This window comes from Pleurodeles waltl, chromosome 9 (genome assembly GCF_031143425.1).
Source record: "Pleurodeles waltl isolate 20211129_DDA chromosome 9, aPleWal1.hap1.20221129, whole genome shotgun sequence".
In the NCBI taxonomy this organism is placed as follows: Eukaryota; Metazoa; Chordata; class Amphibia; order Caudata; family Salamandridae; genus Pleurodeles; species Pleurodeles waltl.
Genome location: NC_090448.1, coordinates 552,291,033 through 552,435,211, shown reverse-complemented (window position 1 = coordinate 552,435,211; position 144,179 = coordinate 552,291,033). Strand labels below are relative to the sequence as shown.

General features: G+C 42.9%; 1 protein-coding gene across 5 annotated transcripts; it reads left to right on the top strand.

The window, feature by feature from the left end:
- The first annotated feature begins 24,135 nt into the window (after window positions 1–24,135).
- On the top strand, window positions 24,136–141,364 carry MEIS3 (Meis homeobox 3). 5 transcript variants are annotated; one of them, XM_069207488.1, is made up of 13 exons: window positions 24,136–25,070; window positions 30,792–30,994; window positions 51,218–51,365; window positions 52,142–52,192; window positions 55,580–55,630; window positions 60,553–60,702; window positions 86,799–86,910; window positions 103,921–104,066; window positions 112,656–112,732; window positions 125,465–125,523; window positions 129,885–129,971; window positions 130,854–130,943; window positions 140,532–141,364. In XM_069207488.1, exons 1-12 carry the CDS (start codon window positions 25,059–25,061, stop codon window positions 130,910–130,912), a joined length of 1,155 nt encoding a protein of 384 aa, XP_069063589.1. In that variant the 5' UTR covers window positions 24,136–25,058; the 3' UTR covers window positions 130,913–130,943; window positions 140,532–141,364. The 5 variants fall into 5 exon arrangements, with proteins under 5 accessions (XP_069063589.1, XP_069063586.1, XP_069063588.1 ...); XM_069207487.1 differs by lacking the exon at window positions 24,136–25,070 and adding an exon at window positions 25,878–25,983; XM_069207485.1 differs by lacking the exon at window positions 130,854–130,943 and having other exon boundaries at window positions 24,138–25,070.
- The last annotated feature ends 2,815 nt before the right edge of the window (window positions 141,365–144,179 follow it).

Here is a 144,179-nt window from a genome sequence, read left to right as displayed (position 1 = left end):
TTTGCCTAATACAATGAAAGTACTTCCATCAAGTGTATTATTCTCCCGCTTGGCTGTGGTGCATGGGGAGAGCCCAAGGCCCTTAATGTCCCAGGTGCACCTAAGGCCTGGGTTTCCTTTACTACACTATATGGTAATTCCCAGTGGCGCAAGCATACTGGGGAGAGGTAAATTAACTTGTTGGAAGGTGACAGGGAGGCAATTAATCCTGAACCCCAAGTTAACACAATTAGGTTTTGTGGATTCTCTGAAAGCTGAATGAATTACTAATGATTGTGTCTATTAATAAGTAAGAATTTGCATGGAATAAGGCTAACATAGAAAATTATGTGTGACTTGGAAAAAATGTGCCCTCTAGAGTGGACATCATATAATACCTAAATGTTTTAGTGAATGCATATTATTTTTAGTTACTGTGCACATGTAGAGAAAATGTATTAGTATGTCACATTAACGGTTTCATGTTATGTATTTGATTTATTACCATTAGGCCATAACTTGGCGAGGTTTGTGCCTAATTTGCAACACTCATGTCAAGCTGCAATGTTTAATAAATGGTGGGAAAATGCGTTGTAAGACTAGAAAATGAATGCTTCATTGTTCACACTGACCTGACCAAGCCATTTTAAGATGTCTTTAACTTTCTCATGAGAACTGCTTGTAGAATCATGCTGTATTAGAAAATGCAACAATGTAAACTCAATGCGTAAGACAGCGATGTTCCCAGGAATCAACAATGGATGCACTGACTAGAGTACAGATTGCAATGAAGAAGATACCTGAGGGGCCTGATGATGGTAATTGGAGAAGATGAGCCAATCATCAACGTGTGAAAGACAGCTTAGTTATATCTTAGATTTGGGTTTTAGTTTTCATTGAATGCACTGTAGATGTACGATTCTTTGACCAATGACGATGTGGTAAGATGTTTTAGGAAATTTCAACTTAGCCTTACTGCAGGGAAAGATCGGTGCCATTTTTCTCCATTCTTCTTGTACGCACTGTCTTATGCGGTTCGAGGAGTTGAACAGTTCCTGATGGTCTTTCCTTTACAACCATCCTCATAAAGTAAATTATGGTAATGCTGATTACCTTAGCTTGCTTAATTTAAATGGTTCAGAAGCTTAGAGCCCACATTGATGAAATTGACCAGACAGATGTCCAACTGACGAAGAGAATCACAGCGTGCTGATCACACTGAGGAGAGGTGTAACAAATAATATTGTTTGTTGTATATTTGTTCTTTAAGATTTCTGGGTACCAACCTCTAATTTTGATAGAGCCATAGCTAGATGTTTTCCATGTTAACTTTTGACTAAATTGTATTTCATGAAGTCCAAACATGCTATTCCAATCAAATTAGCGATAAATCCTAATGCTGATGAAGGGTATTAATTGAGAGATTATCATGTTCACCTGCTGAAAACAGATGTGTGTCATTTCTATTGCACAGTTATTGTTGCTATTGGTTTGTACTGTAACTCTTGAATGCTTAATTGTGAATGCTTTAGTTAAATTGAAATTCTTTAGGAGATTTTGTCAACCAGTGTTATTCATATATGTTTACCATGTGGGATTGAGACTAATATACATGATATTAGCATTGTTAATATAGGGAAATAAACTTTCTAACTTTTACTAAAAGGTGTTGTTATTCATGGCCACATGGGTCATGGTGTGTGATGTTTACTGACTCAAGTTTTGACAATTCGATAATTTACATATTGTGGGTCCTAAATTGTTCATGAAACAGGTTGAGTGAAATGATGGTGAGATTCCTCTAAGCGTAGTCAAAAGGTCTATTGAACCTCTAACGTGTCCCCTTATAAATAAATTAAAAAAGAACAAATAATAAGGTCAGACGCGCTCACAGGTGACAGGGATGCAATAAATCCTGGACCCCAAGCTAACACTATTAGGTATTGTGGTTACTCTGGCAGGATCTCGAGCCTCTCGCTTGTTTATAGTTATGGCCTTCCTGGTGAGCAAAAGAGATTTAGCCAGGCACTTGGAGGGGTAGCAGGCTCCTCCACTGTGTGAATGGGTCAGGAGTATGGACCACTGCACAATAATGGAAAAATGTGTGTATAAGGCCCGAGGAGTACCCCAGAAATCTGAGAGGATATGGGCCCCATGGACTCACTTTGCAGGGAACCTGCCCTGGTGGCAAATATAATGTACTGGAGAGGGACGATCATAGTCCTAATGAGATCCCTAATTCTGCTAGCAAAACTGGTTTGTACTCCACTGTTTGGTTGGTGCTGACTACCGAGCATTTGAAAGTAAAGCTTTTTGGGCCACTGCAGCTCATGTATGATCTATGCTTGTACAAAAACCCACTAAAGTCTGGTGTAAAAAAAATAGATTATGTAAGTAAGAACTATTGATAAATATATTCTCGGAACATTGAAGTCAATTCCAATTTTGTCACACCTGTCCTTTCATAGACAGGAGACAACTATAGCCAAGTATGTTCCGGCCATGTTCAAAAAGAGACAGTATCTATCAAACGTCTATTTTGAAAAAAAAATTATTATTGGTTTTAGATTATGCTAAGGCATGTTAATAAAAATGCATTGCATGTAAGAACAAGGCATTTTAGAGTGATGCAAATAAACCAGAGTACATCGTGACTTATACATTGACGTTTTGTGTAAGAAAGTGAGCTGAACAACGTCTCTAAGTTAGTAGTAAAGTAATATCTATGTTAGACTTAATAACAGGTCCTTTTAGGATAAACAACTTATCCAACCATCTTATCCCCAATTCTCCCTCCCAAGAGTACTCTTTAAGGATATTCAATGAAAAACTAATTTCTAGTAAAGAATCTGAGCACACTGCAACAGTGCTAGTATCCTTTGGACCACGGGTGTGGAGCCCAGGAGCAGTGAATTGTCTCTCTTTTGAGGGACTTAAGTGAATTCAAGAAGTCTGTCGTAAGAGGGTTAGAGGGTCAAAGGCCTGAGCTTCTTTTCATAGGCAGGGAGGAGGGGAACAGCTCCATAGCAATCTCTTCTGGGAGGCGGTGGGGAGAGGGGTCTAGGAACTGACGGGACACAGTTCAAGGTTTAAGTACTTCATCTTTTCCCTGCCTTTTGAAGCACTGTAGTAAGGTTCATCTCACTGCTTCGAAATTTGGTGCCTTCGTATTCCCCTTTTTTTCCTTACACCTACAGGCAGAACTCTCAGCCTTGGCCCAGTATTCCACTGCCTGTTTTCGTTGGCAATCGCAGAGGGTGCTGATGATTTCCAACCCAGAGTGATGGTCCGTTTCACCAGTAAAGAGCTAAGTAGGTGGATTTCACCTTTAAACTTCTTGGGCATGGGGTAGGCACCCAAAAGACAGGCTTTCATAAGCTCTTTGGTTTACCGTTACCACAGAAAGGATCATTAGTTCCTTCTCCCACAAAGGATGATCAAATGTCCATGGCATGTTCCTTCTGAACAGCACTATAAACAGCCTCAGATATTTTTGACTTTGTTGAGCCTTTAGTTTTAGCCCCTATTACCAGGAAGCTCTACCTGGTGCAGCAGCCCCAAGAGTGATTCTGCCTTAATCCACAGAGAGAACTCTCCTTTATCTGGCTAGTATGTGACTTGCTGCTAGGATGCAGTTTACTTAGTTGTTAAGTCGTTGTACAGTTTTCGTATAGTATTGCTCATTAATTCCATGAGGTTGCTTATATCAGCAATATTTATTTTAGAAAATACCCATGACGTATACCGTACTGGAGGAGAGGTTGCTTGGAGTAGGTGTTTCCCCACTAGAGCGCAAATCAGAAGCAGAATCTCCTCCTATCTCACTGGACCACAGACGGAAACCTCCAATAACTGCCAGTTCTTTGGCCATCCACACTCTTCCTCAGCCCAAATTGTTTGCTACAGCTGTCCCAAGGAAAAGCCCAACAATTGGCCAGCTCTCTTGGTCGTATGGTGACCAATATGTTAAATCACTCTTGTCTTTAATTAAAGCTGGACCCTGTTCACCACCTCAAAGTCAGAATAAACACTGGAGAACACTGGGTAGTTTTTTGAAGTTGTTTGTCCCATAATAGGCACATGCACGGACCTATGCTGGCACTTTCTGGAGTTGTGCACTGTCCAATACCCTAAGTCTAGCACTAAGACTTGCGAGCGTGCTTGTATTCGGGTGGAAGTAGCACAACCTGCAACAGAAGACCATAATAAGAATCCCCACAGATCAGCCCAGAACCCTCTCTTGACATCCCTGGTGGAAGACAGCGCGCAATTTTCAGATCCCTTTGAAGGCGAGAAGTACACCTGCACCATACTGGAGTAAAAATCAATTCTTCCGTCTCACTTCCCCACCACCAATGTGACTTTGATTTTGGAGAGAAGGGTCGGGCTTGCTGCAGTGTCTTCTTAACCACATTTCATGGTCCCTATAGAGATACTACCAGTCTCTCCAATGTCATGTTGCCAGCTGACCTTCTGTCTCAAATTCCGAGGTCAACTTAATCTTCTTACGCAACTAAGAATTTGAGGTTAATACAACTTGGTGATTCATGTTATAGCCATACACCATGATTGCAACCATTCAGAATCACTACTGGTTCAACCAGGCTCCCAACTCAAAGCTAGATATCCTGCAAATAAATTCAGCACTGAACATTAAGGGGACTAATTCACAGTTAGACCTCTTTTGTGTGAAGCAGCGGCTTTGAAACCATGTATTTTAGATCGGCAAGCCTTCTTATTGAATGTTTGCCAGAGGTTTCAAAGCTCCGATTCACAGAAAAAGGATACAACTGTGAATTATTTCCCATAATTCACATTTCTTAATTCATTTACAAGACATTTAGCTTCCCTAGATAAATAAAAATGTTAAACACAGCATTTCCTTTTTTGTTAAGTGCTGATAAAAGATGCGTTCACTGCAGCTCTTAAACCATTAATAAGCACACCTGACAAGCTCACTCGTGCACGCTGCTCCCCGATGCAAGCATCTACCAATGAATTCTCCCCAGTATGACTGAAAATAAACATTGTAAATGCCAAACCCTGTCAGCAAAATGTCACACTATCCAACATTTCACTTTGTTTTCTTTATATATGTGTGTGCCTTGCTAAACACACTATATCGTGCAATGCAAATTTCTTACAATGAGCTTTCATTTAAAATCTGATTTATAATAATACACATTGTTCCATAAAACACAATTTAAAAATCACACATTATCACCAACAAAAGCACACATTCTAATTGACAGACATGTCTGCAGTCCAAGGCAAACAATGAACACCGCCTGAAGGATGCTCAAAAGAGTACTAACATCAATTACTAAAATCTCGTAATATTCAAATACATAACAGATAAGGTGTAATATGCTCCTAAATTGCATTTTTGGAGTTCAAGTGGCATTTGGGGACCACTCAGCCTTCAGCCTCGTGGTTTGTAAAGACCACAAGAATCCCTTAAAGGCAATGTAGGCCCATATTACACAGTTACTATCTATCTATCTATCTATCTATTCTTCGCGCCTTCCTGGGAAATTTCAGGGTGATTGGTCAAGCTGGGGCCTAGAAAAACATGTTTCCGCATGTAATTAACTATAGGAAAATTTAGACAGCACTACAGGAAAGATGGCTGGACAGAATTACTCCATATTTGGCAGAAAGCTAGATATTTACTCAGAGAATGTGCTTTTTGTGATTTGGTGTAAATCTGTGCAGCCTTTTTCAAGAAAAGAAATTAAGGAATTAGCTATATCTGGATGGTTGGTCCCATGGGAGTACCATTGAATTCCAGCGGGACCAAAAAAACTTACAAAAATAGAGCAATCTGTTTGGTCAAGAGGACTTATTCTCCAGTGGACCATCTTGCTCCAGTGGGACAAGTCCTTGTCCCATGGGAGTGGGTGACCTGATTGGTAGGCTGAAACCATCAATAGAGATGTTGATTTGGCCATTTCAGAACTCAGGGACTGGGTAACTGTGTCCTGAAAATTCAAATGAGTCAGCATAACATGACCACCTTATTGTTATGGGTGGTCCTAGAGGGATTTCACACAGGAGGTTTAAAAAAAGTTATCACAATGCCAGGTCTACAGTACTCTCATGGGAACCTGTGTGGACCATACCGTTGTCCCGCTTGAGTTCCACAGAATCAATGTCAAAGAAAAATAGAAAATAACAGAAGCCCTATTACATGCTCCATTAGGTGGTCAAGACCTGACTATGCATAATCCTCGTCTTGTACAGAAGTCTTCACAGAGGGCCCACTCACTCTGGGCAGCCAAGCCACATTAAATCAATATCTGCAAGTGTTTGCAGAGATGGATTTGCATCAAAGTCTATAGGTAGACACACAGAACTCCCATCCAATAAATGGAAAGTGCCCTTTATCAGTTGAGGCTCACTTGACACTGAAAGGGCGGGGCGGTGCGCTGGGGGATTAACATGGGGGAGGGAGTGGGGGATTAAATTAAAAATAAAAACATTTTAAATCCACTTACCCGTGCCGCCGCCTTAACTGCTGCGCATCTCCTCTCCTCTTCTCTCCCTGAAGAAACAGCCAGAGCGCTCCCAGCAGACTGGGAGCCTGTGCAGGCTCTCTCCAGCCCAGCAACTCTGTTGCTGGGCTGGAGAGAGCCCTGTGCAAATGTGTGTTTGGCCGGCCGGAGATGGCTGACCAAACATACATGAGCTCTGAGGGGGAGTGTTGAGCACTCCCCCTCACACACCTCCCCCCTCAGGCCCCACCCCTTTTCCACAAAAACGATAATAAACAAAGTTAATTATCGTTTTTGTGGAAAAGGATTGCAGCTGATGCTGCTGGTGGGGAGGGTGAAGCTACTCCACCCTTATGGAGGAGCCGCCGCTGCCCTTTATTCAAAGTAATGGGACATCTCATTGCTCCGCATTGAATTACTTTTGCATATAAACTAATCGAAAAGTAACTTCTGTTAGTTTATAAATACAAATACAAATCTTAATTTTGTGTAAGGTCAACATTGAAAAAGTAACACAAACATTTATAACTCCAAGACACATCAGTTTCTATAAGTGTTTGGGTTTTATTTACCCTTATAACAATACACTTACTTATTATTATGCACATACTATTATGATACACACACATAAAGAGACTCAAATGACAAACAACAATACATTTTAGAATTTTTTAAGGAGAAAAGGTGGTTCTCAAAAAAACAATTTGGAAGTTTTTTTTTTTTATTGTTTTGTTGGGTTCAACGTGGATTACAAGAATAGGGCTGGTGTAAAAAAACAAAAACAAATTCTTTTTGGGGCATATGTGTTTCTTGACAGTAATTTCTCCATCACAGATGTGCTTAACTCCCCCACGTGCAATATATTGCTGCATCCCTGAAGTAGTTCACCATTTCCTAGTACACAAGATTATTATCTGATTGGCCTTGCAGCACTTCAGTGGGACCTTGATCTCCTGGTGCAATTGAGGTTCCTGAACTTGATGTGGATGCCTGCTGTGCATCCTGTCCCATCTCGGCTCCAGCAAGGCTCTTGGGGCACACACACCACATATGTTGGAAATACCAGAATTACAGTGCGAGAACTTCTTTGATGTTTCTAGAGAAAACATTTTTTTGTTTTCCAGATGATGTGTTTCAAGGAGATTTATTTCACTCCTACAAGCAGCCTGAAACATTACCAAACCAAGGACTCCTTGGTGTCTCTTCCATGTAGGGTAATGACTGCCCCCTCCCATGTGTGTTGCTGCCAGAGAAAGACAAACACAATAAGGCACTTTTAGAACATTACAATGTCATTTGTGTGCCCCTGAGAGTATAAGGTCAGGCAGCTGGATAAATAAACAAAAGGATCACAGCTGCATAGAGAGCAAGCACCTTTGTGGAAGCACACACCTTCTGCCCAATCAAAACATGTACTTCTGTCTCCCTACATGTGGGTGGAGCTAAAGCCCACCCACCTCTATAGTGATGCTCACATAATTGGCTGGCTACCACTGCTCTGTCAAGCAAGATCATAAAAACACTCTTTCATAGTAAACACAACTTTTATTTAATTTTCAGAGGTCTTGGGGTACTCCTGCAGTTCCCTGAAGAGATGTAAAACACATACTGGAGTCTCACATAGGCCTACGATTGGCTGCAGTGGTCCCTCTGGACTATTGCAGGATCATAGAACGGGGGAAAAAAAAGACTTGATAAATCTAGTAAGTTTTAACATTAAAGCATACTATTGGTTATTTCCTACAAAATCTAAAAGCAAAATTAACAATGGTTAACTATGAAACATTACTTTACGTTAAAAAAAACCTCAAAATTCACTGAAAAAAAAAAAAGATTAAAGTGACGTTATAGTTAGGTATACCAAGGATAGGAAAGAAGACGGACAGGTCCACAAAATGGGACTTGCTTCATTAGTCTATGAAAAGCTGTGGAGCAAAGTGTAGTCATATAGATCCCCTCTCTCTCTAACAAGGTCAGAGAAAAAAAGACTTCTTGACCTACTGCCTAATCTCCAAACAACTCAGGAAGTTGAAAAACCATGCATCCTTACCTAAGGACTACAAACCTTGGAATTAAAAGAAGAACATCAACTAATGTTTTGACGTTCACTATGAGGTGATGAGATAAGGAACAAATAAGCACACTGAAATTTCAGTTCATTTTTATCACTGATTGAGAATACTATAAGGAAGGCCACAGTGAAAGTAAACAAAATGGAAGGGTAAAGGATTAGGTGCTAGCTGTACCAACATTGAGATTACTGAATTGCAAACTGTAATGTTAAGAAAGTCGCAGTTTGGTATTAATGTATCAAAGTGACACTTCCTCAATATATCAATCAGTATGATTCACATTTACACTTTAGTGATTTCTTAATACAGAATAGGTAAATTCTGATTTGCTATTTAGGAATCACAAATTGCAAAACTCACATTTAGTAACAGCGTGATTTGTGCTAATTTGGATTTTTCAGGTTTTCACCTGAAGAATCCAAAAAGGATGTTGATGGCAGGAATAGAAAAGTAAAGTTCAATGAAAAGGAGATGGAGGTGCTTAGGGAGAAATGTTCTGCTCACAATGCTGACATTTTTCGGAAAAGCTCTTTCAGTGCTCCAGAATCACAGACATAAAACCTGTAAAGACATAGGGCCTGATTATGAGTTTGGTGGACAGTTTACACCATCACGGAACTTCCGATGGGGAGGTTGCCGCCATACTGGCTACCTCCTCCCCGGGCCCATAGGAGTTTTCTGCTTGTCATCGGGCAGAAACCTGAGTTTCCGCCCACTGGACTAGCGGTAAACAGCCTACAGCATTGTGTCCGGCTCGTAATCGAGTCAGCTGCAAAGTTGTAGGATGTAGGGTGCACCACCACCTTTACCATGTTCACTGTATGCAGAGCAGACAGTGAACATGGCAAAGGTGCTGGCCATGGGGGTCCCTGCATGGCCCATGCCAAGTGCATGGGCCGTGCAGGGGCCCCTGTGGGGTCCCCTGCACCCGCTCTCCACCAGCCTTTTCATGGCGGTGCTACCACCATGAAATGGCTGGAGGAGACCAAGGTTGTAGCAGCGCTGCACTGGTGGATTAGGACCGCCACCTACCACCGGAGCAGTCGGTCCAGCCACGGAGTGACTGCCAGGGTTCAAATATGGCATTCAGACCACCGCATTGGCAGCAGTCCGACCTGAATCCACGAGTCTGGCAGTCAAGTAACCACCAGATTCGTAATGAGGCCATCATGTACAAATTAAATTCTGTTGGAGTGACCCAAGGCACCATCCCCTATATCTAGAAAAGGTGGTATGATTTGCTTTCAAGGATGACAAAGCAGGTCATTAATCGTCTTGCAAAAGCATGTGAAACAGGTGAGGAACCCTCACAACATCAACTACCAACTCCCTTAGAAAATCTAAATAAGTCCACTCTGCAGCCAGAGAGTACTGTGGGTTTTATTGACACATTCAACCTACTAACCACATCTCAAGGTAAGTTTATGCAAAGTAGTATCATGATTTATTCATCACATTGACTGTCATGGTGCAAATTTAATTTACAAATTGTAGGCAGTAATAACAGATTTTTCATTTTAAATTCATAAATGCAAATGTTAAAATGTTTTAAAATTTCACATAGATAGATAGACACTCTAGATTTGCTCACCTCAAATGTCTGTTTTTCTAGCAAAGTTTTAAGCATTAAGATTGACAGTGCCATCCATGCGGAGCAAGAAGGCTATATAGTGTTCTGACTGGGATGGTGATGCATCTATATGTTCATAGCTGCATCACCATCCCAGACAGACCACAATATTGAGCAAGAGGCCACTCCAGATAGTCCCTTTGACATGGAGGAAGTCACTGATTTATCAGCCCTGTTATGTGAACCTCTCTCATTGATACACAAAGGAGTCCACTGTCAGATTTCCCCAATGTTTCTGTAGAGTCCGCCACAACCAGGGACACTCCACAACAGTGTTGAGAGGCTAACAGATGTGCCTGAGGCTTATGCAGAGTCATCCCAGTGCTTCCAGGACACAAAATGTAGGACTTAAAGCACTTGAAGATGTTGGTGAATCCTCAAACTTGTTTGGTAGCTTAGAAGCCTCAATGCACTCTGTGCAAAATAAAAATATTAAAGCTGTGAATAGATAGTTATTAGATATGAATAGTAACATGTCACACGTGTTACAAGGCCAGAAAAGGTTAAGGGAGACTGTAGAGGAGGGACACAGATCCCTTTTTGAAAATTTTGACAGGCTTACAAAGGTTGTACGCAGTTTTTTGACAGTCATGCAGCAAGACCATTTGATTGCAAGGCACATACATCACTAACATATTTCTCATTTAGATTGGTTTAGCAGGTCAGCGAACAATCGGGCACATGCAACCGCAATAACTTACATGCTGTACCATGAATATTCAAACAGAGATGGATCACTGTAGTGGGGATATGGCAGGTGGGCTACTTCTTGTAACTACTGCCCAGGGAAGCATACAAACCAGCAACATTTCACCAACTGATGGTATAGATACAGAAAAAAGGGAAGCAGCTTTAAGACTTAGTAGCCATTCAGCGACACATGCAATGAACGTTTAGTGCACATGCACATCAGGGACTGACTTGTATACTACTCGTTATGCTCCTAAAAAAGTGAGTGACAGTAGATCAGGAAGAAAGCTTTAGTATTGTGTTTTGTGGATGTCACTGTTTTTCATGTGTTTGCTTAATATACCCTGAAACAAAAGTGTTCTACTTTGCTGAAACTTTTAGTTCTTGCTGTGTGCATAACACAAAATATTCATCTTGTTAACAAACCTGAGCAAAAATACGTTTTTTGATAACGGTGTAACAACACTGCGCTTTATTCTGATTTGCAAAGTTTGTTTTATGCTTAAGTTAAAAGTAATGTGATGTCATGTCTTCACAGCATGCTCCCACTTCAGCTGCACTAAAGGAGTCTTTCAGTAGTTGTAAAAGTGTAATATTATTTCTAACATCTGAATTTGCATCGATTTCAGCATTGCGGAGACCCTCCCTTACTGCAACATTATGCAGCATAAGGCATGTTGCTATTACTTTATAGCAGATGTCTGGTCTGTACTGGACATCTCACCCACTTTTATGAAGAAGCTGAATCTTCCTTTAAGAATTCCAAAAGTCCGCTATAATAATAAAAATGTGCTCTTTTGAGCTCAGTTATATCTGCGGTCCCTTCTACTGTTAGGATTCAAATATGGGGGCCTTATCCATGGATGTAAAGCATAGGCATTGACACCATCAAATAAAAAATATTTATCATAGAATAAACAAGTTGTATACACTACATATATGTGCACAGTATTTAACATATTTACTAAGCCAATACCCAGATCCAAAGTCTCCCCTTGAAACATGATTATAAATCTCACTGTGGCGGAATATATGAGTCATGCGCGCTACCTGGAAAACGTGCAACAGCGTCTGTTATAACACAGGATGCATGATACACTGCCTGGAAATTAAGGGAGTGGCTATTTTTGTGATTGCAAAATAAAACCTCATTTGCTGATGGTGAGCATATTGCAATATGAGTTCCATCAACACAACCTATAACATAGGGGAATTGTGCAATATGAAAACAAAATGTTAACTTTGTTGTAATTATTGTTGAGCAGTAGGTTAATATATATATATATATTGATTGATATTTAACCGCATAACATCTAAAAAATAATGTGAAAATAACCATTGTGCCACTATCCTTGCCACTGTAGTTATCCCTACTAACTTTCTGAAGCTAAAAAATGCAAGGAACACAGTGCTTTGATATGTAGTAGAATTGCATTACTTATCTCTGTTGGTCTTTCTCGACGTGTTGTAAATCAACAATTATATCTACAAAATTACCTGGCTATTAAGTCTATATTTCGCATAGATCACCTGCACTGTCTATTCCAAAAGGGTTACCTCATCCTAAAAATCCTCCTCTGGCTCCTCCACCTCTGAATACCAAACAAAATTATCATCTTCCTTGCCAACACAAACAAAGCCACCATTGTGAAAGGGTCTGATGCATTTTGTGACTCTTTATATAGGTTGCACCTAAATACCGCCTGATTTGAGTCAGTGCTAAATTGCACACATAAAAACCCCATTCTGAAACAAGTCGCAATCTGCAAACACTTCATACATACAAATACTGATTCATTACAAGTAAATCCCTAATAGCAATTCAGTATTTGGAGTTGCAAAAATTGCAATTCAGACTTCGACGCACAACCAAAAATACAGACTAAAACGGCTTACATATATATGAAATACCTAAACTGACAAGTTTTGAGATCTGGTGCTAACCAAGACCTTTTTGTTTTACTAGAATTATATGTATAATATACTTACCTAAATTTGAGGCTTTTAGTGAGCCATCTTCGTCTATCGGTCTGCTGGTGTGTCATTTGCATTTTAATTCCCCCCAATAAAGCATACAGCATGGGATAGTATGCCAGCCCACTTCAACAATTGCTAAATTTAGTGGGAGTGACAGCATTCTGCTATTTCAGCCTGTCCACATAAACTAATTTGCTTCAGTGATAGGAACTACTCAGGCAATGTGTGCTTTTTAAAACACCAAAATATAGATTTGATCATTTTTTTAATTTATATTAGCGATGGCCATATGTCATACCTGAGTTATGGTTTCCGTGACTGTTGTGCCAGTTATGGATTGTGATTCTAACAATACCTTGTGAATTTCAGTGATTTCTTTCTGTTTTAATTTGCTATTTAATCAAGTTTGTTCTTGGCTTTTAAGTGAGTATATGTATATAATTTTTCTCACTGACCCCCCCTAAAATCCCTCCTGCATCTTTCTCACTCCCATTCTGCCTCCCCTTCCCTTCCCACACTCCTCATTTTACCTCTCCCACTACCTCCCTACATGACGGTCTGAAGACTATGGCCATTTATCGGCAAAGCACTATCTATTTGTCCATTGGGGCAGTAGACGTTTACTGTTGTGGAAAGCTCCATCCACAAGGACCTTACACTTTCCAACTAATTTGCCCCATCCCGTTTTCTTTATAGTATTCCTAGTTCTGTAGTTTCTATTCTTCTCCTATCCTTCCCCCACTTGCACATTGTGGGTGTCTTGTGGCAGAATAATGTGCCACCCAAGTATCCAACATTATATAACACCTCATGCTCAGTAGATTTGATTATAGTTGTAAGAAAGTGAATACTTAGTTGCGGGGAATTGTAGTCCACCACAAGTAATAAAGTCACTAACCGTCACAGAGCAGACTTCAAGAAAATATGGAATATATAAAGCACTTAGAAAGACCTAAACAACTGAAAAGTCAAAAAGTCAAAAACACAATACAATACGAATTCCACTCCAACTTATACAATTTGAGAAAAATTCAATAAACAAAATAACACCAACCTGACAAAAGCAGGAAAAGTTCAAATTTCACACCCCGCTAAGTCCCCTCGTTGGCCGGCTACTTTTTGCGCCTTTGTCCGGTCAAGAGTTCTTCATTCAGAATTAGCCTCTATTTTGGAGCTCAGAATTCTCCAGCAGGACAAGGCTTCAGACTGTGTCAAGGAAAATCGCACCAAAGTTGGATAGGCTTGTAGCGAGGGTCTGCTGAACAGGTTTGTTGAGTGGCAAAAAGCTCTGAATGTGACCAATTTGAGATGTTCACCTGCTGATGTAGCACCTAAATTTAATTGGCTTGGTTGGTCAAGGTCATCTGAAGGTCCCAAAGTCCAAAATTGTTCTTGATTCAATTTTTTAGAGCTTGTTGAAGAAGTCCAGCAGAAAAAAAGCCAACATTCCTAGGCAGGGACATCTTAAGGATTCTCGGGACCCTGGGTCAAGCCCATTTTGGAACAGCTTTGAATTTATGATCCAATTCCATCTCTTTCATGCCCTCTTTGGGTAGGTCACTGACAGTGCACAGGCACACTGGTCTAAATTCTAAATGTGTTTACATCTAATATTCAGGTATAGTGACATGCTTTCAATATTGTAATACACCAGCAGATCAAATAATCTCTCTGACCGCATCCTATTTCTCAAATGTGAGGTCCTGTTTTAATCTAAAATAAACTTCCTCATGAATGCTGCATCAAACATAAACAGAACTCAGCAGTTTTCTGCAAAATATATGTAATTGACTCTGACACATCTCCCACATTAAAAATAAATTAAAGAAAAACTGTATTTAAACCATTCTGTTTAAGAAATATTCAAGGTCAACCCAGGATCTCTGCAGAACAGAGCTAGCTGTCTCAGGGGGTCCCCTGAAAGGCTGGGGCCTTTTGCCATTGCCCACTTTGTCTATGCTTTAAAAAGTATCTGGTAAAGACTTCCTAAGAGTTTTGGGGGTCCTGGTCCAAATGCATTCTAGGGGCCCCATTTTGGAACAGCTTTCAATTTACAATCCAATCCCAGCTCTTTCATGCCCTTTTTGGAAATGTTACTGACAATGCACAGACACACTGGTCCAAATTCTAAATTTGTTTACATCTAATGTTCAGGTATAGTTACATGTGTTTTCAATATTATGACAAATCAGCAGCTCAAACAATCTCTGTGACCCCAACCCATTTCTCATAAATGAGGTCCTGTTTTGATCTAAAAAAAACTTTTTAGGAATATTGCATCAAATATAAACGCAACATTTCTCTGCAAAATGTCTGGAATTGGCTCTGACACATTTCCCACATTAAAATAAATTAAAGGAAAACTGTATTTAAACCATTCTGTTTAAGAAATATTCAAGGTCATCAGGGTAGGACTCTCTGCAGAACAGAGCTGGGGCTTTAACAGTGAGCCCCCTGGATGGCTGCAGCTCTGGGCCAATGTCAATTTTGCCCATGCTTTAAAACTTCTTTGGTTCTGGGAATTCGGGGATAGCACTTAGGGGTCAGAACTTACTCCAGCAGAAGCCACCTGCGTGGTTCATGCCAGGCCCAACTGGACAGGTGGATACTTCCGGTAAGAGGCCTCTTGCAGCTTATTTTCCCCTGAGCCACTAACCCCTTGATTCTAATTATTTGCCCATGTATTAGATAGAGCAGGTCCAGCCCTTCAGTTCATAAAGCAGATGCAGTCCATCTTCTGTTCTCTCACAGGTACAGAAAGTGTTCTGGGGAGTTGTTGGTGAGATCCTTTTTTCACAGTTCACTAGCCAGTGGATGAGAGTGTCTCCCTAACCAATGGTGAACAAATTCACTGGGGTAATTGCACCCACTTTTACAACACATCCTGCTTGCCTTACTGTAAACTGTTCCAAGGTGGCTATTCCAAGGGGAACCCAAGGTGCACAGGGCTTCTGCCCTTGGAGGAAGTTTGTGTGTCAGTTAGGGGTGTGTTTTGGGAAATGAGCAGTTCTCCCCACCTAAGCTACACCAAACTGGTTTTCAGATCAGCACCTCCCCCCCCCCCCCCCACACCACCATTAGGAGGCAGCTAGGCTGACTACCATGTGGTCTAGGATCAAAGAATTTTCCCCACCCAGGTCTCTCCTTACAATAAACTGTGAATCAGCAGGCCTCAACACACTCCTTTTGAGTTAATACCATTCCTGGAATTTCCCAACTTTACTTCCAGAGCTGACAGAAATCACATATCTCACACCCAGCCCATCATGTCCCCGAGCTGAGCTGTTGCTCTACTCTGGTAGCACATTTCACACTTCATTAAGGTCAAGTAATAACAGAGGCATCTTCAGACAGACTAATAAAAATTAGCCTTCATTGTCTTCAGGCAGGGAAATGATAACTTTCTAAAAGTTACTTTTCATAAATATGTATTACAAATCCAACTTCATCACTGATTTAGACTTTTAGTAAACATTAAAAATAGTTGTTGAACCATCTGTTTGCTTACCCCAACCCTGAGAAAGCAAAAGTAATAACCTGTTCTGCACTGTAGTTTTGTTCATCGGGCAGCCAGAGCTTTCCACAGTGAAAATAGCTTTTTAGGGCTTGTCACTGTAGCGATACGCCAACATCATATTTTGACATGTCCCACTTCTAAATACTAGACACCCTACCTTTTGGGTTACAAAGTCAACTTAGGGTGAAATAGTAATATTTAAAAAGGAGGTTTTACCCTTCCAAAGAATTATACTGACAGGCCAGACTGCCTCTTTAAACTGCAGCAGTCAGTCTACATTTGTAGGCCTGAAGCCATGTTTCCTCGTCACATTATTCAATGGCACAATAAGTGCAGTAGCCTACGGATTACATTTAATGCTTCATGCCATGTGTGTAGTTTCTACAGCATATACTATTGCCTTGTAGGCGAGCAAGATGTGCCAGTAAGAGATAAGTCAATTCCTACTTGTTTTGCAGATCCCAGTATAGAGATCCTAAAAAACAGCAGTAAAATTGAGCAAATAAATGGGAGTGACCACACAAAATGGGACATTTTCTTACAGTGCTCTTTACGTTGTGCATACAAACCTGCCATGGGTAAAATTAGGAGATTTGGGTATTCCAAGTACATTACTAAACTTATTTAATAAATTTTATTCTATATCTTTGAGTATTATTCTTGTGTTGATGATTGCAACCCATAATCAGCAGAAGTGGGGTGCCTCTTGGGTTATCTGCTACCCAACCTTCTGGCTGATTTTCCTCAAACCTTAAGTGAAGCTAAATCTTTTCCTCCTAAATTGGACTCCGTTGAGAGGAGAGTTCTGACCTAAGCAGATGACACCTTCATTCTAGATCTAATACCTATTGAACTGCAGGGAGCAATCACTAAACCAGAGTAATCTACAACTAGAGCAATCAATCAATTGGCACAACTGTTAAACTAGAGTATTCATTCAACTAGAGCAGCTAATAAACTAGAGTAATGTTTCAACAAGAATAATCATTGCACTAGAGCAATTAATCAAGGAGAGCAATCTTTCAGTTTGATAAGTATGGTGCCACCAACAAACTAAAGATCAACTGGGCATCAACTAAAATAATAGTATTTGGCAGGTTAGGGAAGAACTATAGTTGACTTATCGTTTCAAATAAATAGAGATTTTGATATAATTGACATACCTAGGTTTGTGCATCGATTTCGAGATTGCCATTATTTCAATGTTTTTTTCAGCGTAGGAGTCCAAGAAGGGGAACATACCTAAAATGCATTATGGGCTACATAATGTCTCACTGAAACCTTAGTCCACGGCCTATAGGGCAAAAATGTTGCATACCATTTCCATCACTTAATTTAAATGTTTTCTAGCATAAAATATGAAACCCAAGGTTGGTGTAACAGAATATGTGCCAACTCAATCTACTGGTTGGAGTTTGCTGTAATGTCCTTATGCACAACTGGAATGACACCAACACTGAACGTTTCCTATGACATTGGTATTATCATAGAAATGTTCCCTGATATTGCTTATTAGCGAATATATGTCTTGAGTGTTGAGCACCAAGGTGAATTGTTTATAGGTCCAATGTTTGCCAAAACCTTTTTTTTATTACAATGATATGTGTAATAATATACTTACTTGTATGGGCTTTCAGCAAGCCCTCTTCATCCATTAGTCTCTAATTGTGTCATTCACGTTTTTCCTTTCACCCACTACATCATACAACATGGAGAAATGGGTCTGTCCACTTCAGCCATAGGTATCTTTCACTGTGAGTGATGGCATTCTGCCCTTTCAGAAGGAGCACATCCACACACAAAGTAGTTTGTTTCAGTGCCAGGGACTTAGATAGCAAAGTGTACATTTTGCAGCCAACACTATGGGGGTTATTACAACTTTAGAGGAGGTGTTAATCTGTCCCAAAAGTGACGGTAAAGTGACGGATATACCACCAGCCGTATTACGAGTTCCATAGGATATAATGGACTCGTAATACGGCTGGTGGTATATCCGTCACTTTACCGTCACTTTTGGGACGGATTAACACCTCCTCCAAAGTTGTAATAACCCCCTATATGTTTGTTTTTAGGCCTTTTTTATTTATTAGAGAGGTCCCGGCTGCTACGCAGCCATAACGCTTTGCTAGAAAGAAGCATTGAGAAAGCCAAATGTTTAGCAGCCAACCCCAGACTTATTGATGTTCCATTGCTTACTCTAATTACATTTAGAACAATACGGAAACTCGTGACCTGGATGTAACATAATTTGAAGCCTGAGGTAAGAAAGAGACAAAAAGAGTGGAGAATAAACCAGGTTCTAGAGCACACTATGATTCTATCCTTACTCTTTGTTTTTCCTAAATAAATTTGGATCTAGAAATTAAGGATTATCCGGAAGAGGTTCATTTGCTTATTGTGGAATTGACAATTCTTATTTTGGAGCTTGGTTAAGAATATCAAAGACTAGTCAGATGTTTGGATCGTTTCCAGGGGATCTCCAAATAATGTTCTGCGTTTCATACATGTGTACTTGAGAGTGCTAACCTGGCTGTGCCATTATGCCTTTTAAACCGTAGAATGAATGGACGGTTGTTTTTCTGCTTATCAAAATAAATGGTTCTTTTAAAGCGGAGCTTGGTAAAATATACAAGCCAAATGCGCAGACGAATGCAAAGTTTCATGCATGCCATATTTTATCATTGTTTAAAAAAGGGTTTATGTTACAGTGTTTTAGACATATTATTCTTTATAATCATTATATATTTAACATTTAGAAGTATAGAACTTATGTAAGGTGAAAGTGTATTTATGTTTAGTTAGTTTGGCCATAGTAAAGGTCCATACATTTTCAGTGTTTTAAACTTCAATGTGCAGTCTACTTTTTTAATAAATTTTCTAAAGCTGCAGGTGTCCCGATCCGAGATCGAGTTAATAGGGAATTCATTGTTTGGGATGATAAGAAATGCCTGTTGGAGTGCTTATCGAGGATTTGAGGAGTATCCTGGTCTGGCAGCTGTAACTCTTCTGAAATTCCAGAGCTTGAGGGTGTACCAAGGTCAACGCTGAAAACACAGAAGGTCGAAGTGTCAATTAGCAAATTATAATTTGTGACTATGTTTTTGAACTGAGAAAGGTATTTGCCTATGAGATCATCATAGGAAGAAACAAGATTTACGTGTGGTTTAGTTAGTGGTAAGCTTGAGATTCCCTCTGCCGTTAGCCGAGAATGAACCCTACTTAGATACTTCTCTTGAACTTTAATTTCTATGTGGCTTCATGGCACCATACCGCTCTTGATGGAAACTTCTCCAGAAGTTCTGTTGTGCTGACTTCTGTCCCAAATCTACAGAATATTAGTATAGTTAGGATTTTAGATTAAATGGTTAGGCAGGTAAACTTGGATTCAAACTCTATGCATCAATTGTTTTTTCCTCATTTTCTGCATTATCACTATTGAATTAGTGGTCTTTTACATGTAAGCTAAATTTCATAATGTACGATGTTTTAATTCACCTTTGGTTATTCTGTACATTTATATTATGGTTTTGAGACTCATAAATGTAAGTTTGACTTTGAGTCAAAATAAAGCCCTTTGAACTATAAGTTGGTCTTTGGAATTGAATGTGTGACTATCAAGTTATGCTGTAATTAATTTGAATAATTTGATGCATTGCGTCCTCACCCTTCGGAACAGAGAAGAAGAATTCACTGGACCCTAGAATCTAGAATTAGAGCCCAGAGACCGTGCATACTGAAATAAAGAAGAGTGCACACAAACTGCTTCACTCATTGTGTGTAAGGAGAACCTTTAGTACTGCAGCAAAAGTTTGAGACAGAGTAATCACAGGCCCTCTGAATCTTACATTGCAGTTCCTTTTATCTCCTTATTTTGGACATCACAGTTTGGGATGAGTCAGAGAGTGGAGATAGAGGATAGATTGAGAGAGGTCTAGGGAGCAACAGAGTTGTCCATTAGAGAGAATGAATGTTTTTCTCTTGTAAAGTAGTAGTAAAGTAATAAATATATAGATACATGATTACATAGAGAGGGAATATATGTATAAGGAAGATAATATATTGAGATTTAAAGTTGTATTGTGTAAACACAGACTTTCAAGTCTTCCAGTATTTCAAGGTAATTTATGATGTATTTTTTTAAAATTCTATGTTTTTTGTTTTCTAATTGTATCTGTTCCTCAATATTGCAATAGTGAAGTGCTTGTACATAAATAGTTATGGTAATATTTACCTATTGTGATAGGTAAATACCACAGAGAACCATACGCATCTATTCAAACAACTTATATAAAAACTATGCAATATATATATATATATAATATTTCTGAATATATTCATGATTTAACCTGTATATACTTTGTAAAGGCAACCCTGATATTAAACAATAAACAAGTCTTAGAGAGATCCCACAGGTGTGTCTGTCAGTCTTTTGGCATTGTTATGGTTTTCATAAAACTTTATAGTTTGGAGGGGAAGGCATTGCTTTGCCCTCACCAGTATAGAAGAAAGCATTAGCTAAAAACAAAAAAAAAATGTTGGTTGTAAAAAGCACACATTTCCATAGTGGTCCCTTCCACTGAAGGCAATTACTTTATGTGTGAATAAGCAGAATGTGAAAGTGCCAGATGCTGTCACCCTCAGTGAAATTAGCCAATGGCTGTAGTGAGCTAAACTACTGCCCCATGCTGTATGCTGTGGGTGGAGGAAAACGTGAATAACGCAACAATAGACAAATGGATGAAGGAAGCTAATTAAACCGCTATAAGGAGGGCCACTAGAATTATGAGCTTCTACGGCTGTGGCATTTTCCACAGAATTATGGATTTGTTACATTTGCCACATAATCCGTTATCTGCTGCATAATCTGCAGATTTTTACAACAAATTCTTGCTAGCTCGAACAGTTCAAAAGTTACATTAAAAAAACAGTGATGCAAATTCTCACACAGTGAAAGGCCCTTCACGAATCTTGGCTGGTCATCATTCAGTTGCTTATTAAAGTGGTACTAATGGGGTGAAATATTTTCCCAGACAATGTTACCATGAGTAAAAATGACAAAATAATAAAGAAATACTATCACAAAATGTGCTGCATTGTTCCACATAATGTGCCTTTTATTGTTACATAATTTAACCAACCCTTCCAAATAAATGGGTCCTCCTCAGCAGCATAACTCCATTGGCCCTACCTATAAGTGCAGTATATATATATATATATATATATATTTTTTTTTTTAGTAAAAAATCTAAAAGCCTTGGCTAACACGAGACCTAAAATCTGAGCTGAGATGGTTTGGGATCTCACGAGCTTCATTTAACTATTATCTATCAACTGGAACCGCACACTGTGTGTTCTCAGCATTATACTGTATTGCAGTTTAATTGAATTTATATAGTGTTCACTACTCCTCTCAAGCTGTTGAGGTGCTTTGCAGCAAGTAGCATGCTTCTCTGGTACCCGGATTTACTGCTTAGTGCAGTTGTTATTAAGGTTAATTTGGGTTAGTCACATGTTCCCTAGGCCTGGGCGGAGTTCACGGAGTCCTGCTACGCAAAACTCCGTGAAGTGTCGAAAAAACTCTGCCACACTATGCAGAGTTCCATGAGCTTTAGAGTTTGGGTAATGCATGCTGTTCGCACTGATTATCAGCTCGGGAGTTTCTCCTGCGCTGTAAAATCTGCGCAAACTGCATCACGCAGAACGCCAGAGAGCGCCAACTTCTTATTGCCACTCAAGTAGATTTTCTACTTGAGAGGCAGCTTCTGCAACGTGAGCAGGCAGTCAAGGCCCACCGCAACCGCTCGCGTTCAGAAATCTCATTCGCCAACTTAGCAATTTTTCTCACGCTCACCAACTTAACGTTGGCAAGCGAGAGAAAAACTCTGCTCCATGTCACTTCGCTGAGTTTTTCAGAAGTCAGCGCGAAGCGGGGAAAACTCTGTGAACTCCACCGGCGGAGCAGAATTCCCAAGAAAAATATTCCATACATTTGCTCCAGTTTCATTCTGGTAGGTTAGATTAAAAGTACACACTTTGGCATCCATACAATTTTCCTCTGAGGTCACAGCTCAGTTGTGACGTGTCCTCATACTAAACCCTCTAAAATGGACCCAGGTGATCACTGGAGCTGAAATGGCATCACATATTGGAAACCTATTCAAGAAAATTGATACTCTGTAAAAAAACACAATGAAGCCACGAAAAAAACAAAGTTTGTCGATGCTTTGCTATAACTTTTGACCAAGTTCTAGGTTTTTTTTTTTTAATCACCTGTAGCCTGACCGACATAGTAGAGCTCACTATCTAGGTCTTGTTTGAAACTGGGGGTGCGGGACCCCACCCAGTCCAGTCAATTGTTTCCTTTTCTAACATATTCATGCAGTCAGAATGCAATGACTCCGGGCCTCATTGAAGCCTTGGGAATCAAAGGGCTCACAAGGGCAGCATCACCTCCTCAAAGGAAGGCTTTTATATGGAAATTTGGTCAGTGGGCAGATGGAAAACAGCAGGAGAGAGTGCCAAAAGGAGCAGGGGAGAAGGGGCCTACGAGGAGGGGCGCTGGCCGTACTGGAGCGGCCGGGAAACAGGCAGGAATAGCGGTCTGAGCCGTGGGGAGCATGCATTGGTGTCCCTAGACGCTGAAGCCTTCCAAGTAGCAGTGGCCAGCATGTCCGGGACACCGCATCTGCCATAACACGGTGCTGGGGGTGACCTTTTAGGACCTCGTGGGTACACGGCATGGGAGAAAAATACAGGGAAGTCCACTCATTGGAAACAGGCAGAAATGCGACCCTCTCTGGTCTTCAGCAAGAGCAAGGCTCCAGTCCCTGGACTGTTGGCGGGCAGTCTAGAAAGTTTCTGCCAGTGTGACTATTTCTGTATGCAAGCTCAATGAAAACTGAGTTTTCAAAGCATGGGCTGAGATTTGTTGGAAGATTTTTTTTTATCTAGAGCCTTATCTGCGTCGAGACTCTGGAGGTCCGTTAGAGGCGCTCGTTGTTGAATTCCGGGCGGACTAGTCAAAGAGAGACAGTGAAAGAGAGACGTAGGTGAGAATAAAGAAGGAAAGTGGAGCAGGACAGAGAGCTAGAGAATATACAGCAAAAAAAGGGGATCAGAGAAAGAAAAGGAGATAGACGGGGATAGAGGGTAGAGACTGAGGGAGAGGAAGAGTGGGGAGAGGGAGAGAGAATGAGAGAAAAAGAGACAGGCCGCTGGATGAAGGTAGAGTTATTGGGGTAGAGTCAGGACTTCAAAATGAGAGAATTAAAAAAGAATACACACACGTGCACGAGACACGAAGGTTGGGGAAGAGGGGATCAAATAATGTTAAACGTTAAAAATGAAGCAAGCAAGAAGGAATACAAGTGAATTAAAAGGACTCCAATTTGAGTTGCAATACAATTAAAAAAGAAAAAGTGTAAGAAAAAGAAGGTAAAAGATAAATAAGCACACGTACAAGTAGAAAAATTAATGCGAAAATATTATGAATTAAAAGTGGGCAGAAGAGGGAATTAATGGAATGATGAAGCGAATACATGTGGAATGCAAGAGCCAATGAAATGAGATTCCGATAAAAGAGGATTGTGGAAATGAATTAACTGTTAGATAAAAGGAAGAATTAAAAAAAGGGGTTAAGCATTGGGGATAGGTTGGGAGGCTGGAGGACGCAGCAGGAAGCAGCGGTGCGTGTGTCTACACGACGGATCCGGCAGACAAAGGGTTAAAAGGCCCATGTACTTCCGGATGTGCTCATAGCTCAGGGCTGTGAAGCCCATAGAGGAGGGAGAGAGAGAAAGACGAGAGAGCATCCCTCCTGCACTCCCTCACACACACACAGCCAAGCACAGACATCCTGGAGGAGGCAGCAGCCACTGCCAGCCAGTCCAGAGCCTACCTCCCACAGCAGAGAGGGGGGACCTACTGGAGCAGAGAGAAGGGAGACCCCTGGAGCAGAGAGCTCACTCAGCAGAGCGAGAACAGAAGCAGGCATCTTAAGCAAAGGCAGGGGAGCCAAAAAGGAGAGAGCAACCCCAGCAGCGAGAGAGAGGACAGCAAGCATCTCCACAGCAGAGACGGGGAAGCCCCCTGAAGCAGACAGCACCCCAAAGCTGGGAGTGCGGACCCCCTTGAAGCAGATAGTACCCCCAGCACGGAAAGAGAGCCCCCCCGGAGAAGCCCAGCTACCCTCGTGGAAGATGCCTGACTGGAGCTGGTCTTCGTAAAGCCCACCTCCCTCCCTCCAAGGAGCCCTCCGCTGCCTCCATGCTCGGATCCCAGGCAGGTCCAGGTTCCAGAGTCCAGCGGGACTGAGGAAGAAAGAAGAGGGTGTTTGGGGGTCTGTGTGCCCACCCCTCCCCCTCCCCCGCCCAGCAGGCACCAGGATCATCAGTCATCCTGCTTCTGACAGTTCTGGACCCTTGATGGACAGCTCTGGCAGCCAAAAGGCAAGAAAGAGATTCCCAATCCACACCGAGGAGCGGAGCTGCCGTGCCCTGCCTGCGCTGCCCATGCCTCCTCTGCCAGCCCCGACTGCCTGCTAGCGCCGGCCAGACACCGCCGCTCCTACACCGGAGATCACACACGGCCGGGAGGGAGCTCTGCACTGCACGCTGGTGGATGCCCTGCTGCCTGCCCGGAGGATCCCCGAGCCACCCCCCTCCGCCTCTGCTCCGGTCTGGGACTGCAGCGAGGTCCCCATGGCACAAAGGGTAGGTGCTTCTCTCTTCTACGACCGGGCCCTGCCTGCTTCCTCCATGCCAGCCCGTGTGCTGGTCAGAGGCGGCAGCAGCGGGGCTCCGGGAGCCTGGCCGAGGCCCTGCTGAGTGGCTGCTGTGTGTGTATGTGTGAATGAAGGTCCCGTAGCCCCCTTAGGTGCCGAGTACGGGTTGAGGGGGGGCTGGAAACCAGGTTTTTATCTCTGTACCCCATGTCCTGTTCGGTGTCCAGGGTACCCGAAAGCTGTTTGGTGGCTCTTTGTCTAAGGGGGTGACTTTGGGATGCTTGTGGGCTCTCTGCCCGCAGACTTCCAGTTTGGAGGGTGCCCAGTGCATTGACTGGGGGTCTATTAACTTGCTGCCACGACCATTTGCCTGCATACTGACCCCATTTATTTCTGGGGTCCTTGACCTAAGATGTGTAGTTTGTGGGTTACTGAGAAGAGCTGTCTCAATGCCAGTGACCACTGAACTGACTGCACGCTGAGTCTCTAGGAGCGAGGTCTCTGGGACCCTGGCTTGTGCCAGAGTGGATGTTCTGCATGTGGTGCATTTGGGGGGCGGGTCTCGTTTCGTGGGGTCGTGTATGAGGCGGCATGCTGCCCCTGCACTGAGTGTTTATGCCTGTGGTCTCGTCAATCCGAGCTCCATGATTTGAAGCACGTGAGTTGAGCCCTTGTCACTGTGGTGCTGGCTGGCACCTGAGCCCCTCCCCAAAGGGACTCCTCAGTCCCGGATCTTTGTTTACCGAAGTGCTGACGGAATGGGGCTCCTCAACCTGAGTTGACTCCACGTGGCTATATCTGATGTACTCAGCTCCAGACCTACAGTTCTGGGGCACTCAAAGTATATAACAGGGGCTCACTGTCTCCCCATGGAGTGCTGCACGCCACCCCTCCACTGTGAGGTAGGTCAGTGGTCTCTGTCCCAGGTCTGTAGTTGAGGGGTCACCCCTTGTAGTAAGCCGTCTCCTCTTCACTTGGCTCTTGTGGTGCTGCACGTTCACCCCTCGACAGTGAGGTGCGTCAGAAGTCCTCTGCGTCACTGCCTTCTGAGGAGCTAAGTGTGCCAGGGTAGGTGGGATACCTCGCGTTACCTGTGACCCATGAGCTGCGGCAGGCTCTACTGTGTATCTAAACCTGGTACGATCGCAAACGGTCGTAGGTGCACATGTGTCTTTGTGTGTGTGTGCTTGTCTACCAACTAACTGCCTTGCGGTGAGCTTATTACGTGGAGTGTGAGTGTGAAACATGACTTTACCTGTGACCCCCCACATGGTTTCCCTTGGATCCACTGAATGTGTAAATCTGGCAAGACAGGTCATCGTCGTTGGCGCGTGTGTGTGTGTTTTTTTGCTGGCTCCACGTGTGCTCCTCGCTTCATCTGTGACCCCTTGGGCAACCCTAAAACCCCTGCTTATAAGTCCACTCCCCTGCCGAAACCCTATAAAGTATCTTTCCAGTTCTTCCCAAAGCCGGGCGCCTCAGCGAACACTGTGCCAGTACTGCCCCCTTACTGCCCTCGGGTTTCTTTTTTAGGAGTGGCGGATTATCCATGCCAATCCGCGGCGCACAATTTACCAAGAAATGTATACTTAGTTTAAGTCTCATAACTGCAAATGTATAGCGCGGGGACGGCTGCGGTTGGTACAGGGTCAGTCCTGAAGGCTACATTACTTTACTCCAAACCACCCTTCATTTGCTTAACGATTTTGGTAAAAGACAAAAGATATGACTAAGCCGAGCACAGGTTGCACTTGGAAGCCACAGTGCTTCAAACGATGCGGAGGGATTCCGCACAGGGTCCGTCCCGCGGAGTGTTCGCGGGCCAGCCAGGCAGTTCCCGAGATATTCTATTCTTGTAACTAAATTAAAGCGCGCTGCGTTTTTTACTACCAGTTTTTAACACGACCAGGGAAAATAACCCCTCCCTCTACGCAGTTTTATAAAGGGCAGGATATAAAGAGGCGCCCCTTAAACTTATATTTCAAAACTTTGCATTATTGCAGAAACCGATGCCGGGGTAAATTACTTTCCAGACTGGAAGCGCACAGAAGAAGCTTCGGCTCACACTTAGGGGTTTGGATAAAAAAATGTCGACGGAAGCCAGAGTCGGCATCCGAACACAGCCTTCCAACATTCACCGTGTAAACATAGTAATCAAAACGGTGCACCAAAGTGCCTCTGCAAGTATTAAAACTTCAAACCAACATTGTTGTTTAAGTAAAACTATCCAATATACTGAAACTCTAGTTTTAGACCAGGTGTGTTTAAAAACTAAATTAAAATTCTATACAAACTTTTTTGCATATTTATTTTTCAGTAAGAAAATTAATTTCAAAACTGCGGAGAACATATGGTGCATTATTAGGCTAAACACATTTTAAACAGTATTCTACCAAAAACAACCTGCTAGTTAAAATATATTCAGTTTGCTTCATATCTAAAAATTAATTAATGTGATTGTCAGTTTAGGCGATTGAAACTGAGAAACATAAAGCAAAAGTTTCCTAAAGCTTCTTCCCAACGCCCTCCCCCCTCGCCCCCATGCTCGGGAAACAAAATGCCGAGTTTGCCAACCTTTCAGGGCTAAAAGTCCCTATGAAAAGCCCTAATGGGGGAATGAAGCCGCTTCATTAAGCATCCGAGCGTCCCCCCTCGGAATCCAGGGTGTGAAATGGACTGGACGGGCTGATTTCAATATGAAAGTCCGTCATGAGTCAGTAATTCCGCGGAGCCGCGTCTTTTGTGTGTTAAAGAGTCGGTTAAAACTCAGGGAAGCACGAAAGTATGTTTCGTACACATTTTTGGAGCACTTTTACTTTCTCTCGGACTCCGGTGCGCCCAAATGTCTGAAAATAAGGTCGCAAACATATTTTTGATGCACTAAAGGGTCATCAGCCTAAGAGGTTTGAAAAGTAAATAATGTGTTCACACTGTGGCAGAGAATAACTTTGTAATGCCACATTAATTAGTTGCCCAAAGATGCTTAAGAGAGCAAATCAAGTCAATTTATATTTCATGGCAGTGGGAAAGAAATTACCGAACTGAGCCTGTACAGAAGGAGTAGGCTGTAAAGTTTACAAAACTGGCCGTGAAATGCATGCGTTTGGATGGACTTTTACTATTTAGTGCAAGAAAAGGGGGAAGCGTGGGGGTAATGAGAGAAATACAAACATGTAGATAACAAAAATGGAGGGAAGCAAACAGCCAAGAAAAAAGAATAAAAGCAGAGGAGACCTGGAAAACAAAACAAGGAAACGAAGACAGAGAAGTACGAAACTGAAAGAAGGAAGAGGAAAGTACGTGAAAAAAACAAAGCAAAATTAAAAAGAAAGCAAAATAAATGCAAAAATAAAACGAGATGGGCGATTGTAATAATGTAAAGAAAAATAAATAGTAAAAGAAAGAGGAAAAAGGCATTTTATAATCTGACACAAAAAAATCCTCTACTTTTTTGAGGATGACCTGCCACATTTGAAGAAGACCATTGTCAAGCACGTGTATGGTAGAGCTCTCCAGTGTATATATTTTTTTTGCCCCCATGTATGTCCGAGACTCATTTTGTCTTTCTTGATGGTGTAAATCTTCTTGATGGTGAAAGTCCTTTTTGTGTCAGCGTTTTTGTTTTTTTAGTGTGTGCTTTCTAGAGTGCCTTTCAGTTTATGCGTTTATGTTCTATCATTTATCCAGTTTCTGCAACGTTTCTTCGCTACCTGGCACTACTCCGCTTAAACACGATAGAATTGTTCAGGCATACACTGAGTGTGTCTGCATGGCTGTTTGTGTCTAGGAGCCTGCGGTAGCTTGTGTGTGTGCGGGTGCGTGCGTGCGTGTGTTCGCCTGTGCGTGTCTGCACGTGTTTGTGTCTATCTGCAGTGAATACAGGTATGTGTTTGTTCCCTTGTATATATAACTGCCCGGCTGCGTTGTGTATCTGCCTGTAACCAGCTGTACAGTGCCAGTGTTCACTGTTAGTTGTTGTGTCCAGCTGCATTGCGCATGTGAACTTTGTGTGATTGTGAACCCTTTATTTTGTGCGGATATCATCCTGTCTTGTTGTTAAGTGCCTGTAAGTAGATGTGTTTTGTCTTGCTTTATTGCCTGTGTTTGTAGAAACAGTATCTTTCTGTAGTGTACATTTTACTTGAGGTTTTGGTTGTCTTTATCTACAACGTGCCTGTTTTCGACTTGTCAGTGTGCCTTGCTCTATTGTGCCTTTTATTATGGATGTGATTGTGTCTTGGTGTAATGTGTCTGTCTTACTTACAGGTGTGTGAGTTTTTCTGCGGGGTGTTTTTCAATCACTATTTATGTGGCTGTGTATTACTATAACGTGTTCGTAAAAATGTACGAGATTGCTTTTTGCTGTAATGTTTTTGTTTCTATCTTCTGGATGTGATTGTATGTTGTGTATTGTTCCTCCCTGCGGATGCAGTACTATTTTGCTCTGTCGTGTGTCCCTGTCAGTATAGATTTGATTGTTTCATTTTGTATTATGGCCTTCTGTATGGATGTGGTTGTGCCTTGCTGTAACATGTCTGTCTTCTGGCATTGACCTGGCCTTTCTGAAATAGTTGTCTGTTTCAGATATGAGACTGTGTTCTGCTGCAATGCGCCTGTAGTTATAGAAGTGATTGCGTTTTTCTGCACTATGCCTGTTTGTACTTGGTGAACCACTGCTGGCCTGGTACCTTCCACATCAGGCTGTATTGATTTCTCGGGTATTGGAATAACCATAGTAATATCATTTTCCGGGGTGCGGTGTGTTCTAGGAGTCCCCCATTTCTAAGCCCATTCCCTGGCTTGTAGGGCAGGGTTTTGAAGTTTGGTATGACTCTTTATGAGCTGTGGGGTGCAGTGTCACCGAGTTTTCTCTTTCCACGCCCCCTTCACTCTCTGTGATACAACTGTGCTGGAGAAGCGTCGCGGCCACATTCCTTGCCCCCCCCCGTTCCTTTTGGGGCAAAGAGGATGCTTTTGGGGTTGGGCGAGTGCCATCACGAGGTGAAGCATGTTGTTGGGGTGAAGAGTCACAAGGGTGTTTGGCGAGGTTGAACTACCCATCCTAAGACGCCCCTCGCCACTTCTCAGTGTTGTTATCCCCTCCCCATGGAGGGGGCAGGACGAGGCAAGGCTGAACTTTCAGTGTTTTTCTCTCCTTGGAGTGAAGTATGATATTTAGATTGGAGTTTGAGAGGTGGGGGAGGGGCAATTTAAACTTGGTCCCAACCTCTGGGGTGCAGCGAACAGACAGTAACTTACCCCTGCCTTCCCCCTCTTTCAAGGAAGTGCATGTGAAGTGAGGGTGAATGTTTTGCTTTCTCACCTTGTCCACAATTTCTTTAAGAGCGACTGCATGTATGAATGACAGGTTGAATAAGGGACTGGGATTTTCTAGGGGTGCAGGAAAGTACTGGGAGTTTCACATCTACTTTTATGGTTCTTTCTGTAAGGAAAAGTACGTGGGTGGTTGGGACAGAATCAGTCGAATTTCAAGGGGGGGGTGGCAGAGGTATGAAACCGATCTGAGCCCCTCTATTTAAGTCCTTTGTGCCTTCTCTCGCTGGAGGAAGGGGGGATTTTGAGGAGTGATATTTCTAAGGAGGGGGTAGGAGGAATGTACGAGTGAGTGAACGAGAGGAATTTCTTGTGGTTCATATGCTGGACTTGGCTACCCCTCGTATATATCTCATTTTTTCTCCTCACATTGCAGTATGATGAACTGGTGCACTATGCCGGGATGGACGGTATCCCCCTACCGGGCTTTGGGGACCCCCATGTTGGCAGGAGTCTGCAGCATCACCCTCTTAACCAAAGCTCACCCTATGGGTCATCAGGGGCAGCGCACCGGGCGGCCATGGCCCCGGGACTGGGCAGCAACGACGGACTCAAGAGGGAGAAGGACGAGATCTATGGGTGAGCATCCTTCCATATTATGGATGACCTTGTGGGGTCACGACCTTGATTACACTCTATGCCAATAGACTTATTTCAATATTTCATATTTTGTTGACCGCTGAACAAATTCCAGCTCAAGTTATTGGGCATCGTACCGGACATCTAAGCCTGAAATAAGGGCACTAATCTTTGTTTTCATTTATTTGGCATTTTTGTGCCACATGCACTAGGCAAACACTATATAAAAACAAAGGTTGCAAGGAACCCTCAGTCCCGCAATGTTCATTGCTTAAGGATTTCATACAGTGGTGTATTTGTGTACAAGAACCATTGCCGAATCGGTCTTTTGCATGGAAGATAATTTAAGCAGACGTTAGTCATGCACAGGAGCGCTTTTGATTAGGGGCGTATATCTGTGAAATGAGCCTGGAGCACTTAGATATTTATTTAAAAGTTATCTGTTTGCAGTACCCAATGCAGACACAGGTCCTTTATAAATGAGGCTGCCAGTTTGATGTTTTTTTTATTTTTAGACACTTTCATATGTATTTATCAATTTTAATATTTTTATTTCCGTCTGAATTTAGTGATTTTATTTTGTGTTTTGTGAAAAAAAGATACTGAAGCTAGTCTATTTCCACATTCATCTACTCAACCAAGGTACGCGTGTAATTGGATGCATCATGGGTTTTAGTGAATAATAAGCCATATACAAGGTATTACTCAAATGCAAAACACTCTTGTGGCATTAGTATTTTAAAACACAATCACATCTATAGCTGTTGAAGCTTGTTAGATAAGGTTTTTAACCTCCCCAGTGTTACTCTCCACAGCTATCTGCTTAGCAGTCAAGATTGGCAGCATCAATGATCAGACCAATTGTTCCTAGTTCTCCATATTTAAAAATAGATTAAGAGAAATAGGTTGTTTTCTGACTGTATTTATCAGTAACAATGGGAACCTGCGAGGCATATTTATAAGGTACGTGAATGCAGGAGGCCCATCACATTTAGTTATTAAATGTATGAGATAATTTAAGCAGCAACCTCTGCACATTTAGATGCTAGATTCATGAGGTTTGTGCATTTAATATGCCTTTCACATTTATATATTTTATTTAGTGCCCTTTGTGCATGCTCTAGACTGAGACGTTTCAGGACATAGGCAATTGCCCAGGCCCCTTACCTTCCAAGGGGCACCTTCCTCTGTGGTCCGGATCACTTTGTGAAAATAGAAGAACCTGTATACATCCTCTTTTTATTTCCCTTGCTTTCCAACTCTCCACTGACACTGAAAAGTGTAATCTGACTAAGAGACCCCTAATGGTTTTAGAGATGGAGCCTTTGGCATTGGGCATTGGAAATAGATGATCTGGGGTGCTGCAAACCCACCCCAAAATAAACAATCTAGAGTTCCGGCGAATGAGCAATTTTGACCTGTTTGATGTGGGTTCAAAAACAGTGGTCAAATATCATGCTTTGTGTTCTGGCAAACTGCTGCTCATCTTTTAAAGCTTGGGGAGTGACGGTTTCTATTTTTTGACTGCAAAGTTTCGAGATTTTGAAATGTGAACTGCTTGACAATCTTTTGGATTCAGGCAATGTAAAAGGACAGATTGTTGGATGTCACGTTTTTCTAACAAGACAACATTTAAACACGTATAATTAAGCTGTACAAATACTTCAAAACATATCAGCCTCAAACAAAGCACAAATGGGGCACACTTTTTTGTAACTCTGAAGTGTGGTAGAAACAACGATTTATATACGATCAAACAAATCAAGATGCTTTACGTTTTTAAAGAGTTTGCTTGAACTGGTTTCCATACATTATTGTTTCTGCATCATATAGGAGTATAAAAAAACTGCACGTCTGATGCAAATTTAGTGGCCATTTCAAGAGACCATTCTAACTGAAAATATGTCTGTAAATGACAGTCCAATACCACACAATGCTTTTGTCATATATTTCTGAAAATGTGCTCCAAAATAAACCACCTTCTACATGCTACATACCTACCATTCTCTTGCTGAAAGGACTTCGGTCTTTTGCTGCACTTGTTCTTTGTGTGACGTTTGGACTTTTCACTGTCCCTTTGACGTAATTGACACAACACTGATGGCTGCATCCCTACTCTGAAAAAGTTCTGTGAGCTGGCCTTAATGGGCATGAATGAGACGAAAAGCGTAGTAGTAAACTCATCCTTTTTGTGAACAGGGGCTCTCAAAATATGCTTGGCCCAAGGCCCCCACAATCCTTAAAATGGCTCTGGCTCTAGGCCTGTGACCTTTAGATGATTAGGATCATGTGCTATGTAGATTATGCCCTACACATCTAAATATTTTAAATACAGGGATCAGCAGAAGCAGTATGCCTCACTCAATTACTGTTTTTAAATTACAGAGGTATGTCCGTACAGCAGGGCCTACATATGTAGGTGTTTTATTTATAGAGGTTTGTGCATGGCTTTGGCCTTTCACATTTAAATAGGCAATTGATGACCTATGTACATTGCATATTTGGATACTAAATTTATGAGGTATGTACATGCAGTAGGCCCGTACACATTAGATATTACATTCATTAGGTATGTACGTGCAGTAGGCCCTGTACATTTAGATGTGTGATTCAGGAGCTATGCACACGCAGCAGGGCCTGCACATTAAGGGATTTCGTTTACAGAGGTATGCTCATTCCAAAGGCGTTGCTCATTTAGATAGTTGATTCATGAGGCATGTACATTTAGTATGCCTTACACATTTACATATTTGACTTGAAGGGGTATGTAACAAGTTGTTGAGATATTTGAGAGATCACAGCAATTGTGATAGTTGGGATGTCGGAATGGTGAGTTGTAGACAGGTTAGAAAGATGCCCCCTGAACAGGGAATCTTTGAGGTTTGTCCTAAAGTACTCGAGCTCATAGGTCAGGCACAGCTTGCTTCAATGGAATTTTCAGATTCAGGAACAAAGTCAGTGAAGGATTAACAAAGTGCTTGTTCTATGATTCATTTTGGAGGGTCCAGAAGAACCAAGTCCACTTAATATGATCCTGATGTGCCGATATCATTCGCTATTCTGTCTCCTCGCATTGGTTAAGTTCCTTTTTGAAAGGCCCTTACCCCAGTACCCAAGTCTTCTTCCGCTCTGTGTCCCACCTAGGGTCAGTAGCTTTTTCACGCTGCGCAGCATGTCCATACTACTCTATGCCACAAGCCTGTTGCATGCACAGCTAAAAACAGGGTATAGGTGGACAACACCAGAGACCAGCTGCATAAACATGAGGGCATAGGTGGCTCCTATACCAGGCAGCCATCAAAACACCTGTGCTCCCATTTCCTTCAATAGTAGTAATAATATAAATTCGACTACCACTCTTACCATTATTGTTATTATTATTATTAGTAGTAATAGTATCAATAATATTACTAATAATACTACTATGATAATAACAACAGCAATAATACTACTACTAATAATAGTAATAACAATTGCTAATAACATTTAAGCACAACAGCAGCCATAATAACACAGTACTACTACTAATGCTACTACTACTAATATTAATAACAACAATAGTAATAACAAGAATAATAATATTAAAGTGCAACAGTAACAATAATAATACCAATAATACTAATACTAACACTAATAATAATAATCATGACACATATAGCAAAAACAAGAAAAACAGAACAAAATAATTAAGTTTGAGTCTACAAGGTCTAGGGCCAGAAGATAGAAAGATTTGCGAATCAGAATAAGTAATATTAGAAGAAAAAAAGGCACAGTTGTAGCCAGCAACAGAGTGAAATCTGGTTCAATGTGGGGGGACGTAAATACTCGGGGAGTGCAGAGAGGTTCACTTCCTCACAGGAAGCAAGATAGTAATAATTATTTGATGAGAGATTAGAAACAAGCCAAGAGAAAAGAAAGAAACAAGTCCTTGAAAAAGCAGCAACACAGATTGTACCTGAACGAGAGGGAGTAAGAACAAACTGCTGCAGAAAAATAGGAGGAATATTATTCAAGATAAGAGGGTTCAATAATAATATAATTCTGATATTTTAGGAAGACCTGGATGAGAATTTGAGATACTTTAGTGTTTCTGATTAAATATTTTCCTTTTTGAAATGTTAACTAGAGAGCCAGTGATGGAAGAGGGACCAGGGAGTACAGCCCTTCCAACGCAATTTAACATTTATTTTTAGGTTTTACATCTAAAACTACTTAATTTCAGGTTTCTGAAAAGATGTCCATCTTTCAGCTTTTTTTGTTATAGGGGATACATATCGGGTAACCATGTATCATGTTCCTAGAGCGACCACATGTCCTAGCAAAATCCTTACTAAAGTGTTCATCCCGTTTTTTAATGTAAACTGCACTTACTCTTGCAAGAATCGCCTTTAGAATAAATTGTAGTATCGACTTCTCACCATAATACTTTTAAGTGTGTCAGTTTCCGGTTGTTTTTATAAACACATTTTGCCATTAGTAACCAGTTGTACTGCTTTTGACAGACTGTGGCAAACACATGCGCAAACTGCTTCCAGTGCATATGGAAATATGCAGGAATCTTTTTCATTATCGGTCATTTGTAAAAGATTCGTGCAGTTACAATAAACTGATTGAAAAGTGTAGTGTATCAAGGACATTATCTAGTCCTCAATACCCATAGACATCTGACACCTATAAACTTAATTTACCCCTTAAAGCACACTTAATGTCTCAATTCCTTTGACTGTTTAATTCTTCAATGGCAAAAGGAAAGGGGCTTTGGTGACAAAAAATAATTTCACTTTATTAATCTGCCACAGACCGCTCTCCAACACCCCTGTTCAGTTCTCACCAGCTGCTATCCATTGGCTGGTCTACAATGTTTGCTTATATATGTCTGTGCTTGTTATCCTATTTTTATAACTGTTTTAACAAAAAAAGTGGCCAACAATATTAATCACATTTGAATTTGTCCCTCCTTTCGCTTCCGTCAAATCTCTTAGTCCTTTTTTTCACTTTTCCACAGAAAACATATTCAAACGTTTGGACAATTCTTGCATTCAGCAGTTTTTGCAGATGTTTTCTGGTAACATAAACTCAAAAGTACGCAGGCACCGTGGCTCGGTTACATGGAGCACGATCTGAAGTTTGCCGTAAAACACAAACCCAAAAATCCAAAACATTGAAACTTTTGGGCAGGGTCGTTATTTTGTCGAGGAAAATCTAGGCTGGCACCTAAGAAAAAACATAGAGGGGGCCAGGCTGCGGATAGCACTTTCTAATATGCTCTGTCAAAGGAGAAAGGGGTGTAAATTGGGTGAGAGGGGAAATCTGTCCTGAGATGGACCAGTTGGTTACAGCGCATCAGGTTTAAAGAATAATATGAGCAAACCAGGATGATAACTTGAGACAGTTCAGAACACAGCAGAAGGCCACGTAAAGAGGGGGTGCTGGGAAGTGTAGGAGTAGGCTCAGCCACACGTGCAGCTATGCAGTTCCTGCACATTTCTCTCTAGGATGCTTAGCTTTGGCAATGCAACAATCTTCAATCAAACTTCACATCCCATGAAAGCGCATATTGGAGGAGAGGTTGCACTGTCAGTGCTGTAAAGTACAACTGTCCAAGTCTTTATTACAAATCATTATTTGATGCTTTAAACTTGAATTCATATAGATGTTTTTTTCTTACAATTTGTTATGAGGTACAATTGTCCAGCAGTCTTCCACCATTAGTGTGCGGCTAGCACTTATCAATATTAAATATAGAAAGCACGTATCTTTCCAGGATTTTGACATTATTTCATTTATTATCTCGATATAATCATCACTATGGAACAGCAAAAAATCTTCTACCTTATTGTACACTAAATCCACAAATAAATATCTAGGAATATAATTTAGAATGGTAGAAGAAGCTAACAATCAACTGATCACTGCACTGATCCATTGAAATACACAGAGTATAACACTGGGTGTTAGTAGAACGCAAGAAAGCAAAAAGGCACCTTATCAATTCTGTAAACACTTCATTTCTTCTAGTGAGCTACTCAATGTGTTATATATATATATATATATATATATATATATATATATATATATATATACAAAACATAAACACACCCACACACATATATGCGTTGGGTAAATCATGGTGCCCCTCCCCTCCCTCAATAATGACAATAAATAGCATATTATACTTGGTGCACATACATATGCAAATTATTCCATGGCAACTTTTCATGTGTATTTGTTTTGGCGAAAACCATTTAACCAAAACCAAGATTCAAGGGGTTACATTTGTGTAGTATGATAAAATCACACTGAAGAGATATGTGAGTATTCACACTGAATATCACACTGAAGAGATGTGTGAATTTTTGGAGTGTTGTTTCCCTGTGTAAAGTAATTGTTACATGCAGTCTGTGAGTTGCGGTATGCAGTAATAAACTGGAAATGGATATTTGCACTGTAGTAATAAATGTGTAAATGCAAATTTATTAGTACTGTTGCCCTAAATAAAATGTATTATTAACCCACATTTATTTTCACTGCTTTGGCATGAAAGATAGAAAGAAAGAAAGATAGATAGATAGATAGATAGATAGATAGATAGATAGATAGATAGATAGATAGATAGGCTAGTTCTTAAAAAAGGTTCAAACTGAAAGTGTAGATGCAAAACACATCCTCACAGATTTAATTCTAGGATTTTAAGGATTTTGCACAAACATGACCGATATCCCGTCTGCTGTATTATGATCCCTTTATAGTCTATGGAGATTGCAAAACAGTGGACGGGATGTCCGTCAAATTTGTGATGGAGTATTCCATGTGCGAACGTCCAAATCAGGCTCTAAATGTTTTTTTTCTTTCCTTGATTGACTGCCAGATTAATCAAATAAATCTCATGTAGAGCTGTTTCAAAAACGTGCATGCGCTTGTCTTCCGTGTTTTTCCCATGCACAAGAAATGTCAAGGTGGCACAAATTCAAATAGTGGTTTGCAGTATATAAAAATTATAGTTTTTTTGTTATTTATTTAAGTCTAAGTTCACATCCAGGTACTTAAAGAAGGGTAAATGAGACTGCAGTGTTTTGTTTGCTTTCTGAATAAGTGAGGCTCGTCCATCGTACCAAAGGTCCCGGAAGTATAAGCTGGAAAAGTAATGCACTGGGATTGTTTACCGATGACGTCAGACACAAGCAGTTCCGCTCTGTCATTGTACCTCCCAGTGTATATGCGGTGATGCTACTCGGAATGACAATGTAGGTGGCAGGCCTATGTACTGTATGGAATGATTGTCCTCAAGTAACTAGTTTAGAGACTAATGTTTGCAGTGTATATGCAGCACGCATAATAAGTCTGTTTTGTTGTATCGTAACTATTGATTGTCCGCTCTTTCAGACTTTTCATCCATAACCTTCATTTTGCTTTGAAACGTCTTTAAAGTTGTTTATTTATTTGTATACTTGAAAGCAGCAGACTTGCAACATATGCTGTCCTTTCTCATTAAGACTTGACAGTTGTGCAGAGATTGCCTTGTCATTTGTTCCTACCCTAGTTGCATTAAAACACACATAGCACACTCTGTGCAATGGCACTGCGGCTCAAACCTGTGTCTCTTCGTAGGAAGCAGTTATGAATCCATTACATCATTGTTCCTGCCTCCATTTCAGCTTGGAGTCATATATTAATTAGCACACCTTTTCAAACTTTTTTATGTTCTTTGACCTGTCTCCGAATGTAAGTCAGTGTTGAGAGAAAAAAGTAATTTTCATAATAATATTTTTTTCATTTGATGCTGTAAAGAATCAATATTTATGCATTATAATTTTTTTCATAATGTGTAGAAGACTGAAAGGTATCAAAGGGACCTTCCCACAATGGGTTCTATAACCAGCGCCCGGAGGAGACAAGCAGAATATAAGAAATAGGGTGTAAAAGTGTTATTATTATTTTTTTTGTGACTGCAAGTTTGTATATATGATTCACATATGGTTTTATGGTAAACCGTGTAAAGAATGATTGCAATTAATCTAAATTGGCTTTGAACAAAAGCTTTAAATTGTAATGATGTGTTGATCAATAAGTTCAAAAAAAGCCAATTACATACTTGTTTTTGCATCTGAGAAATATTAAACATATATTGACCTCTGAGGGGGCACTTATAAACTGATTTACAAGTAGCACCTGAGTGTGCATTGTATTTACATTGATTTGCACTTTCCCTCTGGTGGCTCTAGAAGGTGTTGACCTGATGAGCCATGTGAATCGCTGTTTCCGGCCTCGATTTAATGTTGTTGGTTTCAGATGAATTTTGTTTAATTGCAGAACAATTTAAGCGTGTTTTGTGATTCCACCATACGATGCCACCAGTTGGGTGCCTAAGTTGTTTCCGTCATCCTCCCTATCTAAAATCTATGCAACTTGCAGTAAAAACTGCTATAAAATGCACGGCCAGTCTCAAAGTGAAACGATCAACATTTAGCACAGTATCGTGCATATTAGTAGCATCTAAAACTGGAGTAATTCTAAACCAAACAGGCACAAGAGATATAACTTAAACGACTGTTGTGCCATATAGTTTTTGAACTTCTTTGTTAAGGAAACTGTTGGGCTTTTCACTTTAATTGTAGTATTTTTTGGATAGTCCTAAAAAAAATCAAATACATGACAGATGGCAGGCATTAGGATGCACAACACAAAATACCATCTCGGTGCTAGGGCTCAAGTTAGCAAACAAAGATAAGCAAGGGTTCCTTTTCTGAACTCTCTGATTAATATCAGCACTGCTCAAGGTCATCTGAGGTACTTAGATGGTTGTAAGTGAACCATTTTCCTGTAAATTGAGCATCTGACATCAGAGGTCACCAGGTGCCGATTCAAATTTAATTCAGCACAAATTGAGGATCATTTTGAGTTTATATGGCACGTCTTTCCTCTCTAAATAGGTTAATTGACTTTTGGAGTCACCTCAAGTGTCAATGCTAGGTAATTCAACTCACAATTAAAGATTAATCAGTTATGATGAAACCATTCATTTTCACTCACTTAATTTTAGTGAATGTGTGAATTATGAAAAATAGCTCTGGAAAGTTACATCATGATGGCAGAGAAGTATAGTGAGAATGTTATTACCAGGACTTTTTTTTTTTTAAAACGTGAGAGCACATTTTCATATCATTCTGATGACACTTAAACTCACATAAAACTAAATAAAGTTATATTAGACTCTGTTGTGGTATGAATACAATGTAGGCTTTGCAATACTGTCATGTATTTTTCATGTTATCTAAAACAATGTATTTCTCAATATGGACTTTCAACCCACAATTATGCCGGAAATAACCAGTCCGATTACGGGAAGATGTGGGTTGAAATCTTACTGTTTCCACTTTAAACCTTGTTTAAAAATGAAAATAGAGGAAAATATTATTGTGGTGCTAATGTTTGGCTTACATTTGCGTCTACCTATAAATTATTATAGAGGTGGGGACTACTAGTCTGAAGATGGAGGGCAGAGCATATACGTCGAAGGCTCACAGGCGCCATTTTTATATTTCTGACACTGTCTTAGTAAAAAATGTAATAGTTAATAAACACTATAACTAACCCAATTAGCTTAAAATGAACACTCTTTGGCAACATACAATTTTAATGTGGAACGCAAACAAAACGTGTTCGGCATTTTCTATGTGCTGCCATTGACTGTTGATCAACATCTGTCATATGATATCATCATCTGCGAGCGCATGGGCACTTAATTATGGATACATTGTCCTTTTAATATTTACGTCAAAATGTTTTGCCCTTTTACATTGTAACATTTTTGATACTATACCGATTTTTTTACAATGTTTTGACATACCTGTCAGTGGTTCGAAATTTCTTTCATTGCCACTGATGAGTGAGCATGCGGAGAATAGCTCAAAAGAGCCAATATTCCAGGTGTCAGAGAGAAACCATTGACTTGTATCAGAAAATTACATGGCACATTGGTGCCTTCGTGATGTGTGAAATGTTGATTCCTATACATAACATAATTAATTAGATGTATTTGGCAGCTCTCTAAGTAATTGGAACTTAAGTGTAAGCTATGTTTTTTGTATGTAAATATTAATTTCTTGCAGAGGTTAGGCTAAAAGCTTAGATGTGCTTCCTGTGTTAAATCAGTTGAGTGGCTGCATGGATCAGGTGATGCACTGTGTTGTCCCAGTTGGAGGATGTAGCTTTTCGGACTAACAGAGAGTAGACTTTCCAAATCACACAGAGTCAGGGAAACTGCATCAGACCAGAGAGAAATGCTGCATATTTCGCATGGCTTCTTCTGACTAGAAATGACCTATGTTATTTCCACTGAAGCCTGCTGCTTCTTGGGAGATTTACTAGGTTTCTGACAACGACATCACATTGTTTCAGGGCTCCAGTGTCTGTGAGATGTACCATATGATGGCCTCTGAGGAACTAGTTTTTGGGGCAGTGGTGAGAACTCTTTACTCTTGCTTGGGCGCCAGGGAGCTGCACTCCATTATTCATTGCTTGGAGGTCATACCACCTGGAACTCAAAGGGGGTCTTCTTCTCTCTTCATCAGGTGCTAGTAGCAGAGGCTTCTCACAGGCACCAAGTAAGCTGATTCAGTGGCTGTGGGACAGGGTGCATTATTGTCATTGTGATTGAGCGCTCAGGTGCCAATGTGACCAGCAGGGCCTGTCTTGTCATTTCTATTGAGGCCCATCTCTAAATAATTTGAGGCAAGGGAAATGCGTGGCAGTACCAGCACCCTTGCCAGGACATGAGTGGACTAGTTGCGCATCACAATTATGTGCCCCTATGTTTCGAAGCTTTCAGAAGTGTGGGGTTCTCTTCCCCAGTATGTACAGCCCCAATAATGTAAACAATCGAAATGTGCAAAGCCTCATTTAGAAAGAGGACTACGTTGATTTTCCTAGTGTTTATACAGCGTTGATCTGAATAGGTGTCTAGGTATGACGTGACTCATCTAGATCACCACATTTCTGGTTGGAAAGAAGGGATTAAGGTTGTTTAGAACGGGATTGTGGTTGAGTAGCTGATACTGTGAGCAGGCATGTGGTAGAACCACAACAGAAGTTACGTTGAGCTAGAAATCCATGGAAGAACAGTATCAAGGAAGAATTAATGTGATAAAATAAATGCGTGGGGTGTGTTGTTTTCATCAGCTCATTGAGAATTTCAGTCTGAATGCTGTACATAGCATAAACGGAGAAGTATTTGACCGGATGGTGGAGACATACACCACAGTTTCAGAGGTACAGGAAATTATGATGTAGGTGGGACTATAACCTTCAAAGTGCTTACATTACAGTCTACATACATCAGACTAGGGTTAGTGATGTCCTCAGGGTTGCTTCTGATAAACGGGATTGGCTGATTAGCCATTAAGGATCTTCACAAAGAAAAGGTGGGTTCTCAAGGGTTGCTTTGTGGCTAAAGAGTGAGGTAGATGCATTCAGGGCCAGAAAGAGAGTATTTCAGGAGACCAGTGCCTAGAGGGCAAGAGAATGGAACTGGGAAGTAGAGTGAGGGAATTGCATAGCCATGAGGCAATGTTCGTTATAAGGTTGGAACAGGTAGATTGGGACACCGGGGGAGATGATTTGTGCTTGATGAAAAAAAATAAACAGGACTTTGATGTCAACAACTAGCATGGGGACCACAGCTTTAGAAGAGTATCATGTAAGATAAAGTCACTGAGCATTTGTATTTGGACTGCTCTGACTGTTAAGGTGAGGACGTTTGATAGATCCATGTGGCTGCTGCAGTTGGCCTACCTGCTAGTGGATGAGAACAGTGGCGGTACCAAGCCGATTGATGGGGGAGAGAATGTTCTGATGAGGTATGTATGAAGGAAAGTGTGTGATTTCTCTTGCCATTGCTAACCATAAGACAGTGCTAGTCGGTCCCGCATAGTGGCAAAGCAGTTGGTTATCTACTGTTGTGCTGAGGGCAGGAAAAGTGAGGTAGATTTGAGCATAATTGTCAGTAAGTGACAGGAAAAGACTAGGGAGGAGAGTTGGTGTATAGGGTTGGAAGATGAGAGGGCCCAGATGGCCCTAGAAGGTGCTCACTGGATGAGACTGGATAGAGAGCTTGAGGAGCACCACCACAGAGTAGGAGCGGTATGCTAGGGATGAGGTGAACGAAGTGGGTGCTGTGCTAATGAAGCTGTTAGTAGATGTGCTTGTTAGCATGGTGTTATGTCAAACCACATGGCGTCAAGGATCATCGGCTGGGAAAAGAGATGATCGTTTGTGCTTGACTTCAGCCAGAATCGTGGAGCTGTGGTAAAAAGCTGTGTTTATGGAGTGATTTTGGCTATGGTGTGACCAGAGGGGTGGCTGACATTGCTGGCATAAAAGAAGTGAGTAAGCCAGTGGTAGACTTGCCTCTCTCGTATTTTAAACAAGGGCTTGAGGAAGACACACAATGGAGAATGAGGCTGATGTTTCTTATGAGCAGGGGATAACTAGGGCTGTTGTGAAGAAAGGAGGATGTACAGTGACACCTGTGAGTCAAGACTGGTTAAGGAGTTGGTGCCAGGGTTTAGGCGATCTTGTTTAAGCAGAGAATAGTGTTTTCTTGTTTCTGGAGCAAAATATTCTGAGGACAACATGTCTATCTAGGATAGATTTTAATGAGCCTGGCGGCACATTCGGTGTTATATGTTTTCCAGGGTTACCCCCAGGCAGAGAATTCCGAGATAGCACTCTGGGAAGCCTGTCGCCATGCAGCATGCTTTTTGACTGATTTCACCTGAACACTTTTGCTTTCCGTGGTAGTTGTTAATAAATGTCAGTATCACTATTTACTGTGGTAATTGTATTCTGCATGTAGAATAGCTGAAGCAAATATCAAGATTCTTGCAGTTGCAACAGAGATCTGACAACTTCCTAAATTGGCTCCAGCAGTTCTTAGTTCATGTGCGAGGAACACAATCTTATGGAATGTGAAAATAGGAAATGCACGTTGAGATCCATGCAGCTTTAGAAACATTCCTTCCCTCCTCCCGCAAGCGTGGGGTCCGGTCCATCCAGGATTTTTAAAAATATATTGTGAACCTAGTCCAAGGGTAAGAGAGCGCTGTACAGGTTCAAAGGCAAGCCTAGAACCTACGAAGGAATGCAGCTAAGCACGCGCACTGTTAATGCGTCACAATGTAGTGTACAATGCTATGACATTGTACTCTGTGACTGACACACACACAATAAATATATCCCATGTAAGTATGCTTTGCTCCAACTATGCACTACTATTAAAAATTCAAAATAGTTTATATTCCGGACAACTAAGCTTGCTAATGCACGTAAGCCTAGCGTTCTTTAGCATGAACCAGTAACAAAATAATCCTCTACAAGTTTGAATGGGAAAGCGGGGTTTTGATGGCTATCGCCCCTCATCCCAATACTTTTCCAATACTTCCTGTACAGATCTACATTTTCCAAACCTCAAGTGCGTAGGTGTCCCTTGGCTTTTGTTGCTCAATTTAAAATACCGGTTCTTCCAAATATACTCCTGTGTTTGCCTACTGAACTTAATAAGATTGCAAGTATGTGGACATATTCATATCGATAAATTCTATTTCTAAGCACTCTGCACCATCACCATTTCTCTCTGTCTTTAATGGTCATGGGGTTGAAAGGATGTCTCATACATCTTCACTGGGTCTACCAAAAACACCTTCTCTGAAGCCCAGTGGTCTTCTGCGGCCTATGACGGCAAGACAAAGAGAAACATGTGGTGATCAAACAGTGACACAACTTGAAAAATGCTCAAATAATAAAATAATAATACATTTAAAATAAACACAGAGACCCAAAGTTTTTTTCTTAGGAGCCTGTCACTGGCACTGCTGAATACCAGGGCTGCCGAATGCCAAGGCTGTCTATTCTTTATTCCACCTTATGCCTCTTCCTTCCCCCAACTATGTGCTTCTTCTCTATCTCACTCCTTGCAGGCTCCTTTTAATCTCTTATTTCTATCTTTATCACCGCTTTCCTTTCTCTACCTCTCTCCCTTTTCTGTCTTACTCTCTTTTCCTCTGTGTTAAAGTCTGATGATGAAAAATAGGCTGTGGTCCCCAAAAATGAGTGCTAGTGTCCACCAGCAGTCACAGGTGCAGGCCTCCAAATGCTTAACATGTCTCTTTTTGGTCAAAGGCGCTAAGGGGTTGTTTGATAAAGTAAACAAAAAGAATCAACAGTATATGGAGTGTTTTCTAAAAGAGAACCATAAGGACGACCATCAGTAAGCCCAGGTTTTTCAACCAAAATGATAAAGCATGCTGGGATGTGTAGTTTCACATTTCCCATGAGAAGGTCGCACGCAGGCCTAGAGTAAGGACGTTCTTACAGCTTGAGCAAGAGGTGCGCTCAGTCACAAGGCACCATTTCAAACAGCTGGATGAATGCACAATATTTTGGAGTATCTAGAAAAGGGAATTAACAGAATATTGTTATCAAAATATTGTCTGACAGACGTTGTGCCTGAAACATTGCTTATAAAAATCTCACCCCGTTGGAGTTAGTATTATTTTTGTTATGATATATTTCTGTCAGACAATATTTTTTTCTAACAATATAATTACATAGATCGCTGGAAAATAATTGGTAATTCATCTATTCTTTTTTCCAGCATACCTCTTTTGCACTAAACTAAGGCTCGCGTTCATACAGTTGTTCACTCCTTCCTTCGTCTGCTCATAACAAGTATATTTGAAGCACAGTCTCAGGGACGGATTTACAAGCCCCTCGCGCCACCTTGCTCCGCCCTAGCATCATATTTTTTACACTGAGGCCCTGTTATGGTGGCCAATGCTTGCATCAGGTGCTCTGACTTTGGGAGAGCATATTTTTTAAATAGATGCATTCCATAGTCTTTCTTCACTTACAGTTGTGGTGTTAGTTTTAATACCATGTGACAAAGCCAGCAAATTCCCTTGCAAATACCCTTATGCATTTGTTCTCACACAGAAAACAATGCACCCGAATCCATGGTGACAGTTTAACAATGGTGTGATGGCGTCATCTACTGTCATTGCTGCTATAAATAACCCGATCACATTTTTCTTTGATATTCAAATAATCTTTAGTTGAAAGTGCTACTTTAGTTCATAAAGAATCTCTTCATCTTCCTGTGGATGAGTAAAACAAGTGTGTAAAAAGGAGGGATGTGTAGCCTCTGCTGTGATGATTTTCCAGGAACTGCTTTCAAGGACAAGCATTTGCAATGAAATGGGTCTCGTGTTTGCTCGAGTTAGAGCTATTAGCGTTGTACCCTTTTTTCATAAAGGTTTATTCGATTTCATATAGTAAAATCATAAAAGCCATAAATCACAACATCATATATACACATATGCATTCATTGAATAATAGAACATAAACAGCAATATAAAAAAGATAAAAGTATAATACAGGTTAAAAGATCATCAGTAAGTTCTTACGTTTAAGCACTGCGCATAAAAACTTCGCCACACGATGACAAATATCTATGTCTGATAGAAACTGTAAAAATAAATAGGCGGGCGACATTGTTTAAAACCAAAGGACCTCAAAATTAGTAAAATCCAAAACTTCTTCAGGTTCTTATAAGCATTACATGATAAACACAGTGCATCGACATCTGTTGGAGATGTGGTTACAGGGTCACATACTTAAATTCCTAGACCAGTATTATCATTGTAAATTCCTAACTGGCCTTTTCTTGCCACATAACTTGAAAATGAAAAGTAAAACATTTCACATAAGCAAGCCGAGCCACAGCCGCCATAAGGATGAGAATGAAGGAGAAACACAAAAGGAAAAAAAAAGTTTGCTTGCAGTCAAACGTATTGGCAATCGTGCACTTATCCATGTAACAGGGTCGATGGCTAAGGTGGTAACAAAACTGCCCCTGGGAGGGACAAACTTAAAGCATTTACCAAAAACAAAGGATTTTTCAAAGGTAAGCCCACGACCGAGTGATAGTGATGGGCGTGTAGTGGGTGAGGTTAAAAGCCTACAGATAGATTACAACAGGCCAGAGTGCTTGCACGCTTGACCTAAAAAGGTAAAGATATAAGGTTAAGGTGGGTAGATGGCTGAGCTGTGTGCCAGCTGCACAGTCCTGCTGCTGCCAGTCTAGTCATAAATAACCTGGCAAAGGTTGGAAGATCAGCAGGAGCCACCAGAGCAAGCTCTGGAAGAGTTAGGCTTCAATGTCACATAACTTTTATTTTGAAATATCTTCCGGGTCAGTATCTATTGAAATGAGGTCTTCAGCCATAGAAATAACCAAAGTTAACTTTGACTTAACTTGGACACAATATTGTTTGTGGGGGGCATGGAAAGTGGTGGGTTGGGAGTATTGTAATTATATTCTGCAGACAGATCTTTTCAGGGTGTTACTCAGTAACACTTAATAAGTATGTCTTAAATAGAGAACGGGAAGATCATTTTATTTACACTGTTCTTACTACCTACTCGAGTGAACCATAAGTGTGCAAAGCACACACAAAGTCAGCCTCTGCTGAACATAACCCTATATTTACACACTTTTTGTGATGTGCATCACTTTTCAGCTTTAGAACTCAGCTGTGTTTTAAAGATTGTCTTGAGTTTGGCTACACACTGAGTTCACACCAAATGGCCTCAAGAGGCACTTCTTTGCAACAAGCAAGCACCAGGCAATATAGCTCAATATGAATTATGTAAGTGTCTCAATGGGTGGCACTTTAAGATTCAGTCTTTCTCGAAACAGCTTATTCTTAGAAATTGTGATGAAAATATGAATTTGCCTGAACAGTGAAAAGACATTTTAAGGTCAGAGAATGGATCATTCTTTCGAACCTTTTTTAACAAAAATATAGATTTGCAAGATTTTTGTTTCAAACTACCGATAAAATACCTTCCCTCACCCCATCAATTTGGAACATTTAAAGCCATCTACAAATTTTAATAACTGAAAATTGCAATCAGTGGGTGAACTGTAACTTTTGTGGTGTACCACGAAGTGGTTTGTGCTTCAGGTCTAGCATTTTTAGTAACTTTCGTCTGTTTCTTTGAGAAATAAAGTTGTTGTTGGAACCGGCAATTATATTTGTATGGTGGGTTATTTGCATGAATGGCAGATCCAGGGCTATTTAGATCATACTTGAAAATTGCCCTTGTCATATTTTGTAGGGAAACGGTCTATATCACACAAGTTATCATGGCAACAACAAGTAATATTACAACTCTGTTTTTTTTTCTTACTTTTTGGATACTGTAACACTTGTAAAACGTTCTAATACGTTGTTGGTGCTATATTAGAAGTACAGTTTAGTTCTACAAGCCATCACTGTATGAGTAAAAATATAAGACAGTGTAAGGCATCAGGGTTACAAGCGTAATAATGCCCACGGCACACTAACACTGAAGGTTGGCGATTATTGGAAAACAAGCTCCTCCTGGTGTATTAGTCTTTCAATGAGTGGGACTCTTTGGCTAAGCAAACCTCTGACCAAGCAATATTCCATGAACACATTTTCTTGAAGTTCTCACTCATACAGGCAGTTGTTGCCAGGCTGCTCAGAATATTCCGTCTTGGGTTTTGGAGAACTAGCTCGGTGGGAAGCTGTGACAAGAATTGCGTTTAGTATTTGGGAAAATGGAAGAGTAATAGACTTTTTGCAACAAAGAGCTAACAATTCAACACGCGCCTTCTTCCCTAATGTAGACGTTTTGATCCTGTTTTTCTTCAGCCTGAGAAGAAAAATATACTGGATATTGGGATGAAAACCCTCAACTGTGAAGGATTGTCATGTACATAAGTCACGTGTAGTGGAATTTACTCATTGGTACATCTTCTAGTTTAGTGACAGCCCAGAGCTCTCACACCCCTTACTGCTGGTGGCAAAGAACCACAAAATGCATACCTGGCAAAGAGTACTTTTCTGGCATCCTTCATTACTAATGCCAAAAGAGTTGAAAGTAAATTTGGCTAAGACCAGGCAAATGTCAAAGTGTATTCTTTGTTGAAAACTATGAAAACCTCTTGTTTTAGGATGCCTGCAAAAAAGTGTACCTTCAACAAGATAGAAGATTTAAACAATAGAAATGACAGAGGTCTATAACGTTTTGCTGCCTTGGGGTGATGATAATTTGGAGCTATACCTTTGAGACGCACTGTGCTATTGGCAGGTTAATGGTCAAGCTGATTCGGAAGCTCTTGTAGCGGCAGGATGAAAGCTCAAACCTTAGGCCTGGATTGTTAAAAGTTACAGAATTCACCTGGCCCACAGAGGAAGCTAGGATAAACTGTGGCCTTCCTCACTCCGAATTTTCTTAAGTGTCTCTAACACTGCATCATACATACAGAAGAATGACATGACTAGTTGTATTTCTAAAATGCTCGCTGCACTATGGGATGTCTAGACACAGGTCTTCAAAAACCTGAATAACTAAACATCCTGGTCGTTGGCTTCTGCCTGAAGACTGTGAGTGAGGTTACCCGGTTGGAAGGTATTAAAGACCCTTGAATAGAAAGTGCATCAGCATACATCATACCATATCCCTGGTCTGTAAGCTATTCCGTAAGCAGGTGTCTGAAACAGGGACTTTCCATAACCCAGATGCTGGGCAGAATTTCAATTTGATGTATTGTTGCAGAAACGTTTCAGGTGGATGGATATTTTCTGGAATTTCTAGCAGTTTACCCTGATAAACTACTGCAATAGACCAAGTTCTGGGGTACTGACGGCAGGGTGCCTATTGGTCAGACGACATTTTTCTACTGCTGACATCTGGTGGCACCATTGTACTTCTGGCTTGTCTCTGCACGCTCCAGTCTCATCCAAGATGCACAACAGATTTCCTAGTTCAACATTTGGGCCTATAGACATTCTAAATAGGGAAAATGTGTAATGACTGAAAATCATCCACTGGAAATTATTGGCCATATGTATCAAGAATGCCTTTTGCGAGTCGGAAATAGCGATTTTTAAGAAATCGCTATTTCTGATTAGCAAAATGCAATGTATCACATTTGCCTATCGGTAATAGCGATTTCTTAAAAATCGCAAATGCTATTACCGAATCGCAAACTGCGATACCGGCCCCATTCGCAAATTTTTCGCATTTCCAAAATTGCGATTCCTTAACTGGAAATCGCAATTTTGGAAATGCAAAACCCCATGGTGCTGGGGGCCTAAAGCCCCCTCTGCTGCACCCCCCAATTTTTTTTAGGGCATGTAAGGTGCACACATGCCAAAGGGCATGTGTGCTTTACATGCACATTTTAAAAATGCATTTTGAATGCATTTTTTTAATTTGCACATGGTTACCACCAAGTTGAACTTGGTGGTAAATAGCGATTCCTTAATGCCCAATTCGCATTAAGGAATTGCTTCTTACATGTGCTTTGGAAATCGCAAATAAGGAATCCTTATTTGTGATGTCTTATTGAGAGAGTCACAATTTGCGACTCTCTAAACAGGGTCACAATTTTAAGGAATCGCTATTTTATCGATTCCTTAAAATTTCATTCAGAATGCCTTTGATACATTCTGAAATGGCTTTTTGCATTCGCAAACGGGCAATCGCATGTTTTGCGAATCCAAAAAGCTTTGATACATCTGGCCCTATGTTACTAATAGGTAACTAACTCGCTCGTTCACCAGAAGAACACTTATGTGTTTGGGTAAAATTGGCCTCAAATGGTTTTTGTACCCGTTTTTAAACCATTGTCTACTAGAAGCACGAATTGCACTTCTTTATTTGTACAGCCAAATCCCACCTGGTTGTGTCTACCCATGCAATCCGTAGCACTAGTGATGATACAAAATGCGAGAAGGGTGAAATGTGTTATTCCCTGTTTTGGGGTTTTCATTTAGGTTGTATTAACAGCAGGAATAAACAGAGAAATGCTATTTGTCTTTTTGCACCACTATTTACTGATTGGGTTTAAGTAAACCCTTAAGTATCTGGGGGCTCTACACCTTCTTTCTCAAGCAAGAATAAGGTTGGGTTACCATGAAATTAGCTCTACAGAAAGAGAAAGATCTGAAACCTATAGTGATTTTACCCCTGTTTACTGCTGATTGGTTAGTTCTTATTTATGTGTGTTCTGTGCGGTAGGCTGCTCAACACTTCTAGATCCATGTCTGCAACTGTTTCCGCCTCATGTGTTAAGTATCTGTGCCTTCTTCTGGTCTCTGTGATTGATCTAACTGGATTCCCTTTCCGTGGCAGGCACCCGCTCTTCCCTTTGCTGGCCCTGGTCTTCGAAAAGTGTGAACTGGCGACCTGCTCCCCTCGGGACAACTCGGGCTCCTACCCTGGGGGAGACGTGTGCTCCTCCGACTCCTTCAACGAGGACATAGCAGTCTTTGCAAAGCAGGTCAGTTCCCCAGGGGTGGAGGGGGAGATGGGGAACTGAAGTTGGGGTATTCCAGTAAATAAATAAAAGGTACTACAAAGGATCTGTGATCTCACTTCCACCACCTCTGGCCATTTACTGAGTCCACGTTCACGCCTGGGAATCATTGATGGCTAATGTTAGACCCGGGGGGGGGGGCGGAGGGGGGGGGATTTCGTTTTAGCTACAAGAAGCAGGGACTGGGTTCCAGTTGAGCCCCCTCCGCAATCACAAGCTTGCCATTAAGCATGCTCTCTTCTGTTCCTCCTCTCAAACCGAAAAGGGGCCAAGAACCATAATCAATAGCTGTAATCAGCCATTGATAAGCCATTATCGGAGTGTTATGCTGGTCCCTGGGGAGGTGTTCCTGTGGATAACTGAAGCCTGCATGTCCTGCAGATGTATAGATTTATGCTTTGTGGCTGAGAGAGCGGCCTTCTCTCCAAATCGAATCGCACTCGAGGGCTTTCCAGGGCCTTTTCTGTGTTGCTATAATTATATTAATACAATGTTTTAAAGTGGGCCGGCTTGCGTTTGACACTGATGGAAAATTAAACTGGGGAGGCGGTAGGGAAGGTCTGCACAAGCACAAAATGTAAGGTTTAATTTAAAAATGGCATTCAAAAACTGGGAGGAGGAGGCCCTGGATAAAATATTTCCCTCCAATTAGGTTGATGGGAATATGAGGGTCATAGGTCATTCCGTTCATACTGCTGCCATGTTAAGCACTTGACTTCTCTCTGTTTATTTGCTTCTAGGTCAGGACAGAAAAACCTTTATTTTCATCCAATCCAGAGCTGGATAATCTGGTGAGTAACTTGTACTCGAGCCTGGTACCTAGTATTTGCTAAGGTTACCTGATGACTGCATGTCACCTGTGACCCTACATTCCAGCCCAGTATTTTCTTCAGTAAACCATGTCGACTTAAATTCAACTGATCATGTGCTTTGAACCAGGACTATGCCTCCCAAAATGCATTGGGATGTCAAATGAATGCCCTGGGCGTGTTCATAAGGTCAATGGCAGTTTGGAGTCACTAGGCAGCTTATTAATTAATATTGGCTACGTTCTACCGCCTTTAATTTGCCCAGAAATGCATCCACTTTATTACTAGAAGGATGGGTGCCAAGGAACCCTTTGCCAGACCGAACACCTTCAGCTAGTTTTGCCTTTCTAGACAACAATTCTGGCACTTGCAGGCCCACATCTTTCATGGAAGATGATAAACCAGAAGTCCCAGAATGTAAAGTGCTGTTCAGTTAAATGCCAGGATTGGCTTTAGATGGCGTGATTGATGTGTCAACAGTTGGCACCTATAAAGATGGAGCCACTTATGGGTGGGAATTAACAAAGCTTAGCGCCATGAATGCTTTTCAAATCAGAGCTCTTAAAATAAAGGCACTAACTACTGTTGTTTGCCCGCATTCTAGGTTCAGTGCGAGAGAAAGAAGCAGGGACATAGAGAAACATGACAAATGGCGTGCCATCTGCTTGTTTTGAGTCATGTTAGTGGACAGGAACTAATAGCCTTGTTGCTCAGATTATTTCAGGCATTAACAGTTATTAATTGCCCTCATTAAGACCCTTCCTCCTCTGCTCTGCCCATAATAGTGGGTCTGCGCTGGCCTGCAGCAGTGGGCATTAGCTGCTGTTAATGCTTAGTAATGTCTAATAAGTCATAATTAACAACATATTACCTGTAAAACCATGGGAGCGTGTTCAGTGTTTTAGGAGTTTGATAGTGTTGTGTTCAAAGGGGTTTTAAAGTTCTTAATGTGCCGTTCCCTGGGCTTTCCTTCAATAACGTTTTGAGTCCCTGACCAAGCCTACAAGAAACCCCAAAAGAGGTGACCTTTTAACCATGAGAAAAACTCTTGGTGATTTAGGAATGCTCTGGGTACAATTGTAAAGGTTGCATATTCCTTGGAATCGTCAGCGATGGTCCCTTTTTCCACTTTCCGAGCAGACATAAACTGCTGTCTATACATTTTTTCACTGATTGGAAACATCAGTATGGGAACAAAATCCCCCCTCATCCTCCGTGAAAAGCAGAGTGCAGTGCGAAGCGAACTGTAAGAATTAACCATTTAAAAAATATGAATTCCTCCAAAGTGACCCCTTACAAAACACCACCCCATGCCAGAGGACTTATTTGGTGCTATTTTAATATTAACTATATTAATGTGTTTATCCTCTGAGTTTGGTCTGATTTCATTTCCAGAAGTTTTGCTTTATACTGTATTTAAGAAGAATGCTTTTTATTGCTTAGGTGCAAACACGTAATACTGTCTTGATAGTGCAGCCCAATTACACTCTGCTACATACAATGTTTGGAACGTGTGTAGGTGTTTGCAGAAAGTGAGCCCATTTCTGTATAACAACAGATGCCTTATGGCCCAAGTGTCCAAGATAGGTCCAGGAGGGTAAAGAGGCATTCTACATTTTCAAGAGATCCATACAAGACACATCTTCCCACAATGAATCTAAATGGAGAAAACTGCAATTCTAATTATAAATTGTATTTACATAGTGTTTACTACACCTGACAAGGCGTTGAAGTGCTTAATTGACAGTTAGTAGTCTTGCGGTGAATATGCTCTTAGTCTCCATGTTCCGCACTATTCTGCTAGCTAATGGATGGTTATATGGCCTGGATCCAGAATTCCTGGACCTGTGTTGGGCATCCTTGACCTATATATTTTTATTCAAGGCAGTCCATGGCAGTTATATACTGTGGTCTCCTCCTTTCAACAGTGCATTTGCCAAAACCCTGTGGACATGCGTCTAGCACAAACACGGTGTGTGAGCACAACACTACCTTTCTTAAAAGGTCTGTTATTTTTGCCTGGTTCTGTTAGAAAATACAGAAATATAACATCACACGCCAAAAAAGAGTGCCCAAATTAAAAGTTGTATATATTAAGCCTTGTGAAGAGTTTTGCCACTGATTCTATGTAAGTAGATTCCTGGAATAAATTTCCTAAGTCTTTAAGGTTGTGGCCACTATGTCATTTTAGGGGGAATAGAAGGTGCGCACCTTATAAGTAACACAACAGTATGTCTTTTCTCTCTTTTAAAGTGATCATCTTAAATGCTTGTTTCCTTTCAGACATGCAATGCATGTAAACAAAGTGCTCCAGGGAGAATTCGACGCCTTTAGGGAGGGTTTTGAGCATTTTGCACCACGATTGCAAATTCTAATTATTCCTGCAATAAAATCTGTGTAAATTCTTGTTAGAAAAGAATACATTTGAGCAACAAATGATAACTCTGTTCTTTGCAAGTATTCTCCAACTATAAAGCAGAAAAAAATAAAGATATAAAACCAGAGCCATGAAAACTTTTAAAAAATTGCTTCTAGATTGACTATTCTGTACATCTTAATTTCCTAATGTCTTGAACTGTATCCAGAAAAGGCACTAGCATTTCCATGATTAATCTACGTTTTAAGAAGGTGGGCACTGGTAACCATCCCACTGATACCTCAATATTAGAGCAGCAGCATGTGGGAAGGAGGAGGCATCCTCTAGTGCCAAGAGGGTACATTCCTGCATGGAAATTAGAGAGGGGACAGCAACCCCCAAATTTCCTTTTGACTCCCCTGACTTCTGAAGTATGACAGCTCCTAAATTCATATAACCGTAATGCACAATATTTCAATTTTATTATAATAAGCTTAATTTTTGCACCATCATATTTTTGTATGGATATTATATTGAATTGATATTATATTATCTTTGATGATTTATCAGTTGTAACCTAAATGGTTATATATATATATACATATATATATATATATATATATAGACAAACACACAAACATCTATAGATAGATAGATAGATAGATAGATAGATAGATAGAATTAATTTTGAATATTATTAAAATAAGGTTTTGCATGCACAGTTCTTTTTACAATATATTCTTCAAATGCATGTCTTTAAAGTCTGTAGTTGGTTGACGTTCTGCATTTGGTCTTTGGAAAATGGTTTCGGAAAAGGTTTTATGTAACACTCCCGCTCTCAGAGGTGCAAAATGAGGGGGGATGAAGCCCTCTTTTTAGCAGAGCTAATTTCTGTTGCAAGATCATTTCTCTTCTGAAGACTATTTTTTTGCATATTCTCAAGGGCTTTCTCACATGCTCTGCTCCATCTCACTTCGACATTTCATAAATGTCGGTCTTCTTGATTTTTTCAGATGATCCAAGCGATCCAGGTGCTGAGGTTTCATCTCTTGGAGTTGGAAAAGGTAAATATGGGACTGCGTGTTTATACACGCACATGAATTCTTTGTATTTCAATTATATTCTTTCCCGAACCAAAGTTATCCAAATATTAGAACAGGGAGCGCAGAGCTTAACCTTTCCTATTAAATGTGAATTTAGTGGAAGTGCCAACAAAAACCTCAAACCACAAATATTTAGAATAATTTTGCATGAAATGTATGTTAGGGTAATTTAAAGAGTCCTAAAAGGACTTTGCAGATTATTTTCTTAATTTTACTAGGGAAGTGGAGGGAAGAAGGGGGTGGACTGACTGAGAAACAACAGAGCCCCTGTTACTTCCCTCCATATTGTACCAAAGCTCCAAAGTAAAGACTGATTAAAAATGGATCAATAATCCACTTATTAAGCAATTCTGGACTTCCTCTTTTGTCCTCAGTCTCTGCACACTGTTTTGTGCCCTAAATGCAATTAGAGGTTCTAAATTTAAAACTCAGCAGGTACATTTAGGAAAACAGTTTAAGGCCTTAGAGTTTAGGGTTACCATTATGGCTGTCTGAATGAACGGATACCACGTTTGGCTTTCCTCTGATAACCTAATGTCTTCTAAAAGTTGTAGACTGAATTTGCTTCTGTTGAATTAATTGACGTAACGTACCTGACAACAATGACATAGAATATAAAAGCTCACAAATATGAATATGGTGTCTTGACAACTTAAAGCTTAGTGGCAATCCTCTCCTCGTTGGATACTGCAATCGTATGGCTTGCAAGCCACTGGGAAGCTCTGTAAGTGATACAACTAAGGTTTCTGTGAAGTTCTACAGTTCGTCCGGAAAGCTGGGCAGAACTAACAAACCTAATTTTGTGTGCAAACTTTACAAGCTTTCAAACTTTGCGAGTTAGTAAAGCTTTTTGCAAAAACAAAAAGATTCCAGGAAGATTTGTTGTAAAACCTCTTTTTCCAAATAAAAGTGTTTGATGTAATTTTCCACAGCAAAAACTACTATTAGCAGACATTTTCTCCCACTATTTGATTTATTTAAATTAAGTATTAGCGAAATTCACAAAGACCCAAAGCTTTAACACAAGAAAATCATAACGTTTTGAAGGAAAGATATTTGCAATTTTGCTCACCTCTCCTAACACAGAGATAGATGCACTGGTAGTTCCAAGAGCTCCATTGCTGTGGCAGTGGGCTGATACATAGTCTCGTGGTTGGTTGACTTGTGCTTTCAAGCCTGATGTCAACTACTTCAGTCCCAGTATTAGTTAATTTATGTTTGTTGCTATGTATTTATGCATGTATGTATGTATGTATGTATGCATGTATGTATGTATTTACTATTTACATACTTATTTAGGAGCTTTATAATGACCTGTGTGTGAAACAGATGAACAAATGTTGTGCTGTGAATGGGGCGCAGTCTTTGTACTTCACTCTGCTTCATCTGCCACCAGGTCACTAGGGTGATTTTTATGCCACACTTACCAGTTTTTATATGTGCCTATGCATGTATTGCTGGAATAGTGTGCCACAAGCTTCCAGTGTATAGGCAAACTATAGTTCTGGAACTCTAAGGTCTGTATGGTTCTCTCTTTTGGGTCCTGGCCTAGTATATACTCATAGTCATGTATCTGACCTAATCTCTGTTTGCAATGCCTCTATTATTCCCCCTACGGGCATTTCATAATGTGTTTCAGGATATACAAGAGCTCCTGATGCAGGTCAAAAGTGCATTAGGGCCATTGTCATTAGCAGGAGGCCTATGAGGTTAGTTGCAGCTCCATTTTCTCATCATGTACCATCACAATGTTGTCTCTGACTGCATCCCAAATTGTGAGTGATCATCACTACTGCCAGACTACTTTGGCAAGCCCCTCCTAAAAGGAGCAGGAGAGAGTAGGAAAAGTTACCTTACTCTGTCCCTGCCTGGAAACCATCAAAGACCCAACTTCAATAGATGCCTGTGCTAAGGAGAACTGGGGATGCTCTTTTGACAGACTGTGGATATCAATGCATGGGTCGTTTAAGTGATGGACTCCTCCCCAGCCCTGCTTGCCAGTGAGATTAGATCTGTGTATCCTCAAACTATACTGAGAAGGGAGCGGAGGGAAATACAAAGACACAAAGAAAGGCAGATAAATAGAAAAAAAACGGTTCATTACACAATGAGGGGTCATCACACAAAACTGAGAAAAAAAGGAAATAGGAATTGCATAAAATAGACATATGAAAAACAACCCAAAACACCCATATGTGATTTTCCCCACGAAAAGTGTGTGCATTTTGAACACATAACCAAAACCTTCAATGGAATACATTTTCAGATGTTTGTGTTGTATATACATACTGCTTTCAGCCTCAGGGCTGCAGCTTTGGAGTCTTGTAAATAACAGATTATTACCCAAACACAATGATACTGATTGATCTCATAAAGATTAAAGTCCGAGTTGATCCTGCTGGGATCCGAACTCGTGACCCTTATGTTTCACAGATACTCAGCAGGAAGAGGATTAACCCAGCGGACTATCTTAAGATCAAATACTACGAGCATTGGAAGAACCAGTCTCCAGCGTGGATTTTATCTTACAAAATGAACATTCAAGAGGGAAACACCGGATTTAGGGACAACTTTGTGGGGTGGCAGAATTACACCGACCTTTATTTTCAGAAACGTGCAGTTTTATTGCCTGACCTTTACCAGGTAGATCTGCTGCGTGGCTCAAAGCTAGATCTTCTCTGGGTCTTCACGGCAGTGCCTGGCCTTGGGGGCAGGGGGTGGAGGGGCACAAAAGGACTTCCCTTTAGAATCTCCCTTGGTTTGATAAGGTAATGAGCCTATTATGGCAACAACAGCCCAGGCGGTTTTTAACCAGATAATCCCCTTGTTAATGTGGTAATTAACCCTTTGATTCCCGCCATCTGCCTGCTGCGACTCAAAGTGATTACTGACAGCAGTATGGGGTAGTTATGTGTGTGGGAGAGAGGGGCCTGGGGCGAAGGCGGGAGGGGGTTCCCTTTGTTAATATTGGGCTCTAGGAGGGAAGAAAGATTTGCGGATTGATACTGTTACACAATTTGTGAGAAGAAAGGCATAAGAGGAGAAGGGAGGGGCTATCGGGGCCGTGATGAATGCACCCCTCACAGGTACACTGTACTGCAGAGCCTGCCCAGGCTCCACCCGGAAGTGAATGAAGGTCTTAAAGTTACAAGCAGAGGCCTCTGAACAGGGAATACAAAAAAAACATTTTGCGTTCCTTTTAACTTGGAAGCCGTACCAAGACAGTAACAGTGCATTTAAGTTTGTTCTTGGAACGTTTTATGCATATTGATCAAAGGAAGGGCCGGGTAGAGGGTTGTTTCAAGGGCTATCGGAACTGCCTCCCAACCTCAAAAGGAGGCCTCAGATTTAGGCATGTCATGCCTTCTGAGTTATGAAAGTGGCCTTTAAAACTGGAAGTAGTACAGGATCTGACACCTGCTTATGAAGAATGATATATACATGCTTGTGTGTGTGTTACATGCATGCCAACATTTTAGAAGAAGTGGGAGATTAAAACAAAAAATCAGGAAAATGTATTTTCCCCAGCGACATATTGAAGTAAAGACAATTTCAGGCGGGAGACAGTTCAAATAAAGCAATTCTTGGCTTCAAAATTCGGGAGTCTTCCACGTGAGTCTGGTCTATTGGCATCTGTGGTGTTAATAGGTTTAGGAATGTTTAGTTAAATCTAAGCATTAAAATCCAGTAAAATACATCACTTCTCGTTACTATCATGCCCCTACCTTGAATTATATACCAAATATATATGTCTATATTGGGTGCTCAGTGGGAGTGTTAAGGGTATGGTGGTAACCATAACTGGCCAATTGTAGATTTTTTTTATACTGAAATTTAACAATAACATTATTTAATGTAAACTTCGTCAGTAAATTTAACAAGCACCGCATTTAGTGCTATCTATAAAATAGACTGCCCTCTAACTGCATAATTATGATGTTATAAGATGCCATCTAACCTTAAATCACAGTCCTTGAACTTTTGTCTCTTTAGGGTGTTTGGTCGGAATATCGGGGAAGAAATACCGAGCAGTCACAATATCCTGACCAAAATATCGAGGGCCAAATATTGACACAAGTGTGAAAAGATTGTGTATACCTAACTCCACATATATGCACTTGGATGCTATATATCTCTTCAGGCATGTAGATGTGGAGTTAAGAATAGTAAATCTATAACTGTCTGATTTTACCTACCTTCTTCATATTTTGGTTTTCAATTATTTGTCCACAATATTGTGACTTGATATTCCTTCTGTGATATTCCAGAATACAACTGATATTTAGCAGAGAGAGGGTTTGAATGAATGGGGAGATGTAAGGGGTGCGCAGGAGGTTGGGAGAGCTTCAAAGAACCACCATTCCTGCACCGTTCGCAGACCACTGTGACGCTACAGTGCGTATAAAGCAGAACTACTCTGAACATATTTTAATTATTTTTCTCTTTCTTTGAAATCTTTCTTTCTTGCTGAACATTTCTCTCTTATTCACTTATTTTATTCTTTATTTCTCCTCACCCCCCACACTCTTTGTTATTTTGGTCCTTTTACGCTCTCCCTTTCTGACATCATGTCTTCCTCTGTCCTTCCCCCTCCGCTTCCTTCCTGCTTTGCCTGCTTACTCATCCCAACATCCTTCCTTCATTACATCGTCCTTCGCCATGTCCGTCCCATTATTCCTTTGTTCCTGCTTCTTCTTCTCTCTTGCTTACTATCTTCGCTCCTCCCATGTATTCTTCCACTCACAATTATTCTTTCCATTCCTTCCTAAATTTCATCCTGTCTTGCATCCTCACCATATTCTTTCCTTTCCCACCTCCCTCTCCCATCCTCTTTCCCACACCTCCTTCCCCATCCTCTCTGCCTTCACTTCCTACCTCTACAGGTTCACGACTTGTGCGATAACTTCTGCCATCGCTACATCACATGCTTAAAGGGAAAGATGCCAATCGACTTGGTGATTGACGACCGGGACGGGGGATCCAAGTCTGACTTGGAGGATTTCACAGGCTCCTGCACTAGTCTCTCAGACCAGGTAACTGGCTTTTTCTTTCGTTTACCATGGCTACTCTACCCATCAGTTGTTCTGCACTGGCACGGTTTGTTTTAATTAGGTCTCCTAATAATTAATTATTGCTTGGCTACCAGGGGGTGGATTCACTATGAATTGTGTATATCCTGTCAATAGAACATCCTTTAGGAAGAGAGTTGGGAATAACTTATGTCAGGAGTTTTTAAAGGTTCCTAATGCAGATGGTGCTGTTCTTGGCATGTATTAAATCACTACTTTATAATAGAGAGCCGTTGTCTGTGCAGTAGTATAGGGTGATGATTCCTGCACTGTAGGGTAGAATACAATTCTGTATGCAGCATCGTAACCTACTTGTATATGTGCTGGGTTAAAAAGTCCAAGATGCACGCACTGCACATTGTATATGTTTCTGAGCTATAGAGGAGAGTACCCGTATTTGTGCTGTAGTGTAGTCAGGGACACTTGAATGATCTGGCAATGAAAGACTAAATTAAGAAACAGGTTTGGTTAAATTACACAGCAATAAAAAGCTAATTATGTGATATTATGCCGAGCACATTCTGTTGCGGTAATATTTTACTACTTTGTCATTTTAACACATATTCATACAGTCTATGTAAAGTGAGTATTCACTTGTCTGGTACAGTTCAACGAATATGCATTAAGTAACTGAGAAGTGACCAGTTAGATTTTGCCGAGGGTCTGGCAACCGTGTGCTGTTTTCTGAGTAACGTTAGATCTGTTTGAACAAGATTTGTTTTTTATTGAAATCTGCAAATTATGCTGCAGGATTAAGCTGCAAGTGCTGTAAATCCATTTTGCAGCAAATGCCAACACATACTTGCTATGGCCTCTGTATAGTGAACCTGTATTTGTGCTGTAAAAGGGATCACCATATGGCCTAGAGGATATAATTAATGTCTGCACAATGGGATAGAACATTGTGATTGTGTTGGGTTTCCAAAATGATTTTTGTTGTGAATTACAATTATGATGTCAATGCACAGGTAGGGGACGGCACCAATGCCCGTGGTATATGTGAGAAACCTAAGAAACCTCACAGCCCCAGTTTCCAGGACAACCCTGTGCAATGAAAGGCAAACAACTGGCCTGAGATAATCAGATTCATTTTGAGAAACAGTTCTCATGCCGTATTCATTACAACAAGAAGATAGCATTCAAACTTTTGGCTACCATTACACAAGGTACATAAATGAATTGCAAAACTAGTTTGGATAACTTCTATACATGGGAATCACCTAAGCACATTGTTGAAGTCATGTTCAGTGGTCCTTAGAGCATCAGCTAATTGGCTTGGGTGTCCGAGTGCTAGGCACTGGGTCCACCAGATGTACTCTTTACAAGGCAAGCTTCCCTGCTCCCTCTCAAAGAGAGGAGTCAAAGGATAGCATGTCAGCCTTACTGGAGCCACTCAAAGAGGATGATGATGTATGTGCAGTAGCATAGACTAGTTGGATCTGCTGTCTGATGCAACTTTGAAGTTTGTTAGAGCAGCAATGCCTGTGCTGTAAAACAGAAATATGATATAGGTTCTCTGTGACTGAACAGTGATGCAAGGCACAAGAATAGATGGACAATATAAAAGACATGTCTACTCCTGGGGCTGAGCATTTGGGTCTGCATTGGGGAGGTACTGTTGGACATGACAGGGGTGTCTTTATTTAACAGTCACTAATGGTGTCTGCTGCAAGTAGAACCATGCTGTCTAAAGTAGAATAGAAACATTAGAAATGTTTTAGAGCCTTAAGTATTGATATCTGCTTCCGGGTCGATCATTGATGTCTGCATGGTAGGATAACCTTTAGTAGGTAGCACAAATATGTCTGTTTGGCAGGATAGATTGAGGATATATGTTCTTTGAGAGGGAGTAGTGGTGTCTGATGTAGGTAACATAATGATTCCTGTGTTGTAGGACAGAATGGTGATATCTGTGCTTTAGGGCAGAATGACGGTGTCTGTTGTTTGAGATAAGCTAACTTGTTAGCTAGTGTCTGATGTGTGAAGAACAATGATGTCTGTACTTTATGATTGAATAGGGATGTCCGTTCTGTGGGATGGTGTAGTAGTGTCTCATGGGGGTAGAAGAATTATTCATGTGCAGTAGGAAAGAATGGTTATATGCTTGCTGTAGGGTAGAATGTTGATGTACGTTCTGTGATATAGGCTAGCGGTGTCTGATGCGGCAAGAACTATGATGTCTGTACTGTGTGGTTGAATGGGCATGTCTGTACTATGGAATGATGTATGGTGTCTAATGTGAGTAGAACGCGTATTCTTGTGCTGTAGGATAGAATGGGCATATCTGTGCTTTAGTGTGCAATGTCGGTGCCTGTTGTGTGAGATAGACCAGTGGTGTATGATGTGGGAAGAACAATGACGTCTGTACTGTGTGGTTGAATGGGGATGTCTGTGCTGTGGAATGGTGTAGTGGTGTCTCATGTGAGTAGAAGGATTATCCCTGTACTGTAGGAAAGAATGCTAACGTGAGTGCTGTGGCACAGAATGGCGATGTTTATGCAATAGGACACAATGTTGATGTCTAGGTTGCGGGATACAATGGGGACAGCTGTTCTGTAGGACCGAGCAGTGGTGAGTAATACAGGTAGCACAATGATGCCTCTGCTGTATGAGAGAAAGGTGAAGTTTGTTCTGAAGGGCAAAGAATCAAGTACAACCATGTTGTTGGACAGAAAAATAATGTTTTTGCTTTGATTCTGCCCTTGGTCGCCCTGCTGTGGAGCTCTCGGCTCTTGTGCTCTCTTAAATGACAGCGATTAACAATTTGGAAATAGAAGATAAAGAGGATGAATATCTGAGAAACTGTAAAGATTTTGACCTATGAGTTCTTGTGTGCCTCGGCTGTGGCTGCCAAGACCTGTGCTCTGGCAGAGAATCATGAATCTAAGGAGTCTTTCCGGGAGATGACATCCTTAAGGACAATGGATTTTTTAATAAGATTATTTGTGTTAGGCTGCTTCAATTTGCAGATCAGTGTTCTTGGAAAAAGTCAACTTATAACAGTAATGCTTTTGAGAGGGAGTGTGTTCCGCAGTCTAAGGTCCCATCTTTCAGGAATGGTGAAGCAAAGGGAGCGACCAAATAATCAACATGATAGCGCTCAACACTCGGATCACTTCGAAGTTGGCTCTCCTGTACAAAGCCTGAACCTATAAGATCTGTGTATACTCAGATGCCCTTGGCACGAGCCATGTGACATCTGTGCTATATAAGAATGAGTACTGCTGACTCAGAATAACTTTGGTTTATTACTGTTAGACCCTGACAGATCTGTGTGGCTGCAGAGTGAGTACTGCTGGCTGTGGCCCGAGCCTGCTACACCTGTGTGAGCTCATAACGAGTACTGCTGACTATGGCCTGAACCTGTAAGATCTGTGTGACCTCAGAGTGAGTACTGCTGACTATAACCTGAACCTGTAAGATCTGTGTGAGCTCATAACGAGTACTGCTGACTATGGCCTGAACCTGTAAGATCTGTGTGACCTCAGAGTGAGTACTGCTGACTGTGGCCTGAACCTGTAAGATCTGTGTGACCTCAGAGTGAGTACTGCTGACTGTGGCCTGAACCTGTAAGATCTGTGTGACCTCAGAGTGAGTACTGCTGACTATGGCCTGAACCTGTAAGATCTGTGTGACCTCAGAGTGAGTACTGCTGGCTGTGGCCCGAGCCTGCAACACCTGTGTGAGCTCATAACGAGTACTGCTGACTATGGCCTGAACCTGTAAGATCTGTGTGACCTCAGAGTGAGTACTGCTGACTGTGGCCTGAACCTGTAAGATCTGTGTGACCTCAGAGTGAGTACTGCTGACTGTGGCCTGAACCTGTAGTATTTGTGTGACCTCAGAATGAGAACTGCTGACAATGTGGTGAGACTGTAAAATATGGGTGGCCTCAGAGCAAGCACTGTGGACTTCAGCCTGAGCCTATAAGACGTATATATTACACCACAGCATACACTGATACCTATGATGTAGTTCTGTAATAATTATTAGGAGTGAGCAGAACTAGCAGAAATTCATCCTGGAATTCCGTGAACTTACATGAAAACTCTGCGAGATTCCCCAAAGTTCAATGAACTGGCAGAAATCGTCACATTGTGCTGCTCGTGCTGAAGTTTAGGACTAGCTCATTCTGTTCTGAAAAATCAGAGCAAACGGCACCATGTGGCACGCCAGAGGGTAATAATGCTCAAGTTGACTTTGCTGCCTGCTTGAGTAGATTTTCTACTTGAGCTGCAGCTTTCTCACTGCAAAAGGTTGTGACCACTTACAACCATTCGCATTGAGAATATCTCGCTGGGTGCCCTCTTAGAGCCCGAAAATCACACTTGGGGTGCCAATTCTCGCTCATGCTTGCCAACTTACCATTGGTGAACCGTGTGCAAGAAAAAACTCCACCATGTGGCAGTTGGCAGAATTTGGCCAGAACTCTGCATTACAAGCATAATACGGAGTGGGCAAAATTCCATAAACGCCAACGGCAGAGTGGAATTTATCGCCCACTCCTAATATTTTTGTGAAACCTAACATATTGCCTTCTTGTGAAATTGCTGAGCCTGGAGTTCAGCTGCGTTACCCAAATTGCAAATCTGTTGATTAAGACCAGAATTTGTAAGATATGAGTAAACTGAAGGGTAAGTTTGCTGGGTGTGACCGAAGCCTGCACAGTGAGCATCCTTCGGGTTATTGCAGCTTTGTGAGGGCTAAGCATAATGCAATATATGTATCCCAAAAGATAGCATGTTGTCTAAGACATAATCCTACGCAGTCTTTGTAGCCCAGGGCGGAGTGAAGCCATGTGAGGCCTATGACTGACCAATCTATGTATAACAACAGATAGTTCTGATGTGTGATGTCACTGTTTGACCCCTTTTTATTCTATTTCTCTTGGTAAACCTTTCTCCCTCTCTAAGTAACTCTACCTCTGACTCTGTCTCTCCATCCTGTGTCATTTGCAGGATTTTTGGGGTCTTGTGCAAGACAAATTTTTGCTGTTTTTGTGTGACCTTGTTAAAGGTTAACATATAATGTAGTATTGTCTGACATTTTAGGGATTTGAATTAGCAGGAAATGGGTACAACTATTCGAATTTGTTCTCTACTGGCGCACCAAAATATTTAATGTCCGGGCCCACAAGGTTCTTAAGATTATACTGGCAAGGTCTGAGTAACCTAAGGCATAGGTTTATCACCTGAGTCCTGATTCTTTATAGTTTAAAAATCTTCAAGGATAGCTCTGCTGTCAAAGGCTCCGAATAAGTTTTAAATGTATTTGAAAAAAAATACACAAGGACTAAAATAGGGAGGATGAAAAACAGACTACATCAGAAGAACGAATTTAGAACAAGAGGAGAGGCCATGTGAAAAGATTGAATGTAAATAAAAGAATGAAAAATGAGATAAAAAAATGTGCGAACAGAAAGGGCAAAATAAAAGGAATGAGAGTGGTGGGGAATAAGAATAGAAAAAAGTAAATTAATTAATATAGGTAACAGTCTTTTTAGGAGAAATTAGAGTTGAACTAAGATTCATTGAATAGCGTACCTGGACAAAAGGAGGCGGGAAGCAGATGTTACAGCGAGAAAGGAAGTAAAACGAAAGAGTACATTGAATGGATGAAGTGTAGTATGTTGAAGTGAAAAGGAGCAAATGAAGACTGCAGAAGACTACGGCAGAGAGAAAGAGGAAAAAAGAGGGAATATGGAGACAGAGTTGGAAAAAAACAGGATGTTAACGGGGGCAGTATGAGGAGATCAACAAAACGCAGCATGAATCTCCCTATAACTCAAGCTATTGTTTTGATCGTTAGGGAGGGGATGATGTATAGTTGAAGGTAGTCTTTCGGTTGCAAGTGGGAGGGTGGGGAAGTAGAAAGGCCTAAAAGAGTGGAAGGTGGAGACATGGAAGGTCAAGTCGCAGAATGGGAGGAGAAGATGTAGGAGGGTACGCTAAAAAGGGGTGTATTCGATAGAGTAGAGTATGTTGGAAAGGAGGTGGAGAAGTAGTAAGGAATGCCAGAGAGTGGATGGAGAAGTCGGAGAAAGCTCTGCCGACAAGAGGTGGAGAAAGTGGAGTAGAGTATGTTGGAGCTTAGAGAAGGCATGTAGAATGGCATGTCAGAGTGGATGGAGGCAATAGACAAACCTATGCTGGAAGGGGGAGGTGGACAAGACGTAAGGAAAGTCGGAGAGTGGGCGGGAGAGCAAGAGACAGGTATGTAGAAAGACGTGTAAGATTTGGGGAGCAGAGTATGTTGGAGGCTGGAAGGTGGCATGTAGAACAGCACCTCAGGGTGGGTGGAGGAGAGAGAGAATGGTATGTCAGAGAGTAGAGTAGGGCATGTAGAATGACATGGCAGAGTGGGTGGAGGGGGCAAAGAATGGTATGTTGGCGGGTGGAAGGGAACATGTAGAATGGGCACGTTTGAGTGGGTGGAGAGGGGTAAAGCATGGTGTGTTGGAGGGTGGAAAGGAGCTTGTCGAAGGGCATGTCTGAGTGGGTGGAAGGGGTAAAAATTGTATGTTGGAAGGTGGAAGGGTGTACGGAGAAAGATATATTCGAGAGAGGGAGGAGATAGACAAGGGTATGTTCGAAGGTGAAAGAAGGTACCTTAGAGGGTGCAAGGAAACGTAGAATGGCATGTCTGTGAGTGGAGGGGGTAAATAAAGTATGATTTTAGAAGTTAGAAGAAGTAAGAGAAGACACAGATGAGTATGTCACAGAGAGGCAGGAAGGAGAGAAAGAAGATTATGTGGAAGAGAAAGGAGAGGGGGAGAGGAGCGCTTTTTTCCAATTTGCAGAAAATTGCTGAGGTCTGGAAGAGATTGAGCTGGAATCCTGGCTCTGGCAGCCGCAGCAGAGGCTCGTCGGTATCTGAAAGGCCTCTCCCAGAGCCGAGGAGTAGGGACTGCAGTAATAAGAGAGAGTTACGTGTGAATTGGAAAGATTTGCTGAAGATTAAAGGCAGACTGCCCCAACACTCCCGCTCCCTGCCCACCTCTCGCCAGAGATCGGCATCTGTGGGCAATTACGTCCCTGAGTAGAACCAGCATTCAAGCCTCGGTCACTTCTTTCTGCTTCTCACGTGCTCCATCTGTCTCTCCGTTTCTTTCTCACTCCCCGACTACCACTACTCTTTTTCTTCTGTGTCTCTGCTGTTTACCTCGTGCCTGCTCCGGTCATTCACCCATTCTTTTGTCTCTCTTTCCTCCTCATTCCTTATATCCCTCCCATCCCTTTCCACCACTCACTCTTTCACTCTCACGCCCATATTTTTACTTTTTTAGCGCCGCATTTGCGTCATTTTTTGACGCAAAAGCAGCGCAAACTTACAAAATACAGTTGTATTTTGTACGTTTGCACCGATTTCGCGTCAAAAAACGACGCAAATGCGGCGCTAAAAAAGTATAAATATGGGCCAGAGTGTCCTTCATGTCTTTCTTCCTTGTCCAAAAAAACCCCTAGTACCATACTGTGTATGCACGCATCCAGTCCTCAACTTATAAACTCACGTCTTTGTGACCATTGCACTTCTCTCTGAAGGGGTCCCAAATCCCCAGAAATGCAAGAGGAAAAGATGTTTACCTTCCCGTCTGTCAGAGGTCTTTCGCTCGAATTGTTTCTCCAAGCTTTATTTGGAAATTGCCTCATCTGTTCTCTCTTTGTCACCCCTCATTGATCCTGATTTTTTTTTGCTTACGCATTTCCACCTCCATTTTTCTCTTGCATGCTATGTTGTTCTTTACAAGTGGATTCTCCTCTTCGTAGTTTTTTTTTTTTTACTTTGAAAATTTATGGAGTGCAACACATCACCAAGTCTGTTTGCTGCATTCTCGTTTTATTCATATTTTCTTGACTTGTATTCTTATTTCTCGTTTTCGGTATCATCCATGTTTTGTCTGTTCGCTGTTCTTTCCTTCTCCTTTTTTTGTGTACTTTGGTTCCTCATGTGTTTCTCTTGGTCTTGAATGTTGCGCATTGGTTTACCTGTTGTCTCGTAGTACCCCTCACCCACCTATTTCTTGCTACTGTTTCTCTCTGCTCTCTTCCCACCTCCTTCCCGGTTTCTCATTTAAAAATATCACTGTCCTCTAAATGCATAACTGGGCCAACAGCTGCTCACTAGAATGTGGCATAAAGGCTTTAAAATGTTTAACTAAGATAACAGGCAGTCAGCAGCATCTTCTCCAGGGACCACATGCTTAAAGTCAAAGCCACTGTACTGCCCTCAGAGTACCAGCCACCTGGCTTTTGCATGCAGTCATTTTATTCTTCTGCTGCAATTTTCTTGCCTATTTCCAGGACCAAGCTTTTCTGTCACCCATTTTTGCAGTAATGTGCACTTAACTGATTGGTTTAATATAAGCAAACCAAGACTACAACTCCCAGAAAGTATTAGGCAGTGCTTAATTTTTAAATAAAAATGTGTCAGTGACCAAAGCCCTCCTCTTAAATACGCAGTGGCTGCAATTAAATGTGTGAACACGGAATACTGAAGCAGCATAATCCTGAAGCCATCTCGGGCCTCTTCAATCCATTTACAGCCACTCCCAGCCCCTTAAGCTCACTCTAGCAGCTTTCTGCTTTCTACCTATGTGACACTTTTTCGTTTTTCTCTTCCTCGTCTTTCCCATATGTGTCTTTTGCTCGCAGCAAATGGTCGAGGCAGAAGACTAAGCGCCGGCCCTCAAAAATAAGTGCCGGTGCTCAGCACTGGAAACAACAATCACAAATTAAGCACTGGTTGCCAAATGAAATCCTATACCTGGAATCATGATACTATGCATCCATGACGTTTGGTGTGTCTTAACTCTTAATTATATTTCTGGTCTTCTTCCTGGTTCTCATATCTTTATGCAACTGTTTATCTGCTGATTCTAACCCTGTTTCTCCTATCCTTTACATGGATATTCTGCTGTTCTGGTTTTGTTTCCCACTGTTCAGAATTGTTACTTCTCAGCTTTTGTCTAATGATCCTACACCTGGTTCATGTGTCTGATACATATTTGTTTTTCCCTGCTGATCTGATTTCAGGTTTCCCTATCTGCTAATTGGCTGTTCTTCTCTGTTTATCTTATTCCTAGCTCTCTTCTCTGATAGTTATATGTGCATCCTGCTGGTATCAATCCCAGTACTATTATCTGTTACTTGTCTGTTCTTGTCTATTAGTGAATTCCTGGTTTACTTGGCTGTTCCTCTTTACTCGTCTTACTTCGAGTTCTTCTGTTACTTGTCTCTTCGTCCATCTTATTACTGGATCTCAAATGTCTTATTCGTCTCCGTGCCTCATGTCTCTGTTCCTCACCTATGTCTTACTCCTGGTTATCGCCATTGATCTCAATACTGAATTGCTTGTCTCCTTATGCCTTTGTTTCTCAAAGCCTTTAGTTCCTCCTGCAGTATCTCTCTTTACCTCTTTGCTTTCCTGATACATCTGTAGTTTTTCATTTTGTTATATTTAATGTCACAATTATTTTTGAGTCTCTGCATGCAGCCTCTAGAATGTGGCAAAACTGTGACTACCCCCTGTCTCAAATTGTTTTCTAGTTACTTGAGATGATCTCTAGAATGGCAGGTTGGTTATGAAGTTCTAATCTGTGTACCCTCTTAATGGTACCTGTGTATTCGGACAATGCCTGGTGAACTCCTGTCACACAGATGATCTTTCAAACCCAGCATGTATAGTGGTGCTTGCTGAAAAACAGGACTAGGTGCAAGCAACCCCCTTGACAAGATTCAACATGGTGGTGATGTTCTATACACATATCTCCAACTTCTCTGACCAGTAACCACGTGCCTGTAGCTTATTCCACCTTGTGATAAATTCAGGTGACTCCTGTAACATAGTGGCTGTCCTTCTAACAATCCACAGGTCCTGGTGCCTCTAGGTGGCAGGACCAGAAATTGCTTCTCAAGCTGTTAACCACAAAGCAGCTCTCAATTGGTACTGCGCATGTTCAGCCTGAAGCAGTTTCTGGCCTAGCCACACATTGGCACCACCTCCTGTGGTTGATGATAAAAGACAGCCCATCTTTAGAGTAACCACAGGTGGTAAAGCTGATTTGGCAGTATGAGCAGCTAATAAAATTCCACTTGCCCAGCTCTAGACAAATCAAATTTCCTCTCTCTCATTTATGGCATCTTAATTTGTTTCTCTGAGTTGGACCCACTGCAGACCCATCACATAAATAGTGGACTGCCTCTTAGCCGGCCTCTAGCCCGATCTTAAAATGCCTTTTGCGAATGTAACATTCCACTTTGCGCACATAGCATGCCTCTGCAGATATTCAATTTGGATAAATATATCCATTTATTTTACCTGATGTCTCTTACCACACTCTTGTGACTTGCATTTAATAATGTACTTTACTAATATCAAGCTCAGTGGTATTTATTTTGTTGTCCTTGGAAGGATGAAAGACTGAGTAAGCTCTGCAAAGAATCACATGTGGCACCTGAAAATTACACACCTTCACACACATCTCTGTGATGGCAGCACTAGTCCACAGCGCTGTTTTGCTTGGAATGTATTTTGAATCTGTCTTCAATTTACATACCTCACAGTACATTAATCCTTGCAGAAGTTTAATTAAATGGATCTAATTCCACTGTGGAATTCTGCCCGTTATGATTGATGTTTCACAAGAAATCTTCAAACCTTACCTAACTCGTGAGATGCCCCTTGAGTAGTTCTCTGAATGCAGGCAGTATAAAATGAGTGTGAAGATGTTCTTATATGTCATGGTAGTCAAGGGCCAGTATGGAGAGAAAATTGTTATTTGAAATTGTGTGAGATACCACTCAATGGGCCTATGGTAACTTCCATCTTATGAACTATTAGGGGAGAGGCTGCATAACATAAGTAAAACGTAATCAGCAAAGACTGTACTATCACGTGCCTTTTTATCAGCTAGTTAAAGCAGTATATCCGTTAGTTATTCTTGGGGAGTGGTGTATTTAGGCCCAGTGAAGGAAATGGCTACATGGCCAAACTCCAAGAAGCTCCTTACATCACTTAAAAATGCCATGGGCAAAACTATTTAGATCTGGGGCTCACCAGGTCTTTGGTCTTCTTCCCAGGCTTATGGGACTTCACCACTGTGCGCTGGGAATAGCTTGGCCACTTTGTCCTGGCACTGTCAAGACCTCTACCATGGTGAAATTCTCTCACCCCAACCGCTTCAATCCCCACTCAAACCTTAATTTTAGTCAGCTGTCAAAAAAGACAAGGGATATGTACTTATTTAGGGTGTTAATTATTTTCTGTTGGTTGAATTTGTGCTATTTTTGTTCTAGTTGATTGCTTGGTGGTATAGTCATCTTGATTTTTTTTATATCTATGACTACTGCATTTTGAGGAAAGGGAAGATGAGAGTTTGTATAATGGCTTCCCAAGAGTGGCCGGGAGTGTGGGGCGGGGGGGTCATTTCTAGGGGCAGATTCCTATCACTGCTTTTTGTCCAACTTCAGCTGTCTTGTCTACGGTTTCCAGTAGGTGGCTTATGGCTATTTAGTTTACATTTTTCAGTTGACCTGGATCATACTCTGCATGTAGTGTGTCTGATTTTCTCAACATCTTCGGGATTTCAGCCTGTTTTTATGGATCTTTGTTTCATCTACAAGTATTACCAAGTGGAAGGTAAAGTCATGTTAGTCCAGTCCAGAAACCCCAAAAACATGACAAGATACCATTTGTTGGACTAAGAGTGGTGTAACAAGATCATACAATGCATAAGCTTTCGAAATCCCAAAGACTTTGTCATCAGATGGCCAACTGATAAAAGAGCCTTTAGGACTTTGAAGGTTTATGAATTGTGCCAACAGTAGCTTTCTACTCTTGTTTATTTTGATAACATGAAGGATGGCATACCCCTCCTACAAGCTCAAGATTGAGGTCTAGTTATCCTGACCCCCTAGTTGTCTTGTCCTTTCCACTGAAATGTTTTCTTTGATGCCTAATCGGATATTAACCCATTCATTATTGTGGCTTACATAACATGACATAAGATAAAATGCATTTGTAAAGTGCATGTTCACCAAGAAGGGTATCTTGGCACTGAAATAACAGCTGTCTATCAAACGTCCTCCGTGTGAACCAACATGGAAGGCTTTACTGTAGTCTGCTTGGACTACATACATCAGTATACCTGATCTATTTCCAGAGTCACACAGATTCGCCATCTAGAGAAATAGGCATGACATTGCCCTTACGGAATCAACATTGTGAACAAACCACAATTTTGACCTGAACCCTAGAAACATCTTAACGCATGCATTTTTGGAGCAGTCAAAAATGTAATATTCCATTACAATTTTCTATGGAAGTCCTATATATTTCACAGGAATTATCTAACACGATTTTTTTCTTTAGTAATGATCAAGTTCATTCCTGAATGCCCTTGGTGTACTCTCATTATAATGTAGAGCTAACATCTCTCTGGATGAAGGTGAGAGTTATGAGAATGACTTGTGATTGATGTGAAACTGTATCTATATGGCTCCCTCCCTTCCCCCACGAGCCCCTTTCCTGTATCATTCAGTTCCTCCGCTGCATCAGCCATCCATTAAAAAAAAAAGTTAAAATATATTTCATCCTTTTCCTTTCAACAATTAATCGGGGGTGTTGGAGGGAGGTTGAAAGGAGGCGGTGGATCCCTCGGAAATAATTAAGGCTGACAGTTGTGGTGCCCCGAGCCCGTAATGAGCGCGGCCTCTCCTGTGTTGTTCCCGTGGCAGACCCTCACCTCCTCTCTCCCCTGCACCAGAATCACTAATGCGGGCACAGGCTTCATTTGCCTATAGCGACTCTGCTGCATTTTTAATGTGCCTGCAGGCTATGCTGGGATTGGGCTGCAAGATCTCCCTCAAAATGGCTAATTCTGAACTCCAGCAAGAAGCCGCTCTTCCTTTCATTGTTTTTTCATCTTTGTCTGTTCTCCGTTGCATTTGACTCCCTCCTCTTCAGCTTCCAAGCAGGGTGCTTCACTCTTTACTTTTTCGTCTTCAATGGCAATTCTTGGAAAGCTTGGTGGGGTGTTTCATGGCACATTTTCTGCAGTTCTTCTGCCTCTTTTCTCCTCAGGCAAAGCCATATGATATGAACTCTGACCTATCAAACAAGCAATAGTCACATTCAATATAACTCAGCTCAGACGATTGACCCAGTGGTAAATAATTGACCAGTCCTTGACCATCTGTCATATAGAGGACCAGCTGCCCTACCATTGTCTATGCAGTCTCCCATTCAGTGGCTCCTTGTATTTTCAACAGGTTATCCTTTCATTCTGTGCTGTGCCCAATCCATGGCTAACTCACTTAGCCTTAACTGTCTGGATCATTCTCATAATGAACTTTAACAGTTAGCTCATTCTTCACTCAAGGTAGTCTATTGATGATCAGTAGGGATATTTTTTAACCTCAAATGAAAGGTGTATCCCCTACCGACATGATCATCTTAGATCAGGAACTCTCTTGGTGACAACGAGGCAGTCCTTGGATAAATGATCACGCTTTGCCTATTTATTCTATCCTTGGCTGACCGCCGTACCCCTACCTGACAGAAATGTCTTTGATTAGAGGGTACGTTCTTGACTATATTAAGTGACTTTGACTACCATGTTTTGTTCTTGACTAACTGACATATGCTTTACTGCCTAACTTTTACCTTACTGACTGAAAATCATTCTGTACCATGTATATACTTACCTGAATGTCAGGTCTTTGTCTGCCTGTCTTTGACACATCTGTCTGTCATTTACTGATTGGCATTGACTAACTAGTTTTTCCTTTACTGACTGGCACATCTTTCACAAAGTGATGTAACCCACTTTAAACTCACAATTCAGGCAGACTCCAAATGTCGGTCATAAACACCGCATATATAAACGTGGGCACTTATTTAGAGTTTTGCGTTGCATAGCATATTTCAAAGGGTGGGAGAAACCTTTCGCCATATTTAGAATGTTACTAATATTGATTCACTCTTAATACGGCTGATGGGACCTCTGTCACTTTTTGGTTGATGTATGGCATCAACTTAACTCTAAATAGGGATCTTATTAGGTGTAGGTGGGTGTATGTGATTTATTTAAACTCAGTAGAAAGATTTAAACCATGAATAAGGTCCTTAATATAACCAAAAGAAACCGGCCCTCCTGTCCATTTATCACTGGCAGGATGATACAGCGATTTTGGAACTCTCAAATGACTTTTCCAGTGATTCATTTGAATCTTGTCTAGGTCGACTGAGACTTCCATCCTACCGAGACTGGTAAACTGAGTACCATTGCTTGGTTAACGGTATTACCTGTTATTTACAATGCATAGAAATAGTAGATGCGTGGTATGAAATTACAATTAATTTTAATAAATGCTCTTATTATTGTTTCTCAACAGGAGGATCCTTGTGGTTACTTTGAGAATCCCATATGTCATGTGTAGTCTTTTACCCTACAACTTAATTTCAGGCATAGCTTTTTCCAGCCAGGGTATGAAACTGGTCTCAAGGTAAATTTAATCGTGCTCTACCCTGCCACAGAGCGAAGTACTTGACTGGCATTATTACTTCCAAACAGCTGGCAGAGGACCTGTGAATAAATGTGAGTAATGTGGCAGGCAGATTTAAGAAGCAATCATATTCCAGTCCTTGCCACAAGATCTTGGCACAGACTCCCGACTTAAAAATGAACAACTCCTGCATCTTGTATCCAGGTCCACGACTAATGGTGGAGATTACTGGGGGAATTCTGGAAATGTCTGGCTAGTGAAAGAGACTTCAGACTGTATGTATGTGCTGCCATTTGAACAGTGCCAGCCAAGCCAAATAGAGTGCTGTGCATCAATTGGGGATTTACACATTTGCATTTCACGGTGACACTACATTTCACATATTTACAATAGTTTTACATTTCTTACATATTTACATTTATGGGAACAGGGAGATCAAATAATTTGCCAAGAATCAAATGATTTAGAATCAAGTGCAAGAGCTGGGCTTGGAACCTAAGACCCAAATAGGTAGTTTAGCAGTAGCCGCTAGGCAGCATCTGCTCCCCGGCTGTTAAAGGATACTCCAGTCGTCTGTCTCACTTTAGGCTACATCATGCACAGCTTTCAAGGAGTGGGTGCACTTACTCAGTATTTTTACTCGGTGCTGAATTACCACAGCCTCGCAGTGTGTAGAGATAGAAGAGAAACAGCGATGCGACTATCAGATATGGGGCATTGTACTCAGTGGCCAACGTAATGACTTTAGTAAACACTCACGTTCTTAAGAGATAATTCCGATTTATTTGCTTTTCGTCGACCTCTAAGTGCGACAGGAAGTTTGTTCTATGAAGAGATATCTTAACCGGAAGATTTTGATTCTTAAGACTGCTATCTTTGTTGTCAAGCCCACTTGATCAGTTGTGGCAGCTAAGGTCGTCTTTCAGGCGCTTCGATCTCTTTCCGTGCCCACCCTCGTGGACTAAGGTTAAGTTCCTGAACTCTGACCCCTCTACCAGAGCCAATGGAGGGTGCGTCCTTCCGGGGCGTGAAGTTGATCTCAGGAAGCTGTAGAATGTGTAACCCCTGTGCCACTGAAAATAGCAGTTCCTCATAAGAGGCATTAACAGCTGTCCACTGTGGCAGAAATAAAATAGCGTAGTGTCATAGGCTATTCGCGCTAGTGGTGAGCTGCAGGTTCGCCCAATGTCACATCTATGCCTCGTGTTACACCTTCAATTAGATCCTCTGTGAGATCGACCCTACTGCGCGTATGGGTGTAAATATACCACAGCACATGGGGCCAGATGTAGAAAATTTGGAAATTGCGACTTGCAATTTGCGAGTCGGAGCGACTCGCAAATTGCAAGTCGCAGTTTCCAATGCAGAACGGTGTCACCGTCTGCGAGTCGGTATGGGGTCGCAGAGACCCACCTCATTAATATTAATGAGGTGGGTCGCAAATTGCGGCTCCATACCGACTATAGGCACTCGCAAACATGGAGGCCTGCTGTAGTCAGCAGACCTCCATGTTCGTGACTGCTTTTAAATAAAGCAGGTTTTTTTTTTTTTTTAAGTGTAGCCAGTTTTCCTTAAAGGAAAACGAGCTGCACTTAAAAAAAAAAACGAAACCTTTAGTTTCGGTATTTTTTCAGGGCAGGCAGTGGTCCCTTGGACCACTACCTGCCCTGAAAAAAATGTTTTGGGTCCTTTCACAAAGTGGAAGGGGTCCCATGGGGACCCCTTCCAATTTGCGAGTGGGTTACCATCCACTTGAAGTGGATGGTAACTGCGACACCATTTGCGACCGCATATGCGGTCGCAAATGGTATTGCATACCACTCCGAATCGCAAATAGGAAGGGAACACCCCTTCCTATTTGCGATTCTGAAATGCATATTGCGAGTCGGTCCCGACTCGCAATATGCATTTCTGCATGGCAAAGAGGCATTTGCGCCTCGCAAACGGCGATTTTCGCAGTTTGCGACGCGCAAATCCTTTGCTACATCTGGCCCATGGTCTCTAGGTACAGAAACACGGGGAACAAAATGGTTCCCATTTTAACATATGGCTTAACCAGGGTGTAACGCTGCCCCCTGCGGTGAAGACATCCTCTGACCGCAGAGGGCTCTCACTTGGCCTTAGACCTTTGCGTATTTCTGAAGCCGAAGTGAACGTTTAAGAGACCCTCACCAAAGTCTGCAGTAGGTCATCGTAAATTTGAGTTGCGGCACTGGACTTGGTATCTGAGAACAGTGGAGCGACATGCTGTGGTTAAAACATAAGGCTTTTTCAACCCAAACATTTCACTGTGATAGCTTTTGGATTTTCATTTTGAACTCTTTCGCCAGTTGTCCTTGAGGAGCAATAGAAGGTTAACAGTGAAGTAACTGGGGGACAGTGCGAATGCATTGGCATCCATTTAAAACGCGAGAGACAGGCGCAGGGCGAAGTGCAGCTATCAGACTCCCAAGCACTTGTGTCCTGAATATTGGGTGAAGATGAGATGGAATGCGCAGCCCGCTTGAAGGTTGCTGGATAATGTGCTGCTCCCTCTGTTTACTTCATGTTTTTAGTGTTACCACTGTTACCGTGGAAGTTGGGAGTTTAGGTCGAGTGGCTACGATGTCGCCTTTGGAACACGGCCATCTGGACTTTCTTCCAGGATTCTCCCTTTGACTCGTTCCGTGTGATCGTGGGCATTTACTTTCATCATCCTGTCCCTTGGTTCTCTTACCTGTCAAAACTGAGAGCACATGAAGGAGATTAAAGGCCTTTATTACAGTGCCACTCAAATATGTTCTTAATACATTTTACTGCCCCTAATGACGGCGGTTTCAGTCGAACTATATGGACAGGGGAAGAGCAACCACGCAGCGAAGATTGGGGAGCGCCTTAGAAAAACTTCCTCGAGGTTATGTGTTTTTAACTTACACTTTAAAGTTATCGAATCCGTAATATCCCACAGATGGCGGAGACGCAGCAGTGAAAGGCCTACACTGATACCGAGGCCCGATAAGGCGTCCGGACCCAGCTGCCGTCAGATGTGTACAGAGGGGGGATTAAAGCGGCCTGTGGCGAACTTGTTGCTTCCCGGGCCTCCTGCAGCTTTAAACAGGCACCTTCTAACCCCTTTTATTGTGCGTAAGCTGCGTGCTCAAGGCCCTCGTGACTCCCCCCGCCCCCTCCTTAACCCCGGTGCCCAGGTTTACCGGGGTCCAGCGATCATGTATCGGGGTTAATCAGAGGCCGAGTCGTATCTGAGGCCTCGGTGGCTGGCTGCAGGCCCAGGGCGCAGGGGAGGCTGAGAGAACACAGAGCGAGCGCGGCCTGGAACCTGAGCCCCCTGCCAGGGCCTTGCAGCCGCGAAGCTGCATAATTCATCAGCGGGGTCCCCGGGCACACGAGGCCGGGGCGCCCTTTGAAGCCGGATTTTGGGGGTCGGCCGGGGTCAGGGTGATTACGTTCCTTGGGGACATGTCCGACAAATGGTTCTGACCGCGGACTGTGAACCTGAGAAGGGTGCGGCCTCCGTGGGCCCCAGCGACCTCGGGGTCCCTAGGAGTTAAGCAAAAGTCGGGTCAGTTCCATCATTTTGTGATCCATATCGTGCTGCAGCTTCCAGTGATCAATAGTTCAAAACAAGCAACCCACCAGAGTATTACAAAAATATCATAGGGGTGAAAGGTCATATGATGCCTATAGAGCCTTCCATATACTTTAGTAAGGAACAGACCAAAGGAATCTCGATTTAAAACGTTTTTGTGTGTTTTTTTTTGGTTTAAAGGGCGGTGCTATTGAGGATTTTCGAACTTTTTTATTTTATTTTATAAGAATCTGTTCCACAGTGTTGTGATTGGTTGATCTAATACCAACCATCCCGTGGCAGAGCTGAAGGCCGATTTTAGACCCAAAGCTTCAAATGTGTCTATCTGGTGTCAGTTACTTAGCTGCATGATGCTTAGTCTAAGCACATTAAACAAACGAGAAACGCTTGTGTTTTTTAACGTGCCTTGACCAAGGCAAAGTTTATGTTCAAAGGTGAATCCCTAAATTCTTCCTATTATTCATGTTGATGATATATTTAAGATTCAGCCTTTGATAAATGGCTAATAGCAAGGTTGCTTTAACATAGTGAACACTATCTATATTACTGACCATGTAGTACACACTAATTACTGATTGTCTCTAAACCTAACTTAAAAAAGAGTCCCATCACACAATGTACTCATTTATCCACCTTGGAAGGGTAAAAAGCTTTCAATCTATCACCTGCAGTGTTAGAGCCATGCTCAGGCCTCTGCAATATTTTATCGTACTTAATTGGGTCTGATTACAAGTGTTTTTTTATATTGCGATCCCTCCTAAATGATCATGAATGCTCGGGGATCAAATTAATTGGTAGTCTGAGGTTTATCACACCTAGTAACTACCGGATGCAGTCAAGTTCACATCCTTCGTTAAATTTTGGACGGCCAAACCTGTCAGAATTCATCATGGGGAAAAGTCCCAATATTTAACTGGGTATGTGGATTTTGGTGCGGTAAGCACAAAATATGACACTTAAAAAATTAGGGATCTACTATTATTATTGCACAAGATAACGTCTGGACATCTCAATGTCAGATTTTATCAGGAGTGATAATTATGACATAGGACATAGAACACAAAAAAAATAGGCCCTTACTATACGTGGCTTCCTCTCAGATTTCAATATGGATGCTTCCCTTCTGCATTCAGTTCCTTATTGATGCATTAGGGTTTACCATTTTAGGGCCTGATATAAACTTTGATGGATAGAACACTATGTCACAAATATGACGAATATCCTTTCTGCGGTGTTACAATTGCATTATACCCTATGCCTTATGAAATACTTCAGACGGGATATCTGTCATGTTTGTGATGGAGTATTCCATACGTAAAAATCGGGCCCTAAGTAACATAGACATGTAACTGCTCAATTCATAAAAGTCCCTTTAGCTCATGTTGTAAAAGATTTATTCTCCTATTAGTTAAATATAGGCTTTTGCTTCTTTACGATTAATCTAGGTGCTGAAAGTATGAAATGGATGCTTACCTATATAGGCACCTACATTTTATAGGATGTGGCTGTTTCTGACATATCAAAAACGGCGTCTTCAGCTTCTTGTTTAATATTAGTGATAATATTCATAGTTACTCAAGCCGACCTGCCTTTTGTGACACAATATGGATTTCAGTATTGAATAGAGGGCTCATTCCTGTAGTAAGGAAGAAGCCCGGACTGGGGCTGTTTATGTGTGGAGAAGGAATGGTGAAGGCAGGCTGGAGATGAAGCTTGTGAAGTCATGCTGGAGCAGGATGCTGCAGGTGTCAGGGGTGCTGGAGTCAGGATTTCGGAGACTTTGCTGGAGTCAGACAGGGGTACAAGTTGTTTGAGTCAGGCTGGTGCTGCAGTCAGGATATTGGTCAGTTATTGGAGTCAGGAAGGAGAAGGAGCTTCCGGAGTTGGACTGAGAGAGGCAGGCTGCCTGGAGGAGACTGGAGCCAGGGGAGTAACTTCCTCTTTGGTGCAGTAGGTGCAGTGGCACCGGGGCCAGAGGTCTATGGGGGCCACTGAACCCTGATTTGTGCTGTATTTTACAATTCAAAGAGCAGCCAGTGGGGCCCATTTCCATTCTTGCACTAGGTTCAAGGGCACCCTGGCCATGCCACCGACTCGAGCAGGTGGTGGCGGTGTTTGGTAGGAGCAGGAGCTGGTGGGGCCAGGCTGGAGGAGGAACCTGACCACCTGGATCGGTACTGGGGTTCCTCGGTTGGTCGCCTACTTAAAGCCTGGATCTGTGGGTCTGGAGGTACAACTCCTCAACTACTTCGCTCTAGAGCAAGTGAACTCAAAAGTTCTGCCACCCTCACCAGCAAGCGCCCCTCCTATGTACCAGGCAGCCCCTTTTCTATCACCATCTGGCACCCTATACTAAAAGCAAACATGCTGGATCCATCAGGGGTTGGATAAGAAGTTCACTTCTGGGGCCCGCACCCCCACAGCGCCTTCTGACTACATCACTGCGCACAGATCTCCTCTCCTGAAACGTTAGACACGGGATGTGAGAGGGAAAAAAAGGAATGCCGAGAAACCCGAGAATCTAAAAGTCTTTATAACCATCAATTAAAGTCAGAAAAAACAGGGACTCGGGGTGGAAGGAGAGTACAGAAACAGACGGGGTTGGTGGCGGGAGTATGCTTGAAGGAGCGGGCGAGAATGTGGGGTTAAGATACAAGAGGGCAAGGGAGAGAGGCTGGAGAGATTGATTAGATTACTTCTAAACTTCCCTGGCTCACAGTGTTACCGACTGTGTCACCTTGGACAATTCACTTTCTACGCGGTCATCCTCCCAAAGCTTTCATCTAGGAACTGGCAAAAGCAGCATCTCACTGTGCTGTGTCACTGCACCGGTGTCACGATCTTTCTTGCGCGAATGTCTTATTGGCTTTACGGACGACACCTTTCAAGGGCCAAACTAGACATTTTTTCTTCACCGGTGCTCTTTCTCCGAGCTTCATAAATGTGGTATATTCATTTTTTGTTTACTTTTCCATGAAACAAGGAGTTGTCTTGGTAGCGTCAATACACCGTAGATTTCGCGTGGTGTTACACAGATAAAACTCCGCTTTCCTCTCAGGTAATATTAGTTGATGGGCAAATAGTACTTACTGGCCTGTGGAGACATTGGGAGATTGTGCAATATGCCCGAATTTAACTTCTGAAAGGCAAAGTCATGCGGCTGAATCTTCTAACGGCTGTCAATCTTTAAGAAGCAACGGCCTTCCAATGGGTCTCAAGATTTCCCTGTTGGCCGGTTTCTATGTACCATATGCAACCTTATCCAGCCCTTTTCTTTATTCAATATTTCTGTGGACATTCTTTCCGTTTCCTGGTACTAAATTCCCTCTGTTTTGCCTGTGAAGGATTGAGTAATCTCCGTGAAGCAATATTTCTATGAATCCAGCTTCTCCGAGATTCCTGCAGTGAGGTCACAGGTCTCTTAGAAACTTTGCATCCGGAGTCTGGAGTCCGTGACAGCTCAGGAGGGATCTGAAGGAAGCCAGATCTCTCTTGGAAGTCAGTGGGGAATAAAACTCCGCTCAAAGTGAAAAGCCAAGCACCGCTATTTTTATTTTCGTAAACAATGGAAATACTAAAACACACAGCAGTGGTATAGAAAACGATGTAACGGTACTGTGTGCGTTTCGTATAGAAAAGATGGCCTAGAGCGGATATTTTATAGCAATCGTCTCGTTAATCCAGATCTGTCATCATCAAGTCTACCTACACGTTCAACAAAGCAACGGCGTGTTTCCATTGTCTGAGCACCAGGGGGTGCTGTGGAGTTGCGCATGTTTCCTCGGGACAGAGAGCGTGCCATTAACTCGTGGCACTCTGCTGCAGCTCCCGGACCAGGTGTAGTTTGTACCTTAGGGCCCACCCTAGGGGGAGTCAGGGAGCATGGGACCTGTGTGTCAAACATATTTTGGTGGCTGCTTGAGGGATTGTAATTAGGGCTTCTGGTTTTATGGTACTTATTTTCTTTACATTTCCGTCTGCATTTATCCATATTTTTTGGGCTATTTTATTAGGATTGATCCAAATTTATTTTGCGGTTTGCGAATAATTAAAGTAAACCATGCTACATTTATTTAACTGATAAACAAGCACTCATACTTGGATGCCTATCCCGTTTTCGCAAAATTCAGCAGTAAGATATAGCAAAACACTACACCCAGAGGTAAATATTAGACATTTACCATAAATGTAATTTAACATATGTCTGTATTCAATGATATTTGAATTTGTTTTTTAACTCCCCATGCTGTCTATCTGCTCATATGCTGTCTTGGAATTCGCAACAGACGGCGTGAATAGCCAGTCAATGGAAGCAAACTTTTCAGAGATGTTCCACTTTTAAACATAAATACAGCTAGGAAACACAATGTTTTCTGTCTGTATTTAGCTGTAAAAATTAGTAAAAATTGAAAACTGGGAGCCTTAATTGTAATTGTTTCCGCTGTCATATTTAGGGACGATCTGTTTTTGCTTTCTTTTTGGACTGGGACTGGAGCTTTGTTTCATCTCTTTTAATTCACATTTAAGTAAACTGTATGATCTTGGTGCTATAACAGTTATGACCTGGCACAGCCTAGCATAATTTTTAAAATAAAATTTTTAATTTGGTTACACAGGTGTGGGAATTATTGCAAGTAGGCTACGTCTGTTGTCGTGAACTACAGGTATCATGCTCAAGCCAACCATATATAAAGGGAAGTGAGCTGTAGATAGTATTTAGTAATACTTAATAAAAGCAAACAATATTTATCGGAAGCCTGCTATGCTTATCTAAAGCAAGTCACACTTACTGGAAATGAGACTTATTTGCTGTGAGTATGTCAAACGTTCTCCTAGCAAGGTAAAGCTATTCGAAGCAAGCCAATTTTACTGGAAGTAGCCAGTGCTTACTTAGAAAGCAATACTATTTGGAAGTAAGTGTTACATTTTGGAAACAAGTGATACTTAATAAAAGCAAGTGATACTTTTTGGAAGCAAGCAATAGTGGTAGCAAGCCAGACACAATATAAACAAGTAATACTTAATGAAATCAAGTAATACTTATGGGAAGCAGGCAGTACTTAATGGAAGCAGATAATACTCAAAGCAAGCAAAATATAGTGGAAACAACCATGCTTATTGGAAGCAAGCCACATTCATTGGGTGTAACCAATGCTTGTTGGATGTTAACCACACTTACTGGAAGCAAGCTATTCTTAATTGGAGTAAGCCAAACATATTAGAAGCAAAGAAGCAAGTCATGCATGTTAAAAGCAATGGGACCTGGGGTTCTGCCCTAGGGATTTGTTTCAGAAAAGTAGTGACAAATTGTGCATTGCTATACGCAATAGACTACCAACATTGGCCAAAGATTTATCAAGAGCAAAGTGTGATTGACAGAAGGAGTTAAAAGTTATCCCCTAAAGATATTTTTGGAAAATGACTCTAAAAATAGTGATTTTTTTAAAGTTGATTAGAACAGTACCATTAGGCAAAAGCCGAGGCAATTTGCAAAATGATCGTACACTTTGCATCAGATACAGTAAAGTATACTTGTTGAGGCAGAATGCCTGTTTCTCCATAGCTTTAGCATGGAAAATTGTGCAAGCGCTTGCAAATGTAGTTTGCAAATAAAGGCCTAAAATGCCCCCATCACTTGCGAGCAAAGAGGCAAACTTTCTCATGGAAAAGCTGAGAACCATCTGAGGCTGGAATTTAGCTTCTATAGGAGAGGAGAGGGAGGGATCGAATAGGAAAGAGGAAAAAAAAGAGTACTGTGTTGTATTGTGTTGGTTCCACGCGTAGCTCCAATTCTGCCATAAGCCTTGTGTCAAAGCACGTTAGTGTATTAGAAAATGTCATGACAAGCAAAGAAAAGAGGTGTCTAATTTGGAAATGGCCCCCAGATCCTCATTGCTGGTATGCATATGATATTCTCTCAAAGCTGAAGATAATGCAGAAGGAATATGTGCTTAAAGAGCGCTTTGGAGTTTAGGGTAAAGTGCTTTGCAGCACAACCATCCATTTAAATGGTGGATAATAAAAAAAGGTAAGTCTTGGGTTGAGGCAGGTGAGGATTGGGCATCTGGCAGATCAATTCCCCAGCTTTCGGTCGAGAACGCAGAAGTCTGTCCCCTAGTCGTTTTCTTCACAACACAATTACTAGAAAGCACACTTCAGCAGTCTGGCAGCCCCTGGTGCTGTCGAGGGAGAGTTGTGAAAGGTGGAGTGGTGGGAACCCATAATTTGAAAATCTGGACCGAAAGCGTGTCACATCAGCAGAGAACGTCTACTTCACTCTAGCAAACAGTGGCCAAGCTGGAGGAGGGTCCTTGAGGTAGCCCTTCCCATCTTCTCTGGAATGCCTCCGTTATTGCTTCAAACAGATTAAAAAATGAACGTTGTGCTGTAGACGTAAAAAAAGTAATTTAATCAACAAGTTAGGGAGAGAAAGTGGATTTGACGGCTGGTCCTTGCTGCTGCAAGTTTGTTACTAACATACAAGAGATTGAACTCTTACCTGTGTTTTAGGAGTGAGGAAAGGGATACATTTAAATTGACGTCGATTACCGAGAGAGGTAAGTGGATGGAGAGGGGTGGGAGATAGCAAAACGCGAAACCAACGAAAAGAAGGTCTCCAGGGCTATGAGCTGAAAAGATCGGAAAGTAAAGGCGTGACTAATGGTCAGACAAGTGGTGATGTAACCACTTTATTACAGGCAATTATGGTCATGGTCTCCACAGTCTCCAACATTTCATCTACAAATCATACTTTTCCGATGTGTTTGTCTAAGTAGTTCAAGGGAAACAAATACGACTACACTACCCAAAATGCATTAGGGAATCAAACATAATTCCTGGACTGGAAACAGTACCCGTATTGACCTGGAGAGAGGGGATTACCATAACAGATAGGTGCAAACATTGGCAATGGGCAGGTTTGTAGGTATCAGAAAAGCCTGAGGATAATTCGATACAATATTCGGTGACATGATTTGGAGGGCTTATTGGTCTGACAGGTTAGGCTTCTTTGTCCTCGCCCAGAGAACAGCAAGTGATGTATCAGCAGTCAGAGTGTCTGCAGTTAGCAGTGATGGTTATTTAGCAGTGAAGAGGACAGAATAGACCAACAGTGAGGGCAAGGCCATCCGACCAAATCCCTTCTGGTTATGTGCTTAAAGAGTCATAAAAGGCGAAAGTTGTGTTAGCCTGAGCAGTCACTGCTTCTCCAGGGACAGGAAGCCCACAACTTTATGCTAAGGAACTCCTCAGCTGTAGTGCGTGAGTTTTCAGAACCCTAGGAAGAATGACATTTTGCTGTTTGGGCACTCCCTCGTACATGATCCAGAAGATTAATGCCGTTTGTTAAATCTAACATGGTGTCATAGGACAATGCAGTTCCATTTTTGCAGCCTCTTATTATTAGAGGTGAACGAGTGGAAGGAATGCTGGTCATTCACTGGCAGTCTGAAGGTAGAACTAAAGGGAGGGTTGATATCACCTAGTATGTATGTAAGGTAACATGGAAGTAAAGGCAGGGTTGATATCACCTAGCATGTATGTAAGGTAACATAAAGGCAATCATATCGAAGGATGAGCAGAACTTGGTTCATACTAACATAATCCAAATACATTGTATATTCTTATCTCAGTCCCACTGCTCAAAATCATTTTGCAATCGCAGCAATCATGTTGGAATCACAATAAATCCAATGCGAGTCCATGCCCTGTAATTGAAAGGCTGTGCAAAGTGGAACACAGGGTATGTGAATCCCTTCTAGGTTATTAGACCAAAACATTAATCATGAGTCAGCATTGATAATAGTAGTACAACCATAGGAGATGCACTGAGGTGGGATTTTTGACAAGCAAAATTGTGAATCCAGTCTACATTAAATGATTGATAGTTCACTACAGACTTTACAGAGCATGCATTGTTGAGTAGAGCGCTCTGGGAAATCCACAACTCACACTCTCTGTCTTACTTTCAGAATAACTCTTGGATACGTGATCATGACGAAACGGGCTCCACGCACTCCGGCACGCCCGGCCCCTCAAGTGGTGGAATTGCCTCGCAGAGTGGGGACAACTCCAGTGAACAAGGTAGGAAAACTTCATCTCTTCCCTTTCAAACTTTACTGTGCTTCTTGCCTTCTATGTAGTGGTCATTCTCCAATACAGTGCGCCTCCTCTTCCAACCAGTGTTCCTCCTCTTTCTTGTAATAGCTGCGATACTCTTAAGAGAAGGGTGCCGGCGTGCTTTACATTTAATAGGAACAGGAGACCGGTGTAGCCAAAATATACTGAAACACAGAAAACAACAAGAGGGCTTTGAAACTCTTAAGCATGAGCGCAGCAGGGCAAGACAAGTGGGTAGGGACTGGAAGGGAACATAGTGTTCTTCTCTTTCCCTGCACTGCTCCTGTTCCTTGCAGTGTTATTTTCCCTTTTAAATAGCGCTCCTCTCAGACCTTGCAGTACTGCTACCAAGTCTCTCCTTTCCTTACCTTGTTCCTCCCTCCTTGACAGTGCTCCTCCTTCCTTGACAGTGCTCCTCCTTTTCCTTACCGTGCTCCTCTCATTCATTAGCGTTCCTTACCTTGCACTGATTGTCATCCTCATACACTGCATGCCTCCCGCAGCGATCTCCTTGTCCTGTGTCTTTCCTCCTTACTGTGTCCAGTGGATGCTGACACCACCTCTAGATGCAATGAAGCGAAGGGGGTTCCTTACACAGCCCCCACCCCCTTCCCTTCATTGCATCTATAGGCCTTACAGTGCCCACTTCTAGTGAAATCGTATAGTATCAACACCCTGTATTATATTCACCATTGTTGATGGGTTTCAAATTAGCCTGGATTGGTTAAAACAAACTCATCTCATATTTTTTGGCTGCTTTTAAAAGTAACTATTTTGAGTAGTTGTGAATTGGTGCAGTGGCTGGGTCCTGTGTGGTTTAACTTAATACCTGTTTTGTGAATTGCTGTTGTAATTGTGAACCCTTTTTATGAGGTCAAAACCTACCCCATATCACAGCTGTCTGATTGTAAAGACATTGAAACTTACCTAGCAATGTCTTCTGACTATTGCTTACCAGTGGCACTAAGTTTTGTCACTCACATTAGCTTGCATACTATTGGCATGTTTTATTTGCTTTAGCCGGTCCGTCTTGTGTTTGACCCTCCTATTGAACTTAGTCTTTGACCACCTTTTTGATTGCTTCCTTCTATTCTTCCACGAGTGCCAGCTGTTCAGGAACTACTTTCCATCTTTTTTTAAAAGCACTCAATGAGAATGCATTTGTTTTCCAGCTGTCTTCCTGGTGTGCTTCTCTATCCACCTTCAACACTTCACTTTGTTTTCTCTCCAGGATTCTGCTCTTCCCTCAATCTCCTTTGGCCATTGAATTCCCGCAACTTCCACCCTCCTTGGCCTTTTCAAACCCTCCGTGTCCATGGCGCTTTTACCCTTACCCTCCCATCCTCTGTGCCCGTTCCCCTCATATCCATCAGTGTGTTGACATTAGGATGGTTGGACTGTGGTTCTTTTGTGAAGTGTTTTGCATGTGTGCGCCCAACCTCTGCTCTAAGTGTAGGCGTAATGCTATAGTCTCGCCACCCATCCAGCTGGTTGAGCATCTGGAGAAATTCTGCTGATCTTGAAATGCGTTAATAAAACACTTCCTTGGAAGTACAAACTGATAAACGAAGATAAATGTGTGATAATTTTAAAAGGTGGGAGACTGGAGTGTTACTTACATCTTCTGCCTCTAGAGAAATGCACTTCAGAAGTCTGCAGAAATCCTCAGAGGCCTTCAGTTCACAAATACAACATTGCAAAAGGGGGCTGTAGGGGTGGGCGGCAACAGAACATTGGAATGTTGAGTCTTGTAGTTTTGCTTTCCCACAAAAAGAATGGAGCTACTAGTCTCACCCATCAAAGTGCTTGTTTGTCAATAGTTAAAAGCAGTTAAATCAGGCATATTGGAAGGTCGGATAACAGATCAAGGTCAGAACATATCACCAAGGTCAATAAATGTGGAGTTACGGATAATAAATCTATGTTTATGTATTTATATTTACCTGGACGATATAGCGGGAGTCAATATTCTTCTTTCACCTTTGATGACGGTTGATCTTAGAAACTCATTGTGTTAGAGCATTGCCCACTGCAGGTCCACAAGGGCCAGATTGTATTTGTTATGTATATATTGTAAACCCTGGCATGGATCTAGCACTCCTTGTTTAAAGGTAACCTCTTGGCTCCAGTTGACAGCTTAGGGCAGTGGTAGGCAGGACAACAATAATGTCTGTTTACAGGGTTCAGTTACTTATCATTGTTATTTCTATGCTTGCATCCATTCACAATCTTACCCTCGTTCTCTTGCTCAGCGTGGGTGGGGAAAGTTCTGAAACAAAACCTGAATTAAGTCTCTTTTCACAGAGGATGTGGAGGTGAGAAAAAAGAAGCTTGGAATCTCAGTTTAGGAATCATTTGTCAATACATACCTAGATTTAAAAAAAAAAAAAAACTGTACCACAGGGCCGAATTGGGAACCCAAAGCAGCCCTAGCAATGTTCTTCTACCAGTACCCTGGGGGGGGGGGGGGGTTCCCAGTAACAAAATCAGCCCCCACCGCTGCAAAACTGGCCCCACCCTTCCAACCTCCCAGGGACACGCCTGATGCCCGTTATGGCCACTCCAGCCCTCATGACAAAGCAGAAGAACCAAATAAGCTTCAGTAAAAACATTCAAAACTTTGGGCCCTGTGGAAAATAATGAAGGCATAGTTCCTGTGACTAGATCCAGCAACATGTCACATCTCGGCTTAGAGTAGTTAATCCAGTCCTCTTTCTGAAGACTTGAAAGTACCAAGATACAAGGAGAAAACAATGAGGGTGCGGGATGCTTACTCCTGACATGGGCATATGTGCATTCATAGTTGTTAGTGTCTTTTGTGAAGTGTGGATATAGAAAAGGGACGAGGTTAGCAGGTGGTGATAGGTGCTGGGAAAGCTGCTCCCAGTTTTACATATAACGGTGTGGTTGGAAGCATGCATGCTGTAGATTCGCGCTCTGCCTGCTATCCTGCCAAATATTGTGTGTTCGGAACATTACAACTTGTTTTTCTTTGGAAGGTTTGCAGTGTGTAATGATGGGACACCCAGGCTAGGTCTTTGGAGCCCCTTGGTGTTTTGTTTGTGACCTGTTGGATGAGAACAGAGAACCGAAGGAGTGTGACCCTAACGGCGCAGGAAGGGGATGGAATGTAGAGAGACAAGGCTGAGGCTGGAGGGGGAAAAGCTACAGCACAAGGATCTGTAAAGCTCCATGTAGAAGGGGTTTGTTATTTGGGTGCTCCCGCTCCCCAAGTGACAAGGCCATTTTGTAACCCATTTGCTGCAAACCAGCCATATCTAAGGTTACTGTTTCCTGAGGCCTTAATGTAGCCCAGTTCTACAAGAAATACAGTAGGAAGAAGAAAAGAGTTAGAATGGGCATTGGGACGCCCCCCTTTTATCCTTTTGGGTTCATGTGTTTTGTATGTTTTGTCTTTGGTTAGACAGACTCTTCAGTATGGTCATGGCATTTTGGGTACGGCTACAATGTTCCCAATATGTTCCCATTATATTTTGGTGATACAGCATCAAGTAGTCCTTTTGTTAGGGTACACATGCAACATGACACAAGTGTGTGTGTGTGTGTGTGTGTGTGTGTGCTCTTTTATCTATTTGCTGTGCACATATGAGAACATTATATCTTCTGATTTAGGTTTTGTTAGAACCTCAGTAAGACCTGCCATAAAATCACTGTGCTTTTCTCTAATTGCACTTGAGAATTCATGTGCCTTAATTTAATGTCAAGATAACGTGGTGTTTGATTTATGTTTTTTTCACAAAGTATGGATATACATGTACATATGCTTTCTTAGAGATGTAACTAAGATACTGACCCATTGTTAAAAGTATCAACTATGCAATATTTTGCTCGGTATGCCTTTTAAATTCACCACATACAATACGGACTTCATATTCTGCCTCTTTTTCAGAACACTTTTCTGTGAGGCATAGCTTACGTCTGCTCATAAACTCTGTTCAGCAAAGGACCCTGCTCCCAGCTTCCATATTGCTGTAGCATTACAAATTATGCTTTTTATGGGATTTTCTTTAAAGGACTGGTGCAGTCAACAGACAAAAAGTTACCCACCTTCCATGACCAAACACTTCCCCTAGCAAAAAGCCAGTCCTGTTGGCTCTGCCGATACTTGTTCTTTGGGCTGGGTTTGGTGGAGGTTTATTCTGGCGCATTGCGTTTCTTCAAGGTTTGCTTTCGTTGCAGTTGAAGTCTTTTGCAGTTGTCATAGTAAAGGTTTATATCCTAGCTTTGGTTTTCTTACTGTGTCCCGGTGATGGTGGCTTTGGTGGTGGTGATGGTGGTAAGCACAGACATTGTGGTGTTCCGGATGATATTGGTTAAGGGGTACTGTGATACCAGATGTTTGCAGTGGTTCTGGGGACTATAATATCGCTCTTTATTCTTTCTGCAAGCAAAATATTTGTTAATGTGGTACAATAAATTGAGACCTTCCTTCGTCCACAAACTCTACATGTTTCTGGTTATAGAAAGTCAAATGTCAGTGCGCATTTGTCCTACATTTTGCCTCCTGCAATAGAGATAAATGAAATGGAAGGAAGGGTTTGGAAGAAGGAACATATTCATATTTTCATTGGAATGCACTGGACATTTAGCTTAGAACAATGAAGAGATATACATGACTGCAGCAAGGCAGGTAGCTTGTTAGGTTGAACACCTGCTGCGGAGCAGTTTGTACAGTGTGCAGGTAACACGTTCCAATCCAAGTGGGGGATCAAGTCTGCCTTGCAACCTTCTGAGGAGGTTGGAAATAGGGTGGAGCATTTGCTTCTAGCAGATTCTGCCAGCTGAATTGTTATGAAGGAAATTCAGCCAATGGATACCTTTCTGTGTGTAAAGATTCATGTATCAATGTATGCATGTCTGTATCGATGCAGTACTTATATAGTGTGAACCTACCTGAAAGGCAGAGGATCTTTGTACAAACTCAAAATTTAAATCAATATGTGACAGTCGCTTTCTGGTAGGAATGATTTCACTTTCCTTAGGGGAGAAAGTTGGTATCAGGCCATCTTGATTTGGTTAGTGATATGTTCTTTGAGGGTGAAATCGTATCCAGGGTTGAGGTTCAAAGCTATTTCATGTTTGTGAGTCCGGTTTGGACTACTTGTTGATTGCTGTCCTTTGCAAACAGCAGAAACTCTGTTTTGGTGTGGTTAAGCTTCAGGTGAGTGCCGTACATTCCCATCTGTAAGGTACAGGCTGCTTCTGAGGTGTTGGATATTTGGATGTGAATACAATTTCATATATATAGGTGTATGTTTTCTGGAAATTAGAGGACTTACGTCCCCTCTGGGCTACAATTAAGGCCCTTCATGTTACCTAAAATTTGTGTTTAAGTCTTGATATTGTGCAATACACCAACACCTCCATTGATAACGGATTTGTATATAGCATGCCACTGCCATGTACACGGCCTCTAGGAGCTGGCTCGTGGATCAGAATGCAAAGTAGTTACAGTGAGAGTCCCTGAGAGAAGGGAGAGTAGCCGTGTCTATGAAGTTCCCCAGCACTTGTGTAAGTGTTCAGTGGATCACGCGCTCAATACTTTCCTCGTGGTAGGTTCTTGTATATCTACATGTGCTTGGATGTGTTCACCGAAGATTGGGCCTGAGCATGGACTGTTTGTCTTAAGCTCAGGTAAGTTTATGTGTCTCCGTATGTCAGCTTGGCTTTCATGCTCATATCTGCTGGTCCGGGGTCTGTGTGGTCCGGATGCAACCATACATAGGTGCGTGTGTGCCCGTGTTTATCGGTATGGTTTTGCCTGAGTGCATTCACGATCCTTTACTTTCAGTCTGTACTGTGTGAGCACGTGTGTGCGAGTCTGTGTGTATACTCTGCGTGGATGACAGCGCTTTCAGTGTCAGCTATGTATGCACTCATCGTGGGTGCATGTGCATGTAGGTACAGGCAAACATTTAAATTTGAAATCGCCAGCTGTTGTGTTCTCAATTTCTACCTTGTGTACACCTACGGGCCTTTGTGTTCGCTTCTGTGGATCTGTTCCTGTGCATGCATGCATGAGCTGAATTTGCGTGGTTCTGCATTTTATGTGTGGAGCGCATCCGTCTTTGCACGCACCTATGCTCGTGTGTGCGTGTCTGAGTCTATATGTTTATGTTTAACAGTCATCTTATGATCGCGCCTATGCCTGTGATTATTGCAAGATATGCAGCGGGAGGGGAGGGAGCCCATGCATTCCAGCACATGCCATCTGTTTGATAATTACCCTGAGAACAGGGGCACCCAGCCGAGAGAACCTGAGGGAAGAAGAGAGGAGGGCGCAGCGCGGAAGGCCTCCTGCTCGCGGCATGTGAGACCCAGGCTGCCCAGGGCAGCGAGGTCAGGCCTGGCGGCCTGGAATAGCCCTCCGCCGCCCCTCTGGGGGCAGGGCCAGGATTCCCTTTATACCAGAAGACAAGGCGAGAGCCAGCAAATTAACCGGCGGAGCGGATTCCCGCTCCCCCACCGCATGTCTTTTCTGCTCCCGCCATTGTTTGTGGAAAGGAAGCAGCCTATGGACTCTGGCCCCCAGTGATTAACAAACAGAATACAGCATCCCCGTTAATTCATGACTGGAAGGGGAGGCGCATGTGGGGAGCAGGGTGTCCCACATCTCCAATACACGGTGCAACATTGTGCTGTCCCCTCCCTCGCGCCACTCAAACGATTGCGGCAGGAAACGCAGACATCTTTCTAATAATATGTCGGACTTATGTCAGTTCAGTACAAAGTTATCAGAAACCCTGCACAATAGGGCTTCCTTAGTTCCTGGTCCTGGGTGTGTTTTTAAATGTATTCATGGGAGTGCTTTGTACAATGCTGGCCATTCTCCTCGTCGCCATTTCACAGCCGCAAGAAAGCGCACCCCGGCACTGCTTTATTTGTAAAATAGGACTGCCAGGGCTCAGGGTACTCCACTGCAGTCGGCACAACTCCAGGCTCGTGTCACTGGTCCCCAGTGCCTGGGTCACCATTACCTGCTATCGCATTTAACCAAGCGCGACATTTTGCACAACTGCAGGTCACCCAAAGCTGTAGGGAAGGGTTGGTGGGGCGAGTTTTATCATTTCTTAGTACATTAAGTAGCTAAACACGCATGCTCTGCTCAAACAATAGGCCGAGAGTGCTACCATGTGGCGAACTCTAATAAACAAGTACCGGTGTTTATAAATAAGTGCTGGTGCGGAGCACGGGCAAATACCGGCACAAATTAAGCACTGTACAGCGGACATGTCCTTGTGCAGTTCAAGTGACGTAAATTTTGCATGTAATTAAAAGAAGAATCTGTAAATTGGCACCCCACCCTGCTAATCCTGTGAAAGCAGTCTGTGTGCCATCTGCCTATTGTCGTGAGTAACGCTTCATCCAATCCTAGCTTTATACCCAAGACCACTTTGCATTCTGTGGATCCTACAACAACAGTATGCAAAAGGCCCGGACTTGATGAAGGTGGCACTAATGGAAAAGGGTCACTTCAAGCTATGAAGTACTGCGCTCCTTCTTTCCCAGAATGCTTGTTGCTCTCAAATTGAACCGCAAAAATTCAGAAGTACAAACCGTGACCAGTTCTGGAGCCTGCTTCTCTGCTGTTAGTTGAAGAAGACCAGCCAAAGAAAAAAAGATCTGGGTTAGGGCTGGGGGTAGGGGCATTAGCTTTAACTCAGGTTGAATTGGGCCCCACTAAGTCCTACTGATAAACACAGCCCCAATGGGAGCACCCAAAGCCCTACTCCTGCCGTAGAACCTTACTTAAGTTGAGCCTGGCATAACCTGAAAACAATATCACATTGCAGCACAGAAAAACATATCCAACTGGGCAACTGGTAGGTGTGAGGTTCATGTTGTTCTGTAAACAACATTGGGTTTCATGTCATTTCTAAATGTGTTCCTAGTTGCTTCCCATGAACACATGGCTATTTTTGTTTTCAGTTGCTGTTTTCCTTTCAAATGGTTGGGGCTTCTACTATGTACCCCTTGGTTTGAGTTTTCTATCATAATCAGGTATCAATGCATTGTGCTTTGGAACAATGTTACAGCATATTTAATAGTTGTCTGAGGTTCAGGACCTCATCTATCTGACACCTTGAACCTCAAGTCTAGCTTAAACCAGGATGTAGCCAACATGCAGTTGATTCAGTGAAGCTTCACTATTGTCTCTGATAGTCTGATACTGACTTGGGTTCTTTTTGGAGGTGGCAAGAGGGGAAGAAGGGATAAGAATAAGTAAAAAAAAAATAGGTTGCACAGTTTCCCCTTGCCTGTTCGCTTGAGGGAGTAAATGGTACTTGTGCACTTTTTTGTTTGTTGCTATAGCCTTCATTGTGGGTTGTCCAGTAATTGGTTTAATATTTATCGCACCCAATAAAATCGGACTCTACAGAGTCATAATTTATTGTTTGCAATAGCTATCACTCAGTTAGGAGTCTGTCCCCAATAACGGGGACTGCAAGTTTATCTTGGGAACTTTTGCAAACAGCAAAAAAATTAAACTTCTCAAAATTTTGACAGAATAAAAAATGCAAAACTCTGCCATTTAGGGCTTATATGGCTTATTGGGCTTATATGTATACTGTGTGGACTTTTTTATGCATTTACAGTTTTAAGCTTTTGAGTGAAATGGAGAGTGTAGATTTTGTGTTCAGCCTGCCTCCTGGCCTCAATTCCTGAACACTTCTGGCTTCGCATTCTGGATGCCCTAGTCTGGTTTATTTCACGTTTCAATGTTTGAACATGATTTTTCCGTCCCTTTCTTTCACCGCTTTTGTTCTGAAGCAGAAAAACATCCAGAGTGTATCTGGAAAACATATTTAAAGGAACTCTGGCCTCTCATGGACTTGGAAAAGGGACTTTTCCCATACCTGGAACATTACAACCTTGTATTGTTTAAAAAAATGATACGCAAATCCACTTGCTCTACAAACTAAACACATGACCCCTACCCAAATTCCTTTATCCATCCGTTTTTTTCAGTGCCCCCTCTAAAAACACTATATTTTCACCACATTAGTGCTCTTTCCTGCACCTTTCACCATTCTCTCACTGCCGACATGCTGTGGATGTCTAAGCCCTGTGAATTTATGTACACCGATCACGAAGGAGAGTGTGGTTTGGCTCGCCTCCCTCTTGACACACAATGGACACTCTATGAGCAGAGAGGCCAAGCACCGAATGGGCATAGAGTCTGAACTTCCCCCTCCCGCTACACCAAAGCAAGTTAAATGCCCATTAACTGGGTGTGCGCGAAGTTTATGCTGCTGTTATCTCTCTCTGCCCCGCGTGGGTAAGTTCCATGATCAATTGTGTAAACAGTGTATGCTTTTGTGGAGGATTTCAGTCTCCAAAGTTTTCAGTGCAGTACTCTGTCACTAGAACAACATAAGCACCTGATTCTGGTTCATATCTGGGTCTCCTCAGCCCCCATCTACCCCTTAATCTTGGTTGATCCGCTGCTCTATGTTCGTACATTTTTCTTTTCTTTGCAATTTCCTAATGCCTAACCAAGGTTGGGCGTGTCTTTATGCTACTCTGACATTTTATTGGAGGGCTTCAGGCTAGGGGGCTTCTTTGAGAGCAGGGTGGGCTGCCATGAACCAAGCATGCTCCCGTGCCACTTTCTACTCGGGCCTGCCACCGTGTAGGCTGGTTTGAATATTGCCCGAGCTGATTTGGGTTTCCTGTCCAACCCTGCTCTTGTCTCTGTCCTTGTTCCTACCCCGTCTCCTCTCCTCCCTTTCCGCCGCTTCTATAGCCGCCATTCGCTCTGTTCCCCTACACTTTCTGAATATTCATTTACTTATTTATCTTGTACCTCTTACAGTGCCACAGTCGTTTTTGGTTATTTCAGATTACTAGATGAGATAGTTACAATGATGACACATAGAAGATTGGAGTCCGGGGGGGGGGGGGGGGGGGGTGGGGGGGGGCTCGTCTCTGATGTTTTGCTGAGATCCTTGATCTGTGAGGAGGTGTCTGAAATGTTCCATCTTTGGCAGGCTCCAGATTCATAAGCTGTGTGATTTGTATCTAAAGGCCGGGATAGGGCATTCCACAGGATGGGGTCCTAACCCCCTGACGATCTACCTCCGTTTTACCACCTCTAGAAAGTTTGTTGATGATCAGTCTTCTGGCTGCTGTAGAATACACGGCCAATTGGTGCTGCTATTTTGGGCCTGTTCCTCTGTGTTTCCCCCACCGCTGTCACAGCCCTCCCCCCTGTCCTCCCTCAGTGACATCCACTAACTTCTCTTCTCTCAGCTCTTCCTCCTACCTCATCCCTCCCTTTTCTTACCTCCCTTCCCTGCCCGTCCACTTGCCGCTTTCCTTTGTACCGGTCAGCCACGGAACCTCCCTTTCTTCCTCCCCACTCCCACCCGTCCACTGCTCTCTCCTCTCTCCCCACCTCCGAAAGCAGCACAGACACGTAGCTCGAAGTAATAATTATGTACGAGAGGGGGATGTGGCCTGCGCCTGGAACGCAAAATTGAATCAAAGCATAAAATAAACGTTGAGAACATGAGTCAGAGGTGAACTCAATCATGCGGAGCATAGACTTGGCTCTGTTCAAGCAGCATCCAGCTGGTACTGAGGATGCAAGCGTCCTTTCCTTCGGAAAAGGGGGTGTCGCAAATCCAGCCGGGGAATGTTACCTCCACCCCGGAACAAAACTGGTAGCTCTTAGCAGAAGCTCACCCTGGATGGCGCTTCCCAACCGTACGATCAGGGACACAGGAATTATGCGGCGGGAAGAACCAAATTATGAGGCAAGGCCAACTAAATTACGAGGCAAGAAAAGGCAGATTATACGGCTAAATGTGGCACATTTTGTGATAGCGTTACCTAATTATTTTAACATTTTTACACGTCAACTCCGTGGGTACAGCTTTCATCTCATTAGTAATACTCTGACACACAAATACAGCAATAAGCAACAGAAAGATGACCAGTCAATCTTTGCAGAAGGCCATCCACTGCTCAGCAACACGTGTTGCCCTGTATTTAGCAAACTTTGGTCCCTTTGAGGTAGAACTAATCTGCAGGTTATGCAGCAGATGATGGATTATGTGGCAAATGCTGCACATCCATAATTATGAAGAAAAGGCCACACCCATAAAATTGCATAGTTCCAATGGCCCCTGTAAGGCATATACCATTCAGCATTCACTATGATATAACAAAATATAAAAATTTAACTAATTAAAGTCGCAAGTGACTTTTACTGATTCACATGGTGCTGTCATACACTGATGATACTGTTGTCTATAGATGCTTAATTTGGGGTTCTTTTGTCCCCCTGTCTCGCTCATGTTCTGGGCAGCCAATCTTCATCCTTGAGTTACACATAGTTGGGATGACTGCCAGCATTAGAGTTCAATCTCGGGCCAGGCTCGATCTGAAGGAGGAGCTTGCAGGACTGTAATGACGTTTTTTGTACCATATATGTGCAGCATGTGTTGTTTTAAAACACATGCTCTTCTTTCTTCCATCATCTAGTGGTTTGGGTCGGAATTGCCTCTTGTTTTTCTCAAAGTTAAAAGTCCTTGGAAGTTTACAGTGGGAGTGTCAGAGTGCAGACCCCCTCATCTCTTCTGCGTAGCTCTGCAGTTTCTGAAACAACCTTGATGCTGGGAAAAACATAATCTAACAATAGAACATGGATCAGAGCCTAAGTAGGCTGAGGTTATGCTGTGTGTGCACATGAGCACTCCCATGATCAAACCCCAAGGACTTAAAACTTTGGAAAAAACAAGTGGTAATTCCAACCCAACCTCTAGACACCAGAGGTATGCAAAACATGTGAATCTACAAGCCACAAACAGATTGCTATAGGTAGGTAATATTTTCATTTTTTTTTTACTGTTACAGCTGTGAAACATATCAGAGACAGCCATATGTAAGAATGGCAATGAGGCTTTGGACCAAGGGCAATGCCAACTGATGGCAGGCCCCCAAGACAGGTATGGGCTTAGTCTTACCGGTTCTGGGCGGCAGCCAACTGTGGGCACTGTAATTAATTTTTTTGCGGACATTCTGCAAACTTCGTGATTGGCTGGCAGACGGGCAGTGGGGGTGCTTGGGTGGTTGGCAAGGGCAGCCAGGTGGGCTAAAAAGGGGATCTCAGCCCCACTCGCCTTACCTAGTTTTGCCCGGCTGCCCCTGATGACCTTCGACACACCTGCATCCCAAACCTTTCTTTTCTTTCGGATCAGGAAGAATTTTGCCCACTCACCCATCCATGCAGATAGCCTTATTCAGGGGAGCATTGTGGCAGGAAAGGAGTCATGTTTGGACTCAAATCTGATGGACAACCTTGGCATCAAGACTAAAAGGGGAGGTGAATTCAAAATAGAATTGGAAGCATTTAGCTCAAACCAGGGCTGGGTGTTCTGTAGGATGTAGAGAAGGATTTGGGACGCCTGCTACAGCGATTGTCCATAGCCTCCCACAGTACACCATTATATGGCCCTAGGGAAGTTAGAGGATGGTGACTGTGCCTGGAGACCAAGGTATGGCCTGATTGCCACTGACCATCTCCCACCATGTGCCAGGTGGGAGCCTTTCTTTGGGTTGGCTCTGACATGGTTGTGGTTCAGGGGTCCAGATTTCATGCTGGCCCATGCTCCCTCTATCTTGAGGGGGCAGGTGAGTTTCCCTTGTGATGTGAAACTTGTTTTAGGGGGAACACAGCCCCCAAGTAAATCAGAATAGTCAATGTCATAGGTGCCTGGAGGGGTGACCAACCATGACTCCTTAAAGGGCTATTATTAACAGATACCATTTATTAGTTACCTCCAAAAATGACTTAATGGTCATATTGTAAATAGGATGCAGCAATACTGTGAAATGTTTTGTTAATGTCATGTTCATGAATTTGTAATAAATATTGCCTGAGAATTGTTACATTCTCTAATGCAGGAATGTCAGGTTATCTCTGTCTCCCAGGGGGAATCCCAACCTTGCAGGGAGGGAGGCGGGATTGGAAGACATGGGAATGTAATTTTGGTAATGCAGCTAGGTCTTGGTACGGTCCCCCACCTGTGAGCAGGAATAGTTTCAGGCTGCCTGACTTGTTGAGATCCAACAAAAGGTCCAACTTCGCTGAAGGTCCTCGCATACCCCAAAAAGATTTCTGGTTTAAAGAATCCACAGATGGGTTGTCACATGGCCTGTCCCTGCTGTCTGCTTCTTCCAAATCTGTCACTGGTCCAGTGCCACGTGAGGCAGAATCTGTAAGAGCACTTAACACTGTAGCATGGATCACATTGAATCTTATTACTGATCTTGGAAGGATCTGTGATTGGTGAAAGGGATAAAGCACCCGATCTGCTTCTTGCTGTGAATAAATTATCCTAGAGTACCCTGGCTCACAAATTAGATTTATCTCTGTTTGAAAGTAAATGTATAAAATATACTCCTCCTAAAGACATGCAAGAATTAGGAAAGCAGATTGGCACTCAGGTATTCACTCAGTTTTAGAAAAATGAGTTTATACATTTTTGATATCCAACTAGTACATGAAACACATATTATCCACGAAGTGCGGACCCACAGGTTTCCCTAAATGTTTTAAATTCTCCAAAGAATGTTCTGAAATAGTCCGCTGTCGTGGTGGGAAGTGGGCCTACTGTTGCCCTTGCTACAGCACCAAAGCGTCACCTGGGCCCCAAAGGGAACTGTTAAACTTTGAAGTAAGGGCAGCTAAGCGACCATTATGGAGGCACAAGCTGGTACATGAGTTTCTGCCTGAGAACCACGTAAGTGGTATTCTTTAGCCCATGAGTGGCCAATATATGTCCAAGTGGGCCAGATCCAAGGCAGATTTTCAGATAACCAGAGCTTAATTTGAGCCTGTGCTGGCCACCAGCACTTATTTTTGGAGTCCAGCCCTTATTTCTTGCATCAGGTATTTACTTAGTGTAAGAGAGGGAAATACACACAGATTGGAAAGACGGAGTAAGCGAAAGATGGCAAAACTGTCACAGGACCCTGTAAAAGCGAGAAAAAGTGACAAGGAGTGTCTGGTTGGGGTTTAAAGCCTACCATCCTTGGTATTCGGCACACTGATGTTTAATTGCACCAGCAGCCTGCTTCTGAGCAGAGCTTCGGACACCAGCACTCTTTCACAAATTAAGCACTGCAGACAACCAGTACATACATGCGTTAAATTTAGGTGTTTTCATACATACAAACATAATGTTCTTAGTTTCCTGAGAATTATGGGTAATATATACAAACACACGACATGAATTTTCTCACCTTCAGGTAAAATGTCAGACATTGAGATGTGGCTTGCATTGGTTGCTAATCATTGTTGTTACATAGATTTTTCTGGGGTAGGATGCTAACTTATTTGTTAAAGACTAGTTCGAAGGACAAGATAAACACAAACCCTATGTTTACATTTTATGGTCCCTGCTGTGTGCAGTTCAACATGCATGGGATTGAGTGAAACATTTAGGGCTATACACAGTGCACCACTGATATGTTTGGTGGGAGGGGGCAGAGTCGAAGCGACACATGCAAAATTCCAAATATAATTGGCTTATAAAGGTGACTCCACCAGGGGGCAGATTTAAGAAAAGTGGTGCTGCAGTGCCATTTTTCTTGCGCCCATTAGCACCCTCCTACCGCCGTCATGTGTGCACCATATTTAAAATATGGCAAATCATGGCTCAGGGTAGTGGACAATAGCGCCAACATTTTTGATGCTATTGATGTGCTGTTCAGGGTTAGTGCCAACATTTTGGCGCTAACCCTGATCAGTACATAGGGGGCCATTGTAACCAATGGTGCTCCCCCTTTTAAGGCCTGTACAGAGCAAGTGTTAAAAATGCTGCAAAAAATGGAGCAAAGAAATCTTTTAGATTTCTTTGCGCCATTTTTTCAGCCCCCCTAACGGGGGAACGCCCTCTTGCATACATTATGCCTGGCGCAGGCAAAATGTAGCGCAAGGGGTTACAAAGTGGCGCAATGCATGCATTACACCACTTTGTAAATCTATTGCAGCGATTTTGGCCTCATTGGGTCACATTAGCGTAAAAGAAGCTTCTAATGTGGTGCAAGGAGGCGCTAGGCCCTCTTAAAGCTGGGCCTAAGTATCCTCAACCCTGATGGCAATTTCAGCCCAAGGCCTTCTCAGGATGGCCAGAAGGACCTCTGTGATGTGTGTGTGCAGACTCCCTCTGATGGAGCAACCACTAGGTACCCATAGGAGGTCAGCACTGCCGCCACATTGATACCCTTGCTGTCAGGAGGCGTGCAAGCGTGCTCTGGCCCAAAGATGTCATATATGACAGGCAGTTGGAGGGAAAGCTGAAGACCCCGGCTATCTCAGGACAGAAAGGAAATGGTTACTTCAGGGAGATCGCGGGCTAGAACAGGTGTTTTAGAATGAGCAGCAAGAGAGACCAGTCACTTTGTGGACAGGTTTCAAGAATGTGGGTGCACTTTAAAAAAATACTTTTAGCCTCTGTTAAATTGACAGTGTCAAAAGTACTGAAGCTTCCAAAATAGCTAAATTACTTCTCAGGCATTAGGTATGGTTTTATGATTAGCTTTTCTTAGCATCTTCTGGTGGGTGAATATACATTGGGGAGATACGTTGAACAGACAGACACCAATAATGACTTCTGGACTCTTAACTCCTGGTGCTTTGCCCCTCCTGAAGAACGACAACAACCTGCAAACATTGTTACCGGAAAGTAACTTATTTCTTTCCCACAAAAAAGTATCTATCTGGCCCACAAAGAGGGATTCTTCACCCTGAAGAAGTGCATGGCTTGTTGGGGAAGCAGGTTGAGAATCATGACCTTGAGCTATCCTGATATTGAATTATCAGTTGCTGCAAACAAGTTTGATAAGAAGGCCCGGCTTCTAATGGAGCAACAGCCTTTATAAGATCCCTTGACATTTGCAAGACTCTTTAAGAAGCACTCTGCCAGCTCCCTCACTCCCCCCATGGAACGGCAGCCCGCTAGGAGCTGATTAAGGCAGCTCCCATTGGTTCCGCTCCCCTCCTCCACCATCCCTTTGTTGCTGCCTGCCTTTGTTCCTGAGCCACCTTTAATTCTTCCTATGGAGATGGGTCTGGCCTAGATGAGGAGCTTGCATAGGGAAAGCAGGGCTGGCGCGCGGCGCAGGGGATGCGCCATTACGGTGCATGGCAGGCCCAGAGACGCCACCTCTCTGATGCATAATTTACTTGCCCTCCAGGCAGGCTTTTAAGCCTCTTTCTTGCCGCAGGATATGAAAGCGCGGCAGCTGTTGACAGCGCTCTTCTGATTTATGTTTATTAAGGCAAAGTGTATGCGGGGGGTGAAGGGAGGCTGAAGTGAGAGATAGGTGGGCACCCATGCCAACTTGAACTGGTAAACGGCATTGAGGGCAGAAGAAGGGATCAGGAAGAGAAGTTGCCTTGACGCTGCCAAGAAAGCACACCTTTTTCCAACCTTTGTTGTTTTGCTCGGTTTGCTCTCTAGCAGGGGTTACAGGACCAACATGATTCACTGAATAATGAAAAAAGTTTCTCTGGGTTTGTCAGGTGTTGCATGATGTTTACAGAGATGGCCGCAGCGGGAGGAAGGCAGCAGGGAAAGAAGAGGGAGAGACTGAAAAAACAGGTGACAAGACCATGGAGAATGGTGAAACAAGAAAACTGGAGTTAAAAAGATGATGAGAGTGGAAAATTGAAATATGAGTTAATGATAGGAAGTATGGCAGGAGAGAGCGGGTTTCATGCCCATGACCAGTGGCAAGAAAATGCAATATAGTGGCCGTTCCGTGGTAGAAACAGACTTCTATGCTATTATTTTACTTTTAACACTGCTATGTAAGTACTTTGAGGTGGTCAAAAGCTGACACAACAGCAGTATTTAAAACTACTGTACATAAAAATATAAAAATAATATGCAGCTATGTTCATGGCCCCTCACAGTATTGCCTGATTTTTTTTTGCAGGGGATTGTATGGACAACAGTGTGGCATCGCCCAGTACGGGGGACGACGATGATCTTGACCGTGACAAAAAGCGAAATAAGAAACGAGGCATCTTCCCCAAAGTGGCCACCAACATCATGAGGGCGTGGCTTTTTCAGCATCTCTCTGTAAGTACCACAGGATCACAGCATGCATCATGCTCCAGCTAAAATCATTGTTTCTATATTGATTTGCATATATAATCCAGATAGAACTCATGGATAACTTGTTCTGCTTAAGAAGAATCTCAAAGAGGACATTCCCCATCCAAATCGTTAATTTTTTTAATCTGCACTCCTTATTTTCTAGCAACGTTTGCACCTCGCAGATGCCTATACATGCATGTACGCATTTGCTCAATTCCAGGCACCCCTACTGAATTAAACATTAGATCTGATCTAAAGGAGCAAAAGGAAGGAGAATTAGGAAACCTTTCATAAGCAATTGGCAAAAATAGTCTCGAAATGTCCTAAAATAAAAACTAAAATCGTACATCAAAATGAAAATATCTACCCAAACTTGAATGACCAAATTTCATTCACGTTAGTGTCACAACAGTTAATCATTTACCCCTTAATCTACGAATTATCCATCGCCCTCAAATACTTTACATTTTGGGGTTACTTACAAGTCTGACGTTGGTAAACTTTGTTTCCAGTTAGAAAGATTCATTTTCAGCATCTTTACATTTTGGGTCTATCATACCTGAAAACAGTGATTTGTAAAAGCTTGGGATTTAAATCTTTGTGTTCTAGAATTAAACTCTTCCATGTATACTATATAAATCCCTTATATAAGCAATGAAATGTTCCTGGTTTGATCCATGACTTCGCCCCTACCTCATACAGGAATTTGACACTACCAGTCAGCATATGGCTCCAAGCACTCTACAAAGTGCTCCAGTAGCTATGAAGCTAGAAATTGACACCTAAAATCCCCAGCTGACATCGTCAAACAAAGCAACATTCAAAATGCTTATTGCTGGTGATTTCTAGCGATGCAGGACTGGGTAAAGAGAATTGTTTTTCTTTACCCTGGATGGCCCCTTTGAGAAACATGAGAATGTCCCTGTATGTGCATGGGATGATGTTTTAGGTGGGCTAAAAGAATACCTAACAAATCCATAAGAACATCACTTGCTTGAACCAAGGATTTTCTCAAATGTGACAAGATACATCATGTGCCCATCAACTATGAAAGTTATCCAATCCTGGCCAAAAATCCTATTTGCGTGTTGGGGCTTGAAGGCCAAGACGTTTAAGTAGCTATGCAAGATATCACTGCATTCAGGAAGTTGTAGTCTTGGTTCATTTTAGTTGAACCGATTGGACCAACACGCATGACTACAATGATATGTAAAGGTAAAGTCCCCGAATGGGAAAGGGGTGTTCTGGTGACATGGAGTTATCCTGTCACCCTACCAACAATGCCCTCTACTGTAAATGTGTTATTAGACAGAAAGGACACAAAACATTGATTCACCTAATAAGGCCAGTCCTAAACTCCCAGAATTCACCAGGGGATTTACCCATCTCGAGCACGTGACATCAATATAAATGTGGGGAAGTTCTGCTGAGCTGAAATGTAATTTCTCTAAGCTATGTACAGGGCACCCTCTGCATTCGTGCTTCCCTTCATGTTACATCATTAATCATGTTAACCTACAAAAGTCACGACTGAAAAAACGGAAGCAGAATTAGCTCGATGCAGGTGCACCATTCAGGCAGCTAGCCTCAGGACTCCAGGAGGAAAAGGCATCAGGGCCACAGTGCACTGCTAAATTTAGAGCAACTCACGGCAAACGGATTAACTGTTTGCCCACACACTACTCAGTGTAATTCAAAGTATACAGCATCAGACTTCATCAGACTGTATACCCTTTACCCAAGTGTAGAATCAACTTCCATGAAATACCTTTAAGTGTGTGTTTGCTACTTGTTCATGTTTGAGACCTTGAGCAAGTCCTGGCTTTTAGTCGACAGTTCAATACATTCTATGTTTTTTCCAGCCCTTGCTTTGAATATTAAATACGAAATTACAAGCCCCTAAAGAGAAAAGGTTCCTGGGTAGGAAGGCATGACTGGTGAAGGTGTCACACATGACATGAAGTCACTTGTCAGCTATATCTGTATGTTTGATTTGTAAGGGGTTCTTAGCCTGTTACCTGTGCTGCAGCTGATGTAGCTTGTGTCGCTTGGTCTCTTCATGGTGGCATGTCATCATATTGCATTCTGGGTGTAGTAGTCTTGGTCTGAATACTAAAACTAAATGAGCTCATAATAATAATTTTGAACTGAAAATCCCAGGACTTAAATTATGGTGGCCTGCCGAAATGAAGCTATTGGGTAACATGAAATAAAGGGAAGCTGGTGTATCTGATGCCTGTTACATCTGATGCCTGTGTGTAATACCTGTTGTGTATGTTTATAGGAAGCTTATGATGCAGCTGGATGTGTTATACCCTGGGGGCAGCTCCTTCACAATGACGAAGGAATTTCTCACCTCCCTGGCCAAGAACCAGCAGTTAAAAAATAAAACGATATTATACTTCACTAACTCAACCAGCAGGTGCAGGGAGGGTCGGGCTGGTCCATGGGAGGGTCTGGAGGGGGAGAGGGGGTTGAGTCGATGCACTAAGTGCCGGTCGTCTCCGGCTGGCCAAACTGACATGTGCACGTTGCCGGGCTGGAGAAACTGCATAGACTCCCATGCAGTGTTCGAGCATCAGAACAAGCCGCTCAGACCAGTCCTGGCCCTACTCTCATGCTAAGCATAGCATGAGAGCAGCGCCCTGATTGCATGGGATGGGGGGCTGTGCTGAGAAAGAAAAGCCCACAACTGGAACATTGCATTGATGACATGAAGTCATCTACTGTGGTATTTGGTGTGTGCTTGAGGGAAGAATACAGTTATGCCATGTATTTTGTTAGTTTTCTTTGCTGTAAGGAAGCTTCTGTTGCTGCTGTGCCCTTGTGGGGTGTGTGAATAAAGTTCAGAGCTTTCAAGTTTCACATGTCCAAGTCTGAGTACCTCTTCCAGTCCATGTATTTTACTTTGCATTCTGGGATTTGTTGTCCTGTTTATCCCTTATAGAATCAGGACAACATGCTTCAAAATGCCAAGAAAAACCTAGACTGGATGAGCTACTCACTTATGGAACAAGGAAATTTGGGATCTCTGAAGAAGCATGCACTGCTGCTGTCTGTGCCTGTCCTAGACACTCAAGGAGAAGATAGCTCAATGGGCTGTGGTATAGGACACTGCCCTTTGGGTAGCTGTAAGGTCACAGGGTCAAAATATGTTAGATCCGTCCTGTCTCTCATCCACAATTTAAGTTGAATGACTCTGCTGTATAAACAGCCCTGCCACGTTTTCCCAGTCCATACGAGATGTGCCACTCCAGTCCAGGTTTTTTAGTGAATTCTGAGACTTGTAGATGTATTTATTCCATTATAAAACAGGACTACAAGTTCCAGAATTCAAAGAAAAGACCCTGATCTGGATCAGGACATCACGCATGGACCTGGGAAACTTGGCAGCTGTGTATAAATACTATTACAATACAGTATAATACATAGCCAGGATTGGCTGAAGGTGTCACACATGACATGAAGCGACTTGCCACATCTGTACGGTCCAGTGGAAGAAGGGTGTGTTGTTGGTTTGAGAGGGGGTGTGATGTTTTTACTCCCGTTACAACTGCAGGGTTGGCAATGCTTTTTTTTAATTCTAAATGTAACACTTTCCACTCATCATCTCCCATCAAGTTCCCAATTTAAAAAAATCGAAATGAATTCGGAACAAGGCACAGAGAGAGGGTGTGGAAATGAGGCCTTCCACCGCACAAAATCACAGAGAGCCTGGGGCGACGTGCGAGCTGCCACTGAGCTGCCGCGCAATTAGAGAGCTGCCTTCCCTTTCCCTGGTTAGTTAAACAAAGCCAAGTTAATGAAGGCTGACCAATTAGTTACTAATTGAAGGAGCTATAAACCTATTAGAGGCTGGTAAGGGTAATCAATTCTAGCCAATTACCCTGAACCCCTTCGCTGGCGCTGTTGGATAACTAGGCGGTTGAAGGCCGCTTCCCCGGCTCTGTCCAGAAATGGCGCCTGTGCCCTATAGCGGCAAGGAACCGCAGAATAAACACACCAGGGGGCTATTTTGGGGAACAGGATCTGTACAGGAATTTCACAGCTCGTTTCTTTTGATTGTGGTGGTTATTGGACAAGATGTTCTTATGTAGCAATGTGTGTGTCGGGACCGGATGCAGAGTCTCTGAATGAAAAGTGTGTAGCTGCCGAGGGCTTCCATGTGATGTGTGACAAACAGAGCCAGCCCTGCCTTGCAGCCCGCTGCATTGTGGGACTTGTATTACTGTAGTTTTATGTAGAGGCGTAGGCCGAACGGCACCAGGGTGCAAAGAGTGCATGTTAACACTATATTATAGTACGGACAGCACATAGTGTGTGATTTGAGTTGATTTCAAGGTTTCATGTACCACTTAAAAAGCAATCCACACTGCCCCACCTCCTTAGCTGAGAAAAAAACAACTACAATTCACAGGTGGACAACGAAAAGCGCAAGGCGGAGTGCGTATAATTCTAGAATCCCTGAAACGAAGTTATTGCAGATTCTCCTAGCTAGCTGTGAAGGACAGTCCTGGTTTTATTAAGGAACAATGGTGGTGAATATTACTATATTCACTTGTGTGTCGTGTAATAAAATCAGATAGCTAAAGGAATGATTGTTATGCTAAGGACCCAGATTGTGGAATTCTATCACTGATGACATGACACTGGATCCTAACGTTATTGCTTTCAGGAAAGACTTAAAAACTGATTTACCCAGGCTTTATTTTTTCAATGGACACAAGCACAAATTCTTACCTTGGTCATGGATAGAGTAGTTGACTAAATCCGAGGACTGGCCAGAAATGACTCTCCATTCCAAGGCTTTTAACCTAAAAATCTTTGCTATCTAGGTCGTTAGTTTAGTTAATTCAAGGCAAGCAAATCAAGCAGGGCCAGCTGCTGCCCATCAAGGGTGGAGGACTCTCAGGAGTAGTTGGGGGGTGTTAAAAATATATTTTTTAAACTTCTCTTTATGCAACTCCAGCTGCCCGCCTCCTTTGAGACGCTACTCTCTTCTAGCCTCTGGGGGCACAAAGCACAGGCTCCCAATCTCTCATGCTAAAGCAAGCAAGCATGAGAGCGGCATCTGGATTGGCCTGAGCGGGCTTGTTTGATGCTCGCTCAAGCACAGGGAGCCTGCACCATTTCTCTAGCCCAGCTGTGTAGCACAGCCAGGTTGGAGAAATGTAAGTGCGCATGTCATTTAGACCAGCCTAATGTGGCCATCCAGACTGACATTCGCAGTTACAAGTGCCCACCACTCCTCCTCCCTGCCATGGAACTGCCCTAGACTCCTGTGGCTCAGTCAGGCAGTGACAAATTTGTCACTGCCTGACCAAGCAAAGAGGCGACGCTCCTCCACTCATCTGGAGGAGCCACGCCTGAAATCAAGACTACAATAGCCTAAATGCATTAGGTTTAATGTAAAAAGCACACAATTTGCATACAGTGTTCCTAATAACACGGAGTTGGGTCGACTGCTTAGCTGACAATGGCACAGTTACCCCATTATAAAATCATGAATGTAGGTTCTAAATTACAGAAAATGAATCAGGACTGTATGCGCTGCTCACGCATGAAACTGGAAAACTTGGGAGCTCTGTAGAGGGTCCAGAAAATATTTGCATTGGGGATTATATTCCCCTCTGCCTTCTTATGTATGCAAAGGCCTTGTAGCAAATACAAAACTTATTTTGCTCACTAGAGGTTATATGCAGAGAATTGTTACAGCTAAAGCTGTAGTCCAGAGAACCAGGACTTAAGTCTCCGTCTGCACTACCTACACACCATGCACGTGATCTTGTGCTAGCTTGTTTTCCCTCTACCTCACTTATTCAGAGCTACAGAAGGCGCATTCAGAAGAAGGGCAGCAGGTCCTGACATGAATGCTTTTGAACATTAACGTACAGTAGCAAACAATGCTTTCTGCCTCTTTCCTGCATTGCTTCTGTGACTGCATGTCCTGGATGTGTGCGTGGCCACCAGAGACTATGTGATTCGTGCCCCAATGGACAGCGACTCAGGGAAACAAATACATCCAAAGGGAAGTGTGGAAATCAACACCCACAGCGCATTAAAAGCCAATGGATGGAAGGAACTAACCTGATTAAGAAAATGGGCTTCAAATTGCAAAACTCCTTATTCCACATCATTGTTTCCAAGCCTACCAGTCCTCCTGTGGTCCTAACTTTTGTATCCCACAACACTCAGTTTTCAGAGAAATGTACTTCCATTTTTTTCCTTTTAAAATGACAGGCCTACAGTTCCCAATATGCAATATGTTTTTGCCTAAAAAGCAAGAGTAAGCACATCGCATTACATAATCCTCTCAACGTCACCAAATTAGGTGCAATTACAGTTTAGTTATTTCCCAGTATGTTGGCACTACTTAAAAAGCCAAACCTTTCCATGAACCAGCCTTTGAAATTTCCCAGAAGTATGTGTGACTTACCATCTTCAGTCGTTTTTCCAGGCACTCAGTGATCAGCAGAGGTCTAAGTTTCCTGACAGAGCCCCAGAGGTTACCCCTGGCAGCTGCCCAGGCCTAGTGTCCTCAGCAGTCTATTCCCAAAGCCTAGTGTTGGAAGCAGTCCCAGCTGCTGGCCTGCTCATCTGTCACTGGGCTGTCAAGCAAGGGGCGGAATCCATTTTGAAGAGGCCTCAACTGGCAGGCCCTAGCCTCATCCATCACTGCGACTGACAGTCAAGAGACCAGGAGGCCAAGAGGAGCCTGCCCGCCCTTATCAGCAGGGCAGTTCCACAATCTGGGGTCCTCAGCACAGAGAACCCCTTCATGTTTGGTACCATCTGTTACAAATCTAAAGCAAGAAAAAAAGAGCGCATGTCTTTCCCAAAATGTGATTTCTGAAGAAAAGAAAAAAGGAGGGAGAAGGGAACAGCACCAGATGGATTCCAAACTAATGGAGAACATTTTTGTCCAATCTTTAGTTTATTTTGTGGCTCCTGGTGCCCAGTTTGGTAGGGTTAAAAAAAGTTTTAAAAAAAGTTTTTAAACTCTTGTCCCTCCAATATGCTGTTTTACAGTGGTGCATCTGGCTTTGTTTGAAAGTGAGCCTTCCTGTGGGGCACCCAGGAATATTTTGGTCTGGCTTCTTATCGTAGATGCCCTGTCACCCGGATCAGCAGTAGTCTTTAAATAAAGTCTCCAGATAATTGCAGATCAGTGGGTACACAATGATTTCCATCTGGAACTGTCCTTGTACAAAACACTAAACTGTATCTTCATGGTTTCATTATATTAATCGAAAACTACAACTACCACAATGCATTATGTTGTTAAATTAAAGCCTAAAATTGGCCTCAGGTGACATGCTATCCTCTGGTGGTACCCTCCTGATTGCGAGGCATGAAGCGGTGTGCTGACTTTCCCTCAGTTAAACTGGGAGAATGCCGGACCATGAGTGGTTCTGTGCCTGGACCAGGGTTCGAAATAAGTAAGGCTGCTTAAAGTGTACTAATCGCCAATCCTTTGATTTTTTTTAAACATTTTTAGAAGGGACCTTACCTTTGCAGACTGCACTTATTTCTATAATAATAGTAAAACTGGATGTGCCTGTGAATCACTGCGGCCAATTTAGACCGTACGTGCCAGTGTTTTGTCAACAACAGGTTAGACCATGATATAAAGGGTGGAAGACTGGTGAGGAGACGTTTCAGCCAGCTGTGCAGCAGATTACATTAATGGTGCAAAAAAGGTCACTGTGGAACCTTGCACTGCCACAGCTGTGCTGCCCAGTGCCGCATGCACTGATTTGGCACTGGACATTCAGTGGTCAGCCCAGTTGCGGGCCATCCAACAACTATCAGTATGTTGGTCATGTAATGCCGGAGGTGCTAGAAAATGGCACAAACTGTTCTCCATCTCACGAGCACTGCGCACCTAAATGGAGTCGAGGGGTTTGGGCACTGCCATCCATAGTACTACTGCCCTGTCTTTCTTCAGCCTGGCATCAATCACCGAGGAAGTGTTGAACAGTGCAGACCACACTGTTTTCACCAGTGGTCAGGAGCTACCAAAAAGCAAGGAGTAGTTAACTAGTGCAAAGGTGTAAATTTCATGGCCCCATGCAGTCCCTCAGAGGTCCACAGTGGTCTGGGACACTTTCCCCATTTTGAGGGCCTTAGCAATTATTCCAGCTTTATCAAAGCTGAACAAAAATGTAAAGTGTCAAGATTTGAGCCCCCTTTTTACCTAAGGTCCTAGTTGAATGCCCTGCCTAGCCGAGCCTTTGGTGGCCCCTGGATACACCGGTTGAACATTTACAGGATTGGTGAAGGAGCATCCTCTGACCTCAGAGGGTTAACGTTTGATGAATGTGCCCTTGTGAAATGAACTGATATCCATTGATGGAGAGATGGAGATGTACTGAAGTAGCAAGGACAACTGGCAGCTGGTAACAGCATTAAGTAATGGGCTAGATTTACATTTTTGTACCTTGTGTCCACATGATCATATCTCTCTTTTGCTTCATGTCAATTTACTCCATGTTTCCTGTCCATCAAGTCTCTTTAACCTTATGACTGTGTTAACCAACTTTACTTTATGCCTTGTGTATTTTTTTGCAGCATCCCTACCCTTCTGAAGAGCAGAAGAAACAGCTTGCACAGGACACAGGGCTCACGATTCTACAGGTCAACAACTGGTAAGGAGCCAATATTCTACCATTATTCCACCTCTTCTAAACCTTCAGCTTTCACAGCCCTTGCTAAAAGGGGGTGATTTCTAGGGCCATAAAGGAGATCCAGATAGGGATCCAGAAAGGCGACGATCTCTGGGTGGTTCCTGAGATCACAAGGGAGATTCAGAATGACAGTGATTCCCAAGACCACAAGGGACTTCTAGAAAATAGATTATTCATAAGGCTACAAGAAAGATCCAGAAGGGGATGATTCTTGATGTCACAAGGGAGATCCAGAACAAAGGTTATTCCAAAGGGAGATCCATAAAGCGGTTAATTCAGAGGCCGCAAGGAAGACTCAGAATGGCAGTGATTTTGAGCCCACAAAGAAAATCCAGATAAAAGATGATTCATGTGGCCTCCAGGGACATCCAGAAAGGGGGTGGTTCCTGACGTCACGAGGGAGATTCACAAAAATGGTGAGTCGTAGGGCCACAAGAGAGATCCAGAAAGGGAGTAATTCCCTAGTATAGAAGGGAGAGGCAGAAGCAGGATGATCATTGATGACAGAAGGAAGTTCCAAAGAGGGAGTGACTCCTTAGGGCACATCCTTAGACCAAAGAGAGGCATGTGACATGGCAAATTATACAGAAACTTGAGGAAATCTGACATCAGATAACTGGAGTTGGGGAGTAGGTAATTCTTCACAGTAAGTAATGGATGATTTGAATAGGTAGGTCTGGCAAAGGATCTGTCACTCAGACAAAAAAATGGTGTACTGGTGGGGCACTGGGCATGTAATAAAGGTATTTGTTTGTGCAAATAGTATGACATATGTATATTAGCATGCCATAATTGTTATATGCAATAAATTGACACAGAGCTTATTGTGTATGCTTGGTCTTATATATGTATATTTATGCAGAGACATTTAGGTGCCCATGAGTTTATAGGCCTTCGTTGCTATTTTAAGGGTTCATTTTACATTTATAAATCTGCTGAAGGTCAAGTGATCAGTAAATAGCATCAGAATGTAATGTCATAATTGAAGCACAATAAATGTATGCTTTTTAACTACGTGGTCTACGTTTTTAAGTTTTTTAATATGTTGAGTTATTTGACACATATGACATTCTTACTGTAAATTATGGGTTACGTAAATAGTGCCTAATATGTTAAATACATATATAAATATCTACAGCCACACACCCTACATTCACACACAAACACAATATTAGAAAAGATAGTAGGTAAGAATCAACCAAAATGTAAATCCTAGCGCTTCTTGACAGATTGTGATTTTGGCACAGAACATTTTTTACCAGGCAGGTGTAAATGATTACAAAGATGAGGCCCTGCATGAAGGCGTTGGCTCGGTTCCTTGTGGCTTTGCTAAAATGAGAGACTCGAGGAATTCATGGCCGATCGCGAGAGCCTATGGCTGTAGCATTGTCCCTAGAAGACGTCAATGCTCCTAGACGTATTGTGTGTGTGGCGAGTATAGACAGGAGATGCTGCTTCTCATCCCTGCCCATGCTGTTAAAAATATTCGAAAGCCGGCCAATCAGCACAAGGCTGGCCGGAAAGATGTGTTTTTCAGATTGCCTCGCAAGTGCCTGATGAGATCTGAAGCCACGTGCTCGTCCTGGAAGTGGGCACGCGGCAGCACCACAGGCACACAGGCACGTGCCGATCACCTGGCATTATTCTTTCTTCCAGGAAAGGTTAATAAAAGTTTTATTGCCGCAGGCAAGAAAGCCAGGGTCGCCCCACACAGGCGAGCATTAGCAGTAAGGAGAGGAGGCTCGTAAAGTTCTCTCTCCCCTGCTCGTACCCCCACAGCTTTTTGGCCTTAGCCTTTGATAGGTCGGCACCCAAGCTACCACGGAAGTCCAGGCTTTCCTGTTGTTCCACTCGCCCGCTCTCTTTGACCTTTTTCACGGTCCACGGAAAGCATATGGGCCAGCTCGCCTGTCCGTCAGTACCCAAGGGCGGCCGCCTGGGCTTTAATAGGTGGTTGCGGAAATCGAATTTACATGCAGTGTTTATTATCCTTTTACAGGAATGTAATGAAATACATACGGCACTGGTAGGGGTGTGAGGTGGGAGGCGGGGGCATCACAGTTCTTTGTTCTTTGTATGAATGATCTATTATTTGCAGTTCTTGGACCTTCTGCACAAAGATGCCTTGATGCAGGATTCACCCCTTGATGATCACAAAGCTGAAAGTTGTACCTCACCAGGCCTGCGGAGGACCTGGAATGTCCACCCATCCTCTATAAACCCATCATTTGAGGTCTGGGAGGTGATGTTGAATTAACATTCCTTACTCCATCTTAATGCTGCTACTGTGACACGCAACAGGTTTGAGAAAGACTTTCTCACCAGTAAGTGATTCTTGTTACAGCTCACTTGCGGCAAAAACGTAAACAGGATTTTGTTTGTACACCCAGAATCTGTACTTGCCTCTAAAAGGATGTGAACTTGAGAAAGACTTATGTACACAACTAAGAAGAGCCTCAACAGATTTATGTGCATACACACACAAGCGTGTGTTCACACATGAGGACTAATTCAGGTGGACTTGTGTCCACATCCGGGTATGGGAGTTTTACTACCACCTGAGGCAGAGGAGCAAGGCTTACACAGACCGAGGAGTTGCACCCGAATAGGAATTGTGTGCATCCCTGAACACGGTATTTATGTTCAACCCGTCAGAGTAGGAGAAACAGAAGACGCATTGCGTGCACCGTGGGAAATGGGCATTGTGCTCGCTTGGCATTTATTGCTCTGAATATTCTTAGAAATTAGTTCGGCCATCCATGAACACCCGCCTTTTGCTGCCATGGTAGGCAATAACTTTTCATTCCAAATGTGTATCGTCTCATAACTTGAACCTTCAGTACAATACCTGATGGGACACGAAGCAACTTTAACAACAACCGTAGCCTGTGCTTTGCCTGAAAGTTTTGGAAACAACAGAACAGCGATGCCATCCTTCTACTTGACCTGCTGGCACTAGACCAGTGGGCGCCACACGTTTACTCAGTGACCCAGAGCTCCTCTTGAGAGGCCATCTGAAAGCTTTTCCCATTCTCCATCTTGAGGCAGGAGGGGTATCTCTGGCTGGCTGCTCCCCCCGCACCTCCTCCCACCGGCTGCCTCTGCTGGAGGTCGCTTTCCACCTCACCCTGGCCTGCCTCCTTCACAGTGACCCTGCTGCAAGCAGAGGAAACAAGGCCAACCACTGAGAGGTCAGAGAGTGCCTGCGTGCCCCCGCCTGTAAATCATGTGCCATTGTGCGGTGTCTGCCAGTCTGCCTGAGGGCTTCTCTTTCAGACTCTGGCCCAGGATCAGAGAGTGGGACCCTCTGACGACCTGTGACCCAGCCCACCCCGGGAACAGCAGCAGGCCATTCAGCCAAGGGAAACAAAGTTCATCTCTTTGGGTTGGATCCTAGAAAAAAAGTGAGGGCAAAGCTATCTGTATCTGTTTATATTGTTTCTGTAAGATGGTGGAGTGAATACTACACGTAGTGTTGCAAAGCACACATCGTGCCTTGAGGAGTGTGAGGTGCAGGTTGCAGAAGAGATTGGTAGAAGGAGACATCAGGTGGTGCTCAAATATTAAGAGGCATGTAGTGTAATGCGTAGATTCTCCATCTTTTCCAGAAGTTCTAGAAGTTTTCGAGATGAAGGGACATAGGGAATGGTTAAATGACCTGCCCCTCCTGCCCCAAGTCGTTGGTTCCTTCCTGGGATAAATGGAAAACTGTTACGGTATACTGACCTTAGGTGTCTGGTCGCCTTTTAGAATCGCATTGCCTTGAAGGAGCGATATTTGGTTGAGGAGGAAGATGTAATGTGAAAAGCATAAGCATTTTCTTTATACTGGCTGCTGATTTATGTGCCACACAGCAACAGACCTGGTCTGATTCTCCCAGGCCACGATCAATACAGGAACCTAGAAGTTTGATCCCCAAACACAAGAGTGCAAACCAGGAAGTGTTGCCTCATAGCTACTGTAGAAAAGGGTTATAGAGCTGAGTGTAGGACCCATGGTCAAGGGAAGATCACACTGGATTACCGTCAGCAGTTACATGGCTTCTTAAAAGAAAATAAGGCGTCAGTGAAAGCAAAAAAGTGGCCTGAGTACCACATGGTCTTATGCTTTGATCTCTAAAGTAATTTAAATCTATGGACAACATTGAGGGTTAGCTCTAAGTGATCACAGCAATATAAGCCATCGGAAACCATGACATACTCTACTGCTCTGGTTGCAAGTTCTTGATAGCCTTGCAAGCACCAATACCAGTAGCGTGGCTGCCATGTCCACCTTGCATTGCAGCCACACAAACCAAAGAGATTTTCACAATGATTGGAAAATAAAAATGCCTAGTCTCATTAATGATGAAACTTAGATATTTGGTGATTCTTCTGTCAAAAGCTTTGAAGCTTATCTACACTAAGCATCCTGTCTTGTCCAACTCTGTTTTTGAAAACAGCACCTTATACCCTGCCAAAGTGTTCTGCAGTGTAAATCATTCTGGATTGACATGCTGTGCATTACTCCACCACCTTGTGTTTGGGTCAGGATTAAAGAATCTAGCATATGAATCGAGAAAGTATTCTGACTGCAAAACTACTCTTACAGATAAGTACCTATTGTGCTTCTGACTGTGCACCTTATGTTTCAAAAGCAGCCTAACATTAGTGTGCTGTTTCTTATCCCCTTAGCTGCTGGGCCTTTTCCCCCCCAGTGCTGAGCCCTTTTTTGGCTATTTGGGGTAGTTCGCGCTTAGGGCTTCATAACTTTTTGTCCACATAAGCTAACCACGCCAAATTTGCATCCTTTTTTTCCAACATCCTAGGGATTCTAATGGTACCCAGAGTTGGTGGTTTCCCCTGGAGGAGACCAAGAAAATAGCCAAAATACAGTGAAAATTTAGTTTTTTCCAAAAAAATGGGAAAAAAGGGCTGCCGAAGAAGGCTTGTGGTTTTTTCCCTGAAAACGCCATCAACAAAGGGTTTCTGGTGCTGAAATCACTATCTTCCCACCTTTCAGGAACAGGCAGACTTGAATCAGAAAACCAAATTTTTCAACACAAATTTGGCATTTTACTGGGACATACCCCATTTCTACTATATTTGGTGCTTTCAGCCTCCTTCCAGTTAGTGACAGGAATGGGTGTGAAACCAATGCTGGATCCCGGAATGCTAAACATTTATGAAAACTAGACAAAATTCTGAATTCAGCAAGGGGTCATTTGTGTAGACCCTACAAGGTTTTCCTACAGAAAATAACAGCTGAAATAAAAAAATATTGAAATTGAGTTGAAAACAACAGCCATTTTTCTTTATGTTTTACTCTGTAACTTTTTCCTGCGATGTCAGATTTCTGAAAGCAATATACCGTTTTGTCTGCTGGACTCTTCTGGTTGCGGGGATATAAAGGGCTTGTAGGTTCATCAAGAACCCTAGGTACCCAGAGCCAATAAATGAGCTGCACCCTGCAGTTGGTTTTCATTCTATACTGGGTATACAGCAATTCATTTGCTGAAATATGAAGAGTGAAAAAGAGGTATCAAGAAAACCTTTGCATTTCCAAAATGGGATCAAGATAAGGTTTTGAGGAGCAGTGGTTATTTGCACATCGCTGAATTCCGAGGTGCCCATACTAGCATGTGAATTGCAGGGCATTTCTCAAATAGACGTCTTTTTTACACACTCTCTTATATTTGGAAGGAAAAAATGTAGAGAAAGATAAGGGGCAATAACACTTGTTTTGCTATTCTGTGTTCCCCCAAGTCTCCCGATAAAAATGATACCTCACTTGTGTGGGTAGGCCTAGTGCCCGCGACAGGAAATGCCCCAAAACACAACATGGACACATCCTATTTTTTTTATAGAAAACACAGCTGTTTTTTCCAAAGTGCCTACCTGTAGATTTTGGCCTCTAGCTCAGCCGGCACATAGGGAAACCTACCAAACCTGTGCATTTCTGAAAACTAGAGACCTAGGGGAATCCAAGGAGGGGTGACTTGCGGGGCTCGGACCAGGTTCTGTTACCCAGAATCCTTTGCAAACCTCAAAAAGTGGCTAAAAAAACAAGTTTTCCTCACATTTCGGTGACAGAAAGTTCTGGAATCTGAGAGGAGCCACAAATTTCCTTCCACCCGGCGTTCCCCCAAGTCTCCCGATAAAAATGATACCTCACTTGTGTGGGTAGGCCTAGCGCCCGCGACAGGAAACGCCCCAAAGCGCAACGTGGACACATCCACATTTTTGGAAGAAAACAGAGGAGTTTTTTGAGAAGTGCCTACCTGTAGATTTTGGCCTCTAGCTCAGCCGGCACCTAGGGAAACCTACCAAACCTGTGCATTTCTGAAAACTAGAGACCTAGGGGAATCCAAGGAGGGGTGACTCGCGGGGATCGGACCAGGTTCTGTTACCCAGAATCCTTTGCAAACCTCAAAAAGTGGCTAAAAAAACAAGTTTTCCTCACATTTCGGTGACAGAAAGTTCTGGAATCTGAGAGGAGCCACAAATTTCCTTCCACCCGGCATTCCCCCAAGTCTCCCGATAAAAATGATACCTTACTTGTGTGGGTAGGCCTAGCTCCCGCGACAGGAAACGCCCCAAAGCGCAACGTGGACACATCCAAATTTTTGGAAGAAAACAGAGGTGTTTTTTGAGAAGTGCCTACCTGTAGATTTTGGCCTCTAGCTCAGCCGGCACCTAGGGAAACCTACCAAACCTGTGCATTTCTGAAAACTAGAGACCTAGGGGAATCCAAGGAGGGGTGACTCGCGGGGCTCGGACCAGGTTCTGTTACCCAGAATCCTTTGCAAACCTCAAAAAGTGGCTAAAAAAACAAGTTTTCCTCACATTTCGGTGACAGAAAGTTCTGGAATCTGAGAGGAGCCACAAATTTCCTTCCACCCGGCGTTCCCCCAAGTCTCCCAATAAAAATGATACCTCACTTGTGTGGGTAGGCCTAGCGCCCTCGACAGGAAACGCCCCAAAGCGCAATGTGGACACATCCAAATTTTTGGAAGAAAACAGAGGTGTTTTTTGAGAAGTGCCTACCTGTAGATTTTGGCCTCTAGCTCAGCCGGCACCTAGGGAAACCTACCAAACCTGTGCATTTCTGAAAACTAGAGACCTAGGGGAATCTAAGGAGGGGTGACTTGCGGGGCTCGGACTAGGTTCTGTTACCCAGAATCCTTTGCAAACCTCAAAAAGTGGCTAAAAAAACAAGTTTTCGTCACATTTCGGTGACAGAAAGTTCTGGAATCTGAGAGGAGCCACAAATTTCCTTCCACCCGGCGTTCCCCCAAGTCTCCCGATAAAAATGATACCTCACTTGTGTGGGTAGGCCTAGTGCCCGCGACAGGAAATGCCCCAAAACAGAACGTGGACACATCACATTTTTTCATAGAAAACAGTGCCTACCTGTGGAATTTGGCCTCTAGCTCAGCCGGCACCTGGGGAAACCTAGCAAACCAGCACATTTTTGAAAACTAGAAACCCAGGGGAATCCAAGATGAGGTGACTTGTGGGGCTCGGACCAGGTTCTGTTACCCAGAATCCTTTGCAAACCTCAAAATGTGGCTAAAATACCACGTTTTCCTCACATTTCGGTGACAGAAAGTTCTGGAATCTGAGAGGAGCCACAAATTTCCTTCCACCCAGTGTTCCCCCAAGTCTCCCGATAAATATGATACCTCACTTGTGTGGTTAGGCCTGGTGCCTGCGACAGGAATAGATCACACAACGGTCAATGTTGGTCCTTACGTGAGGCAGCTGTTGACCCTGGGGTGATCCATTCCTGACACAGGCACTAGGTGTAGGCACTCAAGTGGGGTAGTGTTTTTATCAGGACAGGTGAGGAGTCACTGGGTGGTAGGAATGTTGTGGATCCCAGCATATTCCTGTAGTTTGTGTGACAGAAATGCGAGAAAAATAGAGTTTTTTTTCAACATTTCAGCTTTGCAGGGTATTCTGGGTAAGAAAACTTTGCGGAATCCACACAAGTCACACCTCTGTGGACTCCCCCGAATGTCTAGTTTCCAGAAATGTTTGGGTTTAGTGTGTTTCTCTATATGGCCGCCGAATCCAGGACCAAAAACACAGGTGCCTGCCTTACAAAACCAGTTTGTTTTGCCATAGACAATTTTGATGTTTCCACAATATGATTTGGGTGGTGGAATTTGGGGCTGAACTAAATTGGTGAGCTCCCAAGAGAGCACTCTCTCTCTGCTTGCCGCCGCATTCACCTGCTCTCTGGGTTGGCCTAACCCACTATTACCCAGTTGCACGAACAGCTTGCGAAGGGACAGCAGGACTGTCCTCATCACCTCCCTCATAATGTACTGGAAGAGGAGTTTTCGAATGGGACTCCTGACTGAAAAATCACTCCCAGAGTCTGCGCCATTGTCCTATCCCTCAGATGCTGTCTCAGTATCTGATGTCTCAGTCTCTGATCCTATGTCAGAGCGGTCCTCTATAACCCAAGTGCAGGCAGCAGTCATCCATCAAGATGCCATCTCTGCTATTGGCTAAACTGTTGCTCTAAAACACTAGCCTACGTAGACAGTCACAAAATCGATGGTGTGTGTGAGATACGTGCAACAGTAGAGGCCACCTTACCTGCGCTTCTTCCCTCAATCAGCACGTACTTTCAAGACACTCAAAAAACACCTTGTCACATACCATTCGTCACAGTCTTTAGCACCTCCTGCGCCCAGTCCAACAATCATTATTGGTGCTCCCACTCCCTCCTCCTCGGATTCCCTCATTACCACCCAGCAAAAGTGCCCTTCATCTCTCCATAGACTTTACTAATGTACTCAGCTATTTACATAAAATACAGATGTGCTCTTTGCAGTAGGCATATAAACCTTCTGCGCTTCTTTATGGCACTAAAACTGCCACTAGACAAGTCGGACCCTTTTCCCCCCAGGGAAACCACACACATATTGACAAAAGTGATGTATATATGACAGCCAACCACCTGAAACTCAACTCAAGCAAAACCGAAATAATCCTCTTTGGCCCACACAAAAACACCTGGGACCCCCCATGGTGGCCCACCACGCTAGACCCTGCACCCACCCCCGCCAACTACGCACGCAACCTCAGCATCATCCTAGACTCCTCCCTCTCTATGACCCAACAAATCAACGCTCTTACCTCCTCATGCTTCAACAAACTCCGTATACTGAAAAACATTCAAATGGATCCCCACAGAGACCAGAAAAACTGTCACTCACGCACTCATCAGCAGCAGGCTTGATTACGGAAACGCCCTCTACGCCGGCACCACTCTAAAACTCAAGTGCAAACTACACGCATCCAGAACTCAGCAGCACGACTCATCCTCGACCTCCGCCGACACGAACACATCTCTCCACACCTCAAATCCCTCCACTGGCTCCCCATTGACAAAAGGATCACCTTCAAGATCCTCATCCTCGCACACAAATCACTCCACAACACAGGCCCTGCCTACCTCAACGAGAGTCACCTTCCACACCCCCACACGAAACGTCCGCTCAGCTGACCTCTCTCTCGCCTCTGTCCCCCGCATCAAACACACCACCACCGGGGGCAGATCCTTCTCCTATATTGCACCCAAAACCTGGAACGCACTCACAACCCACATTCGCAAGACCCAAAACCTACTTCTTTTCAGGAAGGGCCTCAAAACCTGGCTTTTTGAACAGTGAACTTCCTAGCCCCTTTCCCTCCCCCTGTCCCCCCCCCCGCAGCGCCTTGAGACCCTCACAGGTGAGTAGCGCGCTTTATAAATCTCTTTGATACAGATCTACCTATATATATATATATATATATATATATATATATATATATATATATATCTCTACATAGATATATCTATAGATATATCCATGTACCTAGATATATCTATCTACATAGATATGTATATATATATAGATATATACATATATATTTTTTTTAGTTGCTGTATGGTTTCCTTGGGGGCCAAAATGGCCCCCAGGGAAACCCTACAACATCTAAAAAAAAAATTGCCCCCACTGGGGGTCACCCTGCCCACGGGCGACCCCCTGTCATTTCATTATTTTTTTATTTTTTATTTTTTTTGAAAAAAAAAAAATCCCCTGGGGGGGGCGCGATCGCGCCCCCCCCCCAGGGGGCACCTACCTTTTTTTTAATTAAAAAAATTATGCCGGGGGGGGCGGCCCGTTTTCCAGGGGGGCCGCCCCCCAAAAGTGAAATCCCTGGTGTCTAGTGGGGTTTCCTGGCCCCCGATCGCAGCTGTGCTGCGATCGGGGGCCAGGAAACACTTTCAGGAAGGCCTCGTAAGAAAGGGGAGACTCTCCCCTTTCTTACGAGGCCTTCCCGAACGTGTAAAAGGCCGTTTTCCCCATGAAAGCAGGAAGCGGCCGCAAGGCTGCTTCCTGCTTTCATGGGGAAAACACCTTTGCAACGTCAGCGCGCCGTCACAAAGGGGCGGGTGGGTGGTGGGGGGTGGGGGGTGGGGGGAGACACGGTAGCTTCCGTGTCTCCCGGGGGTAGTAAAAAAAAATCCTCGGGCGCGACGCACCCGAGGATTTATTAATGCCCTTCCTGGTGTCGGCCACTGGTCGTGACCCGCACCAGGGAGGGTGTGCGGGCGTCGGCCAGTGGCCCACGCCCGCACTCAAGCGGTTAACAACAGTGTCAATGTCCCAACAAAAACTGTTTCTAATTGTAACAGGGACTCTCAGGGAAACAGGCAGTGCTAATTTGTAAAAGGATGAGTGGCAGTGCCCAAAGCTCTGCTCCTTGCCCAGCGCACCCAATACAAAGCCTGCACAGTGATGAATTCATGCCTCATCCCTCATTATTCCACTGCCAAACACTCTTGCATTTTCATGTTTTCTCCTCTGCCTTTCTCACACCTTTTCCGTCTTTCTTTTCCTTCTTTCCCATTTGTGGGTTTTTCACTCTCTTGCTCAATGTCAATACCTGATGAGTGAAAATAAGTGCTGGTTTCCCAAAAAACTGTCAGTGCCACACACCTCCGCCCCCACCCACCACCCCCCCAGCAACCATACGGTTGAAATTAAGCACTGGAACCAGGCAAATCCGCAAGCCCACACATAGGGCCTGATTACGAGTTTGGCGGTCAGAAAACCCAATCACTTGACCCTTTGTGAGGAAACCGCCATTGAGGTGGTGGTCCCCCACCGGCCCTATTACAACTTTCCCACTCTGCTGACGGGCAAGTACTAAGGTTCCTGCATGTCACCCAGTAGGAAAGGTGCATCAGCATTGTTTCCGGCTTATATTTCAGCCGGCGGCAGTGCTGCCGCAAGCAGGGTGCCCCAGCACCCCTGAAATGCGCACGGTCTGCACAGCAGACAGCGTGCATTTCAATGGTGCTCTGTAGGGGGACCCCTGCACTGTCCATGCCAAAGTCATGGGCAATGGAGCATGACCCCCTGCACTTGTTCTCCGCGAGCCTTTTCATGGTGGTGGAGAGGTTGGCAGAGAACAAGGTTGTAATCAGCATGGCAGCGCTGAGTTCAGCGCCACCCTAGCTGATGACAACCAGGACTGCCGTCAGCCCGTCAGGATCACTGATCCTGGTGGGGAAGGCATTAGGTTAGCAGGTCTGATCGCCAACCTTGTAATATGGCGGTCAGACTGCCACACTCGTGGCGGTCCGACCACCACCGCCAGCCTTGTAATAAGGCCCATAGTGTCTTTTTGGAACTAGGATTCACAAGTACCGCTTGCAAAATTCAAAGCACACATTTAACTACGAGACAAACTATTATGGCACTACAACAACAGAGCCTTGGAGTGTCGTCATCTATGACTGGCCGGACTTTATGGAGTGAGGACTCCCTTCTGTGCCAACAGTTTTAAGACGTTTCCACTTCATCTCCAACCTTAAATTGCCCTTACACCGGCGTAAGTCCCAACGAAATTAGGAAACCGTGCGTTTTTGGCTCCAGAGCAAAATCTTTTGATGTCGTTGATTGATTTTTTACATTTTTATGCGAAGAACCAAAGGCCCAGACAGGGACTTGGACGTGTTAGAAGTGATATTCTTGGAAAGTAAGCTTCCAGCTTGGAGAGGAGCGTGCTTAGGCCTAGCCTGGTGTCAACATTCCCTCTGCACGAATGCACCGTATGTGAAAATATAGCGCTTGCTCCTGGCTGCCATGATCAACCTGCTCAACTTTCAGAGGGCAGCGATGAGGTGGCTATTACAACTAACTGTTGCCCTTCTTTCTCTGTGAAACAGAGTGCCAGGGCCAACCTGGCACACCCACACTGTGAACTCATCACACCACCTGCTTAACAACGAGATCCCGAGGAGTTACTAAGCACTTCCTTTAAGCTCCAGGAATGTAAACTGAATCCTGACTTTGCATATCGGACACTTTCACACAACACAAGGCTAGTATTAAGAGCAGGGTTACCATTATTTAAAATGAGAACAAAGCCTGTCTAACGGTGTTAACTGTGAGCAGGGGTGCCCAGCATAGACCCTCGAGGACCAGATCTCTGTCGGATTTCAAGATAACCGATGTCACTGAGCACTGATGATGTAAAAGAGATTCATTCTTGTGTACATATCTGAAAATCTAGCTTCAATCCCTTCCTTTAGAAACTACATCGGGCTTTCCAGCATAGATTCTAGCATTGTTCTGGGAGTGTGCACTATTGAGTTAGTACCTCTTTACGCAGTCCCTGGTCCTGATTTCTATGTTTGTTGCAGGTTCATCAACGCGAGGCGGCGGATCGTGCAGCCAATGATCGACCAGTCGAATCGCACAGGTAAAAATTGACTAGCATTTCTGTACTTATTTTTTGCTTCCCCTTTACAACTGAAATGCATCGTCCTGTGGGGGTGCAGATGTTATTTTGATTGCAATATTGGAATAAAAAGCCAATGCTGTTAGACCCGGCATCAAACCTAAAACTAACGCTAATGTGCAAGAATTACATATTTAATAGCCATGTTTTCAGCTGTTTCCTGAGTCAGATACGGAGCACAGTGTAGGAGGAGAAGTATGGAAACTGGGACAGTCCTGCCTGTTCCACTGAGAAATGGACCTGCCTGAGGCAGGTCAGATGTCCACAAACACTTTGTAAAGATGCTTATGAGCACTGATAAATCCCCAAGACAAAAACATGCTGTGATCAGTACTCAAAACACCAGCCCCCAAATGATGATACCTAGTGTAGTGGGATCAAACGTTGATGCCCACCTCACTTTTCTAAAAAATATATATCAAGAACTCAACAAAATAAAAAACCCATAAATGATGTGCTTTCTAAAAGCAACTCAGATTCAGCCACACTGATCAGGAGAGATACACACACTGCCTGGGGCTGTTTCCTCCAAGGAAGAAACTGTGCTTCCAGCAGCCTGATGCCTTAATGCAGGAATGCACACAAGGGTGTGAAGATGACCTCGGCGGAGGATATTTTTAGTACCAGCAATGTGGGCTGATTAAAAGACGCCCACCTTTTATTCTAGAAATACATCACAGGCAAAGATAAAGCAAGAGATGGTAAAATGAAAAAAAAAATCAGATCCTAAAGAACACCGAGTAACAATGCAAGGCTATTTTCTATGTCTTGGAGGTAGTTCTATTGAATGTTTGCACCATGTAGCATTTTTTCAGGAAGTAATATAATTTTTAGACATACACTTTTCATGTTCACTTCATATTTAGATACTGGTCCGACTTTTGTCTTGGAATGTAGAATATTAAAGCTTTCTTCCATCACACTGCCTTTGTAAAACCCCACTTCTGTCGAAAGTCTGGTTGGAGGAGGCCATGTTCTTGTATAGCCATGTTCTTGCGACACCCTGTTCCAGTGACAGTAAAAATGAACATTCATTAGGGAGAGCCAGGGGCACTTTCCACCATTGCCTTGTCCATTGGCACCCCTAGACCTGCCCCCCCCTTCTCTCTGGTCTCAGGAGCAATGAAGGCAGCAGCAGAAAAATACAATAAAACTAGCTCTAGAGCCCCTGCTCACTTTCTCTATTTTTCACTCTTGACCCCCTTACCCACCCTTGCCAATCAGCTTCCTCGCTATGCAGATAATAGGAGGCTTTTGAAGTGCTAAGGGAGGGAGGCCCTCTGATTAATTATCTTATGTAATGGCTTGTGACTTGTACTGGGCAGTTATGAATGTGGGTGGTCACTTCTACTGCCCTTGGCATTTTGGTGTATATCCGTGCATACAGGGCTTTAAGTGAGATGAAAAAACTTTGGCGGGATCTCAAAGGGGTTTGGCCTATGTGTGTTTTGCACAGTGTGCCGCCTGACTAGTATTTTGCTGCTTCTTTTAGTGACTGCATCCAGATATATAATACAACAACTGAAATTTCACCTGCAACAAGCCAGGACTATTGGCTTTGTCAATGGTTTTTAGTTGCAGAAGATAAATAAACAACAACAATAGCTTCTTTGTATATAATATTGACAATGCTTCAGAAGTTACATCAAAGGAAGCGCAGGGTGGAGCTGCTGAGGAGCTAAGATTTTTTTTTCACCCCAAGGTTGAGGGCAAAAATGGAGAACCCGTCTCATCACCTGCTCTACTGCGGGTGTTGAGCACCTGCAGGCCTGCAGGACCCGGCCCACTTAAATCCCTGGGTGCATAACTCTAAGGATGTTCCCATCCTTGTACCATCATACTCAGCCTAAGAAGTTCCCCAGGTCCGTGCGTGATGTGGTGCTCCTGTCCAGGTTTTTTTCTGTGAATTCTGGGACTTGTAGTTTCCTTTTTTCTATTATAAAACGGGACTGCAACTCCCCGAATGCAAAGAAAAAACCTGGAGTGGAGCAGCACATCACGCATGGACCGGGGAAACTTCACAGCTATGCCTATTTTCAGGACAGTCTCCGTTCCGTCCTTCTTTTTGGAAAACCTTTTCAGACACCAACTTAATTTCAACCTCTTTTCGCATGCTGTCTTCTTTTTTGTCGACACCCCTTGCCCCTGAACCCTCCCCTCCTTCTTTTCCCAAAGCTTGTTTTGATTGCCGAGACACGTGTTGGGCTTTACGCAGCAGCTAGGAGGCTACATCCATGTGTGTTTTTTCCAACAGAAAACACACTGCGCACCCAGGTCTTCCTCTCCTGGCCCCAGCGGCCAGCCAGAGAGACGAGCGAAAGCCATCACATCTGGCTCTCTGACAGATGTGGCGACAGCCAGGCCTGGGATTGCCTTCAGGCCTGTCAGCTGCCGAGAGTCTCCGACACGGCTCCTGCCTGGGGAGAACCCCGCCACAATATCATTTATTTTAAACTGCACCTTCTCCTTTTCTCTAACAAAACAAGAATATCAAAACAAGAATATCAAAACAAGAAAAACTGGGCATAGAGCAGGGTTTCCCAAAGCTCGTTTTAGCGCAGGAAGCCAGGGACTCCCACAAGGCAGCGTTAGTGGAAACCGGAAGTGTTACTGGCCTCTAAGCAGGACGTCTGCAGCAGCTGTGCTGACAGGAAGCCTTTGTGAAGCAGGAGGACGCCTCTCCAAAGCCTCGCTTTCCCCTTTCCCCCCTCATTACATAGGAAAACCCAAAGTAAAACATCTACAACTACCGTTTTTCCACTCACCCCCACAAAACTGGCGGATACATTAATTCAGTAGCAATGGCTGGAGCGTCTACAATGAGGAGTAATTAGCCAAATTGCTGACTTTTCGTCAGCCGTGAGTTAGCAGAGGATTAGAAACAGGGACATGGATGAATTGACACCAGTATTTGGTACCGTGGTAAGGTGCAAGCATGCAATCTTTTAAATAGCGAGAGTAAGAAGAATTGAGGAAATGTAATTATAAAGAAAATCAACAAAGAACGGACAAAAATTTTTTTCCAGAAAAAAACTGATTACCTGTAAACTGCATATCAAGCAAAAATAAATTAAACGAAAAAATACTGAATCGTTTTTTAAGGATATTATCCAGCTTGTGTAGGGAAGATGTCTGTCTGTGCTCTTCTTGCTTTCTTGTGTCCTCAATGCCTGTCTGTAGCCTTGGGTGAGACAGCGTGGCAATCAGAGATTAGTAAAGTGAAAAAGGTTGCTTTACTTGGACAGGTCGATCAGCTTGACTTCTCAATGTAACATATATACATTTAAAAAACCCTCCTCACTCATAGAAAAATATAACCTAACCCCAGCCACCGTTAAGGCCACACTGACATCTCCCTGCTTCCCCCAACCAAGCACCAACATCACCCAAACCATAAACACATTAATTCAAAACTTCAACCATTGTTTAGAACCAGTCTCACATCTTGCCCTATCCATGTCCTTTGTCCTCTTTTATTCTTTTCCCCATAATGCACCCAGTATCATCTCCACCCCTACACCTCCGAACTGAGAAAAATGCTTGTCTGGCAGTGCCCAGCATGCCCAAACTACTTCCTGCTAACTCTATTCACTGCTCCAGCCTGTCCTAACTCACCATCATTGAAAGGCAGTCCACCAACCTGAAATATCAACCAAAGCGACCACACAACATAATCCTCTGCAAACCATCTTGAAACCCTTCTTGACAAGCTAGAGCAAAAACTTATGGAAAGGGAGGGCAGGCCCGAAAAAAAATATTTTGATACTTGCAGAACTTGCGTTTCTCCTGAAAGAAGGCTATTCTCCCAAATCCTTCCCCTTTGATCCACCCAACACCACCCAGAGTCTTGACCAGCCAATCCCCACTGGTCCTTCTCTGGATCACACCACATGCCCACAGACCCCGCGGTGGGACTCTTCCTTTATCGCCAACCCTGGGACACCAAAATTGTAGCAGGACTGTGCATTCACTGCCTTCCTGTCTGTTCTCATTGCGTGAGTCTCAGTACCTGATTGTGGTTTCAACCCCCTCATGTGTGTCTTCAGTGTTGCCCTGTACTATCTTAGTATTCCCACCCATACCTAATTCCACCTCCTACACCCTGTGTTCTCATCCCCTGCCCCTTCTCCAAATGCCTGATTGTGTTCCCAGCGCTATTGTCCTCCAGCCTAATCCTTAATTCTTAACATATAGTCGTATATTGAGTTCCTGCTTTTTAGAAATGCCACTTGTGATTTAACAGCTGCTTTTGTACTCAACTTATGTTTTCATTGTCGTTGTTTGCACATGCTCTTAATGCCCACTTGTCTTTTTTCAAGTAGGGCAGGGAGCACCTTACAGCCCGGAGGGCCAACCAATGGGGGGATATGTCATGGATGGCCAGCAGCACATGGGGATCCGCCCAGCAGGTAAATAACCAGATTTATTCTCATGCATGATGCTTATAATGGCGCCACACAACCCATAAACATGCTAAAGTACACAACTCTATAGTTTAGTTCTGTGTGTAGAACGATGAAGAATGGAAATAGTTGGGTGGAGAAGGTCATCTTTCAATGGCCACTAAAAGACGGCAGAGTATGTAAACCTTCTGGGAAGCAAAAATAAAAGCACACAACTTCTAGGCACGCCCTTTCCTCTCTAGTTACCCACAGTCATTCATGTCTTTGAAATACATACTAAGTTCTGAATGCAGAACATGTTGCTTTTGTCCATCCTCTCGTCTTTCTGCCCTCAGATGATAGCAAAGATGTTGTAGATCATGGGTTTCCGACCTTTCCATTTAGGTACCTACCAGCTTACCACCTAGGTCAGGGTTTTTGAACAAGGGCCATCTCAGTCAGCAGTAAAAACATCTTAAAGCTGATTTGCGGGGCACTCTCTCTTAAACACTCAGTTCTGCTTGGATTTCCAGTGGAAACTTGCATCTTATTGTACTGAAAATACTGAAACTACAACAGAGTGAAAGCACAACATAATGTTGCACAATGATGATGTAATAATTTTTTCTGTATCATAAACAGCAATGTCAACTGCTGTTGGAGTGATGTTTTGTACCTTAAAGAACTGGACTTTGATCCAATAAATATTGCTCTTTTTCAAACTGGATCATTGATTTCTGAAGCTGGAGCCACTCGATGCATCCTTTTGATGCCCTCTTGTTTGAGGCATAATCTACAAACAGCCTGAGTTACAGGCGAGACCAGGTCTTGGCAATCTGTGCATGGCAGGCAATGATGATGCGCTTTTCTTTCCCAAATCCTGGTCTTAGTTGTGTATCTTGCTCCTAGGCACCATGGGAGGATTGGGAATGGCAATGGCAATGGAGGGGCAGTGGCACTATTTGTAATGCCCCCACCTCGTCACTGATGCTGGGGGATGTAAGTACCTCCATGATATCTTCCTTTTATGGTTTTTTGGAAAGTAATGTTTGTGCTCATGCCAGCTCTTTCCATTCCATTCCTTTTCCCACTCCCTTTCTCATTGGCTCATGTCCCTCTGAACTTCTACCTGTCCATCTCCGCAAGGGAAGTATGGATGTGAAGGTCAAAGCAGATTCTGTGTGTGGTCACAAGGTCTTTGGGTTCTGCATGTGTAGGAGGTGGTGAGATTAAGAAGGCCTGGGACACAGTTGAGTAATAATAATATGTTGACTAAGTAGAGCATGTGGTGTTGGACCAGGCAGAGAAATGGACAGACAAGATGGATCTATTGTCAGTCATAATGACATCATTTGTTTAGTTGGGTCTCTGTAAACAGTGCTAGCTTCACTATCCAGCACGGCTTAGTAGAACTCCCACAAATATGTGCCACCATTTACTGTGCATTGCCAGTATATCAACAAAACAGAAAAATAAGCAATTCTTTGGCTTATGAGAATTGCCTTCAGTCGTATAATAAGATCTTAAAGGCTGTGCTTGAAGGGTTCACCTGCCCACAATGCAAAGAAGTTTGGCAGTGTACTTAATCTTGAATTCAAAGAGATCACCAACAACTACCTCTGTATGGGAGGTCTTCTTCTTCTTTCGCTCATTAAGGCTATACAGGTTTTAGCCACACATATCGTACCCACAGCAGTACATTAAATTGCTAAATGTGTGCAGTTTCGAAAACAGATCTTTACTACTCACCCCAAACCAAATCCTGCAAAGCACACCTAGGCTTCTATCGGGCCTTGACATGGGCAGTCAACACCATCAAACCCACAAATTGCAGTGTTGACTGTTAACACGTGCAAAACTATTCTGAAAAGTAGACGGTGGAGAAAAATGAAATTATCACCTATAAATCAAACTAAAACCTACCCTGACCAACACACACAAACACACGTCCATACACTCCTGCTTCAATCCACAAACAGGATATCCCAATGTTAAATGACTTTCTTTAAGTTATTCTAAAACTCTCTCCAACCTGCTTGTCTAAATTTCTCAATTAATTGCTATCTTGAAGTCTACAGTAGAACACCTCAGTTCCTTCTGTCCAAGAAACACCTGATTAGAGTGGCTTTCTATTTAAAATGGTTTTTCGCCACCATCATTTGCCCATCCCGACGCTGACTTCCAATTAGAATCATTAACCATGGATGAGATTTCCAGTATTCTGAATTCCTTTCAACCAGACACAACACCCACTTCAATCATTACAGATCATGTCCACCCTGACTGATATGACCCTTACTTCACATAACTCCCTGAAAATGTCTTTCACCATTCTTGATGAAAGGCACTATATATATGAAGTGTACATAGCCCTTTCAATGTTAAATACTTGAAAAACCAGTTGACATATTACAGAAACTCTTTCATCCTCATCATTGATTGTCCCAGAACAATTCTATATGAACCCCGAACTCCTGTGAGGGCCAAACTCTTCAAACCAAAGAACAATTCAAATCAAAATCTTCCCACAGTCAGAAGGCAACCTAGTTTCTCAAGGATATTGGCTACACGTGATGGCATCATGTTTGGTGAAAACCTTTCTCTGAATGCTCATATTGACAGCATGTAGCAGATGCAAAACTTTTAGCAAAGAACCATCAAGAAAATATTAGCTTTCTTCTCACCCACTGACGGTTACTCTTGGCATCCTAAGCAACCATGGCTACTCTACTGCAACGCCCCCCATACATTAACATTCACATCATATCTATTGACTGCTTGCAAACTTTCTAAAAACCTGGTACCTCTTTTCCAGTTCTCATAGATTCCTCTAACTCCCAACCTGTGCACGTTGCCTGAAGACTCATGCACCTATGTACCTTACTTACATACATATCACGCTACTTGTATCACTTTCTATCAAGCTGTGTTTTGCTTGCATTTTCTTGCTCTTTATTATAAATACCAACAAAATACTTAGACCAACAAAAAAAAAGAAATAAACCTTCGTAGCTAAAAGACAACATAAAGTTCTGTATACCCAGCTTCCAGGCTTCTTGCCTTGGCAGACATGTCTAAAGCAGGCCTTCACAGAAAGGCAGGCGGGGATGCCTGGTACCCGCTCCATGGTCCGAGTGGGATTGTCTTCTTTTCTGAGACTCTGTTACAATCAGCCACTTATTGAGTATCGTCTCTCCTTCCGAGAAACAGTGAAAACTCACTGTTTCACTTTTCTGACCAATGTTATGGAATGCTTAGTTGCCTTCTGGTATTAAGCACTGAACAAGATCCTTGACTATACGCTTTCAAAACTGTTGAAAACCATCCACAGCGTAAATTACTATTTTCCTCTGTTCTGTTAATTAGTAAACATATTTTTCCATAAATAAGTTAACACATCTAAACACAGTGTTTTAAATGGAAATATTGATGTCGAGGTACTCTCTACTTTGAGTACCTGTTTGTTCCTGAGAAGTGCTGGTACTCTCCCATTAAATGATTTGAAGCAGTGCTAAGAAGTGCAGGTACTCTGCCTTTCGAATGAAAGAAGTACAGATACTCAGTACCAGAGAGCACCGGCCCATTTAAAGCACTGTCTACAAAGAACACTGAGGGAAGTGTGCATACATGGATCCTGTGGATCAGAGCCGCCCTTCAGAAAATGTCTGCAGCGTCGTGGTCCTGCTCTACTGCTAAGCAGCGCTGTGGCTCAGGCACTGCAACCCGCACAGGGTCACAGCTGTTAATGGTGCAGCAGATGCAGTGGCACAGATGCCTGTGGGTGTTAGCAAACCATTGCACTAAAATGATGGATGCATTTTACTATCCATCCATGGGAAGGGGCCCATTTTGCCCAGTTGTGCGGGGTCCCTTGGCACCCTTGGTATGACGTCGGTCATGCAGGGAGTTGCTGCCACTTAAAGGTAAGGTGGGGGTGGGAAAGGTCCGGGAAGAGCGCCCTCCCCAAATGCCTTGGTCCCTAATCTCCGGATGGAAACGGGCTGTGCTAGCAGAGGGGAGGAGGGAGAGGATGCTGTGCTGCCTAGCTGCATGCAGCCAGCCGGGCTCTGGGCTCAGCGGAGTCCCCGGAGCTGTGGCTAAGCAGCGTGAATAGAAGTAAATTAGGGAATCAATGGAAAAGAGCGTTGAACATTAGCCACAGATGAGGGGTCTGGAGCCCCCAGGAAGGGCTAATTGATAGAAGCTCGGTTAAATACGCAGTCACTGCCAGCACATCTAATCAAAGTGACTGCATAGGTATGCAGATTTCTCCACAGCCAGGCTGCTATTTAGTATGGGTCAGCAAGCCTCCGCTAGGCCAGGCCCCGACTACAAAGAAGCGGTTTAAAGCTTTCTTTCCCTCTCTAACCCCGTGCTCCCTCGTTCCTCTGCCCCTCTTTCGCCGCCAGAGTCTTTTTAAGAGATACACATCCTAGCTTGATGGAGGGCGAGGAGGGAGGGAATAACTACCCATGCCAAGGTTTGGTGTTCAGCTTGTTCCTGATTGGCTGCTGTGAGTAGGCAAGCCTCTGGTACCTTCCAGGAATACCACCACCCAAAATCTCCTAGGATTTTGTGAGTTGGTTGGGGGGTCCTTTAACTCTAAATAAAACCGTATTCAGTTATCTTAGCTGCAGGCCCAGAAGGGGAGTTACATAGATTACATGGAGGACTAACCATGTATTTGTAGCTCTCGAGACTGCAATGATTGGCTTCACACTCCTTTTACTGTCCTGTGATTTATTTACTTATTTATGTGCGACGGCCTCGTAACTTTTTAAACCCCTCGCCTTTGAGCCCCTCGCCCTGCTGGACAAGTCTACTAGTGACAGTGAAACGTTTTTCTCACATCTCTTGATAACACGGTTTTTCTTTTTCCCGCCAAAATACCTCTGGCACGTTTCTCACAGGCCCTGCTCTCACCATACTAGGTATTGTACTGAGCAGAACACGGCGTAGTTAGAGTGACCAAACGTCCCAGTTTTGCAGGGAAAGTTCCTGTTTTTCACCAGCTGTCCTGGAGGGCGGCATGTTTTTTTACATGTGTGTTACATAGCAGGGGTAGTTAGCAGCTATTATTAGAAAACAATGTAATTAAAATGGATCTTTTTGGGTTTACAAAATTGCCTTTTGTTTTCTTAGTGCTTTCTTCTGTGATTCTAGGTTAATAAGGGCTGTCATCTGTGCCATTGAGTTGATAACAAATTGCAGTCCTTTTATTTTTGCTAAGTGTCCTGGTTTTTGGGATTGAAAATCTAGTCACCTTAAGTGCAGTACTGGTTACTCCTCTCACCTTAACATAGCAAAAACAAAAGCCTAACTGACAATACATCACCTAGCAGCAACCTAATGGTGGTTCTCACGTCTCACACTGAAAAATGTGTCTATAGCGTACCTAGTATTATAACCTGAGATAGACTGGTGTCTCCCAAATACCCTGGGAGGGTGTCTGTTCCACCCACCTCTGTGGGGTGCTGCAGCAACGAGATGTGATTGTGTACGGTCAGCGTGGATATCGCAAGGAATGATACCTGAGTGCAGGCCCTTTCCCTCAGCTGTCAAGGCAGTGGAGTCTGGACTTATGTCCCACGTGGAAGAACACAGTGCAGTGGGTAGAACAGATTTACGGTTCTATCCTGACCACCAGTGAATTGCCGGCCTCCACCTGGGACCAGAGACTCTTGGGGTGAGGAGCTGTGGATGGGGGCTCCAGAAAATAAAACAAATCACGAAGCAAACGTAATTTCAGAGAGAGAATGGGGATTGTTAGGACGTGGAAGCGGGCACTAGAGAGAAAGCAATGCTACAAGGGAGCATGGAAAACAAAAAAAGCCAATGAGAGAGGTTTACAAAGTGGGACACTGAAAACGGAAAAAGAAACAGTGAGGTAGGGCAAGTTTGTGCGAGAGTGACACAGAAGGCATTGAAAAGTAAGAGGGTACTGAGGGGTAGAGAGGAGTGATAGAGCAAAGGGGGAGCGCGAGAAGACAGACGAGGGATCAGAGATAGCCTCGGAGAGAGAGAGAGAGAGAGAAAGCACGAGGGAGTTTGTATTAACCCCATCAAAAAGTGAAAAGTTTTCCATAACGGGGGCGGCAAAACTCTATTTCAAATTGGTGCTTTTAGGCGTGTGCCTTTAATTCCCCTCACTTTTCAGCCCCTTTACTTAGAAAATCACAGTTTCCACAACATTAGCAGTTCGCCAGACATACAGCATATGAAAAATGCAGTGTGTGCCGGAGGTACATTTGTACTGTGTGTGTGTTGGGGGGTAGGGAGTGTTGGACGGGGTTGGGGACACACAGAATCTGTGGGCATTGTCAGGATTATGTAAGCAAATGTGGTGAAAAAGATCTTGTCGCACATACAGCACAGCTAATTAGCAGTAACTTGTTTTCCTCAGTGCTTCATACTACTCCTGTGTTGTAATAAGCACTGTTTATAGTCCCTTTTGACAGTGCTTAATTTACTGCTTTCGAAATAATGGAAGTGTGAGCTAGGTTTGTTAGAGTCGTTTCTGGAACGTGTAGATCACAGTACATGCCAACGGGGAGCATTAACTCGCTGAGCTATCTTACCGGTCCAAAGTGCATTAAACAGAAAATCCTGCACAGAAGGGAATAAGCCAGTGTATTGATCTAAAATTTTCTTGCACGGTGATGCTTGTAGGCATGTGAAAATGGGCCATGATTAGTTATTTTGTTGACCTGGGACATAACTGTCTCTCCATGGAAGGTCCTTCACTCCTTTGGCTGCTGTTTCATGAAGAGGTATAGCCGGTGAAAGCCAAATGCCTTGTTGGAAGTTTCTTTATAGAAATGACTGAAGACTGGATGCAAACGATCTCACCAGTTACCCCCATCCCCTGGGGAGGGTTATTGCACAGGGGCAGTGGAAGGATTTTCTTCTTGCTTCCAGCAGCAGATTCACCTCAACATTGAGCTTGAGGGAAGACTTTGCTGTTTGCATGGGCAGTCCGAGCCCCCCTGCTGGTTATACTCTTGGTGGCTATTTGTGACACGCCCAACAATTGCACCTAAAGTGGTATTTACTGCAGCATGATGTCTCTTCTAGATTCACAAGCTTTGCACAGTTCCGCCGTCTAGTGGCTGTAACAAAAGTGGTATTTATCTACTCCTTCCCTGCTTTTCAGTTCCTTTGTGCCTGACCACAATATATAGACGTCCGTTCCTCCCATGGAATTGCTCCAAAAAAGTTAACTTTAACACTCACAGGAGTGTGGCACTCAGGGGATTTTCACAGGTCCTTTATGTAAAATATCCCCAGGCAAAAAAGAATGGGTTTATTTATTTATGGTTTTTATCAATAGCACTTCCTAACATTTCAGTAGTGAAGGACTTGTAGACGCGATTGCTATAACCATATGTACACATGCTGACAGATATGTGTTATTTAGGAAAATAACCCCATAAGCATACACTCATCATCATATATTGGTGTATTAATCTACTTATGTGTGGATATAATGATAGTTTTATATATTTATTATATATATATGTTTTTAAATATACTTATGTTAGTTTGAGCTGACTTCACCTCAGCCCCACTTTCCTTTCAAAAGCTCTCGTCAGTAAACTGTGTACTTGTATAGCACACTACTCACCCGTTAGGGTCTCAAGGCGCTGTACGCATACAGCTGTGGAACCCCTCCTGGCTTTTTCCTGTGAGGTGCCCACTCCTGGGCAACCTCCAAGGTGAAGCCAGGCATCCCAGCACTGTTGGTGCTGTTGTGGAGATTAAGCAAGCTATTGCCCAGAGTTACAGAGTGGGACCCATGAATTAGATTAGGCACCAATGCAAGAATTATCAGGTCCGAGGAAATTGAGCCCAAGACCCGCTGAGGCAGGAATTTAACCATGGCCCTGGGCCAGATTTCTGCATCAGGGTCTACCACTCTAACCATTTAGCCACACTTCTCCACAATCAGTCAGGGCTTCCCCTCATTTGCCTAGAAACCAGTTAGCCCTGAGAATAGCTGCTACTGCACCCAGGCCAAAGCAGGTGAATTGCCTGGATTATGAAGCCCCCCACAGGCCTCTTTAAGATGACTCAAAGTTTACGTAGTTATTAATAAACACCAACCTAAGATCAAATTTAACCTAAACTCAAGCTAATAAGCAACATATCTATCCAGGTACATAAGACTGTTGAGGCCAATAACTAATGTTATTGATTTGCTGCATGGTGCACTCTAGATAAAGAGAGCATCGACAATATTCTACTCTAGCACATTCAGGGAAAGTCGTTTAGGGATTCTCCATTAACTCTTTCCTCATCTCTGCTTACCGCTCAGTAACTGTCATTCAAGCTCATTCAAGCTCTGATTCCAAACTTGGCATCTGAAACAATCTAAAAAATCACCTCTTCCAAGTTCTCCGTAACGTTTATTTTGTGACTTCGTTCTGTCCATCCCATATGAATTGTCACTCCTACTGGTGTTAGTGTCAAAACCTCTGCTTCCGAGGTTAGCACTACATATTAAGTACTTTCAACAAATAAATAAATAGAATACCATTAGTCCCTAGGCTCCCGAATTCTGGCACTGAGGCTGTGCACATGCCATGACTGTGTGATGAAAATTCATGATGATGTATTGTGTGATTTGGGATGAGGAATACGTCTTCCTTCCTGGAAGAGCATCTCTGGGCATTCTCCCTGGTTTGGTTTACACAATGAAATGTTAATATTGTTTGGTGGCCACATTATAAGTTCAGTAGAGAAATACCAATAGATAATGCTATTCCTTTGCACCTTTCCATTGATATGTTGAATCAAAAAATGGTTCTCATTAGTGCATATTATCTGCTTCACGTTTCTGTTATGTTGAAAACTCAGTTTGAAACTCAGGGGTATAAATGGTCATTGGGGACGGGTGCAATTACTAGTACAATACGCAGAAGCTAGAATCTTTTCTGCTTTCATTAATTGGCATAATAGCCAAATTGTGTGAAATGTATTTAACAAAGTGCACAGACTAAAGAATTATGAAAGACAAAGTGAATTCCTTTCCCAATTCCCAGTGTGAGTCCCTTCACTTGGAAAGCCAGTATGAATCTCTTCTCCTGAAGAGCCATGGTGAACCCTTCTTCCTGGAGAGCCTGGGTGAATCTACTCCGGGAGACGCTTAAATCCCTTCTCCAATAGTACAATGCGACTCCCTTCTTCCAGAGATCCAAGGTGACGTCCTTCTTTCAGACTGCAATATTGAATACCTTCTCTCAGAGTGACAAGGTGATCCCTCTTCTGGAGATCCATGGTGAATCTCTCTTGGAGAGCCAAGTGAATGTCTCCTTCCAGAGAACCAAGACAAATCTCTTCTCCCGGTGAACCAAACCGAATCCCTTCTCCCAAAGTACTGTAGGGAATCCTTTCTGCCAGATATCCCTGGTGAATTCCTCCTCCCAGAGTGCTGTGGTGAATCCCTTCTCTCAGAGTGACCAGGTGAACCCTCTTCTGGAGAGCAGGGGTGACCCTTTCTCATGGAGAGGCTTGTGAATTTCTCCTTATAGAGAGCCTTAATCTCTTCTCCCACAGTACTGTAGTGAATCATTTCTGCCAAAGAGCCAAGGGGATTTCCTTCTCCCAGATTGCTCTGCTAAATCCCTTCTCCCAGAGTGACTAGCTGAACCCTCTTCTGGAGAGCAGGGGTGACCCCTTCTGATGGAGAGCCAGGTGAATGTCTTCTCCCAGTGAGCCAAGTTGAATCCCTCCCCCTATAACATTATGGTGTATCCCTTCTGCAATAGAGCCCAGGTTACTTCCATCTCATGTGGAACAAGGGTACACCCTTCTCTCAGAGAGCTAAGGTGAATCCTCCTCCCAGAGTACTGCTGTGAACTTTATTTGTCAGACACCCGGGTAAATTTCACCTCCTGTGTAACCCATCTAAATCCGTCTCCCAAAAGCCAAGGCGAATCCCTTCTGCAAGAATGATGTGGTGCATTCTCTCTGCCCGAGATTCAGGGTGAATCCATTCTGCCAGAATGCTATGGTGGATCTTTTGTGACATAGTCAGGGTGAACTCTTCTCCGGGCGAGCCAGGTAAATGCCTTCTCCCTGATGGCCAAGGTGAATCTCTTCTCCAGAAATAGAGCCAAAGAGCTACGTTGAACAACCAGCTTACAACCAAGCCGAAGACACTCAGTGTGTCCGCAGAATCTGAGCACAGAACGAGTTCTCTCCCAGCAACCACTTTGGTTTCCAAATTTAACATTTTGAGTTTTGGGATGTGTGTAACATCTAGTCCTGGGTGAGAACTGTCAACAGAGAGCTGGTTTGGGCATGAAATCGCACCATGGTATCAAGTCACTGGTTTCATGCCAAGGCCCGTGCCAGAGCTTTATAAAGACAAGATGTTGCCTTTGTTTTTATCCTGATCATTGCCTTGACAGTTAAAAATAAAGACAAAAAAAAATCAGCGGGCTCTGAAGGCGCGTGAAAGTACTGGCGAAGGCTGTGTTTATGCTGGCAGGGCTGATGAAGTTGTACACATTTTTCAATATTATTAGCTCTAGGGTGTGATGAATCAGATGCTCACAGTTCCTCTCTCTCTCTCTTCTGCTGCAGGCTTCCAAGGCATGGCGGGTATGCCAGGGGATTACCCCGCAGGGCCGATGGCCATGGGATTCTCGCAAGCTGGGTACACTCCTCCACAGATGCCCCCTCACCCCGCCGGGCTGCGGCACGGACCTGCGTTGCACTCCTACCTCCCAGGGCACCCCCACCACACGGCAGTGATGATGCCCAATGGGCCCTCGCCCCACCACATGATGTCGGCACAGAGTCCCGGGGAGCCCATCGTGAACGGACAAGCCATGGACATACACGCGCACTAAGGGTTCCTCCCAGCCCCTCTGTACTGCTCTTTCCTCTCCCGCCCTCACCTCGCCTTTTTGCCCACACTCACTCCCTCACCCTTCTTATCGCCTCACGAGCACTGTGTCCCTAAAGAGACAAGATGGGGGCAGATCACCACACGGGAGAGAAAAGGAAATAAAATGGACATTTTTGGAAGTTGTTTCTGTCTCTCTGGATCGTCTGGATGAAAGGGGAGAAAACAGGTCTCTTGATAAAAGATGAATTTTGGCACATTAAAAAGACTTGAATTTTAAATCCAGATCGGCCGGAGATGAGGTTTTCTGATTGTATTTAAAAAAACGAAGGAATTTTCTGTTTTCTTCTGTCTGTGATTGAATGGACCAAGTAAAAGACGCCTGAATCAGAGGAGCGCTAAAATCTTTTCTGGGACTTAATGAACAGAGATACACTCAAGTTCTCTTTTCTACTTCATTGCTCAGAACGGGACTAAGTTAACTTGTACATTTTTGGGATCTGGGGGTGGGTGAGGGTTGTTGTTTGTCTTGTTTTATCTGTTTTTTATGATAAAAAATTCAAAAACCTGTATTGTGTACGTAGAAATATATATATTTATTTCACATAAAAAATGACACAGCCATAACTAATTAACTTATGTGTTTTTTCAAAGGATGAGTGTTTTTCATTCACACCATCTTCCTCAGTAGTCATCAGAGTAGTTGCATCTATTTGTCTTTACTTTTTCTTCCGGTGTCATTGGGGAATGTCTACAGTTGACTAGAACATCAAGACATACAATGACATCTAGACCCCTAAAACAATTTATGCTAGCGCTTCTTGTGTCACCAGGATATTTACGCAGCTTCTTATATCCTCAAGGTATTATACAATACCCTCCAACACATTCCTCATAATACCACCAGGATATATACACTACTACATGCTAGGTCATTATGACTTGTATGCGACTAACGTTTGTGCCATTGTGGCATTGTAGTACCCCTTCCTTTGTCATCAGGGGTTTCTATACCACAACTCACTGTGTCCCTTCTGGATGTCCTTTCTACTGCTTTCAACCGATATGACTAATACTTATGATATATTAGGGAGTGCTCAAAAGTAAAACTTTGATTTCTATTAAAGAAAGTTCTGGTCCCAACCACTAGATGGAGGAATAATGCAAGGTATGTGAATCTAAGAGAGTTTCAAGCTCAAAAATGATGTTAGAGGTAAGTAACTGATCTCTTCCATTCCCTTCATTATTGTACAATTATTATTCAAACGCCTTCTTTTGTCATCAATATATATACTCTCCTAGGCAGAACTTCATGGGTAAATTTAGGCTGATTCATGAAGGGAAAATACGTTACTTAACGATTTTTGCTAATTTACAATAATTTCCATGCAACACTTATTTATCTTATGCCCAGTTTGTAACATATGCAAAAACAACAGATGATGGACGGGATGCAGAACAAATCAAACATTTACCCCCAGTCACAAATCTGGGTTTAATCCATCCGTTTTTTTTTCTTGCTATGCCATTCTAGTGTGGACCCAGCCATATGCAAATCAGTCTTGTCCCATGGGAACAGTCCAGCTCAAACTGCCAGGCCAGGTCCTCTCTGGACCAAAAACAAGCCTCCTGGGACCGGTTTCAGGGTATCACCCATCATCAGCCAGGCTAGCTTGAATCTGGTGGCATAGCAAGCACGGGACCCACGTCTGGGCATACACTTCCCACATGGGGCAACAAATGCAACAAGCATTTGCAAAGCAATGAGTCTCGCATTTGCTCGAGTGAGAGCAATCAGCGTTGTAAACTCCTAACCAGACTTTTCATGCTACATAACTTGAAAATCTAAAGTAAAACAGTTTCAAATAAGCAAACCAATTCACAATGCCACGGCCGCCATGAGCATCAGCGATAAGGAGAGACACAAAAAGAAAAAGAAGTTCGCTCGCAGTCAAACTTATCAGCAAAAGTGCAATTAGCCATGTAACAGGGTCAAAAAGTGCAGATGTATTTTTCTACAATGGTTTCTGACTTGTAGGCGTCAGTTTAGGAGTGTCTTAAACAAGACTCCTGAATAATGTTGATAAGCGATCTCAGAAACACTTGCCAGCACCACTATTAAAGTGTTAGAATTTATTTCCATCATTGGGTTAGTGGCAGAGAAAATAACATAGGTCGGTCAGAAGTCATGGATGGAATGTTTGAGTCAAACAGAGCCAGTGGTAGGTACTTTGCGTACCTGCTTGAATTCGTTTTTAGCTTGTCTGTGCCATTACAGTGGCCAACCACATGCAGTTCATCCTCCATCATGAGCAGGTCACTCTTAGTGTCACGGGTATGCTCAGACCTCGTTTCTATAGGTCGTTGTGCCACAATGAATGAAACAGACCTCACCAATAGCACTTTTTGTAGGGTGACACTTAATAGTAGTGTCGAATTACAAAAAAAGGCTCACATGAATCCTCGCACTGTTCCCGTCACTGAGGCCCAAAAATGTAAAAACAAATGTTTGGAGTTTTTTTTATGCCTGCTCTGAGAGGAAGCAGCCCAACAGTTCAGGCAGTACTGTTCTTTATGTATTGTATTGTAAAATTCATTTAGCGCTTCAGTCACCTGGTGGGGTCACAATGCGCTCCTCCTTGCATCAGGTCCCTGGGCTCCTTTTCTATAATCATGGCTGAGAATGGTACTGGTTGTAGTAAGACCCTTTATGTTGTAGCCGTCCGTTGAGGTGTGTGAGGATTGGGGACGTGCTCGGATCATGGTGAAGCAGCACTCCTTAGCTGTGGCATGAGCTGGCGAGGAATAGTGCGAGAATGGATGCAGTCATACCTGGGGATACCTACCCTTTATTAGTAATCAGCAATTACCCAGTGCTCTTTGGAATACCAGACGTTGGTGAGTTATTCTGGCAGGCAGCGAGTTAGCTCTATATTTGGCCCATTTAAACTAAGGAGTTGACACCGGTGTAGTTGAAATCAGGGATGGTCAAGAGTGGATTTTTTTTTTTTTAAGATCTCTTTTATTGCTTTATAATTGCATGAAAACGCATACAGAACAAAATAACTTCCCATCTTTTTGTAACCCTCCCTCCCCCCCTTCGCACTTTCCATCAATTATACAGAGGTATTTGTTCGGTTCACAGATGGGTTACTTATTTGGTCTCTTGTACGATCTTCAACAGGAATATCTTGGTCAATTATACATGATCTGATTCTGATAAATTTGCCTCTGCATCAGAGTTAGAAGTGTCAGGTGTTCTAAAATTGCCCAGTATCGTGTTCCAATGCTGAGCATTGTCTCTAGTTCCTAGGCCCCTGAATGTTTCCCTTAGTAATACTGTCCCTTCAGTTTCCGCCCACTTGATTAATGCATTTATCCAA

Bases quoted from the DNA above. Each gene is read 5' to 3' on its own strand.
- MEIS3 (XM_069207484.1), top strand. From the start codon at position 25,951: ATGGAGTGCTGCACGCCACCCCTCCACTGTGAG. The intron at 30,995-51,217 runs GTGAGCATCCTT...TTTCCGTGGCAG, and splicing joins GAGAAGGACGAGATCTATGG to GCACCCGCTCTTCCCTTTGC. The intron at 52,193-55,579 runs GTGAGTAACTTG...TGATTTTTTCAG, and splicing joins ATCCAGAGCTGGATAATCTG to ATGATCCAAGCGATCCAGGT.